General features: G+C 42.3%; 2 protein-coding genes across 2 annotated transcripts; both read left to right on the top strand.

Annotated features, from left to right (window-relative positions):
- The first annotated feature begins 11,405 nt into the window (after positions 1 to 11,405).
- Positions 11,406 to 23,656, top strand: EPCAM (epithelial cell adhesion molecule). Its single transcript, XM_026486350.4, has 9 exons — positions 11,406 to 11,676; positions 14,088 to 14,195; positions 14,458 to 14,698; positions 15,886 to 15,951; positions 17,385 to 17,448; positions 18,436 to 18,537; positions 19,312 to 19,512; positions 21,611 to 21,655; positions 23,211 to 23,656. Exons 1-9 carry the CDS (start codon positions 11,601 to 11,603, stop codon positions 23,250 to 23,252), a joined length of 945 nt encoding a protein of 314 aa, XP_026342135.1. The 5' UTR covers positions 11,406 to 11,600; the 3' UTR covers positions 23,253 to 23,656.
- A 7,102-nt stretch (positions 23,657 to 30,758) lies between these two features.
- Positions 30,759 to 103,823, top strand: MSH2 (mutS homolog 2). The gene is made up of 16 exons (XM_026486318.4): positions 30,759 to 31,075; positions 39,821 to 39,975; positions 43,451 to 43,729; positions 44,655 to 44,801; positions 46,278 to 46,427; positions 47,705 to 47,838; positions 60,268 to 60,467; positions 72,797 to 72,906; positions 86,833 to 86,956; positions 89,171 to 89,321; positions 92,163 to 92,260; positions 95,726 to 95,971; positions 97,252 to 97,456; positions 98,728 to 98,975; positions 101,376 to 101,551; positions 103,375 to 103,823. Exons 1-16 carry the CDS (start codon positions 30,865 to 30,867, stop codon positions 103,543 to 103,545), a joined length of 2,805 nt encoding a protein of 934 aa, XP_026342103.1. The 5' UTR covers positions 30,759 to 30,864; the 3' UTR covers positions 103,546 to 103,823.
- Positions 103,824 to 128,792: the final 24,969 nt, after the last annotated feature.

A 128,792-nucleotide genomic window follows, 5' to 3' on the forward strand; every position in this document is an offset into this window, starting at 1 on the left:
GGAGTCCACTGGGCTGGGTCTTTGCGGGGTGGGGCAGGGAATACCTAACTGGGTTAGAGTGCATCTCGACACAACCAGAACTGACCTGTAGGAGAGAGCCTTCAGTGAGAACCAAAGTGCGGCAACAGAGGAGAAGGAATTTCTGGAGGAATCAGAGGGTTTTATTAACTCAAGTTTCCATCTGAAATTGCCCTCCAAAATGATGGGAGGAGGGGCGCCTGGGCGGCCCAGTCCACTGAGCCTCGGATTCTTGGTTTCAGCTCAGTCCTGGTCTCAGGGTTGGGAAATGGAGCCCTACATCAGACTCTATGCTCAGAATAGAGTCTACTTGGGTTTCTTCTCCCTCTCCCTCTGCCTCTCTCTTTCTCGAAAATAAATAAATCTTAAAAAACAAAAAATGAAGGGGGGCATCCTGGGTGGCTCAATTGGTTAAGCGTCTGCCTTCAGCTCGGGTCATGGTCTGGGGGTCCTGGGATGAAGCCCCTTGTCAGGCTCCCTGCTCAGCGGGGAGTCTGCTTCTCCCTCTGGCTCTGACCCTCCTCCCCACTTGTGCTCTCTCTCTCTCTCAAATAAACAAGTAAAATCTTTAAAAAAAAAAAAAATGATGGGAGGATGGGTCGGTGTAGTATGGCTCTTGACCCACAACCACTACAGTTTCAGAATTGGAGCAATTTGGACGCAAACATACCTACGCCCACGCGGGACATACCTATGCTTCAATTCTGCCGTGTATATAAATCCAGGATTTTTTTTTCTATGAATTGTTTGTTAGGAGTCAGAAGTCAGCAGTATCCCAAACTGAGTACGGGGTCATGGATACCAGTACGGAGTACTGGATAGCAGGCAGGGTCCCCTCTCCTCTACCAACCCCCAGGAGGAAGCAGACAGGGGAAGGTTCCTATGGTTACCAGCGCTTGGCTGTTTTATTGCTTTCATTCTTCTGGGCGTTTTTACAAGAAGTAAGCAAAGTACAAATATTTTATAGCCCTCTGGCTAGAAAGTATGATATCCCATTTCAAAGAATGAAGGCCCCATAAAGGTGAGCGCCTAACTACAAACTTCTTTGGGAATCAATCAGAAATTATTAAGTACCAGAGCTTATCTGATACACAAATAAATATTTCTCTAGGTTTATGACAGCTAAGACATAACCCTGCGGGCTGATAGCACTGAAACTGTGTGGTGTGGGGAAAGCGTATACGTTTTGAGTTTTACAGCGTAGGGTCAAGCCTTAGCACCGCCATTCACGAATCAATCATTCAACCCCTAACATTCAACGCCCAATCTTGGGCGTTACCTCACTGTGCCTACCCAGTCCTCTCATTCGTAAAATGGAAATAAGAGATAGAGTCTCTGTGAAGATTAAATAAGATAATGTGAAAAAGCACATTGGGTGCTTACAAATACCGGGTTTCCCTTCTCTTCCTTTCCTAAATGGTCCCCTGAGGAAGATCTCTGATCAGCAGCTGAATAAGGCTCTGAAAACCCTCGAGGGTCAGAAGAATCTAAAAAGTAAGCCGCAAAAAAGAAAGCAATCTGTTTCATTACCATTTATGATAATTTAGAACTGGAGAGCAGCCAGACCAGTCCTGGTTCTGTTCATTCCGAGCACCGAGCTCTCTGTGCGGGTATCTGTCTCAGCCCTGAAGCTGGGAACTCCTCAAGGGAATGCGTGAGGACCGCGAACCCTGGGAGCCCTGTCTTGTTGAACCGGAATCTCCTCAGAACTAGTGTGGAGCCTCCCAGTTTGATTGTGGATGAAAACGGAATCATTGTATCTCCCCTCCCTCCCAGTGGGTCCTGAAATACGATTCTCCTTAGGTGATTTTGGATCCCCTTCAGCCTCACTTATAGGCCAGCTTTCACATTTTTGCCCCCATCTTATGCTCAATAACATGCATCAAATCAATGTACCTGTGCTTTTCAACAGACGATTTCTACAGGAGTGAGCCAGCTTGGGGGATGGACATGCCAGGCTGTGCCTGTGTTTTCTATACTCCTAGAATTCCACTGCTTAGCCATTGCCATTCAACGGGCCCGCTGCTTTCTCCTACAAAGCCTTTTACAATCCAAGGATAGAAGCAAAGTGTGATGTCCTCTATGTCAAGATGGCTTACTAACCTTTCACGGTCTGAGATTTTCTATGAGCCACTGGTAGCACTTAGACCCACATGCTATTTTTTTCTGGGCTATCTTTTTTTTTTTTTTTAAGATTTGACTTATTTATTTGACAGAGAGAGAGCACAAGCAGGAGGGGTAGCAGGGAGAGGAAGAAGCAGTCTCCCCGCTGAGCAAGGAGCCCACCTTGAGGCTGGATCCCAGGACCCTGGGGTCATGACCTGGGGTGAAGGCAGGCGCTTAATTGACTGAGCCACCCAGGTGCCCCCTGGCTATCTTTTTGCCTTTATAAATCCTGCATGGAAGTGGAAATGTGGTCATTACTTTATTGGTTCATAGACTTCTCTACAGACTTCTGGAAGTTCCCTTTTTTTTTTTTCTTAACAGGGAACCAACAAAGATGTGACATAGCCTCCTTCTTCTCTCCTCTACCCACATTCCTTTATTTCCTTCTTCTTTCACAAACTTCTACCAATTCATGGCCATAATTCTGCGTCTAACGTACTCAGTCCTCAATGACTGCTGATCCTTAGCACTACGGCTGGGGACAGCCTAGATCTCCCAGGAATATTATCAAACTGGGTACATTCTGAGTCAGTATTGCACCCAGTGATGTGTGTTTTAAGAGGTTCATCCGGGCCATGACACTTGATAACTCACTCACCTGAGTAGGAGTGCCAATAAAATTAAGTTTATGATACTCAGTTCATTCTTATCACACACCTTGATTTTCTAGGGACATCTCAGGAGGCCCTATGGGGACAGATAATTCCAGAAAGGAAAGCCATGTAAGTGTGTATTTTTCCTTTGTTGTTTCTTTCTTGTGCCTTGCAAACTGCCCATGTGTTCCTTCTCAACCAGGAACATGAGAACCCAGGTGATGGTCCCATTTGACCCTGTCCGGTTACCAGGAGAGGTAACTTCCTCCAGAACCGTGTATGTATACATGGTTGCTTCGGAGATGTCATTAAACCTGAATGCTGTCTGGAATAAGCTGCATACACATATACAGTATATATGACCTATCATAAAGACCCCACCCCTCTCCCATCCCGATAAGGCAAGGGTAAAGGTCCATCTCTGTTTGCCACACTCTAGTTCCTTCTGTCTAGGCCACAATACAATTTCCGGAACCAACCACTCTAAGCACACTGATGTGTTGAATGGTTAGGTCATCCACAAAGTAAAGGCTCGATGCTTATTAATGATCATGACTCAATCATTCAGGTGGTTATTAAGCTAAGACGGGTCACCCCACAGCCCCTACTTCACCGTACGCTCCCAGAGAAAGCACCTCCTCTACTCCTTACAAAGATTGCCACCTCCCACCACCATACTCCCTCCGATACTAGATACTACGCAGGGCAGGGAAGGGCGGTCATCCTGCAGTTCCTCGACCTTTGTATTCATATTCAAAATCAGCTCCTCAAGGTGTATTCATATTCAAAATTGGCTCCTCAGGCTGATTTCTCATCTCAGTGTAAGAGCCTGTCAGGCTAGTCAGAACATGCCTTATACCCCATTTGCCTCGGTCCCTGCCAGAAGAACAGGACTTCCAGGTCACCCAACGTCACATTGGCCATCCACTCCAGGACCCCTGAGCTCCTCGGCTTATCTTATCCAGCCTCCCCTGCCCTCCCCAGGGTCTCCCACTGCACTCTTACTGACTCCTACTCTGTCGCCATCAAACACCCTGGTAGCCTCCTCTTCCTTGGACACGCCCTCCCCCTCCAGGGGGTGAGTGAACCTGGTTTCCCCCACAGGTGGAAGCTGTGTTTAGTTTTCCCCTCACCTCCCAGACACCTCAGGGCCTGGGAGTGTCCTAGGTGTTCTGCCTGTCACTTCCAAACTATTTCTTTACTTTCGTCCTTCTAAACTTCCAGCTCCTTCAAATCCCCACCTGTCACCCCTTGTCCTCTCAGCTCCTCATTTAAGAGCTCCGTTGTTGCCGTTCTTCACCCTTGTTTGACAGATACTTCTGTCTCCTCTCGTCCTTACTCCTGAACCCTGCTTAGGTGCCATGACCCAGCATTGTCATCCCACTTCTGCAAACACCTTCCACACTAATCTGGTCTTTCTCTTGTCTGTCCTGTTGGTCTGGAATGTCCCATTCTGTTGACCCCAGCTCCCTGGCTCTCAGAGCTTCTACCCAAGCAGCTGGTAATCGCTAGAGGAAATCACACAATGTAGCTGATGGATTTCACTTTGGTTTTTTTGTTTGTTTATTTTTTTTTTAAGATTTTATTTCTTTATTTGACAGAGAGAGAGTACAAGAGCAGAGGGAGCAGCAGGGAGAGAGAAAAGCAGGCTCCCGCTGAGCAGAGAGCCCGACGTGGGACTCGATCCCACGATCATGACCTGAGCCGAAGGCAGACGCTTGACTGAGTCACCCAGAGGCCCCAATGGATTTCAGTTTGAATTGTGACCTTTAACCTCAAAGGACTCGCACTGCCTAGCAAATACTATCACGTTTTCTAGGAAAGTTCACTGTCCCACTCTATAATGACATCCTCAGAGGTCCTTGAATGGCTCAGGCTGAAGAGCATGTGACTCTTAATCTAAAGTTCATGGGTTCCAGCCCCACATTGGGTGTAGATTAGTAAAATAAGGAAAGAAATAAATTTGTCAGAAATTTTGCTTTAAAAATTTCTTTAATCATCTTTTTAAAAATTTTATTTATTTAAGTAATCTCTACATCCAACGTGGGGCTCAAACTCACAACCCCGAGATCAAGAGTCACTTGCTCCTCCAACTGAACCAATGAGGCACTCCTAAAAAAATTTTTTTTAATAAAAAAATAAAATGACGAGGGCGCCTGGGTGGCACAGTAGGTTAAGTGTCTGCCTTCAGCTCAGGTCATGATCCCAGGGTCCTGGGATCGAGCACCGCAGCAGGCTCCCTGCTCAGTGGGGAGTCTGTTTCTCCCACTCCCTCTGCCCCTTACTCTGCTCATGCTCTCTCTCTCAAAATAAATAAATAAAATCTTTAAAAAAAATAAATAATAGGAAAAATGACATTTTTCCCCTCAAAATCTTCTACATTGCAAAGCTTAAGTAAATTAAATCTTAAAAAAATAAAATAAAATAAAATACCATCTTTATACAGATGATTCTGTGTGAATTTAGACTTCCAGATGCCACACCCTACTTGACATCTCTGCTTGGACGATTAATGGACCACTTGGACATTTCCCCCCAGATGCTCCTCCCCAGTCTTCCCCTTGTCAGCAAATGGCACCATGATCCTCCTCAGCTACTGAAGCTAAGAACCTAGGAGTGATCTTTGATTCCTCACTTACCCTCATGTCCCGCATTGGCATTAGTAAGTCCTATCTGCTCTAACTCCAAAAATACATCTCTTATGTGTTGGTACTTCTCTCCATCTTCACTGCCACTACTCTTGTCCAGGTAAACAATTTCTCACCAAGACTACAGCAATAGCTTCTAAATTCATCTTCCTTCTTACACTCTGCACACTTACAATGCATTCTCTACAAAGCATTCAGAAGTGATCTTTCTACAACATAACTCATGTCTGTCCCCTGCTTCTCTCCCGGCAATAGAATAAAATCCTTACCATTCCTCAAGGCTTTGCATGAGCTGACTCCTGCCCTCAAGCCCTTCCCCTCTCAAAATGCTAGTCCCATTGACCTCATTTCTGTTCTTCCAGCACACATTTTGTGTAGTCCACTTTTTCTTTTTTTGTCCTTTTGATAAAAACAAGTATTTATGTTAAAGAAGTCTAATTGGTCTAAAAATATTTAAGTGTCTCAAAATTTCTGGGCAGTTTCTTTCCTCCAGTAAGTTGACAGCAGCTCACACAGGTTGATGCAGGAAAGCTAGATGGAAGTTCCTAGAATCTGCCCAACACCAGATAGGAGATATCCTCTGCCTTAACATAGTCCACTTGTTCCATCTTATCTTACAGCAATACTGAATTAGATAAAATATGTAGCTGAAATCAAGTTGTGCTATAATTTAAGACTGTAGCTCTTAATCGGAAGTGGTACTGCCTTGCCCAAAGGGCTGGAAATGTATGAAGGCCTTTTTTGAGTTGTCTAAATGACTAAGTAGATTGAGTGGGTGGACGCTAAAATCCTTGAAATATTTTGAAAAATATTCCATCCAAAAGTCCAATTTAGTGCCCCATGTGAAGACACCTAGTCTAAGGCATTCTTGTGTCCCTAAAAGACTTGTGATAATAATGTTTATGGCAACTTTATTCATAAAAGCCCCAAACTGGAAACATCCCACCTGTCCACCCATAGTAGAATGGCTTACACAAATTGTGGCACATTCATCCAGTTCAGTACTTCTCAGCAATAAAAGAGAACAGATTGTCAACACATGCAACATGATGAATTTCAAAAACGTTATGCTGAGCAAAAGAAGCTTTACACAAAAAATAACATACGGTTTGATTCCATTTATATGACAGTTTTAGTGGACCAACGACATAAATTCCAAGGCCCGGTACAGAATGAAAATGTGGACTCCTTGTTAGAATATTGAGAATTTCAAGATTGTTACAGCTCGCATTATACCAAGTATGTTACCCTTCCAAGCATGGGATCCTGTGTGACTGTACGGTTGCATATCCATGAAGCTGTCCTGGAGTAGGCAAACTAACGTATACTGGAAGACAAGTCAAAATTGGGATTACATCTGTGGGGAGCAGGGATCGACTAGGAACAGAAAAATTGAACTTTTTGGAAATGAGGGTTAGATTTATCTTCTTTTATTTATTTATTTAAAAGCTTATATATTTATTTAACAGAGATAGAGACAGCCAGCGAGAGAGGGAACACAAGCAGGAGGAGTGGGAGAGGAAGAAGCAGGCTCATAGCAGAGGAGCCTGATGTGGGGCTCGATCCCATAACGCCAGGATCATGCCCTGAGCTGAAGGCAGACGCTTAACGACTACGCCACCCAGGTGCCTCTATTTATTTATTTTTACGTGGAGTCCTTGTCCAGTGTGGAGTTCAGTGTGGGGCTTGAACTCACAACCCTGAGATTAAGATCTGAGCTGAGATCAAGAGTCAGATGCTTGGGTCGCCTGGGTGGCTCAGTGAGTTAGTCTGACTCTTGGTTTCGGCTCAAGTCATGATCTCAAGGTTGTTGGATACAGACCCGAGTCAGGGTCCGTGCTCAGTGCAGAGCCTGCTTAAGATTCTCTCTTTCTCTCTCCCTTTGCCCCTCTCTCCCTCCCTGTTCTTTCTCTCTCTCAAATAAACAAATATATCTTAAAAAATTAAAAAAAAAAATAAGAGTCAGATACTTAACTGACTGAGCCACCCAGGTACCCCAGTTATATTTATCTTGATAAGAGTCTATATCATAAGTGTATGTATTTGTCAAACACATTTTTTTCTTCTTACTGTTTTACTGAAAAAAAAAATGAACAAGCTCTAAGTGAATACCGATCTTCAATTAACAGTACACATACTGAAGCACTTAGAAAAAACTGTGTATAAAGTCTTCAATTAACTTGGAAATGCATCAGAATAATGACAGATGGGCGGATAGATGGATAGGTACACGATACAACGAGTACAGTAAAGCATTAATGGTATAATCTAAGTTCGGCTATTTCAATACTCTCCTCTCAATAATTGAAAGAAGTGGACACAAAATCAGAAGGAATAGACAAGACCTGAAAAACACCATCAACCAACTTGAACACTCCACCTAACAAAACTCTTTTCAAGAGCACACGGAACATTCACCAAGATAGACCATTGGCTGGGTTAGAAACAAGTGTTGATAAATTTAGGATTGAAATCATTCACAGTTTATTCTCTGACCCCACTGAAATTAAATTAGAAATCAATAACAAAAACGTGTTTAGAAAATCTTAAAAATTTTGGAAATTAAACACACTGCTTAATAAGCTATGGGCCAATAAAAAAATCATACAGGAAACTAGACAGTATTTTTAATTGAATGATAATTAGAACATAATGTGTGGGATTATAACACAACAAAATGTGTGGGATGCAGCTGAAGCTATGCTTAGAAAGGATACTATAGGGGTAAATGCTTATAAGAGAGGAAAAGTCTAAAACCACTGATCAAAGCTTTTACATTAGGAAGTTAGAAAAAGAGCAAATTAAATCCAAAATAAGTGGAAAAAAGGAAATTATAAAGATAAGAGAGAAAACCAATGAAATAGAAAACAGACACGCAATGAAGCAACATCAGCAAAAACAAAATTTGGCTTTTTGAAAAAAGCAATACAATTCATAAATCTCTAGCCACAAGACAGTGGCTCAGACGGTTAGGCGTCTGCCTTCAGTTCAGGTCATGATTCCGGGGTCCTGTGATGAGCCCTGCATTGGGCTCCTTGCTCAGCGGGAGCCTGCTTCTCCCTCTGTTTCTGCCTGCTGCTCCCCCTGCTTGTTCTGTCAAATAAATAAATAGAATCTTTAAAAAAAAAAAAATGAGTCAGAGTCAGATGTTTAACCAACTGAGCCACCCAGGCACCCTTATACTACCCATTATATATATATATTTTTAAAGATTTTATTTATTTGACAGAGATAGAGACAGCCAGCGAGAAAGGGAACACAAGCAGGGGGAGTGGGAGAGGAAGAAACAGGCTCATAGCAGAGGAGCCTGATGTGGGGCTCGATCCCATAACGCCGGGATCACGCCCTGAGCCGAAGGCAGACGCTCTAACCACTGTGCCACCCAGGCACTCCACTACCCATTATATTTTTATTAACTAGCTTCTTTTCATTTCCATCCATTCTTTGGCTTTGATGTAGGTTTTTTAATTTGGTTCTTATTTGATGGCCTGCAGGAGTTTGGTCAGAAAAGTTTAATTTTAATTTTAATTTTTTATTTTTTTTAAGGTTTTACACTTTTATCCATACAGATCTTAAATAGGACTTTTTTTTTTAAAGAGTTTTTGTTTATTTGACAGAGATAGAGACAGCCAGCGAGAGAGGGAACACAAGCAGGGGGAGTGGGAGAGGAAGAAGCAGGCTCCCATTGGAGGAGCCTGACGTGGGGCTCGATCCCAGATCGCCGGGACCACGCCCTGAGCAGACGCCTAACGACTGAGCCCCCCAGGCGCCCCAGAAAAGTTTAATTTTTAATCTTGTCGGTTGTTTTTTCAGATTTTTAAAAAAGATTTTATTTATTCACTTGACAGAGAGAGAGAGCACAAGCAAAGGGGGCGGCTGGCAGAGGGCGAGGGAGAAGCAGGCTCCCCATTGAGCAGGGAGCCTAAAGTGGGACTATCTTGTCATATTTCTTTCTTAGTCAAATATTATGTAGTAAACTGCCTAGTGTCAAAATTTAAAAGCAACATCTGTAAAATTTGAGAATAGTTTTAGGACTATACTTGGGTATGAAATCTTACAAAAATATTAAGACATGTTCTTCATTATGGCACTGGTACCGCAGAAGATTCACCATCAAAGAAAGCATAAAATGAGAGTGATTTTGAGCAGTGAGCGACAAAATGCAGGGGCGTTAAAGAGCTATAAAAACAAACAATATCTTGGACGTATACTCAGACACAGTGAGTCAGAGATTAGTGTGGTATTTTGTCATTTATTTAATAATCATGTTTACTCAATTCCCTTTATTGTGATGAACAATTTAATAAACATCCTTCAAGTTATAAGAAGACAAGTTTCTTCTTGATTAGGTGATAGCGTTAGACCTGGCAATGGAACATTTTGCAAATAAAGCCACAAAAATCCGTTGAAATTATTCTTGGGAAAAGTATATGGTTTGGGGGCTGGCAGTGTGTAACTTCCTGAAAACATCCAAAATACAAAAACAACAAAAATTGGGTCGATAACTTGTTCCTGATTTGATACTACTATTCTTTTTCACTTAAATTGCTGAACAGATCACAAAGTTCCAAAACCAGTTCTAGCAACTCAGATTTACAGGTTTAAAAGACTGATAGGATTTCCTTACCAAGTCAACCATCAAATAGTTAAATAGCTTATTTAATGTTCAAGTAAAATTCAAACTTTACAGGTACTCACTGTAACGTGACTATTTACATTAATCAGCTGGCAACAGGACTACTACTTAAATTATTGCTCAATAATTACTGCTCATAATTTTTTACTTGATATACACTTGTAAAAACTAATCAAATTTAGTTGTATCTTAAAATTGGTTTTTTCACCTTTCCTCTTTTGAATTCTTACTCTGATCTCTAAAACAGGGGGAAAAAAGCCTTTTAAAAATAGGTTATCTTATTACGGCTAGTCAAAATAACATTAAAAACACTTAATACTTAGAAAGCCTCAGGTCATTACAATTATTTTAAGACTGTAATAATAGCATGTTGTAATTTGAATTCATTTGCACTGAAACAAATTATTGTCCTTCGTTCTACCTCAAAGGACTCATCAACATTGTTCTGCAATATTAATCGAAGCTGGAATCATCTCAGTTCTCAGCATTTGGCTCTATGGGAATAGCTTTTCTTACATCTTCAAGTGCTAAAAGTGCTTGTAAAAAAGGTAGAAGAATGAGAATAACTATAAAGAACACGAATTTGTCATCCCATGAAAGCCAGGGAGAGTTCTCTTTTTCTAGTTTCAAAGGAGCGTGGCTGCCAGGTGAAGCTCAAAGGTCTACTTTTTTTTTTTTTTTAATATTTATTTATTTGAGAGCATGAGCAGGGGGAGAGGGTGAGGGAGAAGCAGACTCCCTACTGAGCAGGGAGCCAGATGTGGGGCACGATCCCAGGACCTGGGATCCTGACCAGAGCCTAAGGCAGATAGATGCTTAACCAACTGAGCCACCCAGGTGCGCCGGTCAACTTTTTAAAAAATTTTTATTATTTTTTATTGTGGTTTGGACGGTACTCCCGCTTTCCTTTGTATTCCATTTTAGCCTCCACCTTCCTCTTCCCAGACATCTCACTCTTCCTTCAGGCCCCATTTCTTCAAGGTTTCAGCGTCGGCTCCCTCTAGTAAAAGGAAGACTCAGTTTTTCTCAGTGGCCACCAAGGGTCCTTGCCAACTGTCACGATCGCAGCCCACCGCCCTTCCAGCCCCCAACTGGCAGCCGCAGGAGGAAGTACCTGCCGGCCGGGCGGGGCTGGCCGCCGCCCGCGAACACCTGGGGAGGGGGGTGGCGCCCCAACGGCCGCGAAAGGTGTGGGGGAGGGGCGCTTGCTTCCTCCCGCCCGCCCCCAGTCGGTGACTCAACGCCGGGAACCTGCGGACAAAGGTGCGCAGCCTGGGGCAGGGCCCGGGAGGCGGGGCCGCCAAGTCGGCCAGGTCTGCTCCGCCCCGCCGCGCCCGCAGAGTGCGCAGTACTTCGGCGAGCTCGCATCGTCGGCCAGGCAGCACCTCGCCGCCGTCCTTCCGACGCGGACCCGCGCGTCCCAGGCCTCGCGTCCCCGGCCGGCCAGCGGGCTCCGGCGCCCCGCTCCCTCCGCGTGCCTCGCCCCTTCCCGCGAGCCCCCAGCCCGCCCCGCGCCCCTCTCGACGACGCGCGCGCAGTATGGCGCGCTCTCAGGTCCCCGCGTTCGGGCTCCTGTTCGCGGCGGCCACCCTGGCGGTGGCCGTGGCTCAGAAAGGTAAGGAGCAGAGTTGTGGGCTTGGCCGGGTCGGGGACGTCCCTCGGCATCCGAGACGGAGATGGTGGGCAAGGGGCGGCCGGCCACGCTTTCCCGTCTGGAGCGGACCGCGCGGGGCTGACGCAGCCCAGGCCCTCTGCGCGAGGGAGGCGGCGGGAAGGCTCCCGCTCGCACGGCCGCGAGGGAGCCGTCTCACTTCGCAGCTGTGCACCGCTCTCCAGGATAATGGCCCCGAGCAGGGGCGGGGGGCAGGCAGGGAACAGAGCGGCCAAGTCCGGGGACTTTTCGGCCTCGGAGTGGGCCAGGGGGGCCAGGGGGGCCCGGGGCGGCGCGGGTGCCGCACGCCGTCCGAGCGCGCCCACGTCCTCCGGCCCGGGCGCGCGCTTGGCGGGGTCCTAGTGGGGCGGAAACTTGCAGCCGCCGGCAGGGGAGTCGGTGGCCACCAATCGCTGGCCCGCCCCTCCCCTCGGCACCTGTGGCTGGCCCCGGTTGTGAGTCTCGGGCGGGGACAGGTAGCTGCCGGGAGGCCGCCGGGGCCGCTGCGCACCTGCGCGCGGGAGCAAGTCTTCCTGGGCCTTCACGACCTGGCGTGGGAGTGTGGGTGTTTACTCTTTTTTAAGGATCGTGTAGGTAATGCCAAGTTTATTGTAGGGAACCCAGAAATATCGATATCTGTAAAGAGGAAAAACAAACCCACAATCCCAACACTTTAAGAGAATCCCATTATTAATCCCAGTATATATATATATTTTTAGACATTGCTGTAAACATTGCCCTAAAGCGAAACAGTTTTGTATCTTGTGTGTGTGTGTTTTTACTCCCACATAACATCCAGAGTTTTCCGTTTCTTTTAGTCTTGGAAACCACGATGTCAGTGGTGACAGAACAATCTCTGGTGTGGAAGGTCGCGCCCTTTTCCACATATTGGACATGTGGTTTGATCACAGTTTCCTTAATTGGAATAAATATCTTGTCTGCCATTTGTTGATTTTTTTGTGAGATGGTGGCCAGAAGTAAAGTGGCAGTTGGCCAGAGTTTTCAGGAAAGGAAACCTTCACCAACAGAGCATGGGCCTAATGCATTACACTTTCAAAATAATGCAGTTTAATCAACTCCTGTTTTTCTAACTCCAGTCCAAGGCTGAGTACTTAATCTTAAATTGCTTTAAAGTGATGATAGTTGCTGTCGGTTCAGAAAAATCTGTACCTAATTGGTCTGTTTTAAATTTCACATCCCATGGGCACGAAAAGGTGCTTTTGAGCTGTGATACAGTAGAGTGATGAATAAGGCTTTGACTCCTTGAGAGAAAGCCACTATCTCCTTCTGTGATCCCAATACTGAGGTTAGTGCTGGACGAATTATATAGGTGGTTCATATTAATTATAACTTAAACGGGGAATAACTAAAACCAACTTGAGTTAGGAAGGAGCAATATAAAAAAAAAGATGGTTTGTCACAGTGGTTTTGTTGTTAATGATTGCGTTCTCTTAGGTAGACAAAAGGAATTAGAGGGGCTTGCCAATTTGAAGTTAAAACGAACTTTTGAGATAGTCAAAGGTATAACTTTTTTTTTAAGGTTTTATTTGAGAGGGAGTAAGCGAGAGAGAGAGAGAGAGAGAGAGAAGGAAGGGGCAGAGGGAGAGGGAGAAGCAGACTCCCCTAAACTGGGAACCTGATGTGGGACTCCATCCCAGGACTCTGGGATCCCGATCCCAGTCGAAGGCAGTTGCTTAACCGACTGAGCCACCCAGGTGCCCAAAGATAGAACTATTAAATTGGTATTAATATCCAGGATAAGCTGTGTAATATCACTTTGAAAGTTTGGTACTAAGATTTAATTTGTTTAGGAAGGCCACAAACAGAAGTGCCCCCAAGTTCATGTGAAAGTATAATTTTTCCAAGATAAATTGTCCAAGGGTTGACTGTGATACCATTAAACTCAAAAGCAAGCATTTCTTTTTAAGAAAATGGGCTGGGAGGAGGAAAGAAATGTGGGTTGTTCCAGATCCTGGAATCGGAATTGTGGATTTTCAGGAAAGAGTCAGTAGCTAACAAGCAAGGGTTTGTCTAGCCGTACCCAGGGAGCCGTACCTAAGACTGGGAGTATCATCATTGAGGCAAAGCTGAAAATGGTGTTGAGAGGGCTGTATTCTTGGCTTAAAAAAGTCAAATGGGAATGCATGCAAATTAGACTATGTGTCTGTGTGATATAAACAAACTATTTACCATAGTATCAGCCCCTCAAATTACAGCTGAAAAATAAAACAAATTACAGCCGAAAAAGAAAACATTTTAAGGCTTTGTGGACCTGTAACTTAGGCATTATTGTTAGAGTATCATTTAGTTGAGACACCAGAGTTCATAGTCAGATTCACATTTTAAAATGGGATTTTGTTTTTTACTTCATGTAGCATGTGTCTGTGAAAACTACAAACTGACCACAAACTGCTCCTTGAACACGTATGGTCAGTGCGAGTGTACTTCGCTTGGCGCACAGAATTCCGTCATCTGCTCAAAACGTGAGTAGAATATCCTCATTGCCTTTAACTTCCTTCTTTAACTAATGTGTCTTGAGTCGGGAAGCGTTTTTGGGCTCAAATTTGAATCACGTTATTTTGTCAAAATTACCTCATAGCTGAAGCTTCTTGAAATTTAGAAAGTGAACGTGGGAACATGTAAGTCTGCAGTAATCTTTGGCTCTGGGAGTTTGGAGTTAAATTTTTTTTCCTAAAGCATAAAACTGCAGTTACTTTTCAGTGTGACATTAAGCTTTCTTTTCAGTGGCAACCAAATGTTTGGTGATGAAGGCCGAAATGACCAGCTCAAAGTCTGGGAGAAGAGTGAAACCTGAGGGGGCTTTCCAGAATAATGATGGGCTCTATGATCCCGACTGTGATGAGAAGGGGCTCTTTAAAGCCAAGCAGTGCAATGGCACCGCCACGTGCTGGTGTGTGAACACTGCGGGGGTCCGAAGAACGGATAAAGATGCTGAAATATCCTGCACCGAACGAGTGAGGACCTAGTGAGTTGGGCTGCCCTTATTCCTTGTTGTTCATGCTTTTCAGATTCGTTTAAGTAAATTTATTTTGGAATATATAATATGATTTGGTGATTTAGAATTCAAAAGAGAGGAAAGAGATAGAATGCAAAGTTTCCGTTTTATCCCCCTCCCCCCGCGGCTACCCAGTTTACCTCCACAGACTGATGTCACCAGTTTGTTATAGAACCTTCCAGAGATATTTTATGAATTCACTAGCAATATGTTTTTCTTATTTAAAATTTTTTCCCTTGTGGTAGCATACTAAACATGGTTTTCCTCTTCTATTTTTACTTAACACTGGTCAGATTTTAAAGTTAGATTAGTGTTAAATGTATATGAAAAATTTAAGTTGTTAATATATTTGCTCATTTATTGTGTTTTAAAATGAGGTATGGGGGTACCTGGGTGGCTCAGTGGTTGAGCGTCTGCCTTTGGCTCAGGGCGTGATCCCGGCGTTCTGGGATCGAGCCCCACATCAGGCTCCTCCGCTGGGAGCCTGCTTCTTCCTCTCCCACTCCCCCTGCTGGTGTTCCCTCTCTCGCTGGCTGTCTCTATCTGTCAAATAAATAAGTAAAATCTTAAAAAAAAATAAAATAAAATGAGGTATGGTTACTCCTGAAACCAGTATTGCACTGTATGTTAACTAACTAGAATTTAAATAAAAGTTAAAGTAATAAAATAAAACCGAGGTATGGTTGCCTCAGATTTATATAGTAAAAAGGAACAGAAACACACTCAAGCTAGCTTAAGCAAAAGAGGTTTTATTAAAAGTGACTAGAGCTGGAAAGTTATCCAGACCAAGGCAGGCACTCTCTCCTTTGGTCTTCCGGGGCTTTGCGGTCACTTTTCTCTGCTGCTCTCAGTGCCTTTTTGTCTCTTCCCTTGAGTGTAGCCCAGCACGACCAGCTAAGCCTTGGTTTTGCATGGCCTTGAGTATGGGGGCCCAAAGCCAGAGGTTGACCTGTTCGAAAGGTTGACCTGGATGAGTGCTCCATGAGCAATGTGTGGGAGCCGAGGAAGACTGGAAGTGCGAATCTATTGCATAAATCCTTTTCTGTTGATTGTACTGTAGTTCCACTTGGGAATTTTGCTATTGGCTTATTAGGAAAATACTACAAAAGGCTGAGTTGTTATAGTTAATCATTAAATACTGTCTTTTTACTTTACAGCTGGATCATCATTGAACTAAAGCACAAAACAAGAGAAACACCTTATGATATGGAAAGTTTGAAAACGTACGTACTGTTAAGGGCATTATATTTGCACAGTTGGTACTCAGGTCTTCATTCTAATTCATTAGAAAAACTAAAACATGTCTTAATGCTGCTTTATATTTATGAAAAAATGAGATACTATAATGTTTTAACCTTATTTTGAAATAGAGTTGCAAGAATAGTACAGATTTCCTGTAGTTCTCTTCCACCAATGAACATTTTGCCCCATTTCCTATGTGTCTTGGGTATACTTTCTATATCTACCTCAACAAGTGTAGGTATTTTCCCCAGAACTATTGGAGAGCAAGTTGTAGACATCGTGCCCCTCTACCCCTAAATACTAGTGTACCTTTTCCTAGGAATAAAAGGCACTCTTGTTTTGTTTTGTTTTCCATTCTCTTTCTTGTAATCTCTGTGCCCAGCGTGGGACTTGAACTCACGACCCCAAGATAAGAGCCCTGTGCTCTGCCAGCTGAGCCAGCCAGGCTCCCCAAAAGGCACTCTGTTATATAACTACTTTACAGTTACCAAATTCAGGAAATTTAATGTTACACCATATTGTGCCAGTTTTCCCAATGTTGATCTTTATGGTTATTTTTTTTTCCCTTTTCACCCAGAACCCAATCTGAGATAATGTATTGCATCTGGTTGTGATGTTTTCGTCTCTCTTAATATGGAACACTGTCTTGGCCTTTCCTGGTTCTTCATGATAGTATTTTTGGAGAGTATAGGCAAATTATTTCACAGAATGTCCCTCAGATTTGAATTTACCTGATGTTTTCTCATAATTAAATCCAGGTTAAGCATTTTTGACAGAAAAACTACATAAGTGATCGTATGTCCTTCTCAGTACTTCCCATCAGGAAGCGTATGATGTCTTGTCCTTTTGTTAGTGATGTTAACTGTGGCTAAGGGGATACCTATCAGGTTTGTAATGGAGAGTTACTGGTTACCTCTTGGTAATAATTTCTTTTAATTTTTTTAATTTTTAAAAAAGATTTTATTTATTTGAGAAAGAGAAAGAGTCCACAAGCAGGGGGAGGGAGAAGCAGACTCCCCGCTGAGCGGGAAGCCCCACACAAGGGTCAGTCCCAGGACCCTGGGAGCGTGACCTGAGCTAAAGGCAGACGTTTGACCGACTGAGCCACCCAGGGTGCCTCAACTTTTTGTAATTAATAAATATAATCTGTGGGCAGATACTGGGATCCCGTATGAATATCCTGTTTCTAATCAAACTAGAACTCAACAGTTTTAGCATCAATGGATGGATGATTCTAGCCTGAATCAGTTATGATAGTTGCAAAGTGGCATAACATTTTTAAAACAAGTTTGATTAATGACAGTTCTAGAGCTTGAACTACCCGCTTAGTTAAAAAGTAGTGCTCTTTAAAAACAATAGTGCTTCTTAATGTAGTGTAGTACACTTTTTTAAGAACACAGATCTTTATTTACAGTGCGCTGAAGGATGCAATCACAACTCGTTATCAGCTGGATCCTAAATACATCACAAATATTCTGGTAAGATTTTTGTTTTTAGTAAATGAGCTTTAGCAGAAAGTTAGTGGGATAGAATGGTTTGGGTGTGACTTTCAGTAGTGGTTAAATTGCATTTGAATAACAGTTTAAACCCTGGACGCTTAATAATTCAAATTTCCTGTTGTTTTCCTTCCATAGCCTTTGAAAACCTCAGTTTTACCCTTAAGTAAAGTGTTGTATCTCTGGTTGAAAAATACTTGAAGAATGTGATGGAACTTTTTCAAGGCAGAAAATTTGTTTTTTTTTCCCCCCCAAGATTTTATTTATTTGACAGCCAGCGAGAGAGGGAACACAAGTGGGAGAGGAAGAAGCAGGCTCTCAGCGGAGCAGGTAGCTCGATTTGGGGCTCGATCCCAGGACCCTGGGATCACGCCCTGGGGCGAAGGCAGACGCTTAATGACTGAGCCACTCAGGCGCCCCCAAAATTTATGTCATTTTTAAGGACAGGAGGGACTATGCTTTTTTGTTCCTTAAAAGCAGAACATGGTAAATGCATACTGCATTTTGGATTGCATTTCTTTAGCATTTTATTTTTATTTTTTTTATTTTTTTAAAGATTTTATTTATTTATTTGAAAGAGAGCGAGAGGAGTGCAGTGAGCACGGAGGGAGAAGCAGGCTTCCCACTGAGCAGGGAACCCAAAGTGGGTCTCGACCCCAGGACCCTGGGATCATGACCTGAGCTGAAGGCAGGCGCTTACCTGACTGAGCCACCCAGACACCCTCAAATAAGATACTTTAATATCTTGTTTTACATTTTTTTTCAAGGGAAGAAAATACTCTTGAAAAGAAAATAGATTTTAAAACCTCCCAAGGATTTGTAAATTACAGTTACCTACTAATGGAAAGGAACACTGACAAATGTAGGTTACAGAAAATCAAAAACTGAATATTCTGATTTTCGAACCATGGTATTTTTACATGATTTTGGCTATATTGATATTAATTTGTATTTTTCATTTTCTCCCAGTATGAAAATGATCTTATCACTATTGATCTGATGCAAAATTCATCTCAGAAAACTCAGAATGATGTGGACATAGCTGACGTGGCTTACTATTTTGAAAAAGATGTGAGTATAATCTTCGTTTTATTCCTGTGTTTAGAAATGTTTCTGTCATGCCTCAAAGGATTTAAGATCTTTCATCATCTTTTTCTCCACTCACACGTCATCCACACCTCTGTCTCTCAAGTGGTTCTTGCGCTGCGGCTAACTTTGTCCTCACCCCTCCATATTTCTCACATACTTTTCTGACCTGTTTGTTGTATGTTTATGCCTTTTTTGAAATTCTTTTACCTAGAATATTTTCTCTCGTAATTCTTACATAGTGCATCCTTGATAGTTTGTGTGTAGAGCCTTCTCCATTTTAATGTCCATGAACAAGAAGTTATGTAAGAAGTGCTGTGTAACAGTATGATTTCAAATTCGTTTTTGCTTTAATGTATTACCATTAAAAAAAATAAACTTGAATATATTCTAGTGAGCCATTTTCTGATGAGAGCTGGGATTTGCTTCAAAATAAACTGGCCTGGGGGGTGGGGAATGGGAAGGGAGGAAGGATGAAACCACAAAGATCTTGGTAACGGTTTTTTCAGTGTATAATTGACAAGTAATTCTATGTGGCCGTGGTGGGTTGTTTTGTTTTGTTTTGTTTTTTGTTTTTTTGTTAAGATTTTATTTATTTGTCACAGCACAAGCAGGGGGAGAGGCAGGCTCCCCGCTGAGCAAGGACCGTGATGGGGGGACTCCATCCCAGGACTCTGGGATCACGACCTGAGCCACCCAGGCATCCCTGTGGTGGGTTTCATTAAATATTTTAAATTGCTTTTCTCCTTTTCAATACAGGTTAAAGACGAATCCTTGTTCCATTCCAATAGAATGGACCTCAGAGTAAATGGGGAACAATTGGATCTGGATCCCGGTCGAACTGCAATTTACTATGTTGATGAAAAACCACCTGAGTTTTCAATGCAGGGTCTGCAAGCCGGTATTATTGCTGTCATTGTGGTTGTGACCCTAGCAGTTATTGCTGGAATCGTTGTGCTGGTGAGTATAGAACAAGTCAACTTTCACTTAAGGGCATATTCTTTCAAGAAAAGGAGACAGCATGAGACAGCTACATCCATGTTCTGGAACATATTAATGAAACAAAAGCTTCATTTTTTATAATTCTGTATAGTGAACGAATCTTTTGCATCTGGTCCTTTTTTTTTTTTTAATAAAATAATCACTTTCTGAAGCAAGAAAGCATACTAATCTGAGAAAAGCTCATAGCCGAGCCCCCACAGGTCAGTTACATGGCCATCAGGCAACAAATGTCCTTCAGTTCTCTCACTACCAACAGTCCTGCCAGGGCCAGTGCAAAACCCTTGAACTCCCAAACTGTTCAAAGAACCGCAACAACAGAACCCAATTAACGTTAGCATGGAAAGGATTGAAAGTGGTAAATCGGAAGAGCAATTCTAAACAAAAGATTCGCAGATTGACTTTAGCAGTGCTCCAGCAGAAGGTACCACCTGAGCAGACAGGGTTTATTCTAGAAACGTAAGGATGTTCCAGCATTAGGAAATCTTAACAACGTAGCCGAATTCGGAAATAGGTTTGAGGGTATGTGGGAACTTAGATTTTCGGTTCAATGGAATTATACTTCGCTCTCCATCTGGAAGAAAAACAATGTCGAACTCCTATTTCACTGCGCCGCGGCGGGCCGTATTGCCCACCTGTGTGAATGGCACTTTATGGAGCAGCGCGCCTATGTTCAAGCCCCAATTCCAGATGGATTATAGTTAAAAATGTTAAAAAATTAGAACAAGTCTCAATTAATTTTGGAAATGTTTGTACAACCTTGTGGTAAAGGGAGCCAAGTAAGGCAAGAAATTTGGAATCCATGAATAAAAAGATACATATTTGACTGAATTGAAATTAAACATTTTGTTTGGCAAAGATACTGGAAAGTGAAAAATGTCAGTGACCAGCTGGGGGAAATCTCCATGATGCACAAAACAAAAAAGGTGGTTATGCATAACATACAATGAGTTCTCACAAATTGATGAGAAAATTAAAGAATAACAGAAGGCATGGATAGATGATTTACAGGAGAAATCCAGTGGGGAAATACACGCATGAGAGAGTCACCGAAATCTACTTGTGCTTTAGAAACAAGCACAGATACATCGGAAGCATGGTCAAGGTTATGTATTGTGGTGTTGCTAGTAAGGATGAATCTGGAAACAGCTTTTGTGTACATCTGTGGGAGAACGGATGAGTAGGTGGTGGAGTATTCATGGTATGGAGTCAAGTTATTAAAAGAATGAGTATAATCTATAGCTTTTTTTTTTTTTTTTAAAGATTTTATTTATTTATTCGACAGAGAGAGACAGCCAGGGAGAGAGGGAACACAGCAGGGGGAGTGGGAGAGGAAGAAGCAGGCTCCCAGCGCAGGAGCCTGATGTGGGACTCGATCCCGGATCGCCAGGATCACGCCCTGAGCCGAAGGCAGACGCTTTAACGACTGCGCTACCCAGGCGCCCCCTAATCTATAGCTTTTGATCTGGAAAGGCTCCTATGATGTTGATACAGGCTGTGCAAAGAGAGAAATGATATTGTATGATCCCATTTTTTTAGACTGCCCCCCCTTCCCCAAACTCATGCACATTGGTCTTTGTGTATATTTCTGTGAGGATGGAACAAAATCTGGAAGAATGCATACCAGGCTGTTAGATTTTATTAAAGATTATTCATGGTTTTCTCAGTGCAGTTTTTGGTTTGTTTCACTGGTTGTGGCTTTTTTGTTTTTGTTCCAAAAGATTTTGATTCAGGGGGGAAGGAGGTCTTGAAAGTTTTTTTTAATTTTCTTTTTTCTTGAAATAGAATATACAGAGTTATATTAGTTGCAGGTGTACAACGTAATGATTCATTAATTCTATACATAACTCAGTGCACCTCATGATAAGTACAGGCTTTTTTTTTTCTTTTTAGTTTAGTAGGGAAATTTTAATTTAAGAAATAATGTCTGTGGATAGATTTTTAAGTTAAATTTGTTCAGATAGGAATGACGTCCATTAAAAGCATTTATGTGTCAATTTAGATCAACTTTTTCTTTGCATAGCAGTCCTAAAATAGTAATCATTTTTCTTCCATTCAGGTTATTTCCAGAAAGAATAGATTGGCAAAGTATGAGAAGGCCGAGGTAAGTGGATTACTTTATAAAAAGCCCCTTTTAAAAAAATCCTACTCCTGATAATCACTGTAACTTCCTAGACCCCGATAGGACTCAGTTATACTGGAGCCCCTTTATAGTATGGTCCTTAGGGTCCTAGGGACTGTCTGTCAATGCTCCCTTACTTACATTCCCTTATTTTGCTGTTGTTTTAAGATTTTATTTATTGAGAGAGCCAAGCACAAGTGGGGGGGGGCGCAGAGGGGCAAGCCGACTCCCTGCTGAGGGGAGACAGGATGCGGGACTGGATCCCAGGACCCTGAGATCATGACCTGAGCCAAAGGCAGACGCTTAACCAGCTGAGCCACCCAGGCGCCCCTTACTTGCGTTCTCTTGCATGAGCTCTACAGCAGACCAGCTGATACTGAGCTCTGCCTCGAAGAGTAGTGGGATAGGAAGCCTACAATTTTTGTTCGATGAAGCATCAACTTTCAGTGGAATCTTTTAGAGGCGAACTCCATGGATTGTTAGAGACACTCCATGTGACTGACCTGATGTACTGTCTCTATGCCAGTGAAATAATCATTAAAAAAGACCTTAGTTTACGTCCTCCTGAAACCGTTGGTGCTAGTCACGTACTTCAGTGTGGAGACCAACTGTCAGATGGTTAGTGTGGCAGTCACTGGGAACTGGGTGTGAAACGCACTTGTTCCTGAGCCCTGTCAACAACATTTTCAGTATACCCACCAATTCGACCTATTTATGCATTTATTTGTAATTGCAAATGTACTTTTTACTAATATTTTACCGAGAAACACAGAAATGTAAAAGAATATTTAAAACAGTCTAGTTGTAACATTTTCCCCCATACCATAGTCGATCATCTGGCTTAATTGGTTTGGTGACCACAGGTTTTGGGACAGACTCCCGAGCTGAATCATTAACAGAAAGGTGGGATGACAGTGTCCCGCAGCAGTTAAGAGCAATATAACGCGGGTTTGACCACTTGTTAGCTGGGTAGGCAGTTACTTCTTTAAGCCTCCATGTTTCCTTGTCTGTAAACGGGGATAATACTACAGAGCCGTTGTAAGGATTAAACAAAGTAGTCTGCATAAAGTATTGGTCCCGTGTATGCCACATAGTAGAATGTTTGCCAGCAGTAGTAGTTTCCATCACCTTGTCTCCGTTCTGCCTGTAACTAATTGTGTGATCTGGGACAAGTCACTTAATTCTGAACTTCAGTTTCCTCATCTGTAAAATTAAAAGATTGATAATAGAAAATAGATTGATTCTTACTGGATGTAAAAATGGCATACATTTAATAAAGCCCTTATCGATTCTTACGGATCTAGCTCACCCGCTACTTGCCCCATCACTTTGGCCATCTTAACCTCCAAATAGCAGTTTGGGCCATGCATTCAGTATGTGCTTCCTTGTAGTACTCCCCCCCACCCCCATAAGGCTTATAAATGTGGGAGAGAATTATCTTGATTTCCTTAAAAAAAAAAAAAAAACCCTATTTTCAGGATGAACAAAAGGTTGGGCAATTATTTAAAATTTTTTTTCTCATTTTCTTCTATTTCAGATAAAGGAGATGGGTGAGATGCATAGGGAACTCAATGCTTAATGACCATAATTTGAAGAGTAACTACAAGAAGGGAAATTAGCAGATTACAAGTGTATGAGCATGAGACAAAGAGATCCTTGAGGACTACTCTTTTGTTAGTTGACATCTTCTGTTTGTAATAGTGAAACCTGTACTCTGTGTAAGCAGCTTCAAATTGACTTTACCAATCTTAAAATCTGACCACAGAGTCCTGTCTTTGTAGATCTGATATGAAATCCAGAGCTTGGACTGCATAGGTAAAGTTGTTCATGCCTGACATTGAGGTGTGTACTTAGATATTCTTCAGTGGAGTTTGAATGACTACTGTCTCATCCATTTGTGATTGAAAGCTGCCTTTCTATTGACTTCGAGTCTTGTACATATAAACTTTTTTTTTTACAAACTGAAATAAAATATTTTAAAACTGAAATTCCTAACTTTACTTGAATCATTGAATCAAATTTCTTAGTATACACATAAGATAACAGATTGAGACATGCTCCGAATGCTAGCCACAAATTAGGGTTTTGTATGATTACTTATAATCATGTGTATTTGATACAAAATGTATAACCTATAATAATGTAACTTCTAACAGGAAAATCAAACAGTTGTATTCTGAGTGAATCTAAATTTTAAACAAATCAGCACTTTGGCAAACACGCATTGGGGCAGAATTGATGGAGAATGTTGTAAACCATGAATGCTGTGCTTGGTTGAATTAAAGCACGAGTCATTCGACGTCTTCCGTAATGAGTAATTATAGTACAAATACATTTTATATGAAGTTAAAGCATCCTGAAGTATTTTGCTTTCAATGGGAAATTTTTAAAAACACTATGAAAAGAACATTAAAGAAAATATGAAAGCTGGACTGAACAAAGATTTTCATCCCTCTGTAGTAGGCGGAATTCTAGGATGGCCCTCAAGATTTCTGACCTCTAATGTATATGCCCATCCCATCCCCCCGAAGTGTGGGTAGGGCCCGTGAATATGATGAACTGCCACTCTCAAGATTAAGTTACATTTCATGGCAAAGGCCAGGAGATTTTATTTATTTATTTATTTATTTATTTATTTATTTATTTATTAAAGATTTTATTTATTTATTTGACAGAGATAGAGACAGCCAGCGAGAGAGGGAACACAAGCAGGGGGAGTGGGAGAGGAAGAAGCAGGCTCATAGCGGAGGAGCCTGATGTGGGGCTCGATCCCAGAACGCCGGGATCACGCCCTGAGCCGAAGGCAGACGCTTTAACCGCTGTGCCACCCAGGCGCCCCAGGCCAGGAGATTTTAGATGTAGATGTGATTAAGATCCCTAATAACTTGACTGAATTAAAAGGGAGATTACAAAAGAGTGCCCCAAGGTAGGAGACAAGTAGAAACTGTAGATGTGTTCCCCCGTAGCCTTAAACTGCCATGTTGCGGAGAGGGTCACCTATCAGGAAACAGCAGGCTGAGGAGAGAACCTCAGTCCCACAACCTCGACAACTGAATTCTGCCAGGAACGAGTGAGCTTGGAAGAGGACCTCCGCTCCAGGTGAGATCACAGCCCTGGTCAACATCACCGCAGTCTTGAGACCCTGAGAAAAGAATCCACTTATGTGATGCCTAGACTCCTGACCCATGGAAACCGAGTAATAAAGGTTTATGGTCTTCAGTTGCTACGTTTGTGGTGATTTGCTTTGTAGCAATAGAAATGGATACAGCTAGCAGAAAGTAAGGAGAATATTAAAATGCGAATAGTGGATAATGAGCAGCCATTACCCCCAGGGCTAAGAGAGCTCCCAAAGAAGAGCTCTACTTGCCCCTAAGCCCCACTCCTTGGGCCGAGATCCAGACCTTGTGGGAGGGCAGGGCAGCTCTCTGAAGAGCAGGGAAGTTGCTGTGAGGCTGCGCTGGAGGGACGTACTGAAAACTGCCCTCTAGGACAGGAGTCCTCAAACTCCGGCCTGCAGCCTGGCCCACCATCTGTTTTTACATAGTCTGGGAGGTAAGAATGGCTTTTGCATTTTAAATATTTGAAAAGAATGTTCCCTGGTATGTGAAAGTTACATGAAATAAAAATGTCAGTGTCTGTTAATAAGGTTCTGTTGGAGCACAGCTACATTCGTGTATTGTGTGTGGCTGTTCTCTATAGCAAAAGAGTTGAGCCGTGTCAGACCCAATGGCTGGCACAACCTAAAATACTCATTCTGGTCCTTTAAGGAAAAAGTTTGTTGACCCCTGCTCTAGGGTGCTGGGGAAAATCTATTCATAAGAAGGTGTCCTACCAGACAGCAAAGGCCCTCCATAAAGCTGCCTTTTGTAATTTGGGTGCGGGAGCAGGTAGCTGCTGGCTGCTGTCCCCTGCAGGAGCAGCCCTGTGCTGCAGAAGCCCCGGGTGCTGTGCCCTGGGGAAATACCAGGTGTTGCAAGGGGAGCTAACCACCCTTTTCTCTTGCGCCGTCTGTCCTGCGCCCTCTACTGACAAAGCTTCAGGTACGTTTTCGCCGCGCAGGCGAAAAGAGTGAATTTACAGTGAAGAGGCAATAAATCGATAATGACACGTTCTTCAACTCCATGCCCTCAAGTTTCTGTCCTATCTCTTCCGAATCCACGCTTCTAAAGACAACACTGACCTACTAATTGCCAATGGCCCCTTTCCCCCAGTGCGTAATCATGTGATCTCTCCATAGCTTATCACCACGATGACTCTCCCATTTCCTACCCCAGTATGTTGTTAACAGATTTTCTTCTTTGGCATAACTGCCATTAGTCTGCCCTGGTTGTTTTCCTCTTCCACGGACTCTGAAATACTGATGTTCTCAGGATTTTCTACTCCTATGCATATAGTAGTATTAACAACTGTGCCTTTTCTTCTGTTAATCTGCCTTCTGTCAATTTAATTCACAGACTCCCAAAACTGAACCTAAGAGGGTAAAGTTTGTCCTCCACATATACAACACTTCTGATAGATACAACATAATTTCACAACTCTTTTCCATCATCCTAAAACATGCCTCCAAACTCCTCTAAAAATTCCCACTGGGGGGCGCCTGGGTGGCACAGCGGTTAAGCGTTAAGCGTCTGCCTTCAGCTCAGGGCGTGATCCCGGCGTTCTGGGATCGAGCCCCACATCAGGCTCCTCCGCTAGGAGCCTGCTTCTTCCTCTCCCACTGCCCCTGCTTGTGTTCCCTCTCTCGCTGTCTGTCTGTCTCCATCTCTGTCGAATAAATAAAATCTTCAACAACAACAAAAAATTCCCACTGACCTCCCTAACAGGCTACCATTCCTTTTTCCCTCCTTTCTTACCAAACTTTAAATTTTTTGAAATTTTATTTTAATTCCAATATAGTTCCTTTACAGTGTTATATTAGTTTCAGGTGTACTATAATTCTGTACATTACTCTGCTCATCACAATAAATGTACTCTTTATGTAATCTGCACACCAAACATGGGGCTCAAACTCACAACTCTGAGATCCAGAGCCTCACGCTCTTCTGACTGAGCCAGCCAGATACCCCATTTCTTGTGTTTTTTATTTTAGCCATTCTGTGTGAGGTGATATCTGACTGTTTTGATTTGCATTTCTCTGATGATGAGTGATGCTGAGTATCATTTCCTATGTCTGTTGGCCATCTGTATGTCTTCAAAAAAATAAATGTCTGTTCATGTCTTCTGCCCATTTTTAAATTGGATTGTTTGGTTTTTCTGGTGTTGAGTTATGTTTTGGATAATAACCCTTTATCAGGGGGGCGCCTGGGTGGCTCAGTCGTTAAACATCTGCCTTCGGCTCAGGGCATGATCCCGGCGTTCTGGGATCGAGCCCCACATCGGGCTCCTCTGCTGGGAGCCTGCTTCTTCCTCTCCCCCTGCTTGTGTTCCCTCTCTCGCTGGTTGTCTCTCTCTCTCTGTCAAAACAAAAACAAAACAAAAAAACCCCACAAACCCTTTATCGGATGTCATTTGCAAATATCTTCTCTTATTTGGGAGGCTGTCTTTAGTTTTGTTGATAGTTTCCTTTGCTGCATGGAAGCTTTTTATTTTGAGTTATAGTCCCAAAGTTTATTTTTGCTTTTGTTTACCTTGCCTTACCACTCCCCCTGCTTGTGCTCTCTTTCTGACAAATAAATAAATAAAATTTTTAAAGAAAAAGATTTTATTTATTATTTGAGAGGGAGTGTGAGCACAAGAAAGAACATAATCAGGGAGTGGCAGAGGCAGAGGGAGAAGTAGACTCCCTATTGAACAGGGAGCCCGATGTGGGGCTCAATCCCAGGACCCCAGTCATGACCTGAGCCGAAGGCAGACGCTTAACTGACTGAGACACCCAGGCGCCCCTCGAGTGGATTTTTTTCAATCTTTTTCATCTTTAAAGACCAGAGAAAAATCCACTGTCCTCACCTAAACTAACCCAAACCCCTTCCCCTCAGGTCTTCTACTTCTCATCCTGTAAGCCACTTCCCTTTTTTTTTTTTTCTAAGTACTCTCTACACCCAGCTTGAACTCATGACCCCAAGATCAAGAGTCCCAGGCTCTACTTACTGAGCCAGACAGGACCCCCTCTGTCTTACTTAAATTGCCTTTAGAAACTTATGGTTGACATTCCACTACCTTGAATTATCCTCTCATGTGTGTCTAGGTCCTAACGCTCTAGATAGATCAGGACAAATTTGGGCATTTTCTTTGTTTTTAGAATTAAGAGACTCAATTGATAAATAATTCAATGAATAAGAGCTAGACATAGTCTGGGTGAGGGGAAATGTGATCATCAACAGTATAAAAGCTGTTTACAAAAGATTACAAAATATATTTTTTAAAGATTTTGTCTATTTTATATATAGAGAGAATGAGAGAGCATTCAGGGGTGGGGGTGGGGAGGGGCAGAGGGAGAGAAGGTGAAAATCCTGAGCAGACTCTGCAGTGAGCGCGGAACCCGACTCTGGGCTTGATCCCATGACTCTGAGAATATGACCCAAGAGGAAATCAAGAGTCAGACACTTAACTGACTGAGCTACCCAGGTGCTCCAAGATCACAAAATATTTTCAATTACCTCCTTTAATCCTCACATGAACTCTGGAGGTAGATAATTATTACCACGCTGCCTCCCTCTGAACTATTTAGAATGTGAACTAGGAAAGGGGAGAGATGAGATGACACTCAAAGCCAAGTTATCATATAGAAGCAGTTATTGTGATCCACGGCTCATTCATTCACAAACACTGCCTGCACACCCAGTAGGTGTCAGGCCTTATGGCATACGTGGTGTGGGACACAAAGGCAGAAGGAGATGTAGATAAAATTAAATGTCCTTATAACCTGCAGCCCATTGACAAATAGTTGAGATAGACAGATTATAACATTTCTCCAAGATCCTGAGTCTTCTTTAGCATACGAAAATTCTTTTGGAACTTCCCTTATCTTTACTCCCTTTCAGCCCCAGGGTATATAATCAGTTGCCCCTCACAATCCCGGAGCAGCAGTGGCAGCAGCTCTTTTTGCCCAGCGGTCCTGTCCCCTTGTTTTAATAAAACCACCTTTTTGCACCAAAGACGTCTCCAGAATTCTTTCTTGGCCGTCAGCTCCGGACCCCACCAACACATACACTTTCAAAAAAAGTACATCACACAGAGGGTTAAGCATACAGAATCTGGAGCAAGACAGAATTCTGGCTCTGTCACTTACTACCAACTTTGCAATCTTGGGCAAGTTACTTCACAGTTCCAAGTTTCCACTTCTTCGTCGTAGTATAAGAATAACAGTAGTACCTAATACCTAGAGTTTCGAAGATTTAAACAGCAAACACATGTAAAAATTAGGAAAATACCTGACAGTCAATGAATGCTGATGAACAGTAGCCATTATCATTAACTATAAGCATAAACACCCATTGGTGTTGTCTCCAAGTGCTTAGTCAAGGAGGTGAACAGGTATTTCTAAAACAATGCAGCGAATACTGTTATAATATGAATATGAACAAGGAGGTACTCCAGAAGATAATGCAACTAATTACACCTGTGGAAACTGGGCAGGTTTGACCGAGGGGACATTTGGGCCTGAAGACAGAATGATGGCTAGCAGTTTGCTACACAAAGAGCAGGAAGGGGCCGTTCCAGAAGAAGGACAAGTTTGTGTTGGAGCACAAGTGTCGAAAGGGAAGGGGAATTTATTTTAATTATAATTATTATTTTTCAGTAAGCTCTCAGCCCAGCGTGGGGCTTGAACTCAGGACCCCGAGATTAATAGTCCATGCTCTATGGACTGAGCCAGCCAGGGCCGGGGAAGGGGAATTTACTGGCCAGACCCCAGACCTGCAGTGAGAGGCGAGGAGCACTCCAGGCTGCGGAAAATGTAGGTCTGTTGGAAAGTAGTCTGCAGTCTGATGATCCAACTTCCTCTGCTTCCCAATGTATTTGAGTTTTAACTTGCTGGCCCGTGGTTTCAGAACTGTGCTGATTGTCAGGACTACCCAGGGAGGTTTAAAAAAAAAAATCCCAACACCCCACCTTCAGAATTTCCAAGCTTTTATATGTGGGTGGGGCCCAGGAATACCTTTGAAAAGCCCCTCCCCCCCGGGGTAATTCTGCAGCTGAGTCAGGGTTGGGGCTGCTTCCATGGGTTAAGGGTGAGCCAGGGTTAAGGGTGAGCCACACAGGAGCGTGCAATACCATTCCTAAGGCAGGTAACTGCAGGACACATCCTGACCTGCAGGTCTTTTTTGCTCATTAAAACAAAAACAAAAACAAAACACCCTATCTTTTTTTTTCACCTTAACAGTTATCTTCTAACAGTTTACTTACTATAAATTTATTTACTGTATCATCTGAATTCATTCATTAGAATGTAAACTGAACATTACTAGCGATCCTCAGATTCTAGAAGGGCCTGGCACATAGAAGGCCACATAAATGCGGTTTTGAATGAATGAATGAATCAAAGATTGGAGGAAACGAGAATGTGGCTAGTACAGAGCGATAAGGAGGTTATGGAAAAACCTATTATCTTGATGTTGGCAATTTGCTTAAAAAGGAAAAGGAAGACTGTTAGGGAGAGAGGGGTGCAGTTTTATTTTCTTAGTTCCAGTTTTAACGTACAGTGTTACGTTACTTATAGGTGTACAATGTAGTGATTCAACGATTCTATACATTAGTCAGTGCTCAGAGAAGAGGTGAGGTTTTTAAAACACGTAGTAGGATGGGGAGAAAGGCTAGTTTTTCTTTGTTCTCGAGTTTCTTTCCGATTTCCCTCTCATGCTTCCGGGTACATAATAAACTCAAAACCGCCAGAACGACCCACCTGGCCGCCTTCCCTAATTATCCATCCACCCGGACTCCACGCGGGAGCAGCAGAGAAAAACACCTGGATCCGAAATCTTTTAAGGATGGCCGTCTGCCAGGGTCGGCGCGCGACCTAGGTTTACGCATGCGCAGTAGGCAGAGCTACCAACGTGCGCGGGAAGCTGGGCCGCGTCCGCTTATGATTGGCTGCCGTGGCGGACTCCCACCCACCGAAACGCAGCGGTGGGTGCTGATTGGGTGTCTCAGCAAAGGCCGGACGCCGCACGGGAGGGAGGGAAGGGAGGCGGGAAACAGCTTAGGGGGTGCGGGGTCGCTCAGTTTCTTCTGGCAGGCGGTGGAGAGGTTCCGAAATGGCGGTGCAGCCGAAGGATACGCTGCAGCTGGAGAGCGCGGCCGAGGTCGGCTTCGTGCGCTTCTTCCAGGCCATGCCGGAGAAGCCGACCACTACGGTGCGCCTCTTCGACCGGGGCGACTTCTACACGGCGCACCACGAGGACGCGCTGCTGGCTGCCCGAGAAGTGTTCAAGACGCAGGGGGTAGTCAAGTACATAGGGCCGGCAGGTGAGGGCGGGGACGGCGCGGGCTCTCCTCAAGCCGTGGGCGGCGAGCGGGCTCTTGGGCGAGGAGTCACGGGGGCGGGGACGTCGGTGCCTCCCAGGGATGGCGCTTTCTCCCGCCGCTGCCTGGCCAAGTGGGGCGCCATCCGCCCCTGCCCCGCCTCCGGCCTGAGTCTGTCCCTCTGCGGCGGCCTCAGACCTGAACTAACAACGGACACGGAGGGAGCATCCACTCTGCCAGGCGTTTTAATACATTGTTCTTTTTAATTGCACAGCAGTCGTGTGGGTGTCTGCCCATGGCCGCGCCTTGGCCCTGTAGATCTCCCCGCAAACTCCGGTCCAGGACTGAGATTTAAAATAGAAGGGAGTTTGGGAGACCATTTCATGTCACCAGTGTGGTTTTGCCCACATTTCACTTACACCTATGGTTCAGCGCAGGGGTCTGGAATGGGTTACTATTGATAGGTGGTATTGCCAAGTGGTCAGGATTTCGGACTTGGAGCCAGGTTTCGTGGTTTCACGTTGCGGCGCCTCCACTTAATAGCTGTGTGACTTTGGACTAGTCACGTATGTCTTGGCCTCAGCTCGGCCTTGCGTGCCCTCGGTAATCCGGCCCCAGCTCTCCCGCATCATCTCTCCCTGTAAGGCTGCAAACTTCTCACCCTATGTGAGCTCGATGTTCTAGATGCTTTATGTTCATTGCTTTACTCCCTGGCGCTGTTGTGATGATGGAAAGAGCATTCTGGGGGGAAGTGAGGAGTCGTGGGTTCTAGTGCTGCCTTTGCCACATGCAGATGGGATGTTAATGTTTCATTTATCAGACAAAAATTTATTGAATGCTGCTGTATCAGACAGGGTTATGGACACTGGGAAAGACAGTTGTCCTTGCCTTCACAGAGCTCTCTAGTGGAGAGCAAGGCAGAAATGATGGGCTCCATGGGAAGTTGTTGAAGACAGAAATGGCAACGATTGGAGACCACAGAAGAAGCATTTGATGAAAAATTAAATTCCACTTGAGTCTTGAAGGATGAGGCGTTTGCTGGGGAGAGGGTCTGAAAAGAGGCAGATGGGTGTCACTGGAGCAGAAAACCAGGAGGAGGGTAGCCCGGGTGGGTGGGGTCAGAGACTGGAAGGCTTTTTTGTTGCTGTTGTATTGAGTTGAAATTTTATGCTGTAGGCCCAGAGGTTGGATGACTTAAGGTGGAGTGGTGTGTTGGACGTTTGCCTGTAAGATGGGGCGGATGGGTTAGAAGGGGCAAGAGGAGAGGTATGAGGATCCGTGAAGACCAGCCAGAGATAGTGAGGGATGGCTTCATGGTTAATGATGGTGTAAGTTGCTATCCACTTTTAAAAGTTATTCAAGGCTAGGGCACTTAGCTCACCTATTTTTGTATTATGGGGTTTAGAATAACGTAAGGATTTAAAATGATGTAAAAGATTCTAAACGTACTTGTATGTTTGTGTGAATTGAATCAGATTTTTCTTTTCCTTTTTTGTTTTTGTTTTTTTAGGATTGTATTTATTTGACAGGGAGAGAGAGAGCACAAGCAGGGAGAGCAGCAGAGGGAGAGGGAGAAGTAGGCTATTGGCTGAGCTGGGAGCCCGTCGGGGCTTGATCCTAGCACCCTGGGATCATGACCTGAGCCGAAGGCAGACTCTTAGCCGATTGAGCCACCCAGATGCCTCTGGAATCACTGATTTTTCAAAGCACTTGTTAATGATTCTAATACTTTTATTTTCTAATTTAGATTATGAAAGGAATAATGAATGCTAAGCATTACACCATTTATTAGGAAGGACATTTAGTATGAATATCAGGAATCTTCTATACTGGAGTGTAGACTTCTATTTTTTATTTATTAAGATTTTATTTATTTATTTGACAGAGTACAAACAGGGGGAGCGGCAGGGTGAGGGAGAAGCAGGTTTCCGCTGAGCAGAGAGCCCCATATGGGGCTCCATCCCAGGACCCTGGGATCACGCCCTGAGCCGAAGGCAGACGCTTAACGACTGTGCCACCCAGGCGCCCCTGAGTGTAGACTTATAAAAACAAAAATTTTCCTTTCATTGCTCTTGAAGGTTAAATTTTAGGTGCTTACTAGGCACATTTCTTTTTTTTTTTTTTTTTTAAAGATTTTATTTATTTATGTGACAGAGAGACAGCCAGCGAGAGAGGGAACACAGCAGGCCAGTGAGAGAGGAAGAAGCAGCCTCCCAGCAGAGGAGCCCGATGTGGGACTCGATCCCGGAACGCCGGGATCACGCCCTGAGCTGAAGGCAGACGCTTTAACGACTGTGCTACCCAGGCGCTCCATCATTTCTAAGAATAATCTAGACAATCAGCTATCAGTCATGTTGAGAGCGGTGTTAAATGTGAATTTCACTTTTCAGAGATTAGCAAGTAAATGTGTGTTTTCCTATGGATCTAGTTCTTAGGTTACACATTTATGCCAAACGCACACTTAGGTAAAAGATTGTTCTAATATATGTTTGGGTAGGATAATAGCAGTTATAAAAAGATTGATCATTTTTTACTAGAAATTGTCTGAAATAAGTGAAAGAGGGAGGGACTCAAAAACAAAAATGTCCCAGAGATCCCCAAAGTGGGTGTCCTGCAGTTTTCACTGTGCAAAGTACAGTGTAACTGAGCGTCTGTTTAAATACTGTATGTTGATGTAAGCCTGCCAATACTTGTTTCTTGGGAGGAATTTTCCTTCGTTTAGTATTATGCCATACAGGTAAAGGGTTAACAAAACCTTTTCCTTTGCTTCTCTGTTCCACCTGGAAACCTTGGTCAAGTTAAGAAGGGTTAGGTACATTTCTAGGCAGCATTGCTTATTGAAGAAATGACCCTAGACTGGTAAATTATATCTGGACTGTAATGTGTGATGAACTATAAATACCTGATGAGGGTCCCATGCACTTGCACTTGAGGCAAATCTTGGAGCCTGTGACCTTTTCCTGCGTTCTTTAGCAGTCATACTTGCTTCTGACTATAGAAGACCGAAATCGTTAGAACTCCCTCAATTTCCTGCCCTCAAACCTCTACTTTTTAAAAAAATATAACAGCCTGTTGAGGTATTATTTGCATACAGTTTGATTCACACATTTATTTATTTTTGATTCACACATGTAAATTATACAATTCAGTGTTTTATAATTCAGTGGTTTTTAGTATATTCACAAAATTAAGCAACCATTATCGCAGTGCATCTTTTTTTTTTTTTTTAATAGGCTCCATGCCCAGCATGGAGCCCAACATGGGGCTTGAACTCACGACCCTGAGATCAAGACCTGAGCTGAGATCAAGAGGTGGACGCTCAACCGACTGAGCCACCCAGACGCCCCACCATAGTACATCTTTCTTATTTATTTATTTATTTTATTTTATTTTATTTTATTTTATTTATTTCAACTTTTTTAAAAATTTTAATTCAATTAAATATTTTTACTTATTTTTTAAAGTAATCTCTACACCCAACATGGGGCTCGACCTCAAGACCCTTAGATCAAGAGTCGGATGGATGCTGTAACCAACTGAGCCAGTCAGGTGCCCCACAGTAAATTTTTAAAAATATTTTTGTCAGTCCTCAAAAGAAACCCTGGGCCCACTAGCAGTCACCCTCCCCCCGCCCCCCATTCTCCCAACACTAGACGACCACTAACCTGCCTTCTCTCTAGATTTGTTTATTCTGGACATTTCATAAAAATGGAATCATAAGGGCACCTGGGTGGTTCAGTCGGTTAAGCATCAGCCTTCGGCTCAGGTCATGTCCAGCTTCCTTGCTCAGCCAAGAGTCTGCTTCTCCCTCTGCCCCTCCTGCTGCTTGTGTGTTCTCTCTCTCGCAAATAAGTAAATAAAATCTTTTTTAAAAAATGGAATCATAATATGTGGTCTTTCTAACTGGGTTCTTTCACTTAATATTTTCAAGGTACAGGACACCTGGGTGTGGGTGGCTCAGTTGGTTAAGCATCTGCCTTCAGCTTAGGGGATGGGTCCTGGGATCGAGTGCTGCATCGGGCTCCATGCTCAGCGGGGAGCCTGCTTCTCCTGCTTGTTCTTTCTCTCTCTCTCTGGAAATAAAATCTTAAAATATTTTCAGGGTTCATCTCTGCTATCAGGACTTCATTCCTTTTTATTGACAAATAATATTTATTGTGTGGATATACCATATCTTGTTTTTACCTATTTGCCATTTCAAAGACATTTGAGTTACTTCTTGAACCTCTACTTTTTAATTTCATCTGTACCCATTCTTGCCTTCCCTATTGTGCCAGTGAAGAGGTGAGCCTTTTTTGTGGTCTGGATCTCATCCCCTCTTCTCAGAGGTAGCTTTCTGTTTCCTCTTCTCTGTCTGGTTCTAGTTCATTCTATTGGCATTTAGACTTACATCTTTTTTTTTTTTTTTTAAGATTTTATTTACTTATGAGAGAGAGAGGGAGAGAGAGGCAGAGGGAGAAACAGGGTCCCTGTGGAGCAGGGAGCCCTACGTGGGGCTCCATCCCAGGACCCTGGGATCATGACCTGAGCCGAAGGCAGACGCTTAACTGACTGAGCCACTGAGGCACCCTAGACTTATTCACACCTTTTTAGCTACTTTTAATCTTCAACATCTAGTGCTCACATTATTATAAAAAAGCCCTGTGAGGGTCTCCTGGGTGGCTCAGTTGGTTAAATGGCTGCTTTCAGCTTGGGTCATGATCTCAGGGTCCTGGGATCGAGCCCCCTATTGGGCTCCCTGCTCAGTGGGGAGTCTGCTTCTCCCTCTCCCTCTGCTCTCTCACTTGCATTCTCTCTCAAATAAATGAATAAAATCTTTAAAAAAAAAAAAAAAGCCTTGTGAGATGGGTTAGTACCTAGCTCCAATTTATAGATAAGGAAGCTGAGTGACTGAAAAAGAAAGTTACTTTTTGCCTCTTTTGCTGTCAGAACTCAGACAGCATCTCCTTTTGGGAGCCTTTCTTGATTCCCATGTTAAGACGGCCGGGTTAGCTGCCCCTCTTGGGTGTTCCCTGCCCTTGGACCTTCTCCTTACCCTAGACACAGCGTTTATTCTACCTATTGCCTGTGTATCCCAATGGACTGAAAGCTCCTAGAGAGCAGGAACTGTGTTTTAACCAATGTCTGCCTCTGAATCCTGGCCCCTGGCACAATGCCCACGTGTAGCAGACACATGGTGATTCTTAGCTGAAAGGTTGGGGGCTCCACATTATTGAAGAGAAGAATCTCGTACGAACGTGAGGCTCTTCCTTCTGCTGTACCCCAGGTGGAGGCTGGGTAGCTTTCTGTTCCTGTTGCCCTTGTTTCACACCAGAAGGTCAGTTTTACTTCCCAGCTGGTTAGACAAAGCATACGATGCCAGTCTCTTCACCAGGAACATAGAGTAGCTGTGCTTTAGGTGCTTGTCAGTAAATAAGATTTACAATGCACTGCCATGCAGTATGTCATAAAAACTCCTTTGAGAGAAATAGTATCTTTGGAGGATAACCTTGGCAGTTGGGCAGCCCGACTGTGCATTAGCAATGGCGATAGAGGAGGCCATGGGGGGAGTAGAATCACCTCCTTTGTCTCTTCACCCCACCCACTCTTAAGAAAGCACCCCTGTTGTGAACCTGTGTTCCTGTTGAAAGTGTCAGTAGAAAGATTTGACCGGATTGCTCTGGATCCTTGTCTCCAGGGCCAGGTAGATAACATTGATGTGCAGAGTAGTTGGGCGTAATAGGGAGTGGTGGGGCTTGTGGCTCCGAGTGCTTGTTCATCCTCTGATGGCATTCAGTTTCGGGTACTTTAAAAACCCTGTGCTGGCCAGACGGTTCTGCTGGCACGTCCTCCTGGTTTGATGATTTAAGAGCTATTTCAGAATTTTGGCAGACTGATGTGTTTTTTTTTTTTCCCTCTCAGAATTGTTTTCGCTGAGTTGGACTTCACAGTTGCCTTTTAATTTAAAGGATGATATGAAAAACAGTGTTTTTGAAACTCACTGTTGTATTTGCTGGAAGTTGCTGGTTAATATTCACAGTGGTGTTTATCAGTGCCTTTGGGAGAAATTCTCTGATTTTGTATTAACTCTAGTTTTCTGCTTTTTTTTTTTTAAGATTGATTTATTTTAGAGAGAGAGCCCACCCTAGTGGGGGGAGGGGCAGAGGGAGAGGAAGACAATCTCAAGTGGATTCCATGCTGAACCCAGTGTGGGGCTTGATCTCATGATGCATGCGATCATGACCTCAGCCGAAACCAAGGGTTGGACACTTAACTGATGGGCACTTGATGGACTGAGCCACCCAGGTGCCTGTGCTGCTTTTCTTGAGCGAGTTTTTTTTTTTCCTTATTTTTATTTTTATGGTGTTTCATCTTTTGAATAATGTTACTCATGTGGAATTCAACTGGATGGGTTGGTAGGGTAACCAGTCATTCTGATTTGCTTGGGACTGAGGGGGCTCCTGGAACACTGGACTTAGAGTATTAAAACTGGGAGAGTCTTGGGCAAAATGGGATGAGTGCTAGGCAAAACCAAGAAATGATTTAGATAGGGCTGACCATTTAACTCAGGTTCTGATCCTGAGTGAGTATTAGTTGGGAGATCGTGAGTCGGCTGCAGGCTGGAGGTCTTCAGTCTCACGCATGCCTCTGCGAATGTGAGTACAGGCCTTGTTGGATGGGATTCTAGAGTAAACATAATTTTCATGCAACTTGCTTTCTAAATGCAAGCTAAACAGCAGTCTACTCAAGTCTGTAAGAAAATGTGACTTAAACTTACTGAGTTGATACTGGTGGCCTAAATAGTGTTTTACTCTAAGTTTGAACTGATTGCCCATATTTTAAAGATGGGGAGCTTTCAGAAAATTCATATTTTGAGCTGCGCTTTGAAAAATCTGCGCAGTTGAAAACTCTGGGTGTAAATATCCCCGCAGTTCGGTAGTGGGTTTGGAGCCGAGTGGCTGCTCTCTCTGACAAAGTCTAGATTCCTCCTTCACCCTGATGTGCTTTCCTTCTTTTGTCACTGTTCCCACCACTCCAGATGGTTTCTTTTGAAGACACTTGTCATGTCAGCTCTGTTGTTGCTCTTCTTGTGGCTTCCTTTGCTCATGTGATACCTGCGTGGTCGCTGTAGATGCTTGCCAGTCCTGGATGAGGTAATGAGGAATGTTCTAGGGAAGAACCTTAGGCAAGATTTGAGTCCTTTTTCTCGGTGTCTGACAGTGGGAATTCTTGCCAATACTAATGAAAGGAATATTGGAAGTATCAGCTATGCTTAGCTGTACAGAACAATTGCTTTATGTCATTTAATTAATCTTTATGCTTGTTTGTATCAGATATTTGTACTTGGCATGATCTATTATTAAATTGAGGTTAAATCTTTAATAAGATCCAGAATTGTCAGAATAATCTACAAGTATTACCTTCAAGTGAATAATTGGTATTACCTCTACTGAATGAAACCCAGTATTGGGACAACCCACATGCCCCCAGACATTGGCAAATGTCTGCTAGAGAAGCAGGATTGTTCGCAGTTGAGAACCAGTGATTTAAAATAAAGACCAAAAAGTTTGAAAACTCTGTGTTGATTGGATAGGGGAAATAGATGCACTCATTCTTCATGGATGATAGTGTTAACTGGCACAGCCAACCAAGGAGAATAGTCTGGCAATATTTATCAAAATCACTCAGATTCTTTGATAAAATCCAGTTTGGGAGCTTTATCTTACAGGTGTACTCACATGTTTGGAGAGTGAAGCATGTACAAGATTATTTATGCAGCATTGTTGTTATAGCAGAAACTGGAAACAACCTATCTATCCATCAGTAAGAGACTAATTACATTATAGAACATCCTCAGAGTCATGGAATGTTTGCAGCTGTAAACACAAGCTGATTGTACTGATGGAACAACCTCCAAAATTTTTAAATTTTTAAATTTTAAAAAAAGCCGAGATATAGAACAGTGTTTGTAGTATGCCCTTATTGATAGAGGAGCAAAGTAATGCTTGTGTGTGCATAGCTTGAGTTTGGGAATAAATTTTATAAACTGATAGCACTAGGCTGGTGAATTGGGTGTGTGGGGGATCAGTGGTGAAAGGGAAGTCTCCTTTTTGCTATACTTTTTTGAACCTTTGAATTCTGGTCTGTGTTACCTAGAACATGTTGAAATGAATAATGACTAATACATTTTTATGGGCCTTTTGGAAAAAATTTAATTGCATACAAATACTATAAGACTTTATTCAGACTGATGAGAAACTATAAGAAAGGACAAGTAAGTTTAGCTAGATACGTATTTACTCATTCTTTTTTTTTTTTTTTAAAGATTTTATTTATTTGACAGAGAGAGACACAGCGAGAGAGGGAACACAAGCAGGGGGAGTGGGAGAGGGAGAAGCAGGCTTCCCGCTGAGCAGGGAGCCCGATGTGGGGCTCAATCCCAGGACCCGGGGATAACGCCCTGAGCCGAAGGCAGACACTTAACGACTGTGCCACCCAGGCGCCCCTATCTTTGTATCTTCCTAATTTTTTATTTTGATGCATAGCTTCCACAGAAGGGGGCATGGTGGGATGCTGCATCTATTCACCTTTTTATACCCTTCAACTGGGATGAGTAGTAAGTAATAAATGCTTGATAAACAGTTTGTTGAAGGAATGAATTACTGAGAGAAGAGTGTAGCTTGGGGGAAGCCATTGTGTTAGGTACTTGAACACTTACTACTTTAAATTCTCAAATCTGTAACATGTATTTTTAATATTTTTCTTTAGGAACAAAGACTCTGGAGAGTGTTGTGCTTAGTAAAATGAATTTTGAGTCTTTTGTAAAAGATCTGCTTCTAGTTCGACAGTATAGAGTTGAAGTTTATAAGAATAGAGCTGGAAGTAAGGCCTCAAAGGAGAATGATTGGTATTTGGCATTTAAGGTAATTATCTTCCTCTTTAATTTGGTTATTATTTTTAAGAGTAGAAAAAATAAAGATGTGACAGAATTCTCTTGTGTGTTTTTAATATTTTAACCAGGTTGTGATAATAAAATGCTTTGAGGAATAAATATTGTTTAGCATGTGGTTTTTTTAATCATGATGTAATAGCAATTTAGAAATTCAGTAAATCCTTATTATTAGTATGAATACTTGGAGCTTTGTCAGGATCCCTGAAACCTAATAATAAAATAGACTTTATGTAAAATTGAATACCAGCATTAAAGATTTGATTTTATTGTTTTTAAAGTAGTATCACATAGATTGACTGTATCCCAGGTACCTCATTTATACGCATTTGGTTTTTTTTAAGATTTAAAAATTTATTTTTATTGTAATTGGTTTTGAAGATTTTATTTATTTGAGAGAGAGAGAGAGATACAAAGCATGAGCAGGAGGGGCAGAGGGAGAGGGAGAGAGAATCTCAAGCCAACTCCACGCTGAGCGTGGAGCCTGATGCAGGGCTCTGTTCCAGGATCCTGATGTCATGACCTGAGCCAGAACCAAGAATCAGATACTCAACAGACTGAGCCACCCAGGCACCCTATTTTAATTTTTTAAAAAGATTTATTTGAGGGGCACTTGGGTGGCTCAGTCATTAAGCCTCTGCCTTCAGGGTCCTGGGATCGAGCCCAGTGTTGGTCTCCCTGCTCAGCGGGAAGCCTGCTTCTCCCCCTCCTTCTGCCGCTCCCCTTGCTTGTGTGAGGGTGCGCGCGTGCTCTCTCTCTCTCTCTCTGTCTCTCTCTCTGTCAAATAAATTCTTAAAAAAAAAGATTATTTGAGAAGGAGCTCAAGAGCAAGTTTTGGGGGCCAGAGAGAAAGAATCTCAAGCAGAGGACCTGCTGAGCACGGAGCCCCAGGCCACCCTGAGATCCAGACCTGAGTGGAAGTTGAGTCCGGAGCTTAACCGGATAAGCCACCCCTCCTTTTATTTTTTCAAATTTTCTGATGTTTTAAAACTTTAAAACTCTTTCTTTCTTTTCTTTTTTCTCTTTTCTTTCTTTTCTTCCTTTCTTATTATTTATTTGAAGTAATCTCTGCACCCAACATGGGGCTTGAATTTATAATCTCAAGATTGAGTCATGTGCCAGCCAGGCACCTCTCATTTGTACACATTTGTAATGTGTTGTATTTTTGTATGTGCTTGTCTCTTCCATTAAATGTATAATTTTTTATAAGTCAGGGACTTTGTTTAATGGTGATCGTATTCCTTGGTGTCCCTAGAAAGGATTATTGATATGCATGTTTTATGCCTTCATGGAGATAGTAGTGCTATTTTGTTTTATATAATGACTATCTTCATTGTTCGTCTGTAAGGGCCTGTTTTTGGTTGTTCAAATGCAGTGCCTGCAGAGTAGGTTCTCAATAAATACTGGAATAAATTAATGGTTAGAATATTGTTGGGGAGGCAAGATTTATTCTTGAAAGGGAATAATTGTGTGATAAGGGAGACAGTGCTTTGGGCTTGTAGTCAGCATATATTCTTTCTTTTCTCTGTCTGTGTCCTTGGCAAATTTCCCAACCTACTCCTTTATCTGTTTCTCCATAAACAGTAAAATTAGAAGGGTTTTTTTGATGGTTTCCAACTTGAAAGTCCTTATTTTTTTCTTGTGAGGTTTAATAGAATCCTTAAACATTTGGTCTTGGTACTACCCCAAATATAATCTTCAATCTTTGTTCCATAATGGGTCCTCCTCCCCCTGCCCACCTTTGTAAATGTAGACATTTACTGAAGATAATATCTGGGAGAATATAGCATTCTACATCATAGTTTTCTGGGGATTTTCATTGGTGTTTTCCTGAGAACCGTGGGGCTTTTACTTAGAGTTTTAGCCTGTTTCTTGAAAGATTTTAATAGAAAATTGACCGTACCACAAAGTGATTTTTTCTGTCTCTTCATAGAACTCAATTAGTTAACAACACCAAGATGTGGAATCCTCAGTTTAAGAGATTACTATGATTATCAGCCCATCACACCTCACTCCTCTGTGTCATGTCCGAATCCTTCAGGATGAATTCTCCTTAACACCTACCTTTTAGGTCAGGGGGAAATTTTTTCAAATATATATATCTTTATCAGATTAAGGTGGTATCTTCATCCTGACATTTTAAGTTCAGATCTAAAACTGCAAAAATTGATTTATCTTTACATTTTTTAGCTTATTGAGTCTATGATAAAGTATTAGTGATATTTAAAATAGTTGATCTCTATGATTGATTCTTTCCCATGTTCTCAGTGGTATGTTCAGAGCAGGAAACGACCTTGGATACCATCTAGTTCACAGATTACCAGTCTTAATAATTTTCAAGGACCCTCAAGAATCCAATTTTATTAGCTACTGGTCCCTTTTGAGTTTTTTAAAGGTGTGCTTCATAATCTGTGCAAATCCAAAATATATATGTAAAAGTACGATGTTTACATTTGCAGTTGAGTCAGTGCTTTTAAAATTTGAATGCAAGATAATGATTTTCCCATTTCATTTTTTTTTTTTTAAAGATTTTATTTATTCATTTGACAGAGAGAGATAGCCAGCCAGAGAGGGAACACAAGCAGGGGGAGTGGGAGAGGAAGAAGCAGGCTCCTAGCGGAGGAACCTGATGTGGGGCTCGATCCCAGAACGCCGGGATCACGCCCTGAGCCGAAGGCAGACGCTCAACCGCTGTGCCACCCAGGCGCCCCTCCCATTTCATTTTTTAAAAAAATTTTTAAAGGGTGCCAGTCTGGCTCAGTTGGTAGAGCATGTGACTCTTGAGCCTCAGGATCGTGAGTTCAAGCCCCACGTCAGGCATGTGGCCTACCTTAAAAAAATAACAATAAATAAAATAATTTTTTAAAAAAGTTTTTAAGTAATCTCTATACCCAGCGTGGGGCTCAAACTCGTGATCCTGAGATCAAGAGTCCCATGCTCTTCTGAGGACCCTTTATTTGGAAATCACTAATGTAGAACAATCTCTGCATTTTACAGAGAAATTGATAGAGAATTGACTTTCCAAGGTCAGTATTTTTAGCTAGGATTACTGCCCTCCTGTGTGGTGTAGTTAATGAAAATACTGGTATGTGCAACTAATAGGTAGGTATTTTCACCGGATGTAGAAATTTAAGCATACCATTGCTAGGATTATCATTTTGGACACCTTAATGATTGTGTATAAATCCAGCTGCCAGATTTCAAATTGAAAATCTCTTTTGATAAGTTTATTTTTAGATATGCCCAAGTGTCCTGAAAATAATTGGAAAAATAGGGAGGATACTTTATAGAAAACGAGGTAATAATAATTGGAATATATTGTTATAAGCAATTTTTTGTAAGAGAACGTTTTGTTAGTAAAATTGGTCAAGGTTGGGTAATGCTTGTTTGCTAGTAAAATTTTAAAGTACGTTCAACAGTTCTTAAAATTTTTCTTAATTTTTGTTAAGGCTTCTCCAGGTAATCTTTCTCAGTTTGAAGACATTCTGTTTGGTAACAATGATATGTCAGCTTCCATTGGTGTCGTGGGTGTTAAAATGTCTACAGTTGATGGCCAAAGACAGGTCGGAGTTGGGTATGTTGACTCCATACAGAGGAAGCTAGGACTTTGTGAGTTCCCGGATAATGATCAGTTCTCCAATTTGGAGGCTCTCCTGATACAGATTGGACCAAAGGAATGTGTTTTACCAGGAGGAGAGACTGCTGGAGACATGGGAAAACTGAGGCAGGTAAGGGAATCAAATTAGTCATGGAGGAGAATCTAAGCCTAGGAAAGACTCATTAACATGATAGACACTGTTTTATTTGAAGAAAAAAATAATTCAAAAGTCATTTTTTTTTGTATCTAAATATAGTATAGTAATGTTGTATTTTCAGGATAGTCTTGATGTTTATTTTTCACGGGAACTTTGAATCTTTAAGAGGACCTAGAACTGGCTATTTCTTGTTTAAGGTTTGTTCTACTTCAGATCACTTCCCCCTCTCCTTCCTTCCTTCCTAAAAGAGTAACAATGTCATTTTAAAGGGATCACAGCTGATTAAAAGGAATGCTTTCACAGTTATGGGGCGAGGTGATTTAGATCCATTAAAAAATCTCCAATTTATTACCGTGTTTAGCATGGGTTTATCAAATAAATAAGATGCAGATCTTCAGGGTTATTTTTCGATAGTTCAAGTGGGACTTCCAGCCTCTTATTTTACTGAGTCTTTTAAAAAAATTCTGATTGTACTGTTCGTGTAAGTGTGTGCTTTATTTAGGTATTTAAGGGATGTTGTATCCCCTAAGGGTTCTTTTCTTTTTGTGGGCCTCAAATGCCACACGAACTGCTTGGGAAAGAGTAAATCTATGATGGACATTGTTACCATGGATAGTATCTAAGCAACTTTCCACGAGTTATTCTGTTAAGAGTTTTCACTATTAAGATTCGTTTTTGAAAGCTTTATGTGAACATAATTTCAAATTTCCCTGGAAACTTAGTTTATAGATTTTAAAAATACATGTTATATGTTACCAGCGTATTGCACATTATATAAAAATTTAATATGGGTTAATAATTGGTTAGACTGTTGTTACTGTACTTGCGGCACAGTTTTTTCTCATTTCTTTTTTAAATCCTTTTCTTGAAGTAATTTAAATTATTTTTTATAAAATAGGTTATTCAGAGAGGAGGAATTCTGATCACAGAAAGAAAAAGAGCTGACTTTTTTACAAAAGATATTTATCAGGACCTCAACCGGTTGTTGAAAGGCAAAAAGGGAGAGCCAGTGAATAGTGCTGTCTTGCCAGAAATGGAGAATCAGGTATGTGGATTACAATACGAATTTACTCTTCAATTATGATCATGACTTGTAGAAGGCTACTTGTTTCATCTCTCTCGAAGTCTAAACTGTGGATCACTGATATTAATTAAATTTAGTTTTACTGTGATGAAGCTTGTGAAAAACTTAAGGAAATGACTAGAAAAATTGAAAATAACCTTAAATATAATTACATTATATTTATTCAACATATATCCTTGGGGCAAGAAGAGTTTTATTGATTTCACAGGGCAGAACCTGATTACTGTTACTTACGTGGATGAGATAGCATAGTGGTTGTAGGGGGAAAAAAGATGTATCACAACATTATAGTGTACAGGTTGTGGGTTCTTTAATAAATTAATTCACCTTTTTGAGAGGCAGTTTCATTGTTTGTTAAGTAGATAATTTTTTTTTAAGACTGCACTTTAGGGGCGCCTGGGTGGCACAGCAGTTAAGCGTCTGCCTTCGGCTCAGGGCATGATCCCAGCGTTGTGGGATCGAGCCCCATATCAGGCTCCTCCGCTATGAGCCTGCTTCTTTCTCTCCCACTGCCCCTGCTTGTGTTCCCTCTCTCGCTGGCTGTCTCTATCTCTGTCAAATAAATAAAATCTTTAAAAAAAAAAAAAAAAAGACTGCACTTTAAAAATATATATATTTTATTTATTTATTTGTCAGAGAGAGAGAGGGCACAAGCAGGGGGAACAGCAGACAGAGGGAGAAGCAGGCTCCCCGCTGAGCAGGGAGCCGGATGTAGGACTTGATCCTAGGACCCTGGGATCATGACCTGTGCCGAAGGCAGGTGCTTAACCCACTGAGCCACCCAGGCGTCCCTAGATGATAATCTTAAAGGATTGTTGTGAAGATTAGGAAGTAATAAGGGTGTAAATAAATATAGTATGTAGTACATAATAAATACTAAATTTAAACAGTTTGGCTAAAAAATTGGTACTTGTTATGTACGTTTAGTGGTAGAAATGAATATGGAAACTAATTTTTTTATGGGGTTTTCAGTGGTTGATGTGTTTCTTTGTTCAAATCTTTGAGGTGGGTATGGCTTGAGATGTATTTTTACATATTTAAAAAAATATTGGCAACTCTTGACAGGATATTTGTGGGTCACTGAGAAGTAAAATGAAAAATTTTGGTATACTTAAAAAAATTATGGTATACTTAACTAAGACAGAGCAAGCTTTATAACTTAGAATTCTCAAAGTAGATTTCAAACTAGAATGAACTGGGACTATTATGATTATTGTGATTTTGTGGTGATTGTCACATAATAGTTTGATTCTTGCAAACAGAGTAATTGTTTTAATGTTTGTGTGTGTGACATAATCAAAAGCCAGTATGTAAGAGTAGTAATACTGGTATTAGAAACATACCTTTTGAAAATATGCAGAAGCTTTTAGGGTTACTAAAAAGTGTTTTTATCTGTGTGGATTCTAGTGATAGAGTCTTTTAAATTCTCAATCTTAGGTTGCAGCTTCATCACTGTCTGCAGTAATCAAGTTTTTAGAACTCTTATCAGATGATTCAAATTTTGGACAGTTTGAACTGACTACTTTTGACTTCAGTCAGTACATGAAATTGGATATTGCAGCAGTCAGAGCCCTTAACCTTTTCCAGGTAAAAAGAAAAATACGTGGATTAAAAATACTGAATGTTATAAGATGTTTCCTTTGTTATATACTGAAGAATATTATTAAGGAGCTTGAATATTTTGAAGTATTACTATACTTAGAATAGATAAGCAGTTTTAAATTATTGTATTTTTCTATTTGTAAGCTATATAAATAGTATTTGTCCTAGCTTTATGAATAATTTTGTTATATTAACAGCAGTTTTAAAAAAATTACATTTTAAGAAGTTTTATGTCTAAAACTGTAGTAATTACAAAGTGATTTTGGTTTGGGGAAAAATACACTGGAAAAAATACAGATTAATAGGTCGGAAGTTTGATTTTAGGAAGAGGAGGGTTTTTTTTGTTTGTTTGTTTTTTTGTTTTTTTTTAGAAAAACATTTTTATTTCTTTATGCACATTTCGCTTTAATAGCCACCAAAAAGACTGTTTCATTTCGTCTAATGGGCCCTGTCTACCAGTTATATTGACCTTCACCATATGGCCATGGCACCACATGAATATGTATCATGCATTTATACACACATGCACTCATTCTAACACCATGAGACACAGGCTAGGCTTTCACACAACTGGGAGTCTCTCACAGGCCATGTTCAAATGATCACTGGTTTGCTTATCCAAGATTTGCAGTTTACTTGGTCTGGCCATTAGTCCCAATTCCCCAGAGAGGAGTTAGGATGACAAAATGGAACAGTATTTTTTTTTTTTTTTTTTTTGGTTAAGATTTTTATTTATTTACTTGAGAGAGAGTGAGAGCGTGAGCACGAGCACGAGCAGGGGAGGGAAAAGAGGGGGAGAGAGAGAGAGAGAGAATCTGGAGCAGACTCTTCGTTGAGGAGGGAGCCCGACGTGGGACTCAGTCCTGGGACCCTGAGATCATGACCTGAGCTGAAGGCAGTGCTTAACCGACTGTACCACCCAGGTGCCCCAAAATGGGGCAGTATTTATAGTGAGGTCACCACACTTTGGAGTTCATAAAGGAATGGTAGTGGGAGGTGCTAGGTTAAACATGAGATGGCATCTGGAAAGCTACCACTTTGACTGTGTGGATTCAGAATACTCAGGTGCTGCAGTATAGACTGACACCCAGCCTGACAGTGACTCAGCTGAGGAAGAGGAACTTTTGTGCAAATTTCTCATTTAATATTTGAAGACTGTTAAGTGTTCTCATTTCCAAAATTATTTAATTATTTTTTATGGCACAGTAAGGTTTTTCACTAATGAGCATGCCATTCTTCCTATTTTGTTTTTTGTTTGCTAGGGTTCTGTTGAAGATACTACTGGCTCTCAGTCTCTGGCTGCATTGCTGAATAAATGCAAAACCCCTCAAGGACAAAGACTGGTTAACCAGTGGATTAAGCAGCCTCTCATGGATAAGAACAGAATAGAAGAGAGGTATATTTCTCATGTACACTTCTGTAAGCTTTGAGTAACTTCTAATTACTCTAGGATTATGCCGCTTACTCTAATATGGAAACTTGCTCCTGTATTTTAGCATCGGACTACACAGAGAGCTACTTACATGGTCACAGAATAGTAATGATTTAGATTGATAGAATAACTTAGTTTACTAATTACTGTCTTTTTCAGTATAAAAAAGCAAGATTTTATTATCAGGATGGATGGATAGTGTTTCAGACCATGAATTTGGGAGCCTGGCTATCTTGGTTCAAATTATGGCTCTACCACTTATTAGCTGTGTCATCTTGGGGGAGTTACTTAACCTCAGTGTTGTAGTTTCTTCCCTTTTAAAATGACAGTAGTAAACTACTTCGTAGGGTTGTTATGAAGACTAGATGATTTATTTATTTTTTTAAGATTTTTATTAATTTATTTGAGAGAGAGTGAGAGAGAAAGCATGAGTGGAGTGAGGGGCAGAGGGAGAAGCAGGCTCCTTGCTGAGCAGGGAGCCTGACGTGGGACTCGATCCTGGGACTCTGGGATCATGACCTGAGCCGAAGGCAGATACCTAACTGACTGAGCCACCCAGGTGCCCCAAGACGAGATGATTTAATATATATAAAGTACTTTGAAGAAGATCTGGTACATAGGAAGCACTTACTCTTAGTTATTTTAGAAAGGATTTCAGGCAGCCTAAAGATAGATTTCAGAAAATCTCTAAAATTGAGAAAATGAAAGAAAAAGTTTTATAATCCTGCTACCCAAATACGATTAGCATTTGGGTATATTTTATCTTTATCTTTTGTTTTAGATATGAGTTTTAAGACTTTTCAGTGGAGTATACTATCCATAGAGCACAAATCCTAAGTATGCAGCTTGGCGGATTTTCACAAAGTGAGCAACACATGGTGTAACAGCAGTCAAATTAAGAAACAATGTGACTAGCATCCCTAGTAACTCCCCTGGCTTCTCTTGCTAGTTACTACCCCATCTCATTTCAAAAGTAATTACTGTCCTTGTAACATTATAGGTTAATTCGTTTTGCCTGTTTTTGAACTTTATTTTTATTTTATTTATTTATTTTTAAGATTTTTAGAGAATGAGTGCATATGTGGGTATGGGAAGGGGCAGAGGGAGAAGGGAGAGAGCGTCCCAAGCAGACTGCACTAGGCATGGAACTGGACACTGGGCTTGATCTCAGGACCCTGAGATCATGACCTGAGCTGAAACCAGGAGTTGGATGTTTAGCCAACTGAGCCACCCAGTTGCTCCATGAACTTTATGTAAATGGAATCATTTTATATGGTGCACTCTTATATTAGTCCTTTTTTAAAAAATCATAGTTGTAGGGAGCCCAGGTGGCTCAGTTGGTTAAGGGTCTGATTCTTGGTTTTGGCTCAGGTCATGATCTCATGGGTCGTGGGGTTGAGCCCCACTTCCGGTTCTGGTGTTGGTTTCCTGGGTCAGTGAGGAATCTGCTTGAGGATTCTCTCCCTCTGTCCCTCCCCCAGCTCCTGCACATGCTTGCTCTCTCTCTCTCTTAAATGAATACCTAAATCTTAAAAAAAAAAAAAAAAAAAAGTTGTAAATCCTTATAGTTTGGTGCCCCAATTTTTCCCCACTTATGTTATATTATCATAAACATTTTACTGTTGCTGTTTTATCTTCATATTCAGCGTTTTTAATTTTTAGTAAGTATATAATATTTTATTGACTAGATGTACTTTATTTTACCTTTCTTAATAATTAGGCTATTTTTAATGGCCTAATTTGTACCTAATGTTTTCCATTTGGCAAATTAAGTTACATTGCCAGAACTGGTAAAAGATTCGTTATTTTTATGGCTTATGATGTCACATCATTAAAGAATTTGTTGAATACCTACTGCATACTGATGATACGCAAAAGCATAATGATCTCTTCAGTATTTGGGATGTTGCCAGGCAAACATAAAGTAGTTGGTCGGTTTTGTTATATACCCTGCACATAATTACTAAGCTCATTGTTAATCCTGTGCATTCTAAAGAGTCTTAAAATAAAAATAACCCAGGAGGTTAGTGATTTGTGGATGTGTTGGTATTTTATTGACAATGCATAAGTTCAGATGCTAAGGTGACTTTCTGAAGTCAGGTTTGTTGGGGAAGAAGAGTGGGATTTAGTAATTTAGGAAATAGGAAGGATTAGATGTTTGCAAGTAATCAAAGCAGTTTACAATTTTTAATTTTAATTATCTGTGAATAAGTAATAACATTTATATGTGTCAAAATTCAAACAACAGAGGGATACACAGTGATAATTCTCCAGTTCTTGTCCCCCAGTTCCCTGGGACCTCTTCCTCAGGGGCTGTCCGTTGTACAGCTCCAGGGACACGTTTTTTTTTTTTTTTTCCCCTTGAATATTTTATTTATTAGCGAGTCTGAGAGTGAGCACGAATGGGGGGAGGGGCAAAAAGAGAGGGACAAACAGACTCCCTGCTGAGCAGGGAGCCAACGGGGCTTGATCCCAGGACCCTGAGATCATGACTAGAGCCGAAGTTTTACAAGTCAGATGCTCAACCTACTGAGTCACCCAGGGGCCCAGGGACACGTTTGTTGTACTCTGTGAATTGCCACTGCTGCCCTGGGAGCAACCAGGTTTTTTTGCTTTTTGGTTTTTTTTTTTTTAAAGAAAACTTAGGTAATTTAACTCTCAAGCTCCAGGTCATTGATTATGTTCTTAACTTTGGTCTTGTGGGAGCAGAGCAAGTGTCAGTGGTCCCCTTCTGGCTTAACAACTAGAGCACGTATGTATTTGGACTCTTTGAAACTGGGATGTCACTTTTCTATTACCAGAGTAACAAATACTTAGAAGATAAAATAGCAAAATTAGATTTTTTTAGAGGGTAAATAAAGATTTTTTTCACAGGACATAGCAATAATTTCCAACATCTGGTAGTCTAACAAGACTTATTAATTAGAAACAACACTTGTGAGGAGAGCTTTACGAGTTAGAATATGATCTGGTTTTCTGCACCCGTAAGATGAGAACACATATTTTCTCCTCTTTATTTTGCTGAGAATGTTTCATTTGCCAGCAAATAAGAAGACCCTTGGTTTTCAAGACCAAATGCTGAAATTCCAGAGTAGGGAGAGAAAGTTATACTCTTCATACAGGTTCTTGTTTGGACAGTCTCCTTGTTTTATTTCCCTTTCTCAATTCTGCCTGCTGAGATACCTACGGCTTCAAAGTTTACACCTTTCAGGGGCTTCAGGGCAAATCTCCCTCTTTGAGCATTTAGGATTGATCTTCAGGGTAACAGTGAAATCATGTTTTCTGTTTCTTACTGCCATTATTATTTTGGGTCTATTTCCGGAAGAGTAAGTAGTGGGAATCTGTAAGTGAAGAGTTAATTTTGCTTTTTAAGTAAACCTAATGCCAACATGGGGCTCAAACTCATGACCTTGCAATCAAGAGTTGCATGCTGTACTGACTGAGCCAGCCAGACACCCTGAAAGTTAATTTTAAATTATGTTGCTATGGGTGAATTCTGTTAAGGAGAGCAAAGAATTCTTTGTCTTCTGTTTTCATTAGAGCAGGGGTAGGGACAGATGTGATTAGATCTTTGAGTTTGGTGGATACATCTTATGAAGGACAATAGCCCAGTTGATATCTTCAGGAATAATGATGAAAATAGGATTACTTTTAGATTATTGTCAAGCTATTAGAAGGAGGACGGTGATAAGACTGGTATCTACTTTGTGCCTGACATTTTGCTAAGCATTTCAAATTCATCAGCTGTAATGTGGAGACTGGATTTAAAGCCGGACTGGCCTGACTACAGAGCTTAATTGCTGCACTGTATTTATTACTTCTATCAGTGGTATTTGATTTGATCCAAATTAGACTTTAGTACCAGAAATGGAACATATTATTTTGGCTTTTATTTAAGTTATATCCATAGAATGGCTTGTTAACATTGACATCCAGTGTCATGCTACTGTTTCCATTCACTAAAACCTATTTGCACTGAGACTATAAATATTTTTTGTTTTTAGTCAATGGCTTAAATACTTTCGTCTTTAATGAGAATGGTAAGTTATTACCTTTTAGGAGCGAGTATCTAGATATTCTTTTTTGTACTTCATCTGACAGATTAGAAATTAGAATAAGAACTCTGTCCACTTTTTGCTTCGTTGCTTCTAAGAGAGCAAGATGGGTCACTTTCCTGGAGTCATCTAAAAAAAAATTGGCCAGGGACACCTGGCTGGCTCAGTCAGTAGAGTGTGCAACTCTTGATGTCAAGGTCATGACTTCAAGCCCCATGTTGGGGTAAAGTTTACTTAAAAAAAAAAAAAAAGTATTTTAAAAAGAAATTCAGCCAGGATTCTCGTCCTTGCTTCATCAGCATAAACTGTCATGATCTGATCCAGAAATAGGGCCTCAATATGTGCCACTAGTGTTTGTCAGTGTGGGAAGGATATGGGCTTCATTAAGTTGGATTAAGTGAACTTCCTTGAATGGATCATCCCAAGAGACCTACCTTACTACAGATGTCCAAGATACCTACCCTAATGCTAGCTCTTTGTATATAAAATAAAAATACTTGAATTTAAAAAAAAGGAACTTTGTTCAATATTACTATTTTTTCACTTATTTTCTGATCTGTCCCAAGAGTCCTCATGTTTGCACATATATTAGGACTGTTGCTTTTAATTTTCTAGGTTTTTGTTTTTTGTCTTTCCATAGATTCATAAGATAATTGATAATTTTTAAGTTAGAATTCTCTAAAGAACGTTGAAAAATGGTAGCATATGAAATAGTTCACTCTTATGAAATTGCTGATGAAATAATTTGTATATGTTGAATATGGTATTCCTAGTGCCTTCTAGTTTAAAATTGAATTTTTTTATATAAAAATTTTTTTAAAGGATTTTATTTCTTTTAGGTAGAGAGAGTGCGCGTGGTGGGGAGAGGGACAGAGGGAGAAGGAGAGAGAGAGAGAATCTCCAGTAGCTCCACGCTGAGCACAGAGCCAGTGTGGGGCTTGATCCCATGACCCATGAGATCATGACCTGAGCCAAAACCAAGAGCTGGATGCTTAGAGTTGGATGTCTCACATCCAGGCACCCCTGTTTTTATATAAAATTTAATACAATTAATGTAGCAGTCTTTTTTTTTTAAAGATTTTATTTATTTTAGAGAGAGCACAAGCAGAGGGAGAGAGAATCTCAAGTGCACTCTGCGCAGAGCATGGAGCCCAACTTGGGGCTCAATCTCATGACCCTGAGATCGTGACCTGAGCTGAAATCAAGAGTTGGACACTTGACCGACTGAGCCACCCAGGCGCCCCTCATGTAGCAGTCTTAATAGAAACATAAGTCTCTGAATAAAAGTATGGCTCCTGTAAATTTAGATAAATAGTGGTGGTGCTCATGTGATAGTATGTCATGCTTTTTGAGGCAGTGGTATACTCCTAGGGTCCCTAGACTTCTTTCCAGGTTATATTATCCTTTTGTGCAAGGGTATCTTTTTTTTTTTTTTTTAAGATTTTATTTATTTATTTGACAGAGATAGAGACAGACAGCGAGAGAGGGAACACAAGCAGGGGGAGTGGGAGAGGAAGAAGCAGGCTCATAGCGGAGGAGCCTGATGTGGGGCTCGATCCCACAACGCCGGGATCATGCCCTGAGCCGAAGGCAGACGCTTAACCGCTGTGCCACCCAGGCGCCCCTGTGCAAGGGTATCTTTAGTTAATAGTTCATATTGTATGGAGACAGTGGTTTGGAGATTATACAGTGAGTGTATTTCTTTATAACAGTGAAGTGTTGTTGTAACCCCTGAGGAAGAACAGGAGGGCTTGCACTCCACTGCTTCCCCACCATTATTTTCTCTACTTGTAAATCAGGTTCAGTGGTAATTCTTTATTCTGGTCTCTGGACTGATCTGCTCGGCCCTTTGAAGTTCATTTGCCCTCCTGTCCAGCCTGTACCACAAAGGCAACTGCTTTTCCAGTGCTTTCACGGAGACCGTAGAATTTCTTGTGCTCCGTTAGCCCTTTGTCATACTGGCCTTTCTCCTTAGCTGTCTTTCTCAGTTAAAAGTTGCTGGCTTTCTTTGCTACCCGTTTGTTTTTTTTTTTTTTCTGACCAGATTTATTAAATGTAACAAAATCCTATGTACATGGTGACTGGACCTGCTGCTTCAAAACGTGATCCTTCCTTACTGATATTTTGATAAGTCAGTCCATTGAATGTCAAAAAGCAGCTTATTCTAGAATTAATAGAAAAGTGCCCATTGCACACTAAAGAAATGACCTAACTACTGGAACTGCGATAGCTCTATAAGATAATTAATATCGGTAGGATCGAGCCCCTATGACAGGCTGCTTGAGAACTGATAGGAGATGTTAGAAGACCATTTTGTGCACTGCCATTGTGATGTCATCATGTTTCTGGATCATATCTGATTCTAGGCATACCACAGAAATATCCGTGGGCTCTGAGGTTAGCTTAGCTGCTTGTTGGGCTAGAAGGGATATCACCCTGGCATGCTCATGACAGGGACCCATGGCAGCCTAGATTAAGTCCTTGTGAGTCTGTGCACAGGACTCTGATGATGGATTCTTCATTGTGTCTTCCCAAGTGCTGCTCCAAGGTGGCATCGGTCCCACCCGCAGTCCCTGCATCCCGGGATCCCGTAGCACCTCTCGGAGGTGTATGTCTCCTCTTAACTGCCCAACCCAAAATTTTTCACTTTTCTTGAAAGCCTTCAGCTGCCTCCTCCCTCTAAGCAGATCATTTCCTTAATCCTTATACAGTCAAAATGTATCTGTATTTTCAGTCTTTTACTCCCTGGCTTTATCTCAGAAGAAGAAATACTGCTTTTTCCTTTCCAAAGCCAACCTTTTCATTTTACCTTTGGATGTAGTTTTTTCCTGTTCCTTTTCTGCTTCAGTTTTCCAGTGCATCCTGTAAGTCTCTGCTGTGGCCTCCCATCCCAAGTAGTTTCCCCCAAGTCCTGTCTCTCTAAATCCCGACTGTTCAACATATAGGCAAATGAAATGCCCCAAAATAAAGTTTTCTAGGTCCCATAGGAATCCTTGCTTTCTTATCCATATCCCATTTTGTATCTCACTCGTTACTCAGCACTAACTGTAAAATGGAGCATGTTCTTCTCCACTAGATTGAATATTCCTTAAAAGCATGTTCTTCTCTTTATATCTTGCCATACTTTTTCATCTTTAATCTTCTCAGGCCCGGAAGAGTACACATCAGATGAGTGGTTCTGACTGCATTTAACCATGTGAGAACAGATAAAGAAGAGACTCAGAAATTTACGATTGTAGTTCTTTAAGGACCAAATTTGTGCTCAGCCATATGAATATGCTGTCGTGAAACTCCAGTCAGCTGTTCTTAAAATGAGAGATGAGAAAATAGTGTTTTTTTTTTTAATGTATTTGTGAGAGAGGGAGAGTGTGAGTCAGGGGAGGGGCAGAGGGAGATAATCTTTCAAGCAGAATCCACACAGAGCGCAGAGCCCCACAACCCATGAGATCATGACCTGAACTGAAACCAAGAGTCAGACACTTAACCGACTGAGCCACCCAGGCATCCCCAGAAATGGCTAGTTTTAAAGAAAGGACAAATGTGGGTTTTTTAGAATACCAAACATTTCATGATTAATTCGTGAGTTATTCTGTTTGAATTTTAGAGATGAACTGACCCTAAAAAATTCTTTTATTCTCTATCAATTTGCAAATTGATGTGTCAAATTGTGTAGAGCTGAGTAATTTTACTGAGTAGGATTGACAGGTATACGGTGTTATGCCAGCAGTAACTTGGAGCTTCTCAAATTGTGATTCAAGAGTGGCATTGTCATAGAAACAGTTAGCAAAACAATCCTTTTTAAAAACTTGTTAGTACGTAAACTGACACTGTAATTATTTCTGAAATGGCATACTGAACAGACTTGTGAAACTAGCAATTTATTGGGCTTTTAATGATACCTGGACCAAAGATTGAGGGGGCTGTGTAGATTGCCTTGTACTATGTGTTTTAGAAGCTGTTTTATTCCCTTGCGGTCTTCCTATAGTCCTACTGGAACTTTATGCTCTTGAATGGTGTTATTTATTTTTTAAGGACACAAAGTTTGCTTTTGGGTAAGGGGACACCAGACTGCTACTTAACTAAGAGAAACATTTTTACATTCCAGAGGTCTTTTTTTTTTTTTTTTTTTTTTTAATGTCTATCATGCCATGAATTCATAGGGAATGGGTTCCAGCAGCTCAGGCTCTTTTCTGTTAATTCTTAAAAAGTGTGCTTCTCTGCATGGAGCAGACTGGTACCTGGTTGGACCCAGGTACCTTTCTCTTTGCTTCCTCTTTCTCTAATCATTTTCCTTCACAGGTTTGGGAAGCTGAGTGCTTAATATGCTCAGTACATACACTAATTCTCTTGTCAAGAATCTTGCCCTCATTTACAACAATGCTATCAGCATGCTGGATAACACTGTGTGGACTCTTCAAGTTTTGCCATGGTAACGTTTGTGGGGTGTTACTTTTTGAACAGTGCCATTCCCCTGATGTCTGTACAGTATCATCATGATCTTTCTTATAGATGTGCATGTCTGTGGCCAAAGAACCAACTCTGTTCTCTAAAAGGTCTAGAGAACATAGTGGGTACCCCCTCTCCCTTTGTGTTGGTCATTTTGGTGGATTACAGGGCCGAAAGGTGGTGTTGATGACTTAGGACCTATTCCCTGGTCAGTTTGAGAGGAAACAGTGATAAAATAGTTGAAATAGGGAAGAAGCATTCTTTTTTCTTTTTTTTTTTAAAGAATTTTTTTAAAAAAATTAAAAGATTCTTTTTTTTTTGGTTTAAGATTTATTTATTAGAGCCTGTACAAACAGTGGGGGGGGCGGTCAGAGGGAGAGAGAGAATCTCAAGGAAACTCCTTGCTGAGTGTGGAACTCCATGCAGGGCTCAATCCATGACCCTGAGATGGTGACCTGAGCTGAAACCAAGAGTCAGATGCTTAACTAAGCCACTCAGACACCCCTGGAAGATTTTTTTTTTTTTTTTAAAGATTTTATTTATTTACTTTGACAGCACAAGCAGGGCGAGCAGCAGACAGAAGGAGAGAGAGAAGCAGGCTTCCCTCCAAGTGGGTAGCCCGATGCAAGGCTCAGTCTCAGGACCATAGGATCATGGCCTGAGCTGAAGGCAGATGCTTAACCGACTGAACCACCCGGGAGCCCCACCCCTGGAAGATTCTTGATCAGAAATATCTTCTGTATGGGGGCGCCTGGGTGGCTCAGTCGTTAAGCGTCTGCCTTCAGCTCAGGGCGTGATCCCAGCATTCTGGGATCGAGCCCCACATCAGGCTCCTCTGCCGGGAGCCTGCTTCTTCCTCTCCCACTCCCCCAGCTTATCTCTCTCTCACTGGCTGTCTCTGTGTCAAATAAATAAATAAATCTTAAATAAAAAAAAAAAAGAAAAGAAATATCTTCTGTATGGATTCTTAAATTTACCTGAGAGTGGCCTAAGGATATGGGAGTCTTAGGAAAAGAAGAGAAAAAGAAAGATCAGGGGTTGATTGCTAAGCATCAGGTTTCTTTCATCCTTTCCTCACCCCATTATGTCACTTTCCCCACTTTATCATGAAAACTCAGGGATTTCTTGTAATTGTTAGGACTCAGACTTTATCAAACTGTTGGTGCATGAGAAGCTCATAGAAATTTCACAGCTGAGCCCCACCCCCCAGGAATATTGTACTGTCCACCTCCAAGTGACTTCCATGTTGGTGATCTTGAACCAGAGGCTTAGGTAGGAAGGCCCAGATTTGCTTTACTGGATTATGGGACTTGACTGCATCTGTCTGCTCAAGTTCTGTTCTGTCTTTTAAATCTAGAATACAAGCCATAGAAGTCTTCTGGAGCGGTAAGTGCCTGAAATGTTCTAGAAGTTTGTTTATAGCCCCAGGGACTGATACACAGTATAATACCATCCTGGTAGTAGCAGATTTTTCCCTCCACTGATTTGGCATTTGCCACAATGCGTATATCTGCTGCCAGCTGCCTAGATATTATCTTGACATTTCTATAGAATTTCAGTTATTTTTCTCTTTTCATCTTTTAAAAACTGAATTTTTATTCAGGTTTCTTTAAGCTGGTGGTTCTCAACCTGGGGCAAGAGGACATGTGGCAGTGCCTGGAGACCTTTTGGGTTGTCACCATAGTGTCATATGTAGAATTCAGATATTGTTAAAGAGCTCAGAAGAGCCCCTCACAACAAGGAATTCTCAGCATTGTCAAGGTTCAGAAATCTTGGTTATGTGATTACTCTGGGGGCAGCATAATTTTCCCCTCATATAATATGCTGGATGAACATTTTGATGATGGAGGAATTGTAAATGCTGTTTGAGAGCTCAGTAAGTAGTTAAGAAATTTAGAAAGCTGATTTGTTTCCTTTCTCTGTCCTTGTGTAATTTGAGGGTTAATTTACTGCTCTTCTAGTTTATAAGTATAAGGAAATGGTTGGGGGCGCCTAGGTGGCTCAGTTGTTAAGAGTCTGCCTTTGACTCAGGGAGTGATCCCAGGGTCCTGGGATTCAGCCCCACATTGGGCTCCCTGCTCCGCTGGGAGCCTGCTTCTTCCTCTCCCCCTCCCCCTGCTTGTGTTCCCTCTCTCTCTGGCTCTCTCTCTCTCTGTCAAATAAATAAAATCTTTAAAAAAAAAAGAAAAAAAAAGAAAAATATCCCTTTAAAAAATAAAAATAAGGAAATGGTTCCTCATTCATAGCCTTCTGAATTTAGGATTATTTGCTATGCCCATGGTGATTTTCCTTGCCCTTTTTTTTTTTTAAATAGGCTCCACACCCAACGTGTGGCTTGAACTCAGTTACATATTCTCCCAACTGAGGCAGCCAGGCACCCCCACCCTACCTTTGATTACTAAAATTTACCTTTCAGAGATATATATAGATATCTATATCTATATCTATGTTACTGCATTAACACCTGCAAGGTAGCTTTTCACACTGCAAGTTGTGACCCAGTAGTGAGTTATGAAATTAGTGTAGTGGGTGAAAACTAGCATTTTTTGATAAGTTAAATATGAGAGAAAAATGACAGTACATTATGCATAGTAAGAGTAATATGTATTGTTTGTGAAGCCTATTTTAACTATATATCGTAGGGAAGGAAAATTTCTTTTTTCCTAATAACGCTCATTGATTCTCTGGCTGGGTGCCTATAAATTAGACTGACAAAAGACAGATTAACAAGAGAAAGATAAACTGAAGTTATGCTTATACATGGGAGTACTCAGAGATGAGTAACTCCAAGATTGATGAGAACTTGGGTATACATAGCATCTTAGCAAAGGAACAATAAATTTCAGAGAAGAGACAAGACAAAGGAGAAGGATTTTGAGTTCCTAGGGCTACAAATTATGGGAAGCTAATGGTAGGTAAAGGCTAAAACTTGTTACGTAGATTCCTCTGGTACCATTTCCAGGCTGATGAGGGTCTAAAGTTGTGGTTAACTTTTGTCCTTTCTGGTAAAGAGAGAAGGGAGAGGACATCTGTAAATTTATGTCCTGCTTTTGGGCAAATAGGGAGAAAGCAGAGGGCTTTTCTTTTTTCTTCTTAATTGTTGTCAGCTCAAAATAGTCCTGAAGGACCCTAAAGTGGCCTGTTTCGAGGGGTATATTATGCCTCCTCCGATGTCTGTGCATGCACGTGCTGCGTTAGGATGTAGAAACATCTTTCTTTTTTTTTTTTTTTTTTTTCCTATTCTTCCTCTCCCCCTAAAACATTTCTTTCTGTGAATTACAAGGAAGAAAATGGAAAGCTGTGGATTCCAATAAATTGCAAAAGCAATATGAGCTGCATGTTTTATAGTTCTTAGAACAGGCCAAGATTTTATATACTGATTTTGGGGAAGCAATAAGCTTATTTCAGTTTTTTAACTAGAAATTTTTGGCTTTGTACTGTCATAAGGTAATTTTAGACTGCATTTTGAAAATTTATAAGACCTTCTGATAGAATAAATGTTGGATTTGGCAACATTCTTGAATTATAATTGTTTTATTGAAGATCATTGTTTACGTGTGCACTAATGTGTCAGTAACAGCAGTGTCCCAATAGTGAAATTCTTCTGTTCAAGAAAAGGCAATTTGATGAAAGGCAAACAAAATCAGGTATGTATTAGTATCTTCTGATACTACTTAACTAAATGTTAGTTTGGTTATTAACTAATCAGAAAGTGCTTACGTCACAGTATTATGGAGCTTTCCATCCTCTGTAAGAAGCTTACATTTCAGGATAGAGTCAGGCTTCCTGCATGGAATTTTTGAGTTCATTTAATTGATTCCTATATACTTAGTAGACAGATTTTAATTTTATACTAAAATATTTAAGATTAATTCAGTACAATTTATTTCAGACTGAATTTAGTGGAAGCTTTTGTAGAAGATGCAGAATTGAGGCAGAGTTTACAAGAAGATTTGCTTCGTCGATTCCCAGATCTTAACCGACTTGCCAAGAAATTTCAGAGACAAGCAGCAAATTTACAAGATTGTTATCGACTCTATCAGGGTATAAATCAACTCCCTAATGTTATTCGGGCTCTGGAAAAGTATGAAGGTAACAATGATTTTGTTTTTGTTTTCCTTCACTCTCAATATACTTAGCAAATGTGCTGTCCTTATAAAGTTGGGTCTGGTAACTCTAAGTTTTTCTAATAACAGGTTTGTATTGACCTATAACTATGTTGCAGAAGTCCGGAATCATGAGACAACTTAGAATTTTTGCTTTTTGGAAGTGAATATTAGGGTAGCTGGATTTATTGCACTAGCAGTGGCAGTTGCCAAAGACTGACAGGACCCAAAATGACATTGCTTTCAAATCTGTATTTATTAAAGGAAAAGGGTACAGTCTAGCAGCAGCACCAAAGGAAAGATAATGCATCACAGCCAAAGTCTCAACAGCAGGGGGCCAGGGAGGTCAGGTGCCGGCTCCTGTTGTCCTTCCTTTTTTGTTTCAGATTTTGTTTATTTGAGAGAGAGAGAGAGAGTACAAGCAGGGGGAGGGGCAGAGGGAGATGGAGAAGCAGGCTCCCCGCAGAGCAGGAAGCCCGAAGTGGGGCTCTATCCCAGGACCCTGACATCATGACGTGAGCTGAAGGCAGACGCTTAACTGACTGAGCCAGCAGGCGCCCTTGTCCGTCCTTTTGAAAGGTCCTTGGTGAGGTGCACTTTCTCTCACATCAGGGACCACCAGTGTGTGCAGAACACCTTGGAACTAGGGAGCTTAAAATGGAGTCTTGCTGGACTTTCTTCAGTTTCGCTGGTCGTGTGGGCATAATCCTGTTCTGTAACCAGCCTCTATAGATAGAGAACCCTCTGGCACAGGGGGGCCTCGCTGAGACCAGGTGCAAATAAACCATCAATCACAAACAGTGCTGACAAGCTAAACAGACGACCCTGAATATCCTCAGATCCTGATTACAAAACAGCATCCATTGACCCGGGGATCATTGACATAAAGGAACTTTAAGGAAACAGTTCAGGCTAATTCCAGCCCTGCTGAAGTGAACCTTTCCAGTACACCTATAAAAGAAAGTTAAGCAAGAGTCTTTTTTCTTTTTTTTTTTAAAGATTTTATTTATTTGAGAGAGAGTGTGCACGACGAGCATAAGTGGAGAGAAGAGGGAGAAGCCCCATGTGGGGCTCGATCCCAGGACTCTGAGATCATGACCCGAGCCAAAGGCAGCTGCTTAACCAGCCTAGCCACCCAGGTGCCCCAAGACAAAGGGTCTTGATGATCTCTAACAGTTGACATCAAAGTGAAGTTACCAGAATAAAGTGTGCAAAGTCACATATTAATCAATATAGTTTTGGTGGATAAAATCAGCTTGCTCTTAGAAGCGTAATTTTTAACTTTTAAGTGAACGTAAGTACTAAATTATTTGTTGTAGAAACTTACGAAGTTATATGTCTAATACACCTTTTCAAGTTTCAGAGTTAAAAATCACTATTATCCCTTAGACCTGTTAAACCTTTCATTATTATGGGAAAGCTTTTTCTGCAGACAGACTTAAAAAGCTCAACTCTATGATGACAGGATATAAAATAAGCATAGATTTAATTTTAATTTTATGGTAACTTTTTCCCTTAATTACTTAGCAAAGCGTGAAGAATATCTTAAGCACTTATCTTAAAGTGCCACTGTATAAAAAGTATTCCCATTGTATCCAAGGCTCCTCTTTAGACTGATGACACTTAAAAGCCCTTGCATTTTGTTCCACCGAAGTGGAATTAAAGAAAATGGGTCTTAAATCTTTCCTGTGCCCACATTACTTTAGTGTGGCATAGGCTGCCATTTACCCTCCCTGTGCTTCAATTGCCTCATCCAATAAAAGGAGATCTTTTACTGCTGTGCTTTTCTGATTCAATATCCTCTGGCTCCATTCCAACAGGATCAACTGGGAGCACAAGGGGATTGACAAGTAACAAGGCTGTAATAATCAGATTATCATGGAGATAGGCTTTCTAAACAATTCACTCTTATCCCCTTATATCAGCTGTTTTGAACCTTTTCTCTCCTACATCTCTTCCTTCCCACAGGAAAAATAAAACATCCTTGTTACTGTGTCCTCTTGTACCTACATCTCTTTTTCACTTTCTGTTCCCAGCCAAGTTTCTGAAAGCCTACATTTCCATCTTCCATTTGCTCAACTGCCTTCCAACCCTGACCACAGCACTGAAATGGCATTTGCTAAGTTACTTATTGTTGCTAAATCCAGCAAGCATGGTCTAGTCATTATCTTATCAGCTTTCACTGCTGAATTTGGTGGTTTTTTTTCCTTCCAGTTGTATCGAGGTATGACTAACCTATAACATAGTATAGGTGTAGATGTGCAACATGGTTTGAAATACGTATGTATTGCAAAATAATTACAATTAGCTCAGTTAACATCTGTCACCTCACATACCTTTTTTTCTTTTGTTGAGAACTTTTAAGATCTAATCTCTTAGCTGCTTTCAAATATATACAATACAGTACTTAAAAAAAATAATTTATTTGACAGAGAGATAGCAAGAGAGGGAACACAAGCAGAGGGAGTGGGAGAGGGAGAAGCAGGCTTCCCGCTGAGCAGGGAGCCCGACGCGGAGCTCAGTCCCAGGACCCTGGGATCATGACCCGAGCTGAAAGCAAATGCCTAACAACTGAGCCACCCAGGCGCCCCACAATACAGTATTTTTAAGTATAAGTAACCATGCTGTACTTTACATCCCCAGAACTTAAATCTTATAACTGGAAGTTTGTACCTTTTGACCACCTTCCCCCATTTCCCCAACCCCAGCTGCTGGCAAACACCATTCTTTTCTATTTCTGTGAGATTAATTTTTTTTATTAGATCCCACATATAAGTGAGATCATAAGTGACTTTCTCTGCCTGACTTATTTCACTTAGCGTAATTCCCTCAGGGTCTACCATGTTGTCACAAATAGCAGGATTTCCTTCTTTTTTTATGGCTGGATAGTGTTCCATTGTATATATACATCACATTTTCTTTATCCATTTATGCATCGACGGACACTTAGGTTGTTCCCATATCTTGGCAGTTGTAAGTATACTGCAATGAACAAGGGAGTGCAGACATCTCTGAGGTAATGATTTTGTTTCTTTCAGATATGTACTCAGAAATAGAATTGCTGGATCCTTCTTTGTTTTGCTTTCCCCTTAAGAGTCCTCCAGTTCTGATTTTGGCCCTTTTTCATTTAGTCCCAGTAAAAAAGATTATTTGTTAATTTATTTTATTTGAGAGCAAAAGCAAGAGAGATCACAGAGAGAGGGAGAAGCAGATTCGCCGCTGAGCAGAGAGCCCGATGTAGGGCTCAATCCCAGGAGATCATGACCTGAGCCGAAGGCAGATGCTTAAGCGACTGGAGCCCTCCACCCAGGTGCCCCAAAGCTGGGATTTTTAAATGAGTTCTTAGAAGCATCTTGACATTTTATATAAGATTTTGTCCATGTGTATTTTTCTGGGAAAAGATCAGTAACTTTCATCAGATATTCAAAAGCATTTGTAAAACCTCCATCCCCTGCTTGTGCTCTCTCTCTCTCTCAAATAAATAAAAATCTTAAAAAAGAAGAAAAAAGAAGAAACATTGGAGATTCCGGGTGTGCCCTAGTCATTAGGAACCTAACTGATCTGAATTTCGTGTTAAAAAACAACAGAATGGAGGCTCCCGGCTGGCTCAGTCAGTGGAGCATGAGACTATTGATCTCGGGGGTTGAGTTTGACTCCCATGTTGGATGTAGAGATTGCTTACAAATAAAATCATTAAAAAAAAAAAAAAAAAAAAAAAGCATGGCATTTTGCTGTAGCTCTTTAGCCTGCTGATTTTTTGGAGAAAGCCAAAACTGAGGCTAACTTATGAGGAAAATAAACCAAATGCACTGTCCTTAAAGATTTTTTACTTATTATTTATTTATTTGAGAGAGAGAGCGAAAGCATGGGCAGCGGGAGTGGCGGAAGAAGCGAGAGAAGCAGGCTCCCTGCTAAGCAGGGAGTGCAATGTGGGACTCGATGGCAGGACCCTTGGTCATGGCCTGAGCCGAAGGCAGATGTTTATTAACCGACTGAGCCACCCAGCCGCCCTTGCACTGTCCTTAAAAGTAGAATCATGATATAGAAAAATTCTTTGTAGGGGCATCTGTGTGGCTCAGTTGGTTAAGTGTCCAACTCTTAGTTTTGGCTCAGGTCATGATCTCAGGGTTGTGAGATTGAGCTCCAAGCCAGCTACGTGCTGGGTGTGGAGCCTGCTTGAGATTCTCCTCTCCCTCTCCCCCCTCCTTTGTACCCGTGCGCACTATTGCTCAAAAAAAAATTTTTTTTTTTAGTATATTAGTATATTGCTCGAAATTGAGTATGTTCTCCTGCTATCTTATGGTGTTTTTGGTTTTTGATTAAGTCTAGGTTTAAAGTTATATTAACGTTATTCCTGAAAAGAAATAAAAATAAGTTCAGGAACAGCAGAGGGCAGCAACAGTCTAGAAAGCGGACTTGGCACTGAGTAATGGAAGGTCTACTCTAAATCATTTTTCTCCTGTAAGAAATAGTTATTTGAAAAATATACCTGGCTTCCCTTATCCCTTGTAGCTTTTAAAATTAAAAAGTTGAGACAAAGCCTAAAATAATGGTATCATGCATTTAGGGCAAATTTGTGATGGTGCTTAAAACAGCTCCTCTAAATATCTACATTATTTGATACATTTTATTCTAACAGCCATTGTACTGAGGCGCATAACTCTTCCCTCTCCCCGTATCCAATTAATCATGTTTCTGTTTAATTACTTCTTAAAAACCTCACATTTGCTATTTTCCCTCCTGTGGTCTGTGCCTTCTCTTCAGCGAACCCATGGTAATGTTTCCTAGCTCATCTGATCATGTCATTTCCTCCCCTTCAGTTCAGAATGCATTAATTGCTTCCTCTGACCTATAGGACCAGAGGGGTCTGGTCTGCATTTTAACAGCAGGTAATTATTTACTGACAGATTACTTTTCCAAGAAGGTTGTATTCATTTACAGTTCCAGTCACAAGATTTTTTTTTTTTTTTTTAAAGATTGTATCCATTCATTTGACACAGAGCACAAGCAGGGGGAGCGGCAGGCGTAGGGAGAGGGAGAAACAGGCTCCCCCTGAGCAGGGAGCCTGGTGTGGGGCTCAATCCTAGGACCCTGGGATCATGACTTGAGCCGAAGGCAGACGCTTAACCGACTGAGTCACCAGGTGCCCCTCCAGTCAAAAGATTTTTAAGAAAATTTCATTATATACTTACCAACACTATTTGCTCTTTATTGTGGTTAATATGTTTTGGTGTTTAGTGTATTTTGTTGGAAATGTTTAGTGGGATCTGGGTGTAAGATCATTTGGGTGGAGGGACAGAGATACAGACTATTGGTCCAAGAATATATACCAAAAGAAAAAAATGAGAAAATTGCTATAATACGTGATGGGTGAGAGAAAGGAAAAATAATCTTATGAAGTTGGAACAGTAAAGGAAAACTTAGGTTTATTCTTGTCTTTTCCTCCTGTGAGTCTTTCTCCTGTGTCTCTCCTTTGCTCTCCCACAGAACAGTGTACTTCGATCACCAGATGCGTGGAGCTTTTCCCTCCACACCAGTTTTCTGAGACACCAACTGGGTATCCTACAGTGTAACTCAGCTCTGACGTTATCTAACTGGAGATCGCACCAGATCCCACAGGTTAAGGGCATAGTCCCACAAGATACCTGTTACAGGCTGGGGTTATCACCTGTGCTGCTCACCAGCTGGCTGTAGAGTGAAGGTTCCTGTGATACCCAGTCCTTGGATTAATTTGCTAGAGCAGCTCACAGAATTCAGGGAAGCACATTTACCAGTTTCATTAAGGATCCAGATGAACAGCCAGATGAAGAGACACATAAGACCAGGTCTGGGAGGGGCAGGAGCTTCTGTCCTTGATTTGGGTTTTGTTTACTTAACTTGGAACTTCTCTGAACCCCCTGTTAATAGGATTTTATAGACGCTTCCTCAAGTAGGCATGATCAGTTATTAACTCCATTTCTAGCCCCTCTCCTGTCTCTGGAGGATGAAGGGGTGGAGCTAATAATTCTCGAAGTCACCCTTTTATTTTATTTTAGGTAAACTCTACCCCAGCGTGGGGCCCAAATTCACACCCTGTGATCAAGAGTTGCATGCTTTACTGACATAGCCAGGCAGGCACCTCTAGAATCGCCCTTTTAGAGCAAGAGACGCTCCTAGTGCTCTTAGCACTTAGGAAATGACAAGGGTTTATAGGAGCTCTGTGCCAGACACGGGAGGCAGAGATGAATATGTTTTCTATTATCTCCTAGGGACTACTAGCACAAGTGTAAAATGATACTCAAATAATCAGTGGAATTAGAAGAAAAAGTCATGGTAGGAAAGAAAAGTACTATCTTGTCAAAATGACAGTACTAATAAAGGAAAATGAGGAGTGGTGTCAGAGAAAGTGTTGCTTCCAAACGGGGGAACCGAGACAGGTGGCTGTGGTTAACGAAAAGGAATGAGGTGGCTGGAGAAACAGACGAGAGAGGATGAGTGAAGGAAGCTGGGGAAAGGGGGCCCATACCTCAGAGTGGCTGCCGTCAGGGAAGGAAGAGCAGAGATGGCCTTGTGCCCAAGGTCATCATTCAGAGTGATTTAATTACTTAGCCATTTTGCCATGATTCACCTGCACTTCTCCTTCTGCTTAATTTGGGAATTTATTGGATCGAGCCTCATATTTGTGTGAATACTTTCATGAGCAGTATCTTACCCTCATTTTTTCACTTACCTGGACTTTTAAATACATTTCATAAATACATTAAAGGGGTCAGGTAAAGTTTAATTGTGCTTAATAAAACTTTCAGATTGAGGGGCGCCTGGGTGGCACAGCGGTTAAGCGTCTGCCTTCGGCTCAGGGCGTGATCCCGGCGTTGTGGGATTGAGCCCCACATCAGGCTCCTCCGCTATGAGCCTGCTTCTTCCTCTCCCACTCCCCCTGCTTGTGTTCCTTCTCTCGCTGGCTGCCTCTATCTCTGTCGAATAAATAAATAAAATCTTAAAAAAAAAAAAAAAAAAAGCTTTGAGATTGAAATAATACAAAGAATTTATGTAAAATTAGTCAAGGAAACGTAGGCATAGAATAAATTGTTTAAATCTTTGTTAATTGCAACTCGTGTCTTTTACCATTTACCAAAATATTTAATAGAATAAAATGTTAATGCCAACTTTATAATTAATTTAGACCTCAGGTTGATTTTCTCAGTCGTGGACTATTTGAGCAGTCTGATGTAGCAGACTTCTGGCTAGTGCCAGGCTTTGGCTCTGAGGCCATGGAGGGCATTGTAAGGAGGCACTTCTGTCCGCTGTCCAGAACTATACTGTAGTTTGTTTAGATTTTAGTGTTACTTGCTCATTTAACTTAGACAGTCTTGTAGTTGTTTTCTTTTTTTTTAACTTAAAAAAAATTTTGTTGACACACAATGATTTATGAGTTTCAGGTGTACAACATAGTAATTCAGCAACTGTATATGTTACGCTGTGCTCACCACAAATACAGCTACCATCTGTCACGCTGAACACTATTACAGTATCATTGACTAGATTCTCTGTGCTGTACCTTTCACCTTGTGACTTATTAATTCCGTAGCTGGACACCTATATCTCCTCCTACTCCCCTTCACTCATTTTATCCATCTCCCTGCTCCCCACCCCTCTGGCAACCATCAGTTTGTTCTTTGTATTTATGGGCCTGTTTCTGCTTTTTGCTTGTTTATTCTTTCCATATATAAGTGAAATCATATATTTGCTTTTCTCAGTCTGACTTATTTCACTTAGCATAATACCCTCTTGATACATCCATGTTGTCACAAATGGTAGGATCTCATCCTTTTTTTTAATGACTGATAATCCAGTGTGTGTACCACATCTTCTTTATTCATTCATCTGTCAGTGGACACTTAGGTTGCTTCCGTATCTTGGCTATTGTAAATAATGCAGTAAACATAGGGGTGCATGTATCTTTTCAAATTAGCGTTTTGTTTTCTTTGGGTAAAAATACCCAGTAGTGGAATTACTGGATCGTATAGTATTTCTGTTTTTAATTCTTTGAGGAGCCTCCATACTGTTTTCCACGGTGGCTGCAGTAGTTTACTTTCCCACCAACAGTGCGTAAAGGTTCCTTTTTCTCCACATCCTCACCAGCATTTGTTATTTCTGGTCTTATTTATTCTAGCCATTCGATGGGTGTAAGGTGATATTTCATTGTGGTTTTGATTTGCATTTCCTTGATGATTAATGTTATTGAGCGTCTTTTCATGCGTCTGTCGACCATTTGTATGTCTTCTTTGGGAAAATGTCTATTCAGGTCCTCTGCCCATTTTTAATTGGATTTTTTGTTTTTTTGGATAAGTTTAAGTTCTTACATATTTTGGATATTAACCCCTTAATGGGTATATCATTTGCAGTTATCTTCTCCCATTCAGTAGGTTGCCATTTTGTTTTGTTGCTGGTTTCCTTCACTGCAAAAGCTTTTTATTTAGTCCCAGTTGGCTTTTGCTTTTGTTTCCCTTGCCTTACGAGACATATCTAGTTTAAAATTGCTTTAGCCAATGTCAAAAAAATTACAGCCTATGATTTCTTCTAGGAGTTTTATGGTTTCATGTTTCACAGGTAGGTCTTCAGTCCATTTCAAGTTAATTTTTGTGTATGCTGTCAGCAGCTTCAAGAAGTTATGATAAATCTTTTAATGGTTGGTAGTGAATTGGAGTTCCTACAAATTATTGAATGATTTGATTACTTGGACATTTCATACTTTGATGCACTTAAGAAGCTAACGATATTTTCCTTGTGTCATCTTTGGTATGCTTGCTAGATGAGTGTTGTGTGTATCAGAACTAATGACCATTAGTTGATTGCTTCACCAGTCCCTTGATTCCTTCCTTCAATAAGTCATTCATTCAACAGATAGTTCATTTGTTTGGCATTGTTCTAGGAGGTACGATGGTACTTGTGACAGGTAATGTCCCTCTTCTTATGGAGGGTCATCAATAGTGGAAGGATAGAGGGAGACAGACAATAAACAAATCAGTGAGCAAGAATTTCAAGTAGTAATAAATACAGTAAAGGAAGTATAATATATTGATATGATGGAGTGACTTGGCTGGAGCCAGGGAGACACTCGATCTGTTGGTCGAGGGTGGTCTCTCTGGAATTGCTGTCTGAGTTCCACAAGTTGAATGATGAGAAGGAGCCAGCTGTTTAAGATCTGGGGGGAGGCTAGTGGGACCAGCTAGTGCAAGTGCCTAAGGCTTGACTTGTTGAGGGAGCGAGGGAAGGCTAGAGTGGGCCAGCACAGAGATAGAGAATAAGGGCCATGTTAGGAGGAGAAGCCAGAGAGGTAAGACCTATTTGAGGTTTTTAACTCTTTTTTTGTGCTGTGGACCCTAAATAAAGCCTATTAATCCCTCTTCAGAATAGTTTTTTTTTTTTTTTTTTAAGATTTTATTTATTTATTTGACAGAGAGACAGCCAGCGAGAGAGGGAACACAAGCAGGGGGAGTGGGAGAGAAAGAAGCAGGCTCATAGCGGAGGAGCCTGACGTGGGGCTCGATCCCGTAACACTGGGATCACGCCCTGAGCCGAAGGCAGACGCTTAACTGCTGTGCCACCCAGGCGCCCCCAGAATAGTGTTTTGAAATGCATAAAATAATACAGACTTGCAGAAGAAGCCGATTATATTGAAGCACACTTATCAAAATATAAAACAAACTTGATAAAGAAATCTTTTTATTAATGCATTAAATGACATGATCTGAGGTTCTGCTAAGGTCTTAAGTTTTGAACTAATAATGAGTTTAAATGATACTTAAAATCATCTCCAAAGCTGTAATATGATATGAAAATATATCTGGTAATTAGCGGTTAGAGAAAATGGAAGTGGGATTTGTTTCTTTTCTGTGTTTACATAGTACTTTGAATTTAAGGGTCTGTAGTCCTTGTATTAAGACCCTGGAATAGATTGTGTAGGGCTTTCTAGGCTGTGATAACTAGTGAAAAATGGACTTCGTTTAAAAACCCAATTGGTGTCCGTCACTTGCTGAATGGATAAATATAACGGGCTCTATCTATATAATATATTCATCAATTAAAGGGAATGGAGTACTGATGCATGGTGCCGCATGGATGAACCTTGAAAACATTATGCTAAGTGAAAAAAGGCAGTCACAGTATCATATGATCCATTTATGTGAAATATGCAGAATAGGCAAATCTATAATGCAGAAGGTGGGTTAGAGGTTGCCTGGACTTGGAGGAGTGGCAGAAGGTTGGAGGGTAATGGTTAGTTACTGCTAATGGGTGTAGGGTTCCCTTTTTCTTTGGGAGCAGTGACAGTGTTCGAAAATGGATTGTGGTGGTTGTCACACAAATCTGTCAATAAACTAAAAACCATTGGATTGTACACTTTAAAATGGTGAGTTGTTTGGTATGTGAGTTATATCTCAGTAAAGCTATTTTTTTTTTTAAGATTTTATTTATTTGACAGAGAGAGAGACAGCGAGAGAGGGAACACAAGCAGGGGGAGTGGGAGAGGGAGAAGCAGGCTTCCTGTTGAGCAGGGAGCCCGATGAGGGGGTCGATCCTAGGACCCTGGGATCATGACCTGAACCGAAGGCAGACGCTTAATGACTGAGCCACGCAGGCGCCTCTAAAGCTATTATTTTTCATTTAAAAAACCATAACCATTTTGGGGGAAAAAAGCCCAGTTAGAAATCGACAGCTGGGGCTCAGTACAAATTACAGGTAGGGGAAAGAATTCAAGATGGAAAAATCTTGAAATGATTAGTAGCAAAAGCATTAGCGAACTTTAATAAAACAGTAGCCTGCGTGCATGTCCATTGCATTTGTACCCAGCACGAGCATCAGGTGACTCTGCATGCAGCCTTAAAGTCTAGGGTTCTTTTTCTTCCTTTGAGATGCCGTATACAGGCTGTTTGCTTCTAATAAAGCTCAGTTTCATGAAAGTTAAATATCTGAACCAGGATAGAGAATTTAGATAAAAAAAGAATTCTTTTGAACACCAAATGTTTTTGTACTTTTCATCTATACTCTGCTTTTCTTTTTACCTTAGTGTAGTGATAAGTACGGTGGCCATTAGGCCAACTACTCCGAGGTCTTCATATATTGCTAAGTTTACTTTTAATTGTGTGAAAGCTTGCCCTTGATCGCTTCAAAACATTAATGGGCTAGGAAAAGATCATTTGTGAACCAGTGCCACCTCTGCGCCTTGCTTCCATCATTCCCTTATTTACCAGTAGCGGTATCAGCTAGCTAATTCAGAATAAAGAACCAGGCGTTGAAGTCCAACAGACATTATGTGGGCAAAGTGTTGTTTATAGACTGTCTAAATAATGTTTCACACATATGTACTATTTTCTAAATATGTGTAGATGCTGTTGTGATTAATAAAACATGAATTCTTACAATAATTTTGCTGACTTCATAGTAGCTTTTCATCGTTTTCTCAATTAAGAGCTAGTGCTACTTCTAGAAAAGTTTAGAAACTATTGCTTTGGAGCAAAATGCAGTAGGCTAGAGAGCACTTGCAGAATTCTTGTAAAAGAATTTATTGGATATCAGGAAAAAAAAATCCTTGCAGTGTAACCTGTAGCAGTGCATGGTAACTGTAGCTGAGCTCCTGTTAAGTGTCAGGCATATTGTATTAAGTGTTATGTAGAGTTACCTCATTTATTCCTCTTCTGGGTAGCTGTTGTCATTACTCCTGTTGCCAGGGAAAGGGGCTCAGAGCAACATGCTCCAGATCACAGAGCCAGCAGGTCGCAGAGCTGGGGTTGGCACCCAGGTCTGCACTCACGCCTTTCACACTGTAGCTCCTTCACTTACTCCTTCTCCTAGAATTCCCCAGCATGTGCTCTTATATAGCATCAGGTGAAGTGCCAGTGTAGATGCTGGCTTGATTTCACCGCTGTTAATTGGAGCACTGTATTATTAATGGAAATTAGGGATATAAGGTAAGTTAGAGGCATTTAATTTTAGTGACGTTGACTTTGGCTTATTAAATCTGCCAAGAAATACAATTCATTTAGTTGTAATTAATTTCATGTTTCTGCATCTCTAGTGCTCTTTTTGAAGGAGATTACAGGCAGGGGAGACAGTGTTTTATTAGGAAGCTTTGAGTGCCAGATGATCTCCCTTTCTATAAAATAAATACTAAACGCATTTGAATTAAAATATGGGAGTAAATAGTAACTTTGGAGATCTGCGCTATTTGTGCTTTTTGGATCATATGCTGTTTGTTATCTCAGATGAGTATGATGTGTGGTCTTGTATTTTTCAAAATAGGACCATTTTATTTTATTATTTTTTGCTTTCTTTTAGGAAAACACCAGAGTTTATTGTTGGCAGTTTTTGTCACTCCTCTTATTGATCTTCGTTCTGATTTCTCCAAATTTCAGGAAATGATAGAAACAACTTTAGATATGGATCAGGTATGTAATCTACTCTTGAATTCAAGCAGCGAAGTATTTTTGAAATGCATGTCAGAAAACCTCAGATTTTTTTTTAGTATTTAATTTTGGTATTTTTGTGAGGCACCTTTGAGACAGTGGATGTAAGATTAAGTGATGGGGCAAGTTTGTTGTTGTTGTTTTAATAACAATTGTTTTAGTGGATGAAAGATTAACAGGAAATGAATGTTGGGCATAACTGGCCTGGTTAAAGGAAATCTCACAAGTAAGAGATTTCACATACGCAACCTGAATTTTGTTATAATTTCAAGAGAGAAGGAAAATTGTAGTCCTGGAAAAGAGGAGAAGATAAAGGTAAATATGGAACATAAGAGAAGGCAATTCTCCTTTGTTTATTTTCCATGTAGGAAAGTCTTTAGGGGAAGAGGTTAGAATATGTGTGTTTGTCCTAAATAGTTGTTGATATAACTAAAAAGTTAACCATACTCTAAATACTGTTTAGTTCCAAATTTCTTGTTAATTGGTAAGAACATTTAGGGTGTAAGCAATCTATAGCCTCAGGTTTTTAACAGTGTTAAGCAGTAATTTATGTATAAATATAAAGTGGGAATAGTTTCTGAAATAGTTGAAAATACCCTTGTATGAAAATGAATTTGAAAGCAAAATTTATGAAATGGTAAAATTTACTGTCAAAAGTTCGTTTATAGAACAAATTTAATATAGAGCCATTGAACGTAGTGTTTTTCAATTTTGTGACTTTAAAAATATCTTTAAAATTTTCTACACTAAATTTTCTGTCAAAAATGATCATGCAGGGGCGCCTGGGTGGCGCAGCGGTTAAGCGTCTGCCTTCGGCTCAGGGCGTGATCCCGGCGTTCTGGGATCGAGCCCCACGTCAGGCTCCTCCCCTGGGAGCCTGCTTCTTCCTCTCCCACTCCCCCTGCTTGTGTTCCCTCTCTCGCTGGCTGTCTCTATCTCTGTCAAATAAATAAATAAAATCTTTAAAAAAAAAAAAAAAAAAAAAAAAAAAAAAAAATGATCATGCAGGGATTATGTGATCTCACATTATTCATATCACGGTAATGGTTTGGTTTGCTAATTGTTAGATTCTTTGCATTCTTCTTAATAACTGGATTTGAGTTAATGTTTGCCCTATGGGATGTCGATTTATTTATTTTTTTTACTGGATTGTTAACTGGGGTTTAAAACAGTTAAAGCTCCTTTACTCTGTGCTCTTTGGATTTAGACGTCCATGCATATGTAGATATAGGTATAGATGCTTCACTTTCCTGGTACTGTTTTATCAGGGATAGGCCCAAGCAGCCAAAAACTTGCACTGTTCACCCCTCATTTGGGAAAACTTGCATTTTAGCTACTGTTACCTCTGTAATGTTGCTGTTAGCAGAATGATTTTGGATTTTAGAACTTTCAGATCAATGGGGGGCAGAAATACTGCTCGTAGACACGTGATGCTGAAACCACCACTGCCTCCAGGAGCTGAGGATGTGGCCTTACCTGTGATGGGGCAGAGTCGGATATTTGTAAATGGTCTTTATTTGTTTTTTTTACTTTTTATTTGCTTATTTATTTGAGAGGAAGAGCCGGGGAGAGACAAGCACACTCCTCACTGAGGACCCTGAGATTGTGACCTGAGCTGAAACCAAGAGTTAGGTGCTTAACTGACTGGGCCACCCAGGCGCCCTTATAAACATTCTTTAAATGAAAGTATGTAAAGGTGTAGTTCTTGGTGGTTAATAAAAGCTCTGACTAAAATAGGGAGGGGGAAGGCAAGAATCAGAGCATTTCATTGTCTCCGCGGCTTAGCTTTGCTGAAATGATGCAGTTGATTCTGCGCTTTGTGGTGAACTTTATTCTTCTAAAAGTTGCCATGCTTAAATATTGTGGGTCTCAGACGAAATCATGTATCAGAACCAACTGGTGGGCTTGCCGAAACAGATTGCGGGGCTCCATCCCCAGAATGAGAATCTTTCAGTCTGGGGTGGGGCTAGAAAATTTGCATTTCTCACATGTACCCAAATGATGCTGCTTGTCTGGGGACCACACTTTGAGAACTACTTGCTAATAAATAAATTACTCCTAATAAATTAGGAATGCAGTTATATTTCAAAGTGAGAATGGGCATGTGATTTCTTTTCACCAGTTTGCAGCCTGCTGCAAGTGTTGCGCTCTTGGGCAGTCACTGGGCATTATCTGGCCAGAAGTTGGTGTGTATAAATTGAGAATGTTTGGGGCGCCTGGGTGGCACAGTTGTTAAGCGTCTGCCTTCGGCTCAGGGCGTGATCCTGGCGTTCTGGGATCGAGCCCCACATCAGGCTTCTCCGCTGGGAGCCTGTTTCTTCCTCTCTCACTCCCCCTTCTGTGTTCCCTCTCTCGCTGGCTGTCTCTCTCTGTCAAATAAATAAATAAAATCTTAAAAAAAAAATTGAGAATGTTTAAGAGTTTCTTAAAATCTGTAGCCCCTTTGTCAATGTACAGATCTTCTGTTGAAGACCCCGTGCCGTTGCCTTTTCATCTGGGTCATCACAGTCACAGCCCTGCCCAGTAGCTGTGGAGGCCCTGCCTAATAGGACCTCTCTTCTCCCTCTCCCGCTCTTGGACAGTAAAAGCTGTCACTGCAGTAAGCATGTTTGCATCGTACATAAGGTATTAGCCACTACTGTGATAAAGCAGGATGATAAAATGTTGGATACTTTGCTTCATATTATGCCTTTTGATTTACTTCCTCCCCACCCTCTGGCCTTCCTTCCCTCTTGACATGCAGTATTTTGAGCACATAGATCCAGCCCTTGGGAATACATACCTACTGGCAGCAAATAAGCCAAAATGATGATGTACCAAAATACCAGGATGTAAACTTTTAAAGTGTTTTCTTTATTTGAAGTTTGTCTACTTATAAAGGTAACACTATTAGAACAAGTGAAACAAAATGATACAAAAAAGTATAGAGGCAAAAGCAACCATTTTTCCCTCTTCAGATGAACAATGTTGGCAGCCTGGTCTGCTTCCTCCAGCTCCATTATATTAGCTTTCCTTATTGTGGGTTAGGATTTTTTACTTTGATCTGAAATATTTGACACATATCTGTCAAACTAGACTCTACTGTGTAAAATAGTAGTGTTAATATTTGAATGATGCTATGGGGTTAGAGTGTCTGGGAAGGGTGGATTTTAGGAAGGCAAGCAGTACAATTATATGGATGTGGACTGGAAAAGAAGAGGTCATTTATCCTAATTTCATTGCTGTCATTTAAGATTATAACAGACCTTGATTTCTTAATCTGAAAGGAGAACATTAAGTAGTTACCTTTGTAGGGGAGACAAAACTTTTTTTCTGTTCTCTTCTCATTGTTTGGAAGTCTGCTAATTAAACTGATAAACAGATTAGTACGAGAACGGACAGATATTTGAGTTCACAGAAAAATGGGACTCAAGGAGGCTGTTAGAGTTTGGGGCTTATATACTGTTGGTTGGGGAATAGGAGATGGAAAAGGGGCACTTAGGGGGAAAACAAATGACTTTAGAAGTGATTTATGAGCTCTTTGGAGAATATATGATAATTTTGACTTCTTTGGTTGTAAAACTCTGGGAGGGGATTTACAACAACTGAGTTCTTTTGGGGAGGCTCTGCTTTTAGAAAGATAAGAGAGTTCAGAAACAAAGTCTATTCTCGGATGCTTTCATCTTGGAATAATTTTTATGCCACTATGGCATATTCTGGACCCCTCATCTACATTAAGTACTGTGTCAATAAGATATGAGTTGTGGATCCCCCCCCCCCCCCGAGTAGACTGATTGAGGTTAAACTCAGTATCTGTTAGGACTCTTTATTTTGCACGTAACTTTAAACCTCAGTACACCCTGGCTTATGAAATTAGAAGTCTAGAAATAGGGGGCGCCTGGGTGGCATAGCGGTTAAAGCGTCTGCCTTCGGCTCAGGGCGTGATCCCGGCGTTATGGGATCGAGCCCCACATCACGCTCCTCTGCTATGAGCCTGCTTCTTCCTCTCCCACTCCCCTGCTGTGTTCCCTCTCTCGCTGGCTGTCTCTATCTCTGTCGAATAAATAAATAAAATCTTTAAAAAAAAAAAAAGTCTAGAAATAGGATAAGCTTTAATTGAGAGTTGCTTGATCCAGCAGCTCAATGATACCATCTAAAAGACCTGATTTCTTGATCTCTTCTATCTTTGTGATTTGCATTTCAACTAAACGCTGGTTCATCTTTGGTCCTGGGTTGGCTGCCTACCGGTAGCAATTCATGCAACATTTCAAGGACGAATCATGCAAGTTGTCTTGATGGGACCATTTAAGCAGTGATTGTGGCCAGGGATATAGAACGTGATGATGGGCCCAAGATAACTAGGGGTGGGTATCCCTCTGTTGGGAGGTACGCAGAATGAGAGAGAACTACTGGGAAGGGGGAAGGAGGGGAATGACTGTGGTATAGACAGCCAGCCATGTCTACTAAGATACGGCCCTGTAACTAAAGGCTTTCATGTTTTACAGTGCGATGCGCTTTTAAATCAACATCATTCCTCGTTAAAACCTGCTCTGGGTTCTCGAGGGAATTGGCCTAATATAATATCTTCTTTATTCTGTTATAAGCCTTCAAACTTACCTTGGGTTATGAAGTGAATTCAACCCTTCACTGTCATTGTAGATATTTGTAATGAATTTACGCATTCAAATTACATGACTCAGAACTACTTTGAACAAACCTCAGAGGATAGCAATCATTTCATGTATGATTTCTGAAAGCTTTACTCATGTTTTCCAGCTGTGCACTTAGGAGCTTAAGTGATGAAGGGAGCAGTCATTTACATGCATGGTTGGCTTAATTTGTCTTTCTTCCTAGTCTTAGCTTTGTATCTAATGCTTCAGGTGTTTTTGTGTCTGCTTTCCATAAATCTAATGAAAAGATTTTCTGTTTCTGAAGTAAATAGAAATGTAGATCTATACTGCCCCCAGGACAAGGTTCAAAAAGGCAATGAGTTTTCACCAAAAAATAATTTCATTCAGTTAGATTGGGTGATTCAGTGAGATATATTAAATTTTAAAATCTTTCTATACTATTTTTGAGCATTTTATCTTTTAATACTAGTTTTCACGTACACTTATTATTGACATTTCCTCTATTGGAAAAGTAGTAATGTTAGATAATCTTTATTGACAGTACTGGGATGCAAAAAATTGAAATAGTTTTTAAAACCGCAGTTGCATGATCCTAATACAACTATGTCATTGTGTGACTATATGTAAGCTGTAAAGATACTGTAGTCTATAAATGCTTCAATAATTTTGTTCTTGGAAATGAAAAAAAAATCACAAAAGGAAGTATTCATATTCTTCCACCTAGAATTATCTCTAAATACATGTTGACATTTTTGCTTATAGTTGTCCTTGTTTTCTACTTTTTATTTTTATTTTTTTGATTGAAGTATAGCCGACACACTATGTTAACATTAGTTTCAGGTGTACAACATGGACAGCTCAGTGGGTAATGCTCTGCTCACCACACAACTCTACTACAGTACCATTGACTAGATTCCCTAAGCTATACCTTTCATCCCTGAGACTTACTAATTCCGTAACTGAAAGCCTGTACCTCCCATGCCCCTCTGCCGATGTTGCCTATCCTCGAGTCCCCTTCCCTTCTGGCAGTTATCTGTTCTTTGTATTTATGGGTCTGTTTCTGCTTTTGTTTGTTGGTGGACCTTTAGGTTCTTTCTGACTCTGGGCTATTATGATTAGGGCTTTTGTGAACAGTGATATGCAAGTATTTGAGTACCTGTTTCCAGTTCTTCTAGGTATTTATTTAGGAGTAGAATTGCTGGGTCATACGGTAATTTTATGTTTAGCTTTTTGAGGAATCACTAAATTGTTTTTCAAAGTGTCTGCACCATTTAACATTCCCACCAGCAATATAGGAGGATTCCAGTTTCTTCACATTGTTGCTAATAATTCTTCTTCTTCTTTCTTTCTTTTTTTAAGATTTATTTATTTTAGAGAGTGAGAGAGCAGGTGTGTGTGGGGGGTGGCGGTCAGAAGGGGGGGAGAGAAATCCTCAAAAAGACTCCCTGCTGAGTGCAGAACCCAACGAAGGGCTCAGTCCTAGGACCCAGAGATCATGACCTGAGCCAAAATCAAGAGTCGCTGCGTAACCAACTGATGAGGCACCCAGGTGCCCCTATTCTTTGTTTTTTGGGTATTTGTCTTAACAGCCAGTCTAGTGGATGTGAAGTGGTATTTTCATTATGGTTTTGATTTGCATTACCCTGGTGGCTAATGATGTTGGGCATGCTGTCATATATTTGGTGGCCATTTATTCCTGTATCTTTGGAGAAATTTCTGTTCAGATCCTTTGCTCATTTTAAAATTGGGTTGTCTTTTTGTTGTTGAATTATAAGAGTTCTTTATATATTCTGTTCTTTAAGAAATACGTACTTTCTGAGTTTTCCACTTGCCTCAGGTTGTTCATAGTGATGATTATTTTTTAAAAACACTGCTGTACTTGCAGATATATTACCTGCTTATTTTTAATATAATTTGTGCCTCCCCCAACATTTCCTCCTTTTCATAGTTTGTCTTTTTTTTTTAGAGAATCAGTTTATGACTTTTTAAATCCTCGTTTGTATCTTTGCTTTTTATTTCATTAATTTCAGTTCTTATCTATATTTTTCCACCTATTTTTTGGTTTTTTTTAACCTCTTTAGTTGAGTGCTCACTATTTTTCCAGCTTTTCTTTTTCAGTAAGCACTTAAGATTACATTTTTCTTTCTATGTGTTGCTTTAGCTGAGTGTATCCTATACATTTTTAAAGGTATAGTCTCTTATTGCAATTTTCAGAATTTTATTCCTGTTATCATTTGTTTAGAAATAATTTTTTTTTAAGATTTTATTTATTTATTTGACAGAGAGAGAGAGACAGCCAGAGAGAGAGGGAACACAAGCAGGGGGAGTGGGAGAAGAAGAAGCAGGTTCCCAGCGGAGGAGCCTGATGTGGGGCTTGATCCCAGAACGCCGGGATCACGCCCTGAGCTAAAGGCAGACGCTTAATGGCTGAGCCACCCAGGCGCCCCTAGAAATAATTTCTAAGCTGGGCATGTGTCAATTTCATAAAAGTTCTCAGTGTACTTGAGGATCATGTGTGCTCCCTAATTTTGGCTACAGAGTTTTCTATATGTCCATTTGATTAGATAAAGCTTAGTTTTGTTCACATTGTCTGTAAGCTTGCTAATTTTTGATCTGAGTTATTGAGAGAAGTGTGGATTTCTTTATATAGGTCAGTCCATTATTGCTTTATATGTTTTCAACACACAGTTGTACTTTCTTTGTGGTGAACTGAACCTTCCTCATTCTTTAGGAACAGTATCCTTAGTAATGCTTTTTGCCTTAGTTTTTTTGTTTTGTTTTTTTTTGTCAGATAGTAAGAGGGCTATGCCAGAGTCCTTTTTAGTTTTTTACATGGTGTATATTTTTCCATCCTTTCTGAAAGTCTTTATGGTAACGACGCTTATAGCTGGATTTTATTTATTTTAAATCTGTTTTGATAATCTTTTTTTTTTTTTAAGATTTTATTTATTTGACAGAGGGATAGCCAGTGAAAGAGGGAACACAAGCAGGGGGAATAGGAGAGGAAGAAGCAGGCTCCCAGCGGAGCAGGGAGCCCAATGTGGGGCTCGATCCCAGGACCCTGGGATCATGCTCTGAGCCGAAGGCAGCTGCTTAATGACTGAGCCACCCACGCGCCCCTATTTTGATAATCTTTTTTAAGTGGCAGTTTGGATTTTTTTCTGCCATGTTACTTTGTGATTCCTATTCTTCCTGGTTGCCTTTACTCATTCTGTCTTTCTTATATATTAGTTGGGTTTTTAAAATTCCATTTTGGGGGCGCCTGGGTGGCTCAGTCGTTAAGCGTCTGCCTTCGGCTCAGGGCGTGATCCTGGTGTTCTGGGATCGAGCCCTGCATCAGGCTCCTCCGCTATGAGCCTGCTTCTTCTTCTCCCACTCCCCCTGCTTGTGGTCCCTCTCTCTCTGGCTGTCTCTCTCTCTCTCTCTCTCTCTCTGTCAAATAAATAAATAAATAAATAAAATCTTAAAAAAAAAAATTCCATTTTGCCTTTCCTATCCTCCCCCATCCTATCACACCCTCATTGGTTTGGAAGTTATTCACAAATTTTTACAAAAATGTGTATACATATCAAAATCAAGTCTGTCAGTATCTTCTCACTTATCCCCCAAAATACTAGGGCCTTAAGATATCTGATATCAGATTACATTTCTTCATTATTGGCTGGTATTTTAGTTCTCTGTTTTTTACCCCTTTAAATTTCCATTCTATACAGTGTGTTAAGTTTAGATTTGCCCATATGCTTACCAATTTCTTTGCTATTCATTCCTTCTTCTGAATATTCTTTAGGAGTTGTTTTATTGGCAGTCTGTTAGTTAGGTTTTGTTTGTTTGAAAAGGTCTATATCACCATTGTTCTTGAAGGAAATTTTTGTGGGTGTACAATTCCAGATTGATAGTGATTTTTCCTTAGTATCTGTAAGATTGTATTGTGCTGTCCTTTGGCTTGAATTATTATTGTTGAGAACTCCTGGTTCCAGTTATTGATTCCTTTTACTGCTCTGAGTCCAAAAGTGGATTTCTTTTTTCTGTTTGGATTTGCTGTGTTTTCTTTTCTTTTCTTTTTTTTTTTAAAGATTTTATTTATTTATTCGACAGAGATAGAGACAGCCAGCGAGAGAGGGAACACAAGCAGGGGGAGTGGGAGAGGAAGAAGCAGGCTCACAGCGGAGGAGCCTGACGTGGGGCTCGATCCCATAACGCCGGGATCACGCCCTGAGCCGAAGGCAGATGCTTAACCGCTGTGCCACCCAGGCGCCCCTGCTGTGTTTTCTTAATCAGAGAATTCTTTAATCAGTTCAGGAAAATTATCAATCATTATCTCTTTAAATGTTGTGTTCCTTCATTCTCTTCTCTTAAAACTGTGATTGGGCATATGTTAGACTTTCACATTCTTTTTCTGCCATGTGTCTGTGCTGCTCTCTTTGTGATTACTTCAGATGTTCCAATTCACTGAGTGTCTCTTCAGCTCTGATATGTTTAACCAGCCCATAGGCTTTTTTCCCAATGATTTTATTTGTTATTTATAAAAGGTATTTGGTTCATTTCTAACTCTGCCTAGTCTTTTTTTTAAAGTGGTATTTTGTCCTTTGCTCATGTATTCCATTCTCCATTCTATTACTTCAGACATTTTAATATACTTAATATTCCATATCTAAAATTTCTTGGTTTAAATTACCCCTGTTTCTGCTGAGTCTTTTTTTACTCTTATTGTTGGTGGCTTCTTTCCTTGTTTGTTATGTATATTTAGATTATGAATTTGCATATTTCTGGGTTATGTCTGTGCAAATCATACATCCTCCCCCTCCCTCAGATAAAACTTGCTCTTGCCATATATCCCACAGTGTAAGCCAGGAACACTTTTTTTTTTTTTTTAAAGATTTTGTTTATTTATTTAGAGAGAGAGAGAGAGAGCAAGAGAGTGCGTGGGCAGGGGGAGGGGCAGGAGGAGAGGAAGAGAGATGAGCATGGAGCCTGACGTGGGGTTGATGCGGGGTTCGAGATCATGACCTGAGCTGAAATCAAGAGTCAGATGCTCAACCGACTGAGCCACCCTGGCTCCCCATAAACCAGGAGCACTTTTAAGTTAATTTTTCAGCCTGGAGCTTTTGTGATTTGTTGGAGCAAAGATTTAGCTGCTAAAAAAGAAGCCCCAAATAAATAATGGTGACTTAAACAAGAATATGGGCTTAATTTTCTGTCAGAGCAGTGTGAACACAGCAGCACAGGGCTGGCAGGATAGCCCTGCTGTCTCCGTGACCTGCCTCTTCCTTCGTTGCTCCAGAACAGAACCCTTAGGGTATTGCCTTCAGAGTCCAGGTTGGCTTACTACCTCATCTTTGTTCCAGTGAGTGGGAGAGGACAAAAGGGGAAGAGCAGGACACATTATGAAAATGGTACACATCATTTCCGCTCATGTTCTGTTGGCCAGGATTTAGTCCTATCCCCATACCTAGCTGCAAGGGAAGCTGGAGATGGATTCTTTGTTCTTAGTAGTTTTGTATCCTGTGAAGAGTGGTCAGATCTATTACTGTAGAAGGAAGGGGTAAGAGAAATGGCAACAATGAGCAGGCTTTTTCCACTGCCAACAAAAATAGACGGTTGAAATCCCAACCCCAGTGAAGGCTGGCTTTTTGTCAGGTAGGAAATTCTGTCTTTTCCTTCCCTTTCTTGGGGACTCAGGCTGATAGAGGAATTTTTAAAAAAGATCTATCTATCTATCTATCTATCTATCTATTTATTTATTTGAGAGAAAGGGCACAAGTGCAGGGCGGAGGGAGAGGGAGAAAAGCAGACTCTCCACTGAGCATGGAACCCCACTGCACAGGGTCCCAAACGGGGCTGATGCAGGGGACCATCCCAGGACCCGGAGATTATGACTGGAGCCAAAACCAAGAGTCAGCTGCTTAACAGACTGAACCATCCTGGCACCCCTAAAGATGGCTGTTAAAAATGGTTCTTGTGGCCTGGCTTTATGCTGGCAACCCTCTACTCTGCAGGGCCTCTGACCTCTAGTTTCTTTTTTTAACTCAACTATACATTTGAAAAAATGCTTATAATATTTAGTATTTCTAGGATAGTGGAGTGCTTTTGTTTGTTTTAAGCTCTCCAGTATCTTCCCTATTTATTTTCTCCTAATTACTTAAATCTATCTTTCATGTAACTTCTCTGATTATAGCAAGTCTTTCTACTATAGTAGTACAGGTAAATTTTTTTTTATAAGGTTTTACTAATTTATTTGAGAGAGAGAAATCACAGGTTGTGGGGGCAGAGGGAGAGGGAGAAGCAGACTCCCCACTGAGCAGGGAGCCCAGCGAGGTGCTCCATCCCAGGACCCTGAGATCATGACTTGAGCTGAAGGCAGACACTTCTGCCACCCAGGTGCCCCAGTAATACAGGTAACTTGATCCAACAGTATCTTTTCTCTTTGGTATGTTGTGTTTATTCATATTTAAATGATGGTGTTAGGACCTAACTTCCTTTCATTCTTAGTTCTTTTATCTCTCTGTTTCTTAATTTCATTATCCCGAGTTCCAAGCCTGGATTTCTTTTTCTCCATCTCCTGTGTGTAGTCTGATGTAATGAGTGTGTGTGTTTCTGGTGATAGGTGGGTGATGTTGTTGGACAAACAACTAGAGGTCATTCCCCCTCCTGAGACCAGAAAGCGGAAGGATACTGGTTCTGCTTTCTTCTCCAGATTTAGCAGGATTCTTGGGGTTTTGTGGCTTCTGGAAGATGGGGGTGAAGATAAGAGCTTGACATGGCTCTGCCTCTCAAGCTCACTGGAAGAGGCAAATTCTTTAGCAGTGTCAGTCCACCATGGTAGCATTATTTTCCCTTGGAATTATCCTAAGTCTTGCTTCTTTTTTTTAGATCATCTTTACTGTCTGTTTGAATCAACTGTATGATATTATTGATGTACCATTGTGCAGATGTGTGATGTTTATCATTTCTGGGTTTTGCTGTAACAGATAAATCTACAGAGATCTTATTCATCCCTGTGTTGTTTTGCATCTATTGCATTATTCTTTAGGTTGAATTCCTGGGAGTAGAATTTCTGTGTCAAAGGGTGTAACAAATATCTCTGAATCTTGTCTCATACTGCCTTTTTTTAAGGTTATAACAACTTAGATTCTCACCAGAAATGAATGAGTATACTAATTTCACTGTAGCTTCATTAGTATTTGGTGGTAGAATTTTTTTTTCCTTTAAAAAAAAATAGCTGTAGAGGGTCGTCTGGGTGGCTCAGTCGTTAGGCGTCTGCCTTCGGCTCAGGGCATGATCCTGGCGGTCTGGGATCGAGCGCCACATCAGGTTTCTATGCTGGGAGCCTGCTTCTTCCTCTCCCACTCCCCCTGCTTGTGTTCCCTCTCTCGCTGGCTGTCTCTATCTCCGTCAACTAAATAAATAAATAAAATCTTAAAAAAAAAAAATAGCTGTAGAATAATATCTAAAGGTTACTTTAATATTCGTATCTGTTATTGTTGAGCTTTCGCATTTTCCTGTGGGTTAGTTTACTACTTATTTTCTCATCTGTGAGTTGTATGTTTTTATATTTGCCCATTTAATGACCTTGATATTTTTCAAATACATGTAGACCAAGTTCCTTTATAAAAAAAAGTTAATCTTTCCATTTTTACATTTTGCATAGCTATTTTTACAAATCTTTGTTTTTTTTAATTAGGTTTATTCAGAAATTTAAATTTTAGTAGAATGAAATCTTGTCAGTTTAAATTGAGAAAGTTATTTGATAAATGTTTTATTCTTTTTTTTTTTTGCTAGCTTTTTGTAATTTTAATTCCTTATCCTTGTGTTCACCTTTGGTATGTGAAGAAGGTTTGCTCTGAATGAGTGGAGAGTAATTGGAAAGAGATTATATTAATCCCATTTATTAAGTTTTTAAAAATCTCCTTGTCTTAGAAAACTGATTCTCCTGTATTGTCTTTTCTACATAATTATTTTTAGTAGTGTGTGCTTATTTGTTTAATAGGCTCCACACCCAAAGTGGGGCTTTAACTTAATCCCTGAGGTCAAGAGTCCCATGCTCTGAACCAGTCAGGCTTCCCTCCCCTAATTCTTAATAGTTCTTAGTGTCTGTAAGGATATGCTTCATTCTTTTTAAAAGGTATTCTTTCCTAATTTTGTCTACATTTTAATTGTTTTGTTTTAAAAAGGGATTCCTATTGTACAGTCTCTTAGGAGTGAGGAGATGTTAATGTTTGATTTGGTTTTCTCTTCATGGTTTACCTTTTTGCTTACCAGTTGTTTTAAATATTTCAGTAAGCAGTTATTATTTTTTTTTTTTATAAAAGTCCTAAGTAGTTGGGGCGCCTGGGTAGCTCAGTTGGTTAAGCGTCTGCTTTCAGCTCAGGTCATGATCCTGGGATCCTGGGACTGAGTTCTGTGTTGGGCTCCCTGCTCAGCGGAGAGCCCGCTTCTCCCTCTCCCTCTGCCTGCTGCTCTGCCTGCTTGTGCTCTCTCTGCCAGAGAGAGAGAGAGAAAGTATTTTTTAAAAAGTCCTAAATAGTTAAGACTTTGTTTCTAAATATTTTGTGTATACATTTGCCATTGTAAGTGAGATCTGTCTTTTATTATGATTTCTTGATGGCTATTATTGGTAAGAATTTAGGGAAACAAAGTATTTAAGAGAGATTTTTTTTTTTAAGATTCTATTTGTTTATTTTAGCAGGGGGAGGGGCAGACAGAAGGGGAGAGAGAGTATCCCAAGCAGACTTCACTCTGTGCATGGAGCGTGATGCCAGCTAGATCCCAGGACCCTGAGATCATGACCTGAGTGGAAATCAGGAGTCAGACACTCAATTGACTGAACCACCCAGGCTTTCCCTTGAAAGATATTAATTAACTTCCAGTTTGAAGAAATGAAATTCTGTAGCTTTTTAAAAAAGTTTTGAGGTTCCTAAGATGGATCCTTGGTTTGGGTAAAAACTACACATTCTGTTATAGGCTGTGAACATTGGACATTCTTTAGTAATGTTTAGGAAGAACATATTGAACATTGTTTAGGGGTAAGTGTAAATAAAAATACTGAATACTACTAGTGACTTAAACTCTGCATCTTTTTCATCTAAGTAATTTTTGGATGTGTAGTGCTCTAAGCTCCTTATAAACAGAATTTTACGTAAAAATCTAATAAATGGAAACTCCTTAATTGGCAGAATAACTTAAAACATAAGTTTAACTCAAAATACAAGTGAAATTTAAGTGAAGGAAAAGAAAATACATTGTTATTTTCATCTTTACCCATCATTTATAAAATTTAGCCGTTCTTTGTTATGTCTAGGTGGAAAACCATGAATTCCTTGTAAAACCTTCATTTGATCCCAATCTGAGTGAATTAAGAGAAATAATGGATGACTTGGAAAAGAAGATGCAGTCAACATTAGTAAGTGCAGCAAGAGATCTAGGTAAGAGGGCCTCATTGGCGGTTTGAATAATTCTTTTGTCTATGTAGTATCCCCACTGGTGTAGAATTACTCTCCTGGAAGACACAGTGGATCACGCTGCTTCCTTGTTTAAAGTGCAGGCCTTTCTTCCACAGAATAAAATTACAAAGACTTCCAAGTTGAGGTACAGGATACTTTGCATCTGGAGCCTCACCCTCTTCCAGATTTGTCTCTTACCAACTCTCCAACCCCAGGATGATTCCACATTCCTGCCAGACAAATTAACCAAGAGGCCCTTGCATCATTTCCTTGAAATAGGATCAGTATTAAATGTCACCTCCTCTGTAAGCTTCATTCTACTAGGAATAGTTCATTGATTTGGCCTTGGGGTTCCCAGGCACTTCATTAACATCAGCTTTTTTTAAATGTCTGCCTTTCATACTAGATTTTTTTTTTTTTTTTTTTGAGAAGGAGAGAAGGCGTGCGTCAGTGGGGGGAGGGGCAGAGGGAGAAGGAGAGAAAAAAGCTTAAGCAGGCTCCTCCTCACCTAGTGTAGAGCCCAGTGTGGGACTCAATCCCAGGACCCTGAGATCATGACCTGAGCCGAAATCAAGAGTCTGCCGCTTAAACAACGGAGCCACCCAGGTGCCCCATGCTAGATTATTAATTCCCTAGTTAATCTCGTGTTATTCACGCTAATTTGTTCTGAATTTATGAACCTTTTGGTTTGAGCATCTCTCATATGTATGTTGACTAAATAAATATATTTAGCATATTAGAAGACCCGTCAAGCAAGGACCACCCTGCCCTATGCATGCGGGGGGGGGGGGAGGCCTGGGGGGGACGGGTGTAGGTCTTTATGATAATCACCTGTGACCAACAAAGAATAACCAGACCCTAAAAAGGAAGTAAGCCATTGAGGGTGTTATCAATAGAGATGTTAAAGGATTTAAGTTCCCTGGTTAACTTTCCATAAAAGACCAACCCTGAAGTTGCCAGTGAGGACCCTCTCACTCTTGAGAGCTGTTTCTGTATCTTCACTTACTATACTTCCTTTTTTTTTTTTTTTTTTAAAGATTTTATTTATTTATTCGACAGAGATAGAGACAGCCAGCGAGAGAGGGAACACAAGCAGGGGGAGTGGGAGAGGAAGAAGCAGGCTCCTAGTGGAGGAGCCTGATGTGGGGCTCGATCCCATAACGCCGGGATCATGCCTTGAGCCGAAGGCAGACGCTTAACCGCTGTGCCACCCAGGCGCCCCCCACTTACTATACTTCTGACGCTTTACACACACACGCGCACGCACAAGACCTCTGAGGCAGTAATTCTTACTAAACTTATGGAGAATCTGATGGAAGTTATGAATCCTATTCCTAGAAATATGTCCATACCTACATATACAAAAAATTTTGCAAATAGTTACCATGGAGAATTCATATATGGACTAGACCCTGGGTAAAGAATCTTTGCTTTTTTTTACCCTTCTCATTGCATAGCTTTCTACATTCTTTCTATGATCTCTTTCCTCCCCAGCCCAGTGAAATCTGTCTTTAGTTCTTTGCTGCTGCTAATATTTGATAGCCATGCTTTAGCAATTGAATTTGTAGATACGATCTCTCTTTTCTGATTTATACTCTGAAGATCACCTTGATGAATGAGATGATGGGGACAGACTTACAAAAACTCAAAGATCTTAGGTAAATAAAATCTAGCTGATTGGTCATTGCATATTTTGTGAAGTTTCCTACACTTAACAGAAAATATGTGTCCTAACAGAAAATATGTGTCCTAGTTTTATAGAGTTTCATTGTGAGAGTCTTAAGTTTTTGTTTGGAAAGTGTGTTTGTTCACTTTAATCCTACTCTGTATTAGTTCCAGAGAAATGCTTCAGTGAAGTAAAGAACCCTGGTGCAGAGCTCCTCAAGGGCGGGGGCCGGATCGTATCCGTCCTCGTGCCCTTAGCCCACTGCTGTGCTCTGCAGTCTTGGATGGGTGTACCTGGAAAGTACTTCCACGTCAGAAGCTACCATTAATAGGAGAGTTCGAGGATTTTATAGATAGCCTTCATTCATGTAGTTTTTGAGTGAAGTAGAATTTGAATATTTCCCGGTTAGATTGTCTTAATAATTTCCACTGTGCTGTCTTGTAATAAGAGTTAATTATTTTAAACATTTACATTGAAAGATGGCTGTAGACGTCTATGACATACTTTTTCTTTATTTCCATATTATGAAGGTTTGGATCCTGGCAAACAGATTAAACTGGATTCCAGTGCACAGTTTGGTTATTACTTTCGCGTAACATGTAAGGAAGAAAAAGTCCTTCGTAACAATAAAAACTTCAGTACGGTGGACATTCAGAAGAATGGTGTTAAATTTACCAACAGGTTTGTATGCCTACGTTATTTTGTTAAGCCTTCAATAGGTCCATGGAACTAAATTATTCTCTGATGTGACATGAATGTTCTATGATAAGGAAGTTTTACTTTACTTGTTAATTGATATGAGGTATCAAGTAAGAATGAAGCGTTCTTTTCTTATAAGAGCCTCATCAGGTGTTCCAACACCCCTCGTTAAATAACTCTTTTCCTTATTGACTGAAGTGACACTCTGGGTCTGTTTTTTTGTTTTTTGTTTGTTTTGTTTTATAAAGATTTTATTATTTGAGCGAGAGCACAAGCAGGGGGTGGGTGTGGAGAGGGAGAAGCAGGCTCCCTGCTGAGCAGGAAGCCTGGAATGGGGGCTCTCTCCCAAGATCCTGGAATCAAGCCCTGCATCAGGCTCTCTGCTCATTGGGGAGTCTGCTTCTGCCTCTCCCTCTGCCCCTCCTCCAGCTTGTGCTCTCACTCGCTCACTCACTCTCTGTCTCTCAAATAAATAAAATCTTTACCAAAAAAAAAAAAAGATTGTTCTTGGGCACCTGTGTGGCTCAGTTGGTTAAGCATCTGCCTTTGGTTCAGGTCATAATCCTAGAGTCCTGGGATCGAGTTCCGCATCAGGCTCCTTGCTCAGTGGGGAGCCTGCTTCTCCCTCTGCCTGCCACCCCCCCCCCCCCGCTTATGCATGCTCTATTAAATAAATAAATAAAATCTTCAAAAAAATTTTAAAAAGATTGTTCTTTCCTATATCTGTCTCACCATTCTTTTGTCAATACAAAAGAGATTGTATTATAGTTTATATTACACTTCCATATTGATTAGAGTTAGTTCCCCATCATATCTCTGCTTTATAATTATTTTCACATTTGTTTTTCTAAGAAAGTTTTGATGTCATTTATCAATTTAAAAAATTCTGGTATATCAGTTGGATATATAAATTAGTTTAGGGAGATGCCTACCAGCCTTAGTGAGGCCACTTCCTAGATTATTGCTTTTTCAAAATCCTGTTTCATGTTGAAAAAGATTTTACAAGTTTTTCTTTTCCTTCACTGATGTTAGAAAGTTTCTGAAGCAAATCATTTATAGGTGAAAGAAGAATTATTTTGAAATAATCTTCCATGTTTTGGGGTGGTGATGTCTATCTTTTTCCTTCTGTACTGTATTAGAATTTATGGCAGGCCTTACACCCACCCCTCCTGAATATTCCCAGTACTTTACAGGTAGTTTTGTGTATGTGATCCCCTTTTATCCATTTATTCAGCAAGTGTTTTGAGTGTTTATTATGTGCAGTCATTATTCTAGGTGTTCGGACACCCCAGGAATGGAAACAATCTGTTTGGTTTGTTTCTTGTAACAATTCTGAAATAAATAGGTTTATCTCCCATTAGTTAGATGGAGAAGCTGAAACTCCCAATTCCCCAGGATTAGATAACTAGTAACATTAGATACTCACAGCTAGATCTCCTATTGCCCAATTTAGTAGTAGTTGTTCTTCCAGCAAACTATATCCCTGATTCAAACTCTATTCAATAATGGCTTAGCTGAGATGGAACTTTTGGGCTATTATAACCATCTTCGAATCTCCATTGGTTAGTTATAAGTAAAAGAGATTGAGCTCAATGACCACATTTAGTCTAAAAGGTGTGAAGATTCCTTTATTAATTCATTTTTGTCAATAAATTGAATGCTTGCTGTGTATCTGATTCTTTGATCATGTAATTTTCCTTAAAAACCTCCAGTGTCTGTCATCCAGAAAAAGCTGCAGTCTTTATTGTAACCTGCACTGTCTGGTCCCCATCCCCATCCACTTTCATCTCTTGTTTGCTCTTCCTTCACATAGTGGTCTCACTTTTACAATGTCTTTGCCTCTGCTTGTCTTCCTTTAATTTTTTCTGTTTGCCTGTTTCTTAGCAGTCTTTGCTGCTGCTACTTGCCCATGCGCTGTTCCTGAGCTGTGTGTATGTATTAGGCCATCAGCTAATCCATCAATTCACAATTATTGCCTTGGTCCATGTCCTCCTCCATCTAGTGAATGCTTCCCCCCTTTCTCTTCTCTGTGCCCCCATCCTGTCTTTTTTTTTTTTTATTTCATTCCCTTCCTTTGACATCTGTGTATATTTTTCCTTTATTCTCATCCTTCATTTTTTATTTCAATGTACAGTTTTCATTTTTTCTTTACTCAATAAGATTTGGTTTTCAAAAACATTTTCTTACTTTGACAAACTTCAGTATCAAAAGACAGATATACTGTAGTAAGGAGAGAAACTATGTGGTGTGTGTGTGTGTGTGTGTGTGTGTGTGAATTTGAAAAGGGGGGATGGGGCGCCTGGGTGGCTCAGTAGGTTAAGTGTCTGCCTTCAGCTCCGGTCATGATCCCAGGGTCCTGGGTTCAAGCCCCACATCGGGCTCCCTGCTCAGTGGGGAGCCTGCTTCTCCTTCTGCCTCTGCTGCTCCCCCTGCTTGTTCTCTCTCTCTCTCTCTTTCTCTCTCTGACAAATAAATAAATAAAATCTTAAAAAAAAAATGGGAGATGGTCTCTATCTGAAATGAGGATGAAGACTTAATTCCATTTATATATTTTAGAAAAGGTCACAGATCAGAATTTTACTCAGGGGAATAAATGTTACAGCAAGAATTGTGCCAGTGGGCTCTTCCAAACAGCATAAATATAATATACTGAATTCCATCCACATCTGCCCCTAATGAGTTGCCCATTTTCTACTCACATTTTCATTTTAATTATTGTTTTGGTGCTTTATAGAATAGATGCTCTGGATATATTTTATGTAGTACACATCACTTTAGTAGATGTTTTGATACTTTTAATAATGTCATTATCTTGACTTGCAGTAAACTGACTTCTCTCAATGAAGAGTATACCAAAAATAAAACCGAGTACGAGGAAGCCCAGGATGCCATTGTTAAAGAAATTGTCAATATTTCTTCAGGTAAATTTAATAGAGCCAATACATTAAGTGTTCTGACTATAACCTGGTTTTTAGTAATAGAGAAAGTATTGGGATGTTTGAAGAGTGTTTTTTTAAAAAGCTGTTACACACTGTGACTATTATGTTAGGCTACCTATAAGGTAATGCATGCTGTGTTGTGGGAAAAGTAACTGGAAATAACTTTTTTGGGGGGGTGCAAAATGGTGGTTTATTAGAGCACAGGGACAGGACCCATGGGCAGAAAGACCTGCTGCACCGGGGATGAGGGGTGGCTGATTATATACTATAGGTTATTAAGGTGGAAATAACTCTTATAAATAGAAAGATAAGGCTAGTGCAGGCTAAGGAATGGGAATACCCTGAAAAACAGACATGCATAAAAGCTCAAAATTTATTGTTGTAACAAGGAAAAGAAACACCAAGGACTAAAGGCACTAATAATCTTTATCTATGGGCTCATGCTCTAAGTTTTGGAAATAAATATCACTGAAAAACAACTAGAAAATTACACATGAAGCAAGCCTTTTCAAGGTCTACATGCCATTTTGTAGAATTTCAGAGTTCCTTCTGGAGGGCCCTGTTTGAGAAGATAGCATGGCTTGACACTATGGTATTGCCCTTGGCACAGAATGAATGTATGTTTAGCACAAGGTGGGGCTGATGTGTTAAACTGGAAGGTTTTGCCTGTCACCACATGTGTATCGACTATAACCTTTATTGTGCCTTTCAAAGATAGACCAAGGAACTACTTCAACCAAGTGATCAAAGTTGGCGTCATCAGTAGTGGAACAAATGACATATTTGCTTCCTGATGTGATGTAGAGGGAAGGGCACTGTATTGCCCATGTGGTATTCCTGACAAAAATGTTTAACCTGATTGTTAACAAGAAGGGAAAACGGAGATAAATTTAGATTGTGGGACATACTTTTTAAAGCTTGTACTCTTTAAAAATGTCTGTGTCATGGTAGCAAAAAAGGAATGGCCAGGATCTGTTCTAGATTATAGGAGACTTATGGAGACATAACAAGCAAATCAGTAGATGGTCCTTGAATGGATCCAGGACTAGGAGTTGGGGGTGGGAAAGAGCTATCAAGGACACTCAGGACAAATTGGTGAAGTTTAATAAGAGAGAACATGGTATTGGTGTCATATTTCTTGGGCGGTGTGTATTGTGAGTAAGTAGGAGGATGTCCTCATTTCCAGGATATTCATGCTGAATTACTGAATGGTAAAAAGTCATTTAAAAACTATGTGCTTGTATAATTCTGTAAATTATTTTACTGTTACGAATTTTATAGTAAATCAAAAGACACATAAAACTTAAGGATTTTTTTAAAAAATTTATTTATTTGAGAGAGAGCACAAATGGGGTGGGGAGAGACAGAAGGAGAGGGAGAAGCAGACTCCCCACTGAGCAGGGAGCCCGATGCAGGGCTCAGTCCCAGGACCCTAAGATCATGAACTGAGCCGAAGGCAGACATTTTGAAGAGCCCTGTAAATACTGTATATTCAAGCTGGGAGTCTTCCTCAGGAAAAATATTAACTCTGATTCATCAAGCACCTTCTAGGTTAAAGCTGCTAGCTTTAAACGTTTAAATGGAGGGTGTTTTGTATTTAGAGTTTCCTTGAATTAATTAGTTTTTTTTTTCTCTCCCCCCCCCTCAAGATTTTTTTTTGTTTATTTGGGAGCGAGAATGAGAGCGCGTGAGCAGAGGGGAGAGGGAGAAGTAGATTCCTAGCTGAGCAGGGAGCCCGATGAGGGACTTGATCCCAGGACCTTGGGATCATGATCTAAGCGAAAGGCAGATGCTTAACTAACTGAGCCACCCAGGTGCCCCTAGAGTTACCTTGAATTTAAATGAAACCTTTTCTTGGTCTAATATACACATTATCTGTATTTAAAAATGTAATGGAGCGGGGCGCCTGGGTGGCGCAGTCGTTAAGCGTCTGCCTTCGGCTCTGGGCGTGATCCCGGCGTTCTGGGATCGAGCCCCACATCAGGCTCCTCCACTATGAGCCTGCTTCTTCCTCTCCTACTCCCCCTGCTTGTGTTCCTTCTCTTGCTGGCTGTTTCTCTCTCTCTGTCAACTAAATAAATAAAATCTTTAAAAAAAAAAAATGTAATGGAGCAGGGCACCTGGGTGCCTCAGTTGGTTAAGCATCTGCCTTCGGCTCAGGTCATAATGGGATTGAGCCCCACATTGGGGTCTCTGCTCAGTGGTGTACCTGTGCTTCTCCCTCTCCCTCTGCCTGCCGCTCTGCCTACTGGTGCTCTCTCTTTCTCTGTCAAATAAAGAAATAAAATCTTAAAAAAAATTTTTTTTTTAATGTAATGGATCATCTTTGTAATTCTTTATCTTGCTAATAAACCAAAGTAGACGATGCTGTTAAGAGCCAGGTGATGTGAGATACCTTAACAGGCTTCAGTTTTCCTTTTCTAAAGTAGTTACAGTAAACACTCCATTAACGTTTAAGTAATTCTTGCAGGTTCTTGTTCCTACATGATAGGGGAGTGTGAATCATTTCTTTCTTTCTTTCTTTCTTTCTTTTTTTTTTTTTAAAGAATACCTGTTAGGTAAGACAGGAATAAATGTAAAAGTGGTATAACAATAAGAGAATTATTTATATTCAGCCATTCATAAGTTAATTTTTATTTTTAAAACATTTTATCACTTTTATGGGGAACAAGGGAATCAAAGATGAATCCCACTTCTTGCCATTTGATTAAATTCATAACTTCGTGTTTTTCTAAAATTAAGCAGTATTCTCGTGAATGTCCTTTGACGCTTTTGAGACGTTGGTGCCCGTGTGATAGTTCTACATAATGTGTGGGATGTTTCACCAACCCCTCTAAGCTATTAAAATGTAAGAATCTATTCTAAAAATGTTGGCCATTTTTATTGTTTGAACATGAATTACCTACCATGTGTCAGGGACTTTTTAGTGTACATAATAGCTTTTAGTTTTAATGTTCTAGAAGAGTAGAATCTCACTGAAAGTATTTTAAGGGACAATTATGGATCTAAATTTTGCTAAAATTCAACTGCATGTGGTACTGATGGGGGAAAAAAGCTCAAGTAACCCTCCTGTGGTCAGGTTTATGTAGGCACAGGCCTTGATGGTCACATTATTATATCTGACAACCTGGTGTTTGCGTGTATCTTATGATAAGCAGCTGTGTGTTTTCCATTTTAATGGATTTTTGTAAGGGAGGGCATCACACTCTTTCTATTTTTGAAATCTATTCATAGTAGGGGAAGATGTAGTAATACATTTTAACCTTGTGGTGAGGTTTTAGGTGCTCTTTCAAGTTTAGTTATGGCAAACTCCTGTTAATTTTTTAAAAAGTATATAAGGAAATGGATTTTAAATTCCCAAATAGGGGAGTTAAATTTATTCCTATAACTGCTTATATGTATTTTCTTTATTCCGTATCCCTGTGCACATTTCCTATTTTTATACAGGCTACGTAGAACCGATGCAGACGCTCAATGACGTGTTAGCTCAGCTAGATGCTGTTGTCAGCTTTGCCCACGTGTCAAATGCAGCACCTGTTCCGTATGTGCGACCGGTCATTTTGGAGAAAGGACAAGGAAGAATTACATTGAAAGCATCCAGACACGCTTGTGTTGAAGTTCAAGATGAAGTTGCATTTATTCCTAATGATGTTCACTTCGAAAAAGATAAACAGATGTTCCACATCATTACTGGTAAAAACAAAAAAACAACAAAACCCACAAAAACCTAATTTATGGACTTTTGGGGGGTAATGTTTTTCCCTTTTTTAATGTTGGAGTGGAAGTATTTAAAACTGATGAAGAAAATCCTAGTTCTTGGCGTTAGAAAAAGAGCACGTTATTCATGCTAGTTGGTAATATGTTCACATTTGGATTAGAGGGAAGATTTGGAAGGAGGGGGAGGCCTTAGAGTGAATGTTATCTTTATATGAAACTTCTGTTCCAGGGGTTTAGTTCATTTAAAAATGAACATGCCTTCGGGGCGCCTGGGTGGCACAGCGGTTAAGCGTCTGCCTTCGGCTCAGGGCGTGATCCCGGCGTTATGGGATCGAGCCCCACATCAGGCTCCTCCGCTATGAGCCTGCTTCTTCCTCTCCCACTCCCCCTGCTTGTGTTCCCTCTCTCGCTGGCTGTCTCTATCTCTGTCAAATAAATAAATAAAATCTTTAAAAAAAAAAAAAATGAACATGCCTTCAACCTCAAAGCCTACCTTTGAGCCAGACCTTTCAATAGTGAGGTCACTGAAGGTCAAACAGAACTGACTGCTGGAATGACCTCAGCTTAGGGTAGCAATTCTTTTAAAGACATGGGACTGTATTCATGTGAACTTTGAAAAAAATGTGCTTATAGACTAATGCATCATGTGTCAAACTGAAGTATTTTTAGATCTTAGCCAGATTCTAGAAAACAAAAGTGGAGGGGGGTAGTCTTGGGCAAATGTATTTGGGAAAAAGTCAGTGTTAATATTCTAGTTCCCCAAATGGATTTTCAAGTTCATATGATCTAACCCAGAGAAATAAATTGTACTTCAGAAAAAGTAGGGTTGTATCTTAGGGCTTTAGTGTGGAGTTTAAGTGATTTGAAGGATTAGACCATATGACCCATTCACTAATAGCCTCGTTTATTAAGGAATTACGGTGTTTAGTTGGTTAATCAATTAGGTGTGTACTACTTTTCTGGATGACATAAAGTTATCGTGCAGGCAGCTCTATGAGCTGTGGAAAAATCAGTCTCTGGTTTTTCTAGGCAAATTACAGGTAAGGTATATTTCTCATGGTCCTCTTGATGAAGGGTGCCATGTAGGTTTGTCCGAAGGGAAGATAGCATTCCTCTGGCAGTTGATGGTTCCGCTGCTTATATGCCATATCTGTAGGGCCCAGTGATTAGCCACAAATGTGCGATTTAGGACTAGCAGTTTATTAGTGGCAGAAGTAAATTAATAATCTTGCTTTTTGATGTGATTTATTTTAAAGGCCCCAATATGGGAGGTAAATCCACATATATTCGCCAAACTGGGGTGATAGTTCTCATGGCCCAGATTGGGTGTTTTGTGCCGTGTGAGTCAGCGGAAGTGTCCATTGTGGACTGCATCTTGGCCCGCGTAGGGGCTGGTGACAGTCAGTTGAAAGGAGTCTCCACATTCATGGCTGAAATGCTAGAAACTGCTTCTATTCTCAGGTGAGTGATTTTCCCAGTCCCCTCAAAACAAATGAATGTTCTGTCCTGTGAGAAGTACATTTGCAGATTCATCTATAAAACATCGGAGAACCTTTATCTATAATAGTTTTCTTGTGAACTTTATGCACTTCATATTGTCTTAAAAGGGTAATTGGTAATAGTTGAGGAAAGCTTTGATTTTTAAATTTGTCTTAAGGCTTCTGGTAGTTGTTCACTTTTTGACCCCCACCACTACTATGCTTTTGCTTGAACTATTCACAATACCTGGAATGTTTACCCATGTCCTTTCCAATCTTACAGAAATTCTACTTCTCTGATGACTTTCCTTGTCACATAATCCTCAGATCCTGGGTATTTCTTCTCTGAATTCTTTGACATCCCTGTAATATATTCGGTTTTTTATTTTAGAGGTTACTGAAATCTCTTTATTTCATTTTTTAGGCGCTTTTTTAAAGGTAGAGAAGCTATGCCTTCCGTTTCTTGGTGTCTTCTAAAGCACTTCACATATAGTAGATCCCTAGGAAATTACTGTTCATTATTTGTTTGTGGGGAATTTTAGAAGCAGTACAAATATTTGGTATAGTAATTGGTCAGCAAGCTAATATTCATAACTTTAAAAATTAAATAAGCAAAAGGTGTCAGTGGCAATTCACAGAAAAATAAATGACCGGTAAGCACATGAAGAACTGTCGCGTTCTTGGGGCGCCTGGGTGGCTCAGTCAGATAAACATACATGTCGTGATCTCAGGGTCGTGAGTTCAAGCCCCACATTGGGCTCCATGCTGAGTGTGGGAAAAAAAAATACTGTTGCATTCTCTAATTGAGAAAAAAAAATTCCCCTCCTTACGTTTGGTTAAAGAAGAAAAAAAGGAATGCGAATATCTGATTGCTAAGGCTGTGGCCAGCGTGCCAATTTACATGACCACCGTCTGCGTGTCCATAACATGACACCTTTCTCCCATCTTCATGCAGTATTATTTTCTAAAATCTGGGCTGGTTTGATTGGCAAGAAATGAATGATAGCTGATTCGGAAATTCTTTGATTACTACTGGTGAGATTGGTAATTTAAAAAATATGTATTCACTATTTGTTTCCTTTTCCATCAGTTGTTTTTGACTGTTCATTTTCTTCATTTAATTGGCTATTGAATTTTTTATATGTTAAGATAATCTGTTATGTTTGTGGTACATCTTTCCCATTGTATTGCCTTAATTTTGTTTTTTGCATTATCACATATCATGGGCAATTTTCATGTAATTATGTGTTTCAGGTCTGCAACCAAAGATTCTTTAATAATCATAGATGAGTTGGGAAGAGGAACCTCTACCTATGATGGATTTGGGTTAGCGTGGGCTATATCAGAGTACATTGCAACAAAGATTGGTGCTTTTTGCATGTTTGCAACACATTTTCATGAACTTACTGCCTTGGCCAATCAGATACCAACTGTTAATAATCTACATGTCACAGCACTAACTACTGAAGAGACCTTAACTATGCTTTATCAGGTGAAGAAAGGTGAGTGTAAACCACTGGTGTGCTGTAAATTAGGTGTGGCAGTGGGAAACTTCTGCCCTTGACATCATCAGTCATTGCCTTATTCTGAGTATGAATTATTGATGTTTGTACAGAACACACGCTTAGTTCATAATCTGGGTACGAGGACAGGGTACATTATATTTCTGTGTCTCATACTAGGACCACTCATTATAAGACAGTTACAGAAAGAATAACCCATACTCTTCAACATTACCAGAGGGTTTTGTACCTCCCATGGCAGCCTGATTCCTTGTCAGAGTACCTACTGGATAGTAGCAGTAATAAGCTTTGAAGTTCCAAGGCTCTGTTACTGTTGAAGAAACCATTTATTACAATTATCTCATTGTATTTTTAAGGGTGTGTTACATAAACAGGTTCATTTAAAGGTAGGGTTTCCACAAATCCTGAAATTGTTAGTAGTTCTCACATAGGGAATGACTTGTTGGCATTTCATCCTTTCAGAAAAGTTCGTCATTTGTGGGTCTGGCTAATGAGATTTACCAAGTTGAAGAGATTAACATGCAGTAAAGTTTTTGCTGCCTCAGCATTTCACCAGTCATTGGAATAGCTTTCTCAGATGGCTTTCTGATTTTCCAAGAACACATTTTCTTGCATCAGTTGGTTGTACATAAGTACAATATTATTTTTGGTTCTTTTGTCCTTTGTTGCTTATGCTTCAGTGGGAATCCTTTTGACTTACTGTGTTTACAGTATTATGATTATTATTGATATAAAATATAGATACTTTTAGGGGCGCCTGGGTGGTTCAGTTGGGTAAGCATCTGCCTTTGGCTCATCCCAGAGTCCTGGGATAGAATCCCGTGTCTGGCTCCCTGCTCAGCAGGGGAGCCTGCTTCTCCCTCCCTCTCTGCCGCCCACCCTACTTGTGCCTTCCCACTTCTGTCTGTCAAATAAATAAATAAAATCTTTTTAAAAATAAAATGAAATATAGATACTTTTAGTTGGACCTGGCATTTAGCATGAAGTTGAAGTTTTGCGTTTTGTATGATAAATGGGTTCAGAATTTGATTTATTAGAGAGAGTGCCTGCGTGTAAGAGGGCAGGGAGGGGCTGAGGGAGAGAATCTCCAAGCTGACTCCCCGCGGAGCATGGAGCCTGCTGTGAGGCTTGATCTCACACACACACACACACACACACACACACACACCCCGCCATCTTGACCTGAGCCGAAACCAAGAGTTGGATACTTAACCAACTGAGCCACCCAGATGCTTCAAGAAGTGGGTTCAGAATTTTATTTTATTTTTAATTTTTTAAAAAGATTTTATTTATTTATTTGACACGGAGTGAGAGAGCACGAGCAGGGGGCAGAGGGAGAGAGAGAAGCAGACTCCTCACTGAGCAGGGGGCCCGATGAAGGGCTTGATCCCAGGACGTGGGATCATGACCTCAGCTAAAGGCAGATACTTAACCAGCTGGGCCGGCCAGGCTCCCCTGGGTTCAGAATTTTAAAAGACCAGATGACCTGAGGAGAAGAAGATAGGAATAAATCCATCCATCACTGTGGATGCTTATCAAACATTTGCTTCTATTTTATTTTTGTTTGTTTCTCTTAGTTGTGCAGAGTATCCAGCCCCAGAATGAATGGGATATATAACTAGGCCAAAAAAATTTTACAGTTGATACATAGTTGAGGCAAAAACGGAAGCTCCATGATAACCCTGTGAGCATCATTCGTATTAAACGTCCCTTTATTTTCTGCAAACGGGGAGGAAGATAGTCCATAAAATTTATTAGTAATTTGGGTCCAAGATTGCATTGTCATGTGCTTGCAGTAGTTCAGAATCAGAATACGGTTATGTAAGAATGGTAGGTAACTTTCCTAAGACCAGTGTTGTAAATATTTGTATTTATCCAACCACTTTCCTGAAGTCACTGTCTAAAAAATTATGTAGGCAGATCTAGAGGTTGGACCGTTCAGTAATAAGCCATATATTTTGAATTTAAGTGTTCTTAATTAGTGACACATTTGGGTTTTTTTCTTCTTTATTTAGTTCCTCTCTTATGAAATGAGAAAACCTCAGAGGGATAATTGAGTTGATAAATTTTTCTTCAGACCTCTGAGGATTTGCTATCAAGTTTTTTTTTTTTTTTTTTTTTTGGGATATTTTTATTTTTCCTACTACATTTGTCAAGGATAAAATAAAACACTGTGTGCCGAGTCATAATTACTTTCCACTGAAGGCTTAATTAAAATTCTTTCATCTAAGTTTCTCTGAAACATTTGGCTGATGTATTTGAAATACAGTTTGAAATACAGTTAAGTTTCCAAAGGACAAAGTGAGATGGGTAGGTTCTGTTTACATCGGTTGCTGTCTCTTTCTGCCCTGCTCCTCACAACCCCCAAATTTCTTACAGGTGTCTGTGATCAGAGTTTCGGGATTCATGTCGCAGAGCTTGCCAATTTCCCTAGGCATGTTATAGAGTGTGCGAGACAAAAAGCTCTGGAGCTAGAGGAGTTTCAATATATTGGAGAATCACAAGGATATGATGACATGGAACCAGCCGCAAAGAGGTGCTATCTGGAAAGAGAGGTTTGTCACATTGTGTTTGTAATTATTGAATCCCGTGTTGTTAGATCTGTCGGGTCGCCTGCGGTTCTAATACTTACTTGATCATTCATTGTTGCCTTTCACTTAAATTTCTGTGCGTGGCAAAGACTTCATCTTATTGTTTTGATTTCTGCACTATGTACCTGACCAGAAGAGAGCATGTCAGTACCACATTGAAAACGTAGGAGGATAGGATGTTAGTCTACGTTTAAAGTAAGTAATTCAAAAGAGTTACAGACGCCCAAGCGCTTGTTTGATTCCTTCATGAACAAATAGGTTAAGTCCAGTTAACTGCATATTTACTGAGTAATTACTTAGTTAAGGGAATAACAAAGAAATAAACACAGTTTTTGCCTAACAGTTGTCTAGAATCTAGTTGGGGAGATAATAATGAACATGTCAAGGAGAATAATGGGGTATATGATATGCTTACTCTGGAAAGCTCTTTGTGGGCAGGGTGTTTCAGTTCTCATGGGAGAAGTGCATCTTCGGTTAGGCCTTCTCTGAGTGATGGGTGAAATTTCCATGTTCACACAGAAAGGTACAACATACGCCCAATGTATTTTTTTTTTTTCTAAGTAAAGGATAATTCTCTACAATAATCAAAAGGATCTTAATTCACTGCTGGGTCCTGGCAGCATTTATTGTGGTTATGCATTGTGAGAACCTCTTGTCATGATTTTAGCTTTTACCCAGTCAGTTTTTTGATGTTCCTCCCTGACAGATAGATAATTGTTACGATAATAGATGATCGTATATGATTTTTAAGCTTAAAAGGTACAGTTTTGTCTGTTGTACCTGTGCAGGCAGGAGAAATGCATTATATCTTGTGCATTATGCCTTAGTTAGGGAGGTTGCTGTGAAATGGTCTTGTTAGCAGCACCACAGCTATTGGTGATCTGGGGTTAGGTAGGCTCTTTTATGTAATCCCTGGTTTCCAACTACAACAGAAACCATGTACTTTTGATAATATTAATTACATTGTATTTTGAAAAAACTTGAAGCTAAGGGAGATGCATAACTATCAATGTTCAGTCTAGATTCTGTCATTACTTGAAAATAATACACTTGTTATTTAATAGAGAAATGTATCTTCTTTACCTTACCATTTGGGTATCTACCTTTCAACCTTTAAGGTACTTATTACCAACAAGCTCCGTGCATGAAAAGCAGACTTTTTAGTTCTGCTTCATATGTGATGATAAGCGTTTACATAGTACTTAACCTTTGCCAAGCACCGTTCTAATAAGCACGTATACTGACTCTCCAGTTCTCCCAACAGCCCTGTGAGGTTGGAATATTATCATCCCCATGTTACGAATGAGGAATGTGGGTTAAGGAATTTCCCATGATGACATGGCAAGGAATGGCTATGCTCTAGAATGCCAATAACTGGCCAGTAAAATGTAATTTAGAAATTCCGTGTGTATGAGTCCTGAATTTTCAGTGACCGTTTATGCCTTATAGTATTTATAAACCTTGAGTTCTTTTTCTCCCAGAAGATTAAGTTTATATATCGATTATAAAAGATGAGTGATTTAGTGACTACTAAAATATTGAGCCCCTTTTCATTAGCAGCTGAAAATGTATTTATAAATATCCTTTAATGACTTGCTATGAAGAAATATAGTCAACTAAGGGCTTCCTATATATTCTGGATAGTGCACACTTAAAATTTAAAGAATGTTCTTTGAATATTGGGTGGTGTATTTAGATTGAAAGTTAATGAAAAAATTCATTAAAATTTATTGTGACTTTTTAGAAAGATGTTTTGAAGACTAATGGAACATTCATATGTCTTTCAGCAAGGTGAAAAAATTATTCAGGAGTTTTTATCCAAGGTGAAGCAAGTGCCTTTTACTGAAATGTCAGAAGAAAACATCACAATGAAGTTAAAACAGCTGAAAGCTGAGGTAATAGCAAAGAATAATAGTTTTGTAAATGAAATCATTTCACGAATCAAAGTTACTACATGAGAAAATCCCACCAAAGGAGCGAAGAGAATACTGATAAGCTGTTGTCTTTAACACTTTTGTATTGTTTTATATTAACCCTGTTTTCATAGTGCCGGCAATTTGAGACCCATGGGGTATCAACTTAATAAAATATTTAGTAATACTTTGAGTACATTTTCAAAGATTTTTATTTTGGAAGAATGAGAGCTCTAGCTGAGGAATACTTAAATGGACATGGGCAATAGTAGGCAATGTGTTGAATTTCATAAATAAAGTCATGTAGTTTGTGGAATTTGAAATGCGTTGTATTTCTTTGTAGTAGGGCTTGTATACAAGTTTCTTCCCAAATGGTATGGAAAAAGCATGTCGCACCCAAAGACTTTGCAAAAGTAAAGGCCCTTAAAGCTAGAAGGAACCATGGAAATCACTTCGATTGATCTCCACAGTGTCCATATGTTGGCAGGAGCCAGATTGGCTGGATACACATTAGCCAAGGAATTTATTATAAACCTGAAGTCCTAGTGTGACCCTTCAGCCTGTCGGCTGTTCTCCCACCTCTCTCTGTGGGGAGACTTAGAAATCCAGATTTTAATAAAACCATTCAGATTAGGAACCCTGATTTAGACTACTTCTCTTATTTTACAGGAAAGAGATGGAATGGTTAAGAGTTAGTGGCTAGCCCTGCGGAATATGGGTGGGGAGGACCATCTTTCCAATAGTGACGGGATGATGGGGTATCCGTGTAAGAACAAAATGACATTGGATCCCTGCTCCATATATGAAAATGAACTACAGTGAATTTTTTATCTAAATGTATAAGCAAAACTGCAAAGCTTTTAGTGTTTAGTTTTTTAGTTCTATAGAAAATAATACAGGGACATAAATTTTCATGATCTTGGCTTTGGGGAAAAGATATCTTTAAGTCACAACACCATCCACTCAGGTATATTGAAACTAGGTATTTCTTTTCATTAAAAGGCATCACAGAGTGAAAAGACTAGATCCATAATGGGAAAATATATTGGTACTCTATAAGATACCAAAGGATTTATTACCAGAATATATAAAGAACTATACAGTTATTAAGAAAATGGGCATTTAAGAGTTTAAATACATCTCAATAACAAAAAGACAATCCAGTTAAAAGCCAAAGGATCTGAAGAGAGATTTTCCCAAGGAAAATGTACACATGGCCAATAAGCACATGAAAAGGTACAGGATAGCATCAGGGAGATGCCAGTCACAACCACAGGGAGCTACCACTTCGCACGCATTAGCACAGCTAAAATCCAAAGTCCAATAACAAGTATTGATGAGGATGTGGAGGAATTGGAGTTCTCATCCACTGAGAAACGTAAATGGTACAGTCACTTTGGAAAATAGCCTGGCATCTTCTCAAACAGAGTTACCATATGACTCAGCATTTCCATCCCTAGGTGTATATCCAGGAGAAACCTATCCACATAAAAACTTGAGCACGAAAGTTTATAGCAGGATTATTCATAATAACCAAAAAGTGGAAGCACCCCAATTGGTCAAGGCCAATGGATGAATTAAAGGAACATACAAAATGTGGGATACCTATACAGTGGAGTGTTATTTTGCCGTAAAAGGAATGAAAGACTGCTACATGCTACAGCTTGGATGACGTGGATGCACATGAGTGATGAAGCCAGGTACAAGAGTTTATGTAATGAGTCCATTAATATGAGAGTCCAGAATATAAAAAACTACAGAAAGAATAGTTGAGCAGTTGCACAGGGCTGGTGTGCAGAAAATGGGTGGCTAGGGAGGTGATATGATAGCTAAAGTTTCTTTTTGAAATGAAAATGTTGTAAAACTGGTGATGGTTGCACCTATCTGAGTATACCAAAAGCCATTGAATTGTACACTTCAAATGGGCGCCTTGTATGGTGTCTGAATTACATCTCTATAAAATTTGGTCCAAAAAAAGTTCAGGGACTTTACCCAAGAGAAATCTAAATGGTCCATATACATGAAAAAGTTTTCAATCACGATTTAGAAAAATGAAAATGAAAACTATGCTGGGTTACGCCTCCCACCCCAGCAGACTGACAGTGTGACAGTGCCCAGTGTTGGCGAGGATGTGAGGATATGACATGCCAGTCCACGTCCTGCTGGTGGGAATAATTTTCTGGTACAGCGAAAATATGCATAGGACCCAGCAATTCTCCTAGGTGCATACTCTAGAAATGGTTGGACATGTTGCACTCTGATGAGTATGCAAGAATGTTTGTGACAGACCCTAGCTGGAAACGACCCAGCTATGGAAAGGAACGACAGCTCTACAAAATGTCGTGGATGGCATCTTAACAACAATGAGCAAAAGAAATGAGAGATAGGAATACTAGTTTTTTCCCGAGTAGGTAAATACTGTTTGGTGGTGCATTCATAGGGGCTGAGACTGAAGACCAAGAACATTGAATATGGAAGTCAGGAGAGGGTTGTTTCTGGAGACCCGGGTGCTGCGAGGGAGGCGGCCCCTTAGTGGGCTTCCGGAGAGCTACAGCATTGCCTTCTGGCGGGTGGTGGTCGCTCAGGGGCTTTCTAGTTACTGTGAAACTGCCGTTACATTTGTTACGAGAACAAAGGAAATTTAAGACCACTGGGCCCTTTGAAATGCTCATTTTAATTCACTGTGCTCCTTTTCATCATCGACAGTTTAGGATGAGTTCTATGTCAGTTTTTCTTTTCTGGATACCAAAAGCTTGGGAAGAAGGTAAACTTACAGAGGAAAAATGTAAATGTGGAAATTTTTATTGGTGACAAAATCATTTAGGCACTTCCAAGTGGAAGCCTGTCCTATAATTCAAAAGCAATTTAAAAATCCCAGTGAAATATTTCATCCCCCACTTAGCTGGGAAAGAGTGTTTTTAGATTGCTACACAAAAGCGTGCATCAAACGGAAATCAGCCCACGGTTTTAGTTGTTAGCCCTGCAAGAAACGAGGTGGGGGGTGATGTTGATGCTAAGAAAACGTAGTCTTTCAAGCTCTGATAAATCAGGCTGCTTTCATTCCTCTAAAAGAGATTTAGTGTTTGGTTGTAAGATGTTTTTGAAAATGAAAAACACATAATGGAGCCGTTTAAGATATTTCAGACCTGAGCTGTGCTTGTTACATGAATATGCTAATGAGGCAACCAGGCCTTCAATGAGAGTCTCCTTCCTTTTGGAATGGTGGATGTAAAGCAAAAGACCGTTGCATTTAAAAATTGTAATTGTGGTACGGTTTGGGTTTTCTTCGCTGAGACGTGATCTTGGATATTACCAGAGTAAAGTCGAATATATAGTTTCCAAGATTTAGAACTTAACGATACTGTTACCATGAAATCTGTGGGCCACATAGCCACGTTTCTGAGAAAATACATGATTTTTGCATTTTTTAAAAGTTAGCACTAAGGATCCATCCAAGATGCAATTGTTTTTGTAATTAATTTGATTTCTTTCCTTAAAATACTGTTTTGAGGATAAAAATTGTAACTGAACAGAAGAAAGATGTTTTAGGATAGATATATTTAAAGAATAACTTTTTCCCCTTAAAATCTCAATGTTCCACATACTAAGCACATCCTGTTAGACTTCTTAAGTATTAAATGCATCTTCTATCCTTGGTCTTTCTGCATTTAGCTTTTTTGGGAAGTATGTTTTTACCCACAGCATATGGTATGAGCTGCTGATTCAGTATTGAGTGGCTCTTTAAGCTTGTTAGTTACATTCTGTTGATCAAAATGGTGCACTGAACAGTCAGAAGAAAAGCCAGTTCCTGGTCTGAAATAAATTAAAAACTGTTAATCAGCTTATGAAGAAGAACAAATGAGTAAAAGGGGTTTTGTAAGGAAATCTAACATCACCATCCTGGGCTCAGCGTGTTTGGGTCAGGGGGGTTGGCTGTGGCCGGGGACAGTGATGAAAATGCCCAGAGTCATACACACAGTTTGAGGCTCAAACTGGAAGTGGAGCCCAAATTAAAATAATCGTTTTCTGCCTGATGTTCTCCCCACTCCACTTTCCTTGACAGAACTGCTGCTGCTTTCTCTTAATTCTGCTTCAGAATGTATCCATGTGGCCTTCAGATGTGTGTGAATGCAGTGCTGCAGTGCTCACGAGTCACAGAGAAAGTAGTCCCTTGTCTCATTGCTGGTAGCGGTGCCTCCCTCCCTCCGCAGAGGGAAATGGGGAGCCCTCGCCTTGCCTTTGACACAGCAGCTTCCCCACCTCCCTGAAAGCAGTGTTTCATGGTGTCAGACAACATTCAGAACATGGTCCAAATTCAATGTATGTTAGCATATTTTTGCTTTGGCTTGTGGTTTGTCCAACAGAAATGCCCACACACATCTTTCATCCAGCTCTGTGGGAAATTCAGCAGTGGCACGAACAATATGGGATGTTGGGCAGCCTTCACTGGACCATCCTGATCTTTCTAGGCTTGCTGACTAGAAGACCACACTGCTGTTGCCTTTGGTTCACTTCAAAGAGGTAAAGAGAAATTATAAACTCCCTTAAATGGTTAAACTTAGAAGGAAAGGAAAATTCTGTCAGTGGACAATTCTTTAGCTCTAACAAAAGAACCATGACAATGAGTTCCATGGTGTCCACAACCAACCAGTAAGTATAACCATAGCAGTTAACCTGTATCATCACACGGTTACTGTCGTGTTCATTTCCTAGCATCTTGGTGACACAACTAGCAGTCAGTTTAACTTTACAAATAATCTTGAATGGAAATAGCTGAAAACCAAATTAAGCGTAGTTACATCTAGGACAGTGTAACTATTTTTGTTCAGCCATCCATCTAAAATGTTAATAACGCATTGTCCATCCAGCGAGATGTATTTTTATTTTATCCATCTTTTCTTCACATAATGATCAGGACTTGTATTTAGTATCAATTTTAATGTGATATTTTATTGTTAAGCATTATGTGGCTCAGCCAAATCAATCATGAAAATGACTTTCCACGATGAATCCTGATTACAACCTGGCTGAACAATTTGGCAACGTTAACTACTTGGTGAGTGGCTGAAAGGACAAGGTCCCGTGCTGCTTCCTCCAAAAGCTCGTAGAGGTGGACGCTTCTGTCTGCGCCCCACAGATGAGGACACCTGGCCTCAGAGGTTCCGGGCCTCACCCGGGTCACACAGCCAGTAAGTGGCAGAGCTAGGATTTGCACCCCAGGAGCGTGTCTCCAAAATCTGTGCTTTTTTCCCCCTTTCCATGTAGAGCCTTAAAATATAGTTAGGAATCTGAAAGGCACACTTGAGATAAATTTAATCTTTCTAAATATTATTTAGTGTTAAAAATGAGTGGTGTAGGCAAAGAAACAGGAGTTAAGGAAAATGGAGGTGTGGTGCAGATGTTAGGTGTTTCTAATTCTGTGGTAGGAGCTGGCGCTCCGGTGGAAGGCTTCTCTCTCGGCGGCTGGAGACGCAGCAAGAGGGGTCCGACCACCAGGGCCCTGCTGCCCGCCTGCTTGACGGCCGCTACTGGCCGCTGTCCGGGGCTTGTTAACCCCGGCACGCTGAGCAGCTAAGAAGCTACGTTCTTTCAGGTGCTTACCAATCACCCAGTGCTGACATCTAATCAAGTGATTGCAGTGTACTCTGGACAAAGGATTGCACTGAAATGAAAAGAGATGGTTGCCAGAAGCCTGCAGGATGGGGGAATGAAAGTCAAAGTCAGCAGCGTCTATAGGAGGACACCGAAGCTGGTGCCCGCAGAGGTTCTCATCACTTGACTCGGAGGTTATGTGTGTTCTTTCTTGAGCCAGGAATGTTTTATCCCGTCTGCGGGGAACAGCCCTGGCGGCTCTCAGTCGCTCTGCTCTAAATCCGTTCCTAGTGAGTAAACTGATGACTCAGCTGCACAGGCCAGGACACTTGGCTGAGTGAAAGCCAGCGGCAAAGGGGCGTACCCAGAAGGCTGCTGGAGTCGCTTAGTCCTTGCTTCACCACTGAGCTGCGTGACTGGAAGCTGCCCTGTGTCGGGTATTTCCCCCCAACCTTCTGTAGTTGAAAGGGACCAGATTATTCGAGTTCTTAAATGCTACACTCTCAGGGCCAGGCAGGTGCGGGCTACAGAGGGTAGTAGGTGAAGGCAAACGCCAACCTAAAAAGCGTTCAAAACTTGAGAAATGCTGCTGACCAAGAGAATAGGTCTGTGGGTCTGATTTTGTCCAAGGGCCCCAGTGTGTGTCCGTTGGGGTGATTATATGAAATGGATGTTGCACACTTGCTAAGAAGGGATTCACACCCTATTATAATCAGTCTACACCGGCACCCCAACTGCTACCCCGACGTGGTCCCATCCTCGTCACTCCCTCTCCAAGTACCGTGCTTCTGATCCAGCTGGTAATTCTCTCGTCAGGAAAGCACACTAGGCTGCTTTATTTTCTATTATCAGCTGTGACCTTAGCGTCCAAGTATGTCGAGGTGTAGAAATACTCATTGATGCTTTCCCCTGAAACTCTTTTGGGGCTCCTTCACTGGAACTGGACACGGAGAGAAAAGACCCAGTGAATCCCAAGGAGATAGAATGAGGGAGGAGCTCTGGTTACCTGACAGAGGAAAGGCGAGGTGATTGGATCATAGCAGCACTTCCAACCTCCACGCACTTAAGTCCAGGTTTTGGGGAGGGTGGGGATGAGGAGAGAAAGCAGGTTGTGACCTTCAGAATTCACTCTGACTTAAGTAACCTTCAAGATTGAAAAATAGTAGCTTGAAGCAAATTCAGACAGTGACCAGGTGGAGGACAGGAATCCCTGGAAGGCTGGACCTGCTGGGTTTGGGTGTAGTGGAGGAGTTTGGGGTTCAATGAATAATAGCTACAAAGAAAAAGTGATTGAGAAGAAAGGTGGGTGGGATTATTCACTCCGGGGATATCAAAATTTCATTTAAAAAAAGTAAATATGATAGTCTACTGCCCATTTCAACTATGACTCTTGCTCATTTAGTCCTAATAATTTATTAAGTGTTTTACTTCCAGTCTAGCTAACATACTGTGTCCTGTTAGTTTCAGGTGAACAATAGAGTGATTGAGTAATTCTGGCATCGCTCAGTGCTCGTTGTGTCAATTTTATTTAACTTTTAAAAGAACCAGGTTTTGGTTTCCTTGATTTTCCTCTATCGTTTGTCCATTTCCATTTCACTGCTTTCAACTCTGTTTTATTAAGTTAGTCATGATAATTTAAACACCAACATGTAATTTAAGAAAAATACTAAAAAGAAAAAAATACATATATTTGGGATAATGAAGGGTGTAAGAGAAGAAATCTGACAATCTTTCTGTAAGATAATGTCTAAAACTGCAAAATGAAGAAATAGCAGTGTGAGCATGTTATATAAAAAGCATGGAGACAAATGCCAGAGGATTCTAAGAGCTGAAAGCAGCTCCCTCTGGACAGTGAGCAGGACAGCAGTGAGGGGAGGACTGCCGTTTTCTATTATGAATCTCATGATAATACAATTTCGTTTCTGAAAACTCTGTTTTTCTTTCATGTAAAAGAAATCTGGAGGTAGGAAGTCTTGGTACTGTGGTTCCATGAACATCAGGGACCCTGGATTCTTTGAGCTTGTTTCCACACTGTGTGTGGTGTCTCTTCTCAAGGCCGTCATGGCCCAACACGGCCACTGGGGCTCTAGCCAACGACCCACACTTCGAGCAGCAGGAAGGAAGCACTTGCGAGGATGTTCTTGCTAGCTTTAAGGAAATAGGGCAGTGGTACGCATTGCTTCCACTTGCATCTTCCTGGCCAGAATCCAGTCGCATGCCTGCGCTGAGGGGCCTGGGAAATGCTGTCTTTAGTTGTTTGCCCTACCTCATCGGGGCACTTGAGCAAAACTCATTTTGAAAAGTGCATTTTGGGAATGGCAGGGGATTTTTAATTTGGCGCTTAGTAAATGCTTTGGGATGATGATGTTTCCTCTTCTGCCAACCATCTTCGAAGCCCCCCCTTTTCTTTAATATTTATTTTCTCTAAAAGCATCATTTGGTTTCTGTTCTTCTCCTTCCCATGTAATAACTTCTTCAGGCTGCACTCTGTTCTATAATCCTGTTTCCACTGAATCCTTAAGCTAAGCTGCAAATCCAGGACCTTGTCAGTCTTGCCCACAGTTCTGAGCACAGCTGGCGTGGAAGAGGTTCTCAGGGACACACCTGTGTAGAGACTGTAAGTGCCGGGGAGGGACCCGGCTTATCGGCACCTTTGAGCAGGGATTCCGGTGTGCCCCCAGCTAGATACCTCTTCCTCTGGGCTGTCACGAAGGGTGCAGAGCACTCGGACATGGGCATGGTTGGAGCAAAATGACCCTCCACAGAACAGACTGGCAGAATATTGAAGCCAGCGCACAGCGCTGGGGGGAGACGCGCCTCAGGTCTCATGGCTGGTTGGTGGCAGAGCTGCCTGGTTGGTGGGCCTTCTGACCCTCAGCCACCTTCTCTGACCACAGCTCAATCGAACACCGATTTCTAGACAAAGCCTCATTGCACAGCATCATTAAGAAAACAGAAATGGATAATAAATTCTTATGTATTCAGAAATTGTTCCTTTCCTCCCCTCCTCTTGGGATTGATTAATTTAGCTGGAAATAATGGACCTGAACTGATATTGTTGAGCACCAGGTCTACATGGTAATTTCTATTCTTGTACCTTGTTTAGAGACTTCCAGAAGACCGTAATACTTATTAAGAGGATCCTTTTCTCTCCCCCACTTCCCACCAGTTTTTTTTCCCCTTGGTGTTGAGAACTGAGGAGCCAGAAAATAAATGAGCTGGAAGAAAGAACAGTTTCTTTTTTCTAGGAGTTGTGTCATATTTCTAAAGGGCAGCGCTGTAAATACCGTACTCCCCTTGGGGAAGGAATCGTGCTTCAAGGACACCTCACTGGAGAACAGACTCCAGGGGAAGAAGGGCCGGCTCGGGACTTACACAGTCATTGGCCAAATTCCTGCCTTCCCAGAATCTTGCTGACAGAGGCCCAGGGTCACCTCATAGGGGTTTCTTGGTTTTGTTTTTGATTTTTTTGAGGCCATTTCTGCTTTCTTCTGACTTTTCTCAGATATTTGTGGCTCTCTTAATGACATTATCATTCAGACTGCTTGAAATCAATCCATACCTGTCTCTCGGTTCCTTCTTACATAAAGTAGTGTTCTGTTTGTCCTCAGTTGGCCTCATGGTTTCGAAGGCAGCCCTCCCTCTGAGTGTCTCAGGGGTTAGTGAGCAATTCTGTCCACGTGGCTGGGAGCCCTTGGTGGGTTTTGTAGCAGCACAGTGCGCCCCCCCTCCCCCGAGCTAGTCTCATAGTGACTCTTGCCCAGATCCTGTGGTCATACCGGAGACGTCCCAGGTGACAGCTCAGAGACCAGCTCTGACACCACCCCCTGGGAGCTCTGGGGGCTCAGTTTCTTGTTAGCTTTAAGATATTCTCTTGTATATTGCGCCTGGGCCCTGGCAACCCAATGGCCAAGGAAGAAAAGTCCCAACCTCCTTGGCCTGAAGCTAAATAGCTTCCACTCCACATGTAGCCTTTACCCCCTCTGGTTCCCTTCCACATCTCTGCCCTTCTGGTTCCAAATGCTCCCTGCTAGTCCAGGCCGCTGAAGGACCCAGCCCTCTCACCGCTTTGAACGCTGAGGCCAGTCCTCCTTACCACAAGCGGTTTGATCTTCCCATGGTGCCCAGGCCCTCTCAGCTCTGCTTGGGCTGTCTCCTGCTCTCTGGCTTCACCCCTTCCCCCTGCCTAGGGGAGGAAAGGCTCCCTAGAGGAAGTGGGGAACATTATGACCCAAAGGAGTGAAGAAGGGTACCGGGCGGAGAACAGCATGTCCACGGACTTCCTTCCAGGAGGCGAAGATTCGAGGAGATACCAAAGGGGGGAAACTGAGCAGTGTCTTCTGCTCCAAAGCCTTCAGTAAGAGTCAGCTGCTATGGTGGTGGCGGTAGTGGTGGCAGTGAGGGGGAGGTGGGGGAGAGGGGTAGGAAGAGGGGGAAATGGAAGGAACAGGAGGAGAGCTGTCCTGTGCTCCACGCCTCTCATGAGGGCTGCCGGCTGGTGGTCGAGTGGGCTGCGTGCCAGCCCTGCCTCCACTGTGTGCTATGGCCCAGGCTTTGTCTGCTCTGGGGGCCACCTCCTCCTCTTTCCCACAAAGGCCCTGTATGAGCAGCAATGGCCTCTCGGAAGAAAAAGATGTCTTTGTGTTGAGGCACGAAGAGCTAAAATCCCTGAACTCACAAAGGCCAGTGCTGGAAAAATGATTCTTGTAAGGGAAGAGTGAATTTGTGGCTGGTGGGGTAGTGAAATGAGGAAGGGTTTTGGAAATCACTCTCTAGAAGCCAAGAGCTACTGAGCCTTCCTGGGTTTCTAAGTGGAAATGAGCCTAAAGCATCAGTCAAGGCCTTAGCTTGGGGCGCCAGGGAGACCCTGTCCTGGCCGAGGGGAACTGAGGATGGACAGCAGAAGTCTAGGGGAAGCGAGCTAAAGCCGTCCAGCACCCAGCCTGCGCCACGCGCTCTGCACACATAGTCTCATTTAATCTGCACGCAAACCCGCCATCTGTGGGGACACCAAAATGGAGGCTGGGAAAGGTCGCTGAGCTGAGTGATGGAAGGACGGCTGCCCCCCAGGCCTCCAGCTCCCGCTCGCCCCCACCCCCGTGAAGTGCTCGCGGAGAGAGCCCTCCCCACGCGCACCAACGGAGAATCAGAGAGCCCGGAGGACCTTGCCCAAACCCGCAGGGCTGGCAGGGGCGGGGTGACGTCTTTGTGGGAATCTTGCAGTCAGATTCCGCCTGCAGGGTGAGTCGTGGTCTGCGGAGATTTCACAGTGTTTCATTTCTCACGGTGATGGCTCCTTTCTCATGGGGGCACAAAATTTGCCAGATTTTCCTCCTTCATGTTTGAGAAATGCATCTCCACACCGTTCATGAGGCACTTTTGTAGCCAGATACTTTCTCCCTAATTCCTCTCGGGGTTGACTGCAGTGTGGGCCGGACCCACGTGGTGGGGAGAGCCGTGTAAGGGGTGGAGTTGGGCCTCCCTTCACGCGCTCACCTGAGCGCCACCGTCCGGGGACTGTCTGGCGCAGGCACCTAGCTGTCTTGTACCCATCATCTTCTCATTTAGCTCATTTTGCTGGGTTCACGATCCCTCCTGGGGAGTCCAATTAAAATCTTGGAAGGAATTGGGCTCTGTACGTTGTCCTCAGTGGAGCAACTAAGAGCTGAAGAGAGTAAAATGAAAAGCGAGACAAAGCCATTGCTCAGGTTAGGCTCATTAGAATTCGAGGCTTCTTCCTTGTATAAAAGGAAAAAACCCAACCATCCTGGTGGTCTCCATTACAGAAAGAAATGTTTTATTAAATCATATGTAATCCTGGCAATTGCTTTCTATTGGAGCTTGAAGAGAGGCCCGGGAATGTTTCCTTTCCTAGCACTTTCTCTCTCTGTACCTCCCTTAACGACACTCTTCTGCCAAGTTATTTGTGTCTGGTCTTAATGTTTAATTTTTGCTTCTAGACGGTCTGTCCCTTTATCTACTTCTGTGGACAATTTGCAGTGGTTTGTATGCATGTAAGATGCTCAAGAAATGATGAAATATAAATACATGGTGGATGGATGGATGGATGGATGGATGGACAGATGGACAGACGGACAGATGGTTGGATGGATGCCCCTGATAGGCAGTTTGGCACGGGAAGAGTAGAACTTGTGGATTCAGGAGGGGAGGGCGGGAAGGGGAGCTGATATCCAGTGAATGTCTGTCCTCGCTAGACCCTGTGTTTGGCCCTTTATAACTATTTCAATAATCATTACACCAATGCAGTCAGGTGGGTTTGTTTTCTCATTTCGAGGTGTTTAGTGCTCAGAGGGTTACAGAATTTGCTTTAATGGGACCCTCATCTAGACCAGTCTGAATGGAAAACCCACCACACTCTAAAAGTCAACCCAGCACCAAGTGGGCACCAAAAGTTGACTTTTACAATGTTGTTTACCCAGTGTGCTGACCCCGAAAGTACGTGGATGCAGATGGGTGGAGGAGGTTTGGGCGTGACTGAGGGAGGAGCTGGCCTCCCCAAGACCTGAGTGACCCACGTGTCAGCCCAGGAAGACTGGCTCCCCTCTTTGGTTCCAGAGGAGTCAGGACAAGTGTGGCCATGCCCTCAGTATACCTGTCGTAGAATGCTCTGTGCTGGGGGCGGGGAACCTGGGGGGCTCCGTCAGTTAAGTGTCCGATTCTTGATTTTGGCTCAGGTCAGGATCTCACAGTCATGGGATCCCGCCCTGTGTCGAGCTCTGCGCTCAGTGCAGAGTCTGCTTCAGGTTCTCTCTCCCTCTCCCTCCTGCTCATGCACACACACACTCTCTCTCAAATAAATAAATAAATAATAAATATCTTAAAAAAAAAAAAAAAGAGTGCTGTGTGCTAGGACAGGTGGCCTTCTCGCCTCCATGTCCCCCAACCCTGCCTTGCCCCACAGACAGCGGACTGTACCCTTCTGTGCCTGCTGCAGAGCGTAAAGGCTGAGAGCAAGTGTTCCCTGAACGGCAGGCCTCAGAGGAGGGGAGAGAGGAGGCTGCAGTCTGCAAACTGGGAGCTGCCTGGGAACAGCGTTTGCCGGGCCTGGCCTCAAGCTATGTCTCCGTCAAAGGAGACAGGGCTGGGAGCCAGCGGGCAGCAGGGTTTGGGAGCCCAGGCTATGGATTTGGTCCTGGAGATTGAATCCTTTGTGTGACTTGCCCGCACGATGGCCGTCTGCCCTGCGGGAGCATCCTGGTTCCAGAGTCTATCCCGACCAGACCTGGTGGGCCAGTCCCTCACAGATACCCTGTCCTGTGGGGTGGGGGGAAGGGCTCCTGTCAGCAGGCCCACCCCGATGATCTATCGCTCTCTCCTCTTTGAGGTGGGGCTTCTGAGCTCCTGACAAACCATACAGCGACTCAGCTTTGGGGAACTCCCCACAAACCCCTCTCCCCACGCCCTTGAGGTACCAGTGTGACCTACTATTTCTTCCTTTAGCTTCGCGTAAACTACCCTCTGCGAGGCTTCCGTTACTGGTCATTTAGTGGCATGGTAGTCTACGTGGAAACCACAGTATCTTCTTTCTCCATGGTTATTTACACTTCAAGTCATTTTATGGAGAAAAAAATTTGTCAAAGAATACTAATCCTCATTTCTATTCATACGGCCTTTAGCAATAGACATTATTTTTTCACATATGTTGTCTTTTGGGGTGATTATAACCCCGTTTTATTTGCATCTCTGTGGGGGACTTATTTGCCTACCTGACTGCCCTGCCAGGCCCAGACTGTATTGGCGCATATTTGTATGGGAACCTCATGCAGGAGTCCTTGTGGCCTTTGGAGTGGGTGCTTGGTTCCTGGAACACATCCCCAAAATGGATGAAGAGCTCTCCCCCTCCCATCCACCAGGGAGCTGATGAGGTAGAGGAGAAAGTCCCGTGAGGTTGCAGAGGCTGAAGGCACTCATGTTGGACCTTATAATTCTGTGGGGAGAGGCACTTTTGGGTAGGAGTCTGTGTAGTGCCCTATGAGTGCCCTTTGACCCACGTTATCCCTGGCTCCTTGAGCAAGAGGGCTATAGGAAAAAGAGACAGCCAGGCCCCTTTTGGAGACATTCTTAGAAACTGTAACAGTGGTTGGGAGAGAACCGCTAATGCCCCAAAGAGTGGAGAACAAGATGTGTGTGAAAGTGATAAAGTGGAGTGATGTCAACAGTGGCCGTGGGAGAGAAGTGGGTCAGCCCCCCATTCACTTGGGGCATCGGGAAGGAGAAGGGACAAGACGTAGTGAGGTTCCCACAGGGCAGTAAAGGTCACCACAGATGGCCAGAGTGGGACAATTGTAATGGCCACCAAGGAGAACACATCAGTCCCTCAGGTCCCCGTAGGAGGAGAGAGGGTCTTTGGGGCTGGGGTCTGGGCTGGTTCTGCCGGGAGGGGCGTGGAGCCAAGGTGGCTGTGGCTTCCACTGTTCTTGCCCACTTTGGCCACCGGCCTTTGCTGGCACGACCCAGGGAGGCAGAGGCTGCCTGTCAGGGAAGAACTGGACCCAGGTGCAGGTGTGTGCAGTAAAGGGTCAACTCGGTGGGACTGGGGTGCTCACACCTGACACATACCGGGGGACTGGCCCTTGCCCTTCGCCTGGGAGATAACCTCTGAGCCCTTGGAAGGTCTTGTCTTATAGATCTGGCTTGTACAATTGAGTGCTGGTGTTACGCCGGAGAGTTTGCGCCAGCAACGTGATTTGTAGTGAACACCGGTCTGCTCACCTGGGGCCCTGGGCCATGCTGTAGCGGTTTGATCTCTGGAGGGGCTGAAGCAGGTCAGTCATGTGGGTACTCCATGCCATGTGACCGACCGTCTGCCCCCAATAAAAACCCTAGACATCGAGGCTCAGGAGAGCTCCCTTGCTGGCAAGACTGTACGTGTCACACATCGTGACTGGGAGAATAGGTGCCCTCCGAGCGATCCCGCCAGGAGACGACCGCTAGGTGCTTGCGGCTGGTTTCTCCAGGATTCGGCAATCTGTGCTTTTCTCCTTTGCTGATCTTAGTCTCTACCCTTCCTCTGTGATAAGCCTCAACTGTGGGTAGCATAGCTTTTCCGAGTTCTGTGTGTCTTTCGTTGAACCTGAGGGTGGTCTTGAGGACCCCCAACAAAATGTGCCAGGATCTGAGCCCCATGTTTGTTTCAAAGGCCCTACAGCAGGTGGTCTCACCGACGTTCAGCACCAAGAAGCTGGTGGCGAGTGTTAGTTATTTTTCTTTAAGTGAAAGGGGGAGGAGATGCCCCGAACTCTCAGCTCAGAGGCAGATCTGCTTCTGTTCCAGGCTTTTCCGCATACAGCCAGGACGGGCAAGTCACTTCCCCTTCCCCCCAGGCTCCTCCTCTGTAACTCGGAGGGCAGGCGAAACCATGGCGGAGGGTGGCCAGCAAGGGTGGCCCACGCAGGCTCTGGAGTGCGGGGCGGGGGGAGTTCTGGCAGCTCCTTCCTTGTGTCCCCGGCCTCCCCGGTGCACAGTGGGTGAGCTGGAGAGGGGACTGAGAGGCCTGCGATGCCCGGCTTGTGTTTGCATGGCCCCAAAGGGGGCACTGGGCTCTGGTGGCAGATCTGTCTGGAGTTGCTGCAGCAGGAGCCAAGCTCCATCGGTGGTGGAGCAGGGGGGGCGTGAGCCCGGCCTGGGGTCTGCACGCAGGCCCCACAGAGGATGGGGTGCTCACTGCGCGGAGGCTGTGAGCGGAGGGGCGCTTGATGCCGTCAGGGGGAGGGGGGGAGGGGCTGCAACGCCCAGGAGAAGGCTGTGCCCTAAGACGTCTCCTGGCCGGAAAGCTTGACTCCACCCCCAGTGCTTCTGCGTTATTCCTGTTAACTTGTTTAGGATGAATAAAACTGCCATGATCATAATTGTCCCCCAATTTTATTATTTTGATTTTTAACCAGTGGAAGGGAAATCCCTTAGCAGGGAGGGTGTGGTGAGGATAAGTAGGCTGTGGAGGGGCAAATGTTCCCGGTTTCTGGAACAGAGAAACTCTCTAGCCAGTAGAAACCTCCCTCCAGTCCTCTTGCCCCAAGCTCTGGATGCTCAGAAGAGAATCTAGGGAAGTTGGAACATGGAAGAAGGAGACAGATTGAGAGACTCTTGCAAATCTTGGGGTGTTCGGTTTATAGTATCAGAAGCTGGGCTGGCAGAGACCCTGTCACATAAACACTAAGTCAACACTGGTGACAGGATTTGTTAGAAATGTAATGGGAGATGGCTGGAAATTTGTCCTTTTTTTTTTTTTTTGACAGAGGAGGGGGAGGGGCAGAGGGAGAAGGAGAAGGAGAGAGAGAGAATTTCAAGCAGGCTCCATGCCCAGCGTGGAGCCCGACACAGGGCTTGATCTCATGACCTTGAGATCATGATCTGGTCAAAATCAAGAGGGATGCCTAATTGACTGAGCCACCCAGGCGCCCCAGAAATTTGTCTTTTAAGGGAAGGAGTATTGGGGCTTATGTTCAGTTTCAGTCCTCCGAAGCCCGAAGTCAGCAAGGTGGATCAATGATGCCCTAGAATGGTCTTTTCTGGGACTTTATCTGATTAGTAGGGTCCCCAGCTCCATCTTCTGGGAGCCCAGGCTTCTGCCTCCTTCTGCTCCATCAGAACCTGGTCTTGGAAGAGGCTCCACCAGTCATTTACTCTTTAGCGAGAATATGTCACACTGTCCTGTTTCTCCCACAGATGTCTGCATTCCACGACTGAACTTTCCGTGAAAGTTGCTATTGCTACAAAAGACATTCCAGCCCTTCGAGAGCAGGGAAGGCATTATCCTGGGTCAAGGACAATGGTAGTTCACATTTTTTCAGTTGCAGGGTGACCTAACTCAGTCCATAGACGAAGGGGGAAATTACTGGCTCGAACTGGTGGGAAGAAAGCTGAGGGTCCTCCCAGATTTGGGGGAAGAAATGCAGGCGCCAGCCTCAGGGGGCACAGCTGGGCTAAGGTAGGCCTGCCCCCGCTTCCCTTTGCAGAGCGGGTGTTCTTCTCTCTTCCTGCGGGCTGCCGCTCCGTGCGGCGAGGCGGGAGGACGGTCACTGCCCCACAGCCCTTGCAGGCCGATGTGGTGGACAGGCGCTCAGCATCCACTCCACATCCTTCTAGAGGGCTCCGTGTATTGCAGGGGCGGGGAGGCTGAAAACTACATTCCCCACACTCTCTTGCAGCTGCCGATCCGGCTGAGGTTTAGATTCTGCACGTGAGATGCACTTGCACAAGATTTGAAAGGCGGATTGGAGGTAGAGCCTCTGCTTCCGCCGTTTACTGCTGGCAAGGGGGTGTGTCTGATTTTTCTGGAGTGACTTCTTTATCACTGTGGCCTTGACGCCAACGGCTGCTTCCTGACTGTAGGAGAGGCAGCAACCCTCTTGGTGACTGGCTGTCTCGGTGTGTCTCTCCCCGAGAGTCAGTCCTGAGAGCTTCACCTGGAGTCTTTCTGGCTTTCCCAGTGACATACGGGCTATTTGATAGCCCAGGTTCAATACCAAGTAAAGCTCATTACACCAAAAATAGACTGAAAACATTTTATGGCCAAGCAGGAAACCTGATCCAGGACAGGGTCTGGGAAGGCTGTTCAGATGAGGTTTAGGGAGGAGAAATCGGTAACATCTTTTAAAATCAAAGACAGCAAATTCTGTGTCCCAGAGCAGGAAAGCGAAGTCTCCTAGTAATGCTGACTGATCTGAAGTTGTGGAAGCGCAGGGGACTGGAAGGGGCCTCCTGGGTGCTTGTGGCGCCTGTCTCAGGATTATGGGTCCAGGTGTCTCTCCTGGGCACATAAGCCCCTGCCAGGGGCTATGGCAACAGTGCCCTGCAAACTCAGGCAGGCTGTCAGTGACCTCGGCCGCCAGGTCAGAGGTCATCCCCGGTAATGAATCTCGTCTGCTTAAACTAGCTGAACTGGATTCTCTTGCATTAACTTGGCCCTGACTGGTGCAGCAGGCCTAGCATGTAATCTATGAGAAGAAAGAGCCGCTCGATCACCCCTGATCCTTGTAAGGCCAAGGAGGTGCTCCCCTGGCCTGGGCCGTGTGCCCTCCCTTAGACCAATGACCGTGGTCGCACTCCTTACATCCTCTTGTAGAGACGATTGTTGCTGGTGATGGTGACCGTGTGACACTCTTCTCATCAATGAGATGTCAGCAGAATGGCCCCAGGGAGGCCTGGGAAAGCCACTTACTGGGAAGGCTCCCTTCCTACTGCCTGCTGCTGGTAACATAGACGTGAGACTTGGAGGTGTGGCACCTGAGGTGACCAGCATGAGGACCAAAGACAGCATGCTAAAAATGGCCAGCGGGAAGAGAGGAGGAGCTGGCCTTCCCACCTTACGGCAGCACCTGCCACCAACTCTGGTTATTTGAATCAAATCATCCCCTTCTTCTGCTTCTTTAAGCCCCTTTCTATTGGATTTTCTGTTACTTGCAGCTGAACACATTTCTATCTAACACAGGAGGCATCCTGGGATTGACAGGTCCACTAGACCATGGGGAGATGGGGTAGTTTTTCAAAAGGACAGGACAGGGACGTTGTTCCCAGAAGGGGACAGGAGAGCATCCTGGGCCGATAAAGGCAAAGGCTCCACAGTTGCTTTGATGTGCCTTCCCAACACCCCTAACCCCTCCCCTGCAGGCGGTCCTACCCCAACTATGGGAATGGCCGACCACCGCGGTTTGGGCCTCCTGAGTGAAAGCCAGCAGGACTGGGACCTGAGTAAGAGAAGGACTGTAAGAACCGGATCTGGGCCAATCTGAGGGGGAGGAATGGAGACGATGGGGGTGGGTAAGAGATATCTGTAAACTCCCATGTTCATTGGCTGCTGAGATTTTGATAAATACCCACCCGCAGCCCCAGGGCAGCCCTGGAGTTCCAGCTTTCTGACCCCAGAGCTCTCTCAAACAGCCCTATGTAACAGGCCTTGCTGTAGTGACAGAAATGGGTTTTATCTGTGCTGTCCAGTATGGTAGCTGTTAGCCACACGTGGGTGTCGAACACTTGAAATGTGGTTCCTGCAACCAAAGAGCTGAATTGGTAATTGAATTTAAATTTAATTTTAAATTCATTTAATTTTAAATTCAGTTGAGTATAAGTAGCTGCGTGTGGCTGTGGGTGCTGCACCGGACAGGGCAGCTCTCCCGAGCGGCCCTTTATTGGTCCTGGAGGAAGCAGAGACACGTAAGACAGAGGCCTGGAGCTCACAGAGGTTCTCCCGGGGTTGGGGGTGTGTGCGGCTGCTGCGCTTTCAGCAGGAAGCTGGCCAGCCTGCCACGGGCACGTTTCCTTCCATCCTGCATCCAGATGGCCGGTCCTGCTCAGCACAGTCCATGGAGAAGGAAGGGGCACAAATGGTCCATGTTGGGTTAGGCACTTGGCAGATGTTTGCTAAGTGTGGTTCTTGAAGGAATCCCCGTGGACTCTTTCATGCCTCCCCTCCCGCCTCTCCTCCTGAGCCTCAGAGGGACAGAGCCCAGAGGCCCAGCCCTCACGGGGCGGACAGGGAGAATGAGCCCCTGTGAGAGGGAGAGGCCTGCCGGCCGTCGGCGACAGAAGCAGCCACAGGGCAGAAGGGAGCGCTCAGGGTCTCTGGTTACGCCTTTCTTTAGTGATTCCATCAGTTTCCCTTCTGTGCACATTTCCCTCCAATGGAGTAGCAAGAGGCCGGGGATATAATTTGCTTTGCCCAGACTCCAGTTCTTTTTGAATTTTATTTATTTATTTATTTATTTATTAAAATTTAAATTCAATTAATTAACATATAGTGTATTATTGGTTTCCGAGGTAGAGGTCTGTGACTCATCAGTCTTATATAACACCCAGTGCTCATTACATCACGTGTCCTCCTTAATGCCCGTCACCAGGTACCCCATCCCCCATCCCTCCCCTCCAGCAACCCTCAGTTTGTTTCCTATGATTAAGAGTCTCTTAAGGTTTGTCTCCCTGATTCCATCTGGTTTTATTTTTCCTTCTGTTCCCCTGTGATCTTCAGTTTTGTTTCTTAAATTCCACGTATGAGTGAGATCATATGATAATTGTCTTTCTCTGACCGACTCATTTCACTTAGCATAATACCCTCTAGTTCCATCCACGTCGTTGCAAATGGCAAGATTTCAGTTTTTTGATGGCTGTGTAGTATTCCATTGTATATCTATACCACATCTTCTCTTCCCATTCATCTGTCCACGGACAGCCCAGACTCCAGTTCTTATAGCCAAGAGAGCACTCCATGTACTTCCCCTCTCTGGCCTTCTCACTTGCCACTGCTCCTGCCTGGGACGCTTCCTGCCCCTCATTGGCACGCTCAGCTTGGACAGCCTACCTCTGAGGGCCTTCCCTGATGGCGGGGTGGTAGACTGATTGCCTCCCCCTGGGTGCTCCCACAGCCTGGGCTGTCCCATGGATCCGTGGCACCCACCCTGCGGTACTGTGGTGCCCAGTCTCACAAGCCTGGAGTTCAGGGACCATGAAAGCTGTGCTGTCTTTCTCACCCATGTCTCTCCATCCCCTGGGGGTGCCTGGGTGGCTTAGTCGGTTAAGCATCTGCCTTCAGCTCGGGTCATGATCTCAGGGTCCTGGGATCAAGCCCTGCATAGGGCTCCCTGCTCAGCAGGGAGTCTGCTTCTCCCTCTCCCTCTGCCCTTCCCCCCTGCTTGTGCATGCTCTCTCTCTCTCTCTCAAATAAATAAATAAAATCTTAAAAAAAAAAAAATCTGGGACCATGTCTCTCCAGCCCCTAACAAGGGGGGGGGGGTGGCTGGTGCTAAATTAGACAAGTTGCATACCCCTCTGACCGCGGACAAAATGGGGGAAAGTACCAGATTCCTAGGGTAAGTAAGGGACCGTAAGATAAATAGGCAAACTCTTGTCCAAGAGCCTGGCTTGGTAAACGTAAGTTCTTTTTTCTTATCTTCTCCTCAGGAAAACAGAAAGGTAACTGACCCTAGAAAGGAGAGGGTTGGCAGTGCATCGGGCACAGCAGAAGAATCATAGGCCTCCCGTTTGGAAAGAAGATAAGGAGCGCTTTGTGCAGGAAAATCCCCTGCCTGAGCTGGTTACATGGCTGGGGCCCGGGCCCCGAGACAGAGGAGGGCTGAGGGATACCAGAAGCCGAGCCCCTCGACGCCACAGCTGGTGAGTGGGTCTTAGCTGGAAGCAGGGTAATAGGTCGCTTTCGTTCCAGAAACACTGTAGACCAGTGTTTTTCAAACTGCTGGGTGTAACTCATCAGGAAATCCATTTAACAGCTTTGACCGGCATTAAAACAAAACACAACAGAATGGGAAGTAGGATCCGGCACATCACTACAGTCCTGTGAGAGCTCTGGGGTTGGGGGCGAGAGAGTGATTTTGTAGATTGGGGTGGGCGGGCGGTACTTGAGTGACCTGTGAACTACTTCTCAGCTCAGGGAGGGTGCCCTGAGGGAGAGGGAGGACCTGGGCACGCGCTGTGGAGTTTGCACTAGGATGATGGCACCACGGGCAGAAGAAATCATCTAGATGGAACCTTCTCCCCCAGCTGGCACTGCAGAAGCAGTAGGGGTGACCCTTTGCATTTGTGGAGAGCTTACACTTTTCAGTTCTCGGCCTCTCATTTACTTTTCATAAGACTCCTGGGGGGAGTCTTATTATTATCCCATTTTAGAGATGAGAAAACTGAGGATCTGAGCCAGCACAGTGACGGTCAGATGCGGAACTAGATTTCAGACTCCTAGCTTCTAAGCGAGTGTGCTTCCCATACCATGACGAGAGTGCTCTGTGTTTAGAGTGTGGGTTCAAGACACTGGCTGCCCATTACGAGTACCTGGGCACCTTCCACAAAATTCCAGTGATTGCCGGAGCTCCTCCTAGGACCACTGCAATCAGAATCTCGGGGTGGGGGAGGGCAGGGGCGGGAGTGGGGTGCAGTGCGGGATGGAGGGGTGAAGAGTAGGGGTGGGGTGGGGCCTGGGCATCAGTATCTTCTCAAGTTGCCTCTGGAGACTCTTGGGCACCGCCAGGGTTGGAAACCGCTGCCACAATGGGGCCGGTTTCCTCTGCGCCCATCTTCCCTCCAGGCCTGGCTCTTAGAAACTGGCCCTGACCCAATTCGGCCAAGCTGCCTGTGAGGTCCATTGGTGCCTCCTGCTTCAGATGGATGTCACTGTTGTTTTGCTGAGTAACTTCCCCAGGGAGCTGCTGCTGGGGCCCAATCCAAGAAGCTGAGGTCTCCTGGGGCCCACTGAGAGGGAGGTGTGATCAGGGAGGTGGGGAGGCAGGAGGCTCTGACAGACAGACAGCAAACAGCTCAAAGGGGTGGCAGGCTGCATTTTATTCATCGTTAATTTAAACACCCTTCAACTCCTCTCTTGGAGTACTGCTCAGAAAAATAAATGTATTGTTTAAGAAACCCTGCAGGCTTGCCCCGCATGCTCTAACCCCCCTCCTGAGAGAACACAGTAGCATAGAAAATGATCTGTAAAGCAAGGGGGAGCTTCCCCAGGGAGGAGGGAGAGGAGGAGGAGGCTGAAGGAAAGGGGAGGAGGCTCGGGCCAGGTGAGTACAGAAGTCTCATCGCTTCTCAGCGCTTAAGGAGGTGTGGGAAGGTGCCAGAGCTGCTCCTGGGAGGGGCGTGAGTCCAGGCCCGAGTCCGTGCTGAGGAGCCCGCCCTGGCTCAGGGACGGTGTCAGCAGCCCTTCCCCCACCCCAGCCCGGGGAGTGTGCAGCCTCCGGCACCGCGATGAGCTCGCTGTACACCCGCCCTGCGACAAAGCAGCCCCGGCGCCTCTTCTGAACTCAGGAGGGCCCTAAGCAGTCTGTCTGGCTGTGCTTTCCAGACAGGGTGCGTGTGGAATTGTGCTTTTCGTTTGTTAAGAATGTAAAAAGTTACAGTAAGACGGAACCGCCTGGCCCACAGCTCCTGGGGCAGCCACCTCTGCGGGCTTCCATCTGCCTCGTTTCCCCAGAAGCTTCTCCTTTGGCTGTTGAGGGCTCAGCCACCCTCACCCCGAAGCACACAGGAAGAGGGCGTCTGCTAGGAGGCCTGTCTGAGGGGTGGAGGAGCCTGCATAATTTTAGCAGCTGTCTTCCACGGTTTGGCTTGGGTTTGGACGCTGGCTTCTATGTAAAACACAGATTCAAATTCATGCAAAGTGTACGTGAAACTCCCCCAAGGCGGAGAGGAATTTTCCAGGCCCTAGTAGATCTCCAGGGAGTTAAAAATGGGAAAGCTTTCTTCTCAGCGTGATCCAGACTGGGATTTTTCCTTGGGGAAAGGGGCTAGTAGCTCTTTGTAAGGCTGGTGTGTGTGTGTGTGTGTGTGTGTGTGTGTGCGCGCGCGCACATGTAAGTACACATGATGCTGTGATGTGTGAAGCTCCAGGACAAATGCCCAGGACTGTCTGGCATTGTCCACGAGCTGAGGGCTTGACACAGTCTGAGCCTTCTGACTCTTTCTCCAGGCCCCGGGGGCTCTGGCTTCAATCAGAGGACAGAGGAGGCTGACCACTTGGCCTCATTAGCAAGCAAGGACATGGAGGGGGGGGGCTTCCTTACCTGTCTGCTCATCCCGGAAAAGTCCCAGCAACTCATTAAGACCCTGGCCTCTGTGTCTGCACAGCAGGTGGCAAGGGCTGCTTAGAGCTCCACAAGCCCCAGCCTGAGAGGGGTGAGTTTGGGCCTAAGGTGAGACAGCAACCCCAGGAGCTGAGGGGAGGGGTGGGAGTTGTAGGCTGCAGGGAGCTACCAGCCGTGGGTCAAACTGGAGATCCCCACATGGTGGGAGAGGCCACAGCATCTAAGAGGATGGAGCCCTTGCTTAGCCTGAGGTTCAGAAGAACCTGTGCCAAAGAAAGGGGTCCCTAGCAACGTCGTTATTCCTGAAATGATGGTGGGACCTCAGTTCTGGTTCTCAACGCTCAGCAGGATGCCAAATAAGCCTTGAGGCAGGGGTCTAGGCTCCATCAATGCCCCTAACTTTGGGAGCTTGGCTCCCCCCCCCCCAAGAACCAGCCCCTGGCATTTGAGGCACTGAGCCCTTTGGCCTGAGGTGAAGGACAAGGATGTACTGAATTGGGGGGGGGGGGCTACGGGAACATGGGCAAAAATACAAGCATGCCCCGGATCCTGAGCTACCCTGTATGCTGGAGGGCTGCTGTTTCTCTGGGAGGTTGACGAGAGGGAAGGATCCCTTCCCTGTCCCCATGAAGCCAGGCTTATGGCTCCTTCAGAAGCTTGCTCAAGCTGCTCACAATTGTCTCCTTCCAAAGGCAAAGCATAGGAGAAGTGAAAACAGCTAAGGCTGCAGCATGAGCAATTTAAGATAGACTTTAGGAAGCACTGCTGACAGAGAAGACTGCCAAGGAAGGTTGTGAGTTTTTCTTCTCTGTAGGCGGGTCCTGTTCCCTCCAGTGGAGACACAGTTCTGTGCAGTCCTGTGCGCTGGTCAGTGGGGTCCCCTGGACACCTCTTTGGCCTCTCGAGCTCAAAGAACCTCGTTAGCTACGTCTAAAACTTCCTGTGCTGTCACTGGGACCCACTTCCCCTGGGTTGGCTGCTGTTTTGCCTGCTATCAAGTCCTCGTGGTCTAAATGCCTCCGTCTTGGTGATCGCTCACCCCCTCTGTATGCTTCAGATCCCCAAGTTATTGCTCGTTGCCTGGGTGACACCTCTAATTGGATGCCTTTTAATCTTTCCTTCTTTTAGAGGGATTGGCATGACATTTTATTTCTAGGCCCTATGAGAGGGCGTTGGCCTAGAGGGTGTGTGCCTCTCTCAGTATGCTGTCACTGTAGTGTGACCACAGCCATGGCTCGGTGGGCCGGTGGGGGGGGTCACAAACTGGCCTGAACAACGGTCACTGTGACTCCTGAAGTGTGGCGCTCTGGAAGCCTACCCTTCAGAATTTGGCAAGACTGACCTCTCTCCGGGTCGCTCTGCCTCACTGGCCTCACAGGCAGATTAGGACTTGTGTTTAAATCCCAATCCCCATCCCAACGAGAAATTACCTGAAGAAGCTAGTCATTCAGATCCCAACACATTTTCCCCTTCTTGTTATGAAACTGGACGGGGAAAGGGGAGGTGGACATTCAAGCATGACTCCTAATGCTGTGTGCATGTGCGTGCATGTGTGTGTGTGTGTGCGTGTGTGCACGCATGTGTGTGCGTGTGCACGCATGTGTGTGCATGTGTGCGTGTGTAAGTGTGTGTGCGTGTATGTGTGTGCATGTGTGCGTGTGTAAGTGTGTGCGTGTATGTGTGTGTGCATGCATGTGCGTGTATGTGTGCGTGTGTAAGTGTGTGCGTGCGTGTATGTGTGTGTGCGTGCATGTGCGTGCATGTGTGCGTGTTCCAGGCACATATGCTTCCTTCACTGCCAGGGAGGGAGATTTCACAGCTTTCCATGCCTCTCAGGCCTACAGTGTGAGGCGTCCTGGAGCTTTTCTAAGACTTCCTGTCAGAAGCTGTAGACATTGGTGGGTCACACCGTGTCTGACTAGACTCTGGCATTTGTCCTGGGGATCATCTTTTTAGAGGAGGAAAATGGGCCTAAAGAGCATTGTTCCTTCACAGTCCAAGAACCCCATCCTTTCAATGAAGGCAGTAGCTGGCCTTCCTCCAGGTCAGGGACCCCTCTGCAGCAGAGGGCGGAGAACCGGTCCCTCAGCTTGAGGATATCCGCGCAAAACTAATTCTAAAACTGCTTCCATCCACCCGTTCCATCAGCTGCCC

Source organism: Ursus arctos, unplaced genomic scaffold (genome assembly GCF_023065955.2).
Source record: "Ursus arctos isolate Adak ecotype North America unplaced genomic scaffold, UrsArc2.0 scaffold_8, whole genome shotgun sequence".
NCBI classification, from domain to species: domain Eukaryota; kingdom Metazoa; phylum Chordata; class Mammalia; order Carnivora; family Ursidae; genus Ursus; species Ursus arctos.

Excerpts from the sequence above, each read along its gene's own strand:
- EPCAM (XM_026486350.4), top strand. The coding sequence starts at position 11,601 with ATGGCGCGCTCTCAGGTCCCCGCGTTCGGGCTCCTGTTCGCGGCGGCC. Across the intron at positions 11,677-14,087 it reads GGTGGCCGTGGCTCAGAAAG|CATGTGTCTGTGAAAACTAC; the intron begins GTAAGGAGCAGA and ends TACTTCATGTAG. Across the intron at positions 14,196-14,457 it reads TTCCGTCATCTGCTCAAAAC|TGGCAACCAAATGTTTGGTG; the intron begins GTGAGTAGAATA and ends CTTTCTTTTCAG.
- MSH2 (XM_026486318.4), top strand. The coding sequence starts at position 30,865 with ATGGCGGTGCAGCCGAAGGATACGCTGCAGCTGGAGAGCGCGGCCGAG. Across the intron at positions 39,976-43,450 it reads ATTGGTATTTGGCATTTAAG|GCTTCTCCAGGTAATCTTTC; the intron begins GTAATTATCTTC and ends ATTTTTGTTAAG. Across the intron at positions 97,457-98,727 it reads GAAACTGCTTCTATTCTCAG|GTCTGCAACCAAAGATTCTT; the intron begins GTGAGTGATTTT and ends TATGTGTTTCAG.